Here is a 118,124-nt window from a genome sequence, read left to right on the forward strand (position 1 = left end):
AGCTAGAGCCCTTCCCATTTGTAGCTAGAGCCCCTCCCATTTGTAGCTAGAGCCCCTCCCATTTGTAGCTAGAGCCCCTCCCATTTGTAGCTAGAGCCCTTCCCATTTGTAGCTAGAGCCCCTCCCATTTGTAGCTAGAGCCCCTCCCATTTGTAGCTAGAGCCCCTCCCATTTGTAGCTAACGCCCCATCCCACTTGGAGCTGAGGCCCATCCCACTTGGAGCTGAGGCCCATCCCACTTGGAGCTGAGGCCCATCCCACTTGGAGCTGAGGTCCATCCCACTTGGACCCGGCTCCGACCTCCGTTTATACCCTCTCGATTTCAGTTTGACGTCATTCGTCTTTGCGTGATTACGTCACGTCCGTAAACAGAAAGTATAAGAGCCGGCTACTATGTTGCGCATGTATGAGTTGTTTATAGCTTGTACTTATGACAGCTTCAATGGCTGCGTTTAATCGTGGTAGCTCTAAACCGCAATCATCGTTGATATTTGGGGAATCCGGTGTGAAAACCAAGAAACCACGAACTGCGGAGAGCTTGCAGTCAAAAAGAGAAAGCGACAGAGCGCGTGCCAAAACCAGAATAAATATCGGCATGGCTTTTGAGAGGTGGCGACAACTCCGAGATCTGAAGGGACTGAAGACTAACGCAGAGATGGCCTTTTTTCTGCTGGAAAGGTTAGACATTTCAGTGGCTCAATAGGAATCTAGATTCTTGCGTTGTGTTTTTGTTTTGTTTCGCTGTAGTCAGTGTGGTAAATTGCACTTATTTGCATATTTGATAGCTATGAGAGAGATAAACTCACCTCTACTCAAAGAAAACCTCCATAGAAACTGAAATCTAAAGATGAAGATTAATACACACAAATTACGCCTAGTTACACGATGTTGATGCAAAATTAGAAATGCAATATAACTTTTTGTTTAAAATAAACAATAAAATAATGAGTAAGTACATTATAAATCCATCTTCCAACCCGTGTCTTTTGTTTTACTCTGATTCACAAAGGTAAGCCTATTATAAGTATTTATATTTTAGACCTGTCGATTTCGCGGGAAATTGAGTGCAAACGTCATATCCGTAAACAGAAAAGTAGCTCATAAACATGGTACTTCTCTAACGTGAAAAGAAAGGATCACCAACATTTTAAATGAAAACGTGCCATCCACACAAACCGCCTCCCATGTCTTTTCTTTTGCATTTAAATCTTTATTCAAGAAATCCCGCAGGTCATTCACAACTTTCTCCCACCGCCACGCTCGTCACGTGACTTCCGCTTTCTGCTGAAGTGTGTGTCCACCCCCCAATTTTCGTTGTACTGCCCCTATAGGAACTCTTATTAAAACCAGCTAAACAGAGCGACTGAATTAGTTAAACAGAAACTATTGAGTGTTAGTAAGAATAAAAATGAGCTCAGGGTCAAGCTGTGCTGTCACTGGCTGCCACAACAACAGCAATAAACTTTAGAAATTCCTGGAAAGTGCTTGGGGTTTTTTTTTTTCCTCTTTGAGTGATTTATCAGCACTACTACAGCGCACTGCTGCCATCTAATGGCCCAGAGGAACAACTGTGTCAAAGTTTTAAAAATAAAAAAATTGAGATAATAAAATATTGAGAAAATAAGTAACCAAATTACCATAAAATAAATGAATAAATAATTAACAAAACAGGGGTCTAGGAGATTTTACATTGCCAAACCAAAATACTCCAGTATCGAATACAAATACTTTGCTTTGGGACTTTTCATCCTTCTCAGTGTCTCCAAGTTAATTGAGAATTCCTTTTCCAAAACAAGTAATCAGGAAGGAGCTTTGAAAACTTTTACATTTGTGTATGTAAAACTTCAACAAAAGCAGTAAGTTATTCATAGCACAAGCTACTTTTTTTTTAAATCCTTGATCAATAAACCAAACTTGATTATCAGATTATCATAACAGAATTTATCATAAATAGAAGTTCTCCTTACAATACACTTTTGTATTAACCAATTTCTTAAAAATTAGCTAAATGTATATTTTCTATCATGAGATCATGTTTCTTACCACTGAGTATATTAATGTTCTTTTACTAACTTAATCATTTGAATTGGGATACTTGTGATATAGTGTAATTTTGTCATAAACTTTAGGGGAGCAAATTAGATTGTGTTTACCACAAAAATTACTGTGAAGCATTATATTAAATGGTCTGCACTTATATAGGGTTTTTTTTTTGTTTGTTTTTTTAAACCTTAGTGGTTCCAAATTGCTTTACACTGTCTCTCATTCACCCTTCTCACACACGCACACAAAACAATGGTAGCAGAGCTGCAATGCAAGGTGCTAACTTGCCATCAGGAGCAACTTGGGGTTCAGTGTCTTGCCCAAGAATGCATGTGGGGTCACGTGGGCTAGGAATCAAACCGCCAACCCTACGATTAGTGGACAACCCGCTCTACCACCTGAGCCACAGCCGCCCAAATATTACCAAAATAATTCATAACATGTTACTGACTATATTTCTTTCTGCCACCACTCACCAATAAGCCGATTTTTCTGTTCACTAATGTACATCTATTATTACAGATTGACATGTTATGTGGGCTAATGCTGTGTTTAAAAATTAGTTTCCAGTATAATAGTACTTGTTGGTGAAAAGCGAAGAGTTTTACAGGGAGTTTATAGAAGTTTAATGTGACATTGTAAGAGAAAACTTATACCACCACATTTTTAAAATAAGATTGCAAGAATAAAAGACCAGTACGAGGATTCATTGTTAATGAATGACTGTAACTATGAGTTTAAGCATCCCATTCATAATGTCAGTCATCTGAAGTCCACCTTCTTCATAGTCTTTAATCAGATCACTTTTACGTATATGACTTTTTCTATTCCATATAAAATCAAAATGTAATTTATTAATTGCCTTTATCTTTTTAGCCAAAACATGGATAAATGATTCTAGAAGGACTCTCTACTTTCACCGATAAAATTCTTCCGAATATCTTTGTCTCTCTGTCGTCAAGTATTCATAATTAATCTACATTTCTCCAAATGTTTAATTTTTGTAAACATAATTTTTTCTTGGATATCCAGATAAGTAAATATTTAACTTTTTTTTTATTATTATTATTGGGATATTATATACTGTAATATTAGGATGATCGTGTTTGACTATTAGCTCACATTTTGACATTTAATTTTAGACCTGAAGCTTTTGAGAAAATCTCAATATACTGAAGTGCTAGAGGTATTTGCTGTTCCTTTTTTTATTTTATTTTTTTTATAAAAAAAAAAATAGTGTCATCAGCAAGTTGACTGACAATAAAACAATTCCCTTCTAAATTATGTTGATATGTTGCCCAATTTAAGTAAAATAGACGACGTTTCCACTACCATAATAAACAACAAAGGTGAACTGCCAGATCCTTGTCTAATACCTCTTTTCACCATGAATCTTGCAAATGTACCTCGAGTAAGAGGAACTGTACATATGTCTTCTATGTCCACTATACTAACTGTTATTGCTAGGAATTACAATGTGATTTTTCTCCAATGTGGGGGAGGAGAGGGTGAAATAAACTACAGCACTGATATTACTGTGAGGCTGTGAGTAGACCGTGTCCATGCATTGGGGGAAAATAGTGACAATAAATGTGTTTTATAAATAAATAAATAAAAAATTTCCAAGTGACTTAAAAAAAAAAGCTCAAAGTTGTGTATTATAAGCAGAGTTGGCAGCTCTGCACATTATCAGCTAGAAAAACATGCTAATTTGGTTGTAAACACTGGAGACCAGAAATGCTTCTGGTGTGAGCCAGGTGAGCATTCCGTGTTCAGGTAAAAGGTGCCTTGCTTCCCGACTGACGTACTATCAGTACTAAATACTAATCCGAGATGAGAATTAGTGTGTCCCGGATGGTGCCATGTTGAAACGAGTATCCCAAAGGTACCTGGATGGTCTACTATTTCTGCAAAGTTTTCACAGTATGGATTTGTGGACACTTTTTTTTTTTTTTTTTTTTTTTTTTTTTTTTTTCCCAGCTAATATTTACCGCAACTCCTTGCGTGAGGGAGGAGGAGCTTTGTGACTCTGACTTCAAGGATGCATTTTAGAGAGTTGTAAGTGAAAAATGTTGAAAAATAAATCAAGAGAATGATAAAGTAAATTATATAGTATAAATTGTATAAGGAATAATGGAAGAAGAAATACTGAAATGCAATGAGGAGTCTGTTCACTGTGACTGTGTTCTCTTCTGGGCAACAACGTTCTCTTCCTTTACACGATGTGTTAATATGTTCCAGTACTTGCCCACTCTTTTCTTCACAAAATTATGCATAATTTTAGTACACAGTATAAGTATGCCAATTGGGACACAGGTGTGGATACCTAAAACTCAGATTCATCAATGCAGAGGAGCAACGCCGAAGCACAACCCATGTAAAATAATATCTCTGCGAGTAACTTGCAATGTTATGTTTCAAATAGAGATGGTGATAGAGAGGCAAAAGTTCCATACTGCAGCTTTAAGTAAAAGTAACACACATCCTGTCCAACTGAATGGCTTTAAAAGGGTACTCAGTAAGCTTAATTGGATCAGCAGTAGTTGTATTGATTATACCTCAAGTTTATAAATTACATTTATGTGAACAAAAAGTACAGATATTGTATTATATATTATACATTCTTAGTCTCGCTCATTATTCTCTGCCTTTTACAGTATTATACCCACTGAGGGTACCCACCTTACAGTTACAACTTGTTATGAGTTAAAGCAAACTCCAACTACTTACCATCAGTTAATAAGAAACTTACTAATTAAATGTATTAAATAATAGTCAGTAACACCTCTGATATCGGTAATACACAAATCTATTTAATATGACTAGTGTGCTAATTACCACTGTAGCACTCTTGCTATGTCTCTAAAGTTTTCCATTTTACAGGTCTTTACCATTTAATCTTTGTGATTTAATCGTAGTGACATGTATCTCAAATTAAGGTTAAAATACCTTAAATATGTGAGTTTATGTGACTTCACTTCTGACCACTGTTTTCACACATGCTTCAAAATGGCTGCCAGGGAGTATGATCAAAGAGATGGCCATATATCAAAATGGGAGTGTCAAAATGATAAGAAATATGTATTAACAATGATATAATGTTAGGACATTAAGATTTTCTTTTCTTTTTTTTCTTTCTTTTTTGGTGCAGGTCATTCCTGGATCTGCTTTCAGAATGGAAACAACCTTAGTAATTAAGCAACTTACTCAGCATCATGTATAAAAATTTATTTCACTAGAAAGTCCTGTGGCCTTTCTAGTAAGTCAGCTTCTGAACAAAGTCCTTATGTGTAGCCTTGGATGACAGCATGTCTGTTCCCTGTGGCACACCCATGAAAATCCAATCAAAAATTACATGTGCAAATGATATCCCAGATAGTGAAATTGCTGTGGCCCAGATCCGGCCCACATACCTAGTGGAATGATGGCACTTGTGTGGTCCGCTCCTGTTTGCCAGATTTGGGCCACGAGAAAGCCGCAGCAATGCTGCATGTGCCACATTTTTACCAAAGGTGGCCTACATTTGTTTTGTGATATTTGGGCCATACTCACTATTTACCACATGGGTCACTTTAGGGTCATGTACACATTGCAGTGAGCACCACATCTTTGCCTAAAAAGGCCCACTTGTGATTTGGGATATTTGGGCTATGTGGGCCACTTCAGGCTCATATCCATTTTGTCCGGGCAAAAAGAAGGCCAGCTGTGCCGCATGACTGCCTGAAGTGGCCCACACCCGGATGCTATCTGGGATAGTATGAAAACAGTGCAAGTTCCATGATATGAACATGAGTCCAGTGGCATGGACTTGATGTAATCCAAGGGAAAATGTGTCCCAAATGACTAAACATATAAGTAAAAAAGGTTTTCAGCTTGAAAAACCTTTTCAGTCTTGACCGTTTCACTTTCATACAAGGTGCTATTTCAGCTTGAGCGAGTCCCTGATTAAACTAAAAATTAACTTGTTCATCCACGATCCTGTGGAATTGCGCTAAGCTTTTGTTACCTCCAGAACAATAAAAACAAAATGTTATGTTGAGTACACAGAAAAATCCTGGTGATCACGAGAAAACAAATTTGTTACATCGAGATCACGAGAAAATTAATTTGAAATCACAAGAACAGAAGGAAAGAAAAATAATAATAATAATGGGACATCTTAGGGTTTCTGTAGTGAGTTGAATTGATTAACTTTATTGAGCTGAACTGGACTCTGTATCCACACTGCAGTCCATTAGACGGCGGCCACGCAACATCAAAGACTTTTATTTTGAAACCAGTGACTATGGAGACTGGGCTTCACATCTCAAAAGGAAAACATGGCGGAATCCACGAAGGGTCCAACGCTGGGAGATTCTTGTATTGAAGGCAAAAAACCACGCTGTGCTTCCAAACGACTTCACGACCAGAAGCGCAGTAAAACAAGAATCAACATTGGAAGCGCTTTCCCAAGATGGCGAGAATTATTACTGAAGAAGAGGATGAAGTTAGACGCGGAATTGGCAACGTTCCTCTTGGACAGGTATGGAAACTAATACCTGTGCAACTATTGCACAGTTTGAAGGGCCGACTTTACGTCATTAATCCACTAGATCCACATTTATGACTTAGTATTTACTTGGTAAAGTAATGCTTTGGATGATCCAGATGCTTCGGACAGCCCACGGAAGTAGCGCTCAGAAGGAGGGATAGTGCGCATGCCCAGCCTTCGGAGATGTCGCGCGCGTTCGAAGGAGGGATATTGCGCATGCGCTGTACGGTCTATAGCGCTAAAACGAAACACCTTGTTTGTTTACACACTTTCCAAAGCTATTCAAGCTAAGCTGAAAACCTTACAATACATAATACAGAACCATATTACCCACTGGTTTTTCTACTTTCCTTCAGTAATCCCATATCAAATGTACTCAAAATAAAGAAATGTATGAAAACGAAGATTTATTCTGTATAATATTCTGCATATACTGTATGATGACAGAAAGCAGTAAATGACTACAATTCTTTAGTTTGGGACGTGTGCCTTTGTGGTGTTAGTTAGCTCCTTTTCCTTAATGTGTTTGCTAATATCTCCAGGTATAAAATTTAAAATGTAATGTGGACTCGGACAGAATATTTCTGTGGTTTACACAAGCATGTTATTTTGCATTGCGTACTATAGGGTCTGCGTCTAATGAGAGTTTGAGTAGCTGTTTAGGTTTTGTGTTGAGTAATGTTAAGTTATTTATAAAATGGACAAGGAAGCTTTAATGACACTAAAGAGTTGGAAATTAAAAGTTGGAAGCAATTGAATGCTACTTTATACATTATACCCTGCTGGAAAAAAAACCTAATGGTTATAATGGGACTTATATTACTTTTAATGGAAACTGTAATGGTCCCTGTGGGTCTCTACTGGTAATGTGTTGCCTTCTATTGGTGGCATGTTATGTCTAGTGCATACCATTTAAGGACTGGTAATAGTTTTAATGGTTTGTAGTGAAAACAATTAGAATTTCAGTGATGGTTTCTGTAGTTTTTTTCAGCAGAGTAAACATCATAACAGTTCTTCTGTATCTTCATATATGTTACACAGAGATAAACATGGCTACATTGTGGTAATATTTTAAACAGGTTGAGAAAACCCGGAATGGCCATGAAATTGAGTTGATCTGACGTTCGTGAAGAAAAGCTTTGACACTCTTTCCTCTGTGGCAAGATGCATCATCACCCCGAAAATTACTTCATCACCAAACCTATTTTCTATCAATGGAATGAGAAAAGTGTCGAAAATGCTACCTAAGAAATGCTACCTAATTGTTTTTTGTTTTGTTCAAATAATAGTTGCAGTGATGGTGGTCAGGCTTTTAAAGTTACGCTAAAGTATACTACCCCTGGCAAAAATTATGGAAATGACCACACTTGGAGGATGTTCACCTGGCTATTTTTACTTCACAGCAAATAAACAAATCACAGACATGAAACAAAACCATTTTTGTTTAATAGCAGAACATTCTGGCTTCATAAAACATACCTAAAACAAATTGAATGAAATTATTTAATCAATGGAATATTTTTTCCAAATCAAACAGAGTTAAAAAAAAAAATTCTGTAATCACCTTTTAATTTGCATTTCTAAAACAAATTCCAACACAAGTCTAAAAATGCAAATTAGTCTGCAGTTAACCCTTAAAGACCTTGATGAGCCGTTTGACTTGGCTAATTGAAAGGAAACATGGCCCCAACAAAATATTTTCATTTGAAACAATGGAACGCAATAGTAAACTCCTTCATGAAGGAAATCTGAGTGTGGCAAAAGATGGTTGGTTGTTCCCAGTCAGCTGTGTCTAAAATTTGGTGCATGAATAAACAAAATGGGAAGTTTATAAACTTAAAACGGATAGTAGACCAAGGAAGATGGCAAATGTCAGAATAGAAAACAAGAGCAATATGCTTTGCCTGTCAGTCATTTTGCATGTATACAGGCTCATGTACATTTAGACTATAAATGTATAAAAGAGATGAACTGAAAAATCAGGTTAATAATACACCCTATTGAAGCAATGGCACAGCAAACTGGGGTTCGATCAAAACTTCCGCTTTGACCGTTACTGACAGTGGCTTACACTACAAAACACTCAAAGAGAATGAAGACTACAGAGGAAAACAATGCGTACAGAAAATAATTTGACCAAGCAAGAATGAAGACGAGTGAACATTGGTGTGGCTTTTCAGTGCTGGAGATACCTGAAAGACTCAAGCTTGCTTTGTTAATGGTTGACAGGTGATTATTTTGAAGGGGTAAAAAAAAAAAAAAAAAAAACCTGTGACCAGGATACAGCAGAAGATGAATGAAGGCTGTGTTCATAAGTGAGCGTGCAGAGAGGAGAAACCTAAAGCTTGTCAGTGTTCAAGTAGGGTGTCACTTCATTGAGGTAGATGGCTGGCATTTAACACATTTAACTGCTCCAGTGAAAATTCTCTTGTTGCCTTTACAGTTTTTCAAATTTAACATCCTTGCCAGCTGCAGCAAGAGCAGATTGGACATCAACGGATGAAGCTTCAGGAAGGTAATCCTAAAACACTGCCTCACATTTTGTTCTGGTCTAAAGAATAACTTTTGCTAACTGCTTTAATGCTTTATTAAGCAGGCTATTTACAGTGGTGTGTCTCAGTGGAGATTAAACTGAAGGAGAATTGTTACACTGGGAACTACGGTGGCCTGTAAGTGCAAAACACAAACCAAACAGACGCAGAAGAAAATCAGGAAACACAACCGTGAAATCTGAAGGCCCTTATTGAACATCACATCATGAATTGCACTTTTTCCAAACTGAACACTAGTTAACCTAGCAAATACAATTTCTCTGCGAAGTTACTTTTGTTATTGTTAGAAATAATCTTTCTACTGAATAACCCAGCTTCCTTTATGAAGGTTTTAATGCTGTGCAACAGTAACAGCATCTTTAAAATAATCTCATGTGAATGCCCTTGATAAAAAAAAATAAGCATGAAAAACATCAGATCAATTTAGGCACATAATTCCTCTTACTGAAAAACATCCTCCAGTTGTCCGTATGCTGCCAACTCTTAGACTGAAATGCACTGCAGCCAATCAGCAACAAGCATGTGATGTTCAATAACTTACTGTTGTGACTTAACATTAATGTGGGTTTAGTTTTGCTGTTTGGTGAGGCTTTTGGTTTTCCTCTTGCTGCTTATTATTATTATTATTATTATTATTATTATTATTATTATTATTATTATTACTTTATTTTTTCGCTGTTGTGTTTGAGTTGTTAAAATGTTTTCCTGCTTACAGGCCACCATGGTGAAATGTTCATTCTTGCAGATTTAGGCTTGTGACCGCATGATACAAAGCAAATGTTTGTAATCCTTTTATATAGTATGATTTACTGATAACATTTAATGTACAAACTGATTGCTGTAATATTTGGACAAATCATTTGTGGAAAAATAATGCATTACTGGTGACATGATAATTGGGTCAATTTATGAGTGAAGAAACAGCAGAAAATAGAAGCTGTTGGTGGTATTATTACTAAAAAGATTCTAATGTAGCATAGTTTTTATGTAAATCAGTAAAGCAGAAATTGTGTTATTTGAATCCAAATAGCTTAGAGCAATTCTACTTTATACAGTTTGCATAATAAGCTTAAATCTTTGTAAAAGTGTTTTTCTGTGCATTTACAGTGCTTGGGATGACGGACAGTTACCTCAAGATGATGCAGCCTCAGCACCAGTGGAGATAGAGTTGGTATATGCTGTTATGTGTGTAGAGGTGGACAAATTGTAGATAAATATGGTAGCCTGCTAGACTACTGGCTTTCTAAATCATGTAATCTTGGTACATGTTCTAGTAGCCCTTCTTTGAATGAGGAAAGAAAAAAAAAACTGTGCTAGAGGTAACCAACTTTTTCTTTTGTTGTCACTGTAGTCTTTTATCATGCCTCACATTCTTTGTGTGCTCTGCTTTATTTACATTTATTTAACCGCTTTGATCCTAAATTTCGTTGCACCTGCCATGTCTAATCCCAAAGCTGTACTAGATCTGCCTGAACTATCTTCTAAATCTATAAAAAAGTGTGTTCTTTGTTCTATCATTTAAGTGTTTTTAAAACCCAAAATGTAAAAAAAAAAATAAATAAATAAAAAAAATTATTGGTCATTTTATGATCTTTGATGCCGTACATTTTACAAGCTGCCTGCAATTGGCATCATCACTATCAAAGTTATTTTTGTAATAAAGGCTAAACAAAATATTTCACCAACAAACTAGTTTAAGCACTGCAAACAAAAGACTAATTTAATGTTAACCAGAAAATTTAATCCATTCATTATGCTCCAGGCGTTTTGATGATAACCCTTGCATTTCTTATACCTCCTGTACAGATTTTATTTAGCTTGCTGGTTTGGAACTGGCTCACCGAGTAGCTGTTGCTGAAATTAACAGCTGGTTAAATTAATTTAAAATTGAAACAGTGTCACAGTGATTCAGGGAGTCCACTGGGCTTTGAGGATATAGATTGGTTGTTAGAAATTTTGTATATTGTATCCTTCCAGCTACTAGATTGCTGGTTTAAAAAAAAAAAAAAAAAAAAAAAAAAAGATCGATGATATGGTCATTTCCCTGTTGGTGTGGTTTGACCCACTTTGATGCTACGATTTCCACTTTATAGGTGCTAACAAAAAGCATGACGAATACGCGGGTAGCAGGTCCACGAGAAGTCGTCAGCTGGAACAGAAGAGGTGAGGTGTTTGTGAATTTTTCTTCAGAAAAGTTGTTAATGTCCTTCATGATGAGACTGAAAATTCTATGTTTGAACTCTGTTGTTTTTATTTACTGTACTCATGTACCGTCCCCTTCGAAAGTATTGGGATGGCAAGGCCAATTTACTGATTTTGCTATACCCTGAGTACATCTGGGTTTGAGATCAGTAGATGAATATGAGAAAATAGATCAGAATTTCAGCTTTTATGTCCTGATAATTACATCTAAATGTGTTTATGGCACCTTTTGTGGCAGACCACCCAATTTTTAGGTGAGCAAAAGTAATGGTACTCATAGTCTTAACGTATATAACACTTAATATTTGGTTGCGTATCCCTTGCTTACAATAAGTAAATCAACCCGATGACGCACTGACATCAGCAAACTGTTGCATTTTTCTTTCTTGCTTTTTCAGGCTTGTATAGCAGCTTCTTTTAGTTGTTGTTTGTTTCAGAGGGGTTTCTCCCTTCAGTCTCCTCTTCAGGAGGTTCAGTGCATGCTCAGTCGGGTTAAGGTCTGGTGATTGACTGACTTGGCCAGTTTAAAACCTTCCACTCCCCAACCCCCCCCGCCCCCCCGTGAAGAAGTCCTCTGTAGTGTTGGAAGTGTGTTTTGGATCATTTGTCTTGCTGCATGATAAAGTTCCTCCAGTTAGATTGGATGCATTTCTCTATAAATTGTTAGACAGATTGTTTCTGTAGACTTGAGTTCATTCTGCTGCTCCCATCATAAGTTACTTCAATAAAGATTAGTGATCTCCAGAATGGTGAAGTCCATACCATGACACTACCTCTACCATGTTTCACAGATGAGCTCGTATGTTTTGGATCATGAGCAGATCCTTTCTTTCTCCACACTTTGGTCTTTCCATCACTTTAATAGAGGTTAATGTTTGTTCCAGAACTTTTGTGGCTCATCTCTGTATTTCTTTGTGAATTTCAATCAGGCCTTCTGATTCTTAATGCTTATGAGTGGTTGAATCTTGTGGTATGGCCTCAATATTTCTGCTCTCAAAGTCTTCTTCTAACGGTGGATTGTGATACCTTCACACCTGCCCTGTGGAAGTTGGTGATGTCACTAACTGTTGTTTTGAGGGGTTTCTTCACAGCTATCTCAATGTTGATATCATCAACTGCTGTTGATTCTTTGGCTGACCTGTCTGGTTGTTAGTACACCAGTGGTTTCTTTCTTTTTCAGAACATTCCAAATTGTTGAATTGGCTATAACCAATGTTTGTGCAATGGCTCTGCTAGATTTTTCCCTCTGTTCTCCGCTTCAAAATGGTTTGCTTTTCTCCCATAGACAGCTCTCTGGTCTTCATGTTGGTTTATTCTTTTTAACAACAAATGCAGCCTTCACCTTCACCAGCCTGCGCTCAAATCAAGGCACTCAAATCAAGAGTAGACATTCAGAGCTATTACTACTTTAAACAATCAATTTAACAGGGCAAGAAACAACACATGCTCATCAGTCACATGTTCAGTATTGTTGATCACGTGGAAAAAAAATGGGTGGGTTCAAACAAAAAGTGCCATTTTCTAAGTTATTTAACACGTCTGTATGTATATATGAGGAAATGAAAGCTGAAATTCTAATCTGTCTTCTCATATTAATCTTCTGATTTCAAACTCAAATTCCTTTCAAATACAGCGAAAACAGTAGAATTGGCCTTGCCGTTCCAATACTTTCAGAGGGGACTGCATGTCATTTAAAGATTTAGAAGCTGAAGCCTTGGCTTTGAGTTAAAAAGCTTGTCAGATGGGACTCCCGAGTGGCACAACAAAAAACATTTGCCTTACCTACCTTGGTAGGAGGGATGACATACTGTCCCTCACTTTGTGCTTTAAAAGTAATCTAGATTTTTCTTGTTTGTTTATTTGTTTTTGTTTTTTTCCAGATGTGCAAAGGAGGCCATTCAATACAGGTGCACACACAAACTTATCCGAGTATGTCCTTTTGGTTTACATCACATAAACATATGCTAAAGTATATAACTTTTCACTAGTCAATACACTACGTGTGTATATTGTATGATTTCAATATTAATCATGAATTTAAGTTGTTTGCATATTTTGTAAACTAGATGTGAACTGTCTTTTTGATATTAGTATTTTTTTTTTCTTTTTGTGTCGGAGTGAGGAGACTAAATATTCTAGCTGAAACAGAAGGGACAGCTTTTATGGATTTAGTGGAATTTACTTTAAAGAGCAAAATATTTTTTTCAATTCTAACATTAAAACACAATAGGATGACTGACTATAGATATTCACACTAGCATGACACAAAGCCACATTTACAACCACAGCATTGCAAGCACTTTTTAAATTGGAGTATGATAGTATTAGATATCCCTCAAAGATATGCAAAGGGCAGTTCTTCTTCCCCCAATTAAAAACGGCAGACGAGACGATTGACATATGAATCGGGAATGCTTATCAGTTGAGCAGGTGTTTTGAACTCGCTGATATTAACTGAATGTGGAAGCCCCTCCCCCTTTCCCAATTTCTCTTGTCTATTTTTTTCTTTTTCTTTTTTTTTTTTTGGTTGAAAGAGAAAGAAATGGGGGGGGGGGGGGGGGGGGGGCAAAAGATTAAATAGATCCAAAGATGTCACATCTAAAACATTACAAATAATTTTAATGTTAATGATCATTAGAAAGTGAATAAGGACACGGTATGCTCTCCTGCGCCGGTCCACGTAGATGCGTTGAAACAGTGTAGTCAAGCCATTCACAGTAGAAACTGGAGTGTGTGTTCTTAGGGTGTTGTATGGTAACCACCAGCTGCTTCAGGAAAGAAAGCTGCAGCTCATCTGTTTTAGAGGACTGTTATCGACAGTATTGAGCATGGTTAATAAGACGCACAAGATTGCTTGTTTTAATTCCATAACATCCGTGTACATAACTTCACTCGTTTTTGTAGTTAATAGCAGCATAACTCACCAAGTCATATATTGTACATGTTGTAGAACCAGGTATATAAACTTGACCAAGGAGGGGTTTGTGCATCTGATGTTCCGCTGCCTGGACTGCTCCAGCGAGTGCCGGATCCGAGGGAAAGGCCGAGGTGAGGATCTCACTTTCAGACAGGAGTGCCTGATCTGCTGTAACTACAGAGTGTGGACCTCTCAGGCAGCTGATGCCCAAACCATCAAGGTGTGTATTTGAGTACAACAAGGTGTGTATTTCAGGACAAGAAGTCTTTACAGCAATTTAATGTTAAGTCTAAAAACATGCAATAGCAATCACTTTTTTTTTTTTTCTTCCATGTTTGACTTCACTTAGCAATAAAGCGCTGATTTTGACTTCTGCAAATGCTTCATTTGTTGAATATAGTTCTCTGTATACAAGTTTGTAATTCCTAGCCTGTTTTTTTTTAAATTCTCATCTCCTCAGGTGACTGAACGTTCGCCGTGTAGTGATGCTCACAGGACGTCATCCGACAGCATACCTGTGACTGTAGACCAGGAACACCTGACTGATGAGTCACCAAATCCCACGAATGAGGACAACACTCGGGCTGCTGAGGATTCCATCTCGGTGAGAAAGGAACACGACGAGAATGTGAGGGAGGATGAGCTGAGTCTCCTGATGGAAACGCATGAGGACAGTGATGAGGAAGAGGGTTCAAATCTTGCACTGGTAAGCGATAAGCCTGCTAACCCAACTTACCCGGAGTCTTCTGAAACGCTGACAGCTGACGAGGAACTCTTTATTGATGAGTACAGTTCTGAAGAGGTTGTTGGGAAAGAAAGTGACAAGTCCTCTCAAAACAGACATGGAGAAGATTTTGACGTGTACCTGCAGAGCTTCTCGGACAATGCCAATGTGAGTGCAGATGAGGACAGAAGTGAAGAGCTCGCTGAGAAAGAGAGCGACAAGTTCTCTAAAAAGAGACCGGAAGAGGATTCAGACGAGTACCTGCCAAGCTCCTTGGACGAGGCCTTGGAGAGCTGTGATGAAGAAACGTCTGACGAGGAGTTTACCAAGAAACCATTTCAGAATACTATTAAGCCAGTAATTTGGTGTATAGACTGTGAAGCTGTAGCTAAAATGGTATGCTCAATACAGCGGCACGAGAAGAACTATTGCTGTGCGGAGTGTGTCTCTGGCGAGAGTGTCGAGATCCTCAGTTTAAAAGACTACACCGTTCATTTTAGTGACATCCGGAGTTTTCATCTGCATGCCATGGCTGAGCATTGTGGCACGGAAAACCTTTACGAACGCAAGATCTGTCAGGACTGTAATAAAACTATCAGGGTGGAGACGGACCCCAACAAGAAGGGCCATGTGTGCGAGTACAAGATCAAACCATTTTCCTGTGACGTGTGTCACAAGCGCTTCTTCACAGAAATTGGACAAAAAGTGCACTACCGTCGCTTGCACGGAGATTACCAGCACTCCTGCAAGTACTGCATGATGATGTTTGATACAAAACAGTCCAAGCTAGAGCATGAGCAGAGTCACAAAGAAGACGGGCTGCTCTATACGTGTCCGGACTGTCCAGAAAAGTTTCAAGATTTCGTTACACGCAATAAACATTTAAACACCCACCGAGGTAAAAAGAAATACATCTGCAGTACGTGTAATAGGAAATTTACCAGGCTTCAAAGTTATGAGAGACACGTGCGCATACACTCAGGGGAGAAACCTTACAATTGTGAGGTGTGCGAGCGTTCCTTCAGCCAGGATGGACACTTGAAGTCCCACATGCGTCTCCACACAGGGGAGAAACCCTTCCTGTGTGAGCATTGCGGAGAGACTTTTAATCACAACATCAGCCTGAAGAACCATCGGCAGAGACAACATGACATTGACTCTAGCTGTGTGCCAGCAGAGGACAACAAACAGATTGGTAGACCCGTAAGGAACAAAGATCGGCCTAGAAGGCAAAGAAAAACGCGCTCTACTGCTGATGCCGACATGGAGAGTTGCGAGTCCGGCTCTGAAGAAGAGCAGCAGAAAAGATCACGGAAGAGAAAACCCAGGAGGAAGAAACGAGGAAAAAAATAACGTACAAGCAGAGAACTGACTTGGAGCTGAGCTTGGTATAGCTGCAAAGACAGAAATGTACTTTTACACGTGCAGGATCTCTTCCTTGACATGAGATGCAAGAAATCAGATGGTGTCAGAGACCACATGATTTTATTATTGCTTACACACTCGAGCGGAAACCACCAGAATTACTCAAAAGTAAAACAGTTACTAGCTAAGAGTTCGCTTACACGGTGTTTCTGCTATAGGTCAGTGTTGGTTTTAATATGTGCGGTTGTATAATGTTGAAAATCCAGTTATAGTTGTTCCAGAGTAGTTCTTCAGTCTTACCAAAAGTGCCTTACATTCCTACCATGACTGCAAAACAGCATTAAACGTAAAGGGTTTATTTTCTATTTTAGAAAACAAAGCTGGCTGCAACTACAGAACAATGCTGCTGTATGTAACAGACGTCGTACAACCGATAAGAAGTGCACATTTATTATAAGTGCTTGTTTTTAAGGTTTGAGCAAAGAGAATTATATAAATTGATTTCTTTTAAATAAATTCTTGTTACAAAAATGACTGTTTCCTCTATACTAAAATGCAAAAGCATTTTTAAAAAAAAAAAAATCTTTGTTTATGGGTATATAACAAGCTAGACATGTGTTTGAGATTTCTGTATTTGTACAATGTACCAATTACTATAATTACATTTACTATTACTACTACTTGCTAGTTAGGAGTAGGAAATGTAAACAGTCCTGGAACAATGGAAAAACTGCTATGGCACCTTTTTATGCACGTACAGAAAGGCTTCTCCGTCTATGTTGATTGTAGATACTGAAGAATATGCCATAAAGAAGCTATATTGAAGATGCCACATTAAGGAGAGATTATAATCAAATTTAATGGTATTTATTATTGTGTTAGAGGTAGAACTCGTTACCCACCGTTATCAAAATGATTATTATTGAGTTCTGATGGTTATTAGCCTGTTTGATTTTCACTTAAATTAAATGGCCTTAATCTAGTCTACAACTCCAATTCCAAAAAAGTTGAGACTCTGTGTAAAATGTAAATAAAAACAGAATGCAATGATTTGCAAATCTCATGTTATTCACTATAGAACATACATTTTCTATCAGATGTTTAAACTAAGGAAATGTATCGTTTTAAGGGAAAAAATAAGGTAGTTTTGAATTTGACGGCTGCAGCACGTCTCAAAAAAGTTGGGAAGGGGGCAAGAAAAAGCTGGAAAAGTAAGTGTTACTAAAAAGAAACACATGGAGCAACATTTTGCAACTAATTAGGTTAATTGGCAGCAGGTCTGTATTATAATTGGGTATAAAAAGAGTATCTTGGAGAGGCAGAGTTTTGAGAATTAGGGTTGTAATTTCAGAATTATTGATTAATCTTTCAAAAAATGTAACCTTGGGTCATCTCAAGTAGTCTAATAATTACAAAGTTGATTGCGTGACCGTTTTTACTTTTCCTAAAAATAAATAAATAAAGTGATTATTTCTATGCATTGTCATTGCCTTCAGTTTTAAAAATGCATATTTTTTAAAACTTGGTTTAACGATGACAACCATCTTTGTCATGGCACACAACAACTTATAATAAACGGTTATGCAGCTTTTTACAGAAACCTCAATATTTCGGTTCAGGATGGTCCTAGCTCCTTGGATCAAAAACATCATGAACATTTCGCACATTTTTGTTCCTTAAGTTCAAATGTTATGCTCAAGATTGCTCACAGTTCCACTTTTAGGGTCGATTTATTTTGGGAATGCTTCGAGTCTCAGTCTTTTTATTTATTTAGTCAGTTAGTTTTTTTTTTTAGGGGTACTTGGGTAAGTATAGTGTGCATGCATGACCTTTCAGGTTTGAGACTTCTCTTATCAACCTTTTTAAACCACACTACAAGTTACCAAGTTACCAAAAAGTAGCTAACTAAATTGAAGCTACTTAAATGGGAAACATTTTTAGTATGTCATGATTGTGAATTAGCTTTTGAATAACTGTATTATTTGTCAAGTTAAAATGATGTTCACCAGTATGAGTCCTTAAGTTTGTGCTTGAACTCTTGGATGCCATATTGTAATTGAAGTCAGGTAAACTTTAATTTTTGGTTTGCAAAGATTACATATAAAGGTGTAAGATTTATTATTTGGTTCCTTAAGGCGCAGGAACTTTGACAAATAAGGCCACAGGTAACTGGTTTTCTCATTTTCGGCACCAGTCTACATCTCTCGCTCCATCATTGATAATAAGGATGAGTTAGTAGTTAGTTCCGTCGGCGCAGCGGGGCTCATCGGGCAACAAGCATTCGCCAGCGGGCTCGGACATCCATAGAATGTGTCCTGCAAAGCGCATTCTTCGCTCTACGACCATTTCTGCCAGGCTGCGGGAGTTTGTTCTTCTTAGAATTTCTTCATTTGAAATACGATCACGGTATGATACACAGAGTATTCTTCTCAGGCATCGGTGCTGAAACGCATTCAGCTTGTGGATGACTGCCCTCGAGCTCTTCCAAGTTTCAGATGCATAGATGGCGGTTGGGATGATGATGCTATTAAACAGGCGAAGTTTGCTGTTGGTGTGAATAGTTCGCATAGCCCAAATCGGCTGTAGCTGCTGGAAGACTGCAAAAGCTCTGCCGTTTCTGCGATTGACATCCGCGTTAGTCCCACCATCCGCAGCCACAATGCTGCCAAGGTAGGTGAACTGTTTGACTTCTTCGATCAGCTGGTTGCTCACCGTGATCCGCACCGGTGTCATCCGGCTGACCGCCATGACGTTGGTCTTGTCAGTGCTGATCCGTAACCCAACTTTGGCTGCTTCGTGCTCCAGGCTAGTGGTCATCTCCTGTAAGACTTTCCCATTCTGCGCCAATAGCACAATATCGTTGGCGAATTCCAGGTCGGTCAGGCGTCCCTGGCCTGTCCACGGAATTCCAGACGCTGGCTGTGTTAGTGCTCGTCGCATGACGAAGTCCATCATCATGAGGAAAAAGAATGGTGAAAGAATGCAGCCCTGTCTGACTCCGGTCTCGATGGTGAAAAAGGCAATATGACCTGTGTCCGTCTGGATGCAACAGCTAGAATCCTGATATAAATTCTGGAAAATGGCGATAAACCGCTGTGGAATGCCATATAGCCGTGCGATGTTCCAAAGCGATTTCCGTTGGACGCTGTCAAACGCCTTCTTAAAGTCTATAAAGTTGACCAAGAGCGGTTTCTGATATTCGGAGCTTTGTTCAATGATGTTTCGAAGAACAAAGATTTGTTCAGTGCATGACCGACCGCTTCTAAACCCGGCCTGTTCGTCCCGTAGAGCCTGATCGACTGCTCGCAGTATCGGTTTGAGGAGGACGAGACAAAATACCTTGCCTGGGACAGACAGAAGGGTGATGCCTCTCCAATTGTTACAGTCTGTGAGATTACCTTTCTTAGGTAATTTGACGATGACACCCTGTCTCCCGTCATTTGGGACACGTTCCATGTGCCAGCAGTCATTGAGCAGCGTAGTGAGCACCCGTACAACTTCATCACCACCCGCTTTCAGCATTTCTGCCGAGATTTGGTCAAGATCAGGTGCTTTGTTGTTTTTCAGATGACGAATCGCTGCAGCGACCTCAGCATCCATGATGTCGCTCATGTCCACTTCCAGCTCATAGGGAGGAGGAAAGACTGTAAAGTCATGCGTGGCTACGGGAGCCGGCTGGTTTAGGGTGTTTTTGAAATGTTCCACCCAACGTGCGTCCTGCTCTTCTTTGCTAACTAGCATCTTGCCGGTTGTATCCCTTATCGGCCCAGTGGAACCGCTTCGGGCCCGAGTGAGATCTCTGACCACACAAAACAGAGTCCTGCTGTCACCCTGGTCCGCAGCCACTTGTGCTTCAGTGCCCTTCCGGTCCAGCCAGTCCTTCTTGTCTGCTCGGCAACTCCTCTTGACCCTGCGGTCAAGTTCTCGGTACGCCTGCGATGCTTCATTTCGCTCCTCTTCGGTCTTTGCTTGATCGCGCTGACGTTTCTTGACCCGTCTTTCATCGAGCAACGACCATGTCCGGTCCTGAATCCACCGTTCTCGCTGCGTTCCACGCCGTCGACCAATCGTTCTCTCTGCCGTCTCTATGGCAGCATCCTTGATCTGTGCCCATTGTTCTTCGATGCTGGCCGAGTTGTCAAGAATCTGGAATCGGTTAGTGAGTTCAATGTGGAAGTGCTCGGCGTTCACGCGGTCCTTCAATTTCTCGGAGGCAAATGACCGAACGGTGTTGCGTCCGGCCACTCTTTTCAATTTTAGTCGGATTGAGGTCACAAGCAAGTGGTGATCAGATCCGACGTCGGCGCCGCGAAAAACTCGTACGTCACATAAAGCCGAGCGCCACCGTCGATGGATGCATACATAGTCGATTTCATTGTGAGTGGCCCCATCTGGTGACCGCCACGTCTTTTTGTGAATCCGTTTGTGAATGAAATATGTATTCCCGATGCAAAGGTTGTTAAGATTGCACAGGGATAGGAGACGCTCTCCATTATCACTCGTTACTGCTGCCGATTCTTGAGGTCCGATCACGTTTTCCCAGCCCTGACGGTCGCTACTGTGTTGCGCATTCATGTCGCCAAGGAGGATCTTTATGTCATGGTTGGGGACAACCGCGATTGTGTCTTGCAGCTGGTCGTAGAAGGCGTCCTTCTCTTCAGCATCTGCCTCATTTGTCGGCGCGTAGACTTGAATAACAGTAATTTTAGCATGGCGAGACTGAAATCGGGCGGTAAGGATGCGATCACTGATCGGTTTCCGTCCAACGAGTGCCTGTGCCGCGGTTTTGCTCAGGACCATCCCGACGCCGTGCACGTGATGTTCTTTGGCTCCCGAATACAGGACGATCTTCCCGTCGCTCATTTTTCCATTACCCGTCCACCTCATTTTGCTGACACCAAGAATGTCAAGCCGGTAATTATTGAATTCGTGCAGAAGCTGCTCCAGTCTCCAACACTGGTACAACATTTGCACGTTCCAGGTTCCAGTTCGTGTGATCGTATTGGCGTCGAGTATCCCGTTTTGCATCGGCCGCTGGACGACCTTTCGGCTTTGCTCCAGCACCGTCATCAAGGGAGAAACAGGGTCATCGCGCCGGTATTGTTTAGACCGCTGGCGTTGACTGGCATAAGGATGAGTGTGTTGAACTAATAAGAATGATTGATACAATAATAATAATATATGCAACGATAAATAATATTATTAATAATAGTTTTATTACCACTGATTTTTATTATTTCCATGATTAACTAATAAAATAAGTTGAGAAATCCAATCAGACTGTTGTATTCATAACATACAATAAACCCTTCAGCATACACTGATAAACTTATTGAATTATTGTATTTATTTGTAAGTAAATGTAAACATTGTGTTGCCTATTATCAACAAAGTGCCAGTACTATTATCTGTATCTGAGAATAAATTCCAGTGTTAATTTATAATATTATTATATATAGTATTAGCATTTACCTGAGGGTCAGGCAGAGGGTCTGTTTGTGTAGAGGCGTCAATACACACATTCACGGGGCGGGTTCTGTATCTGAAAGGTGGGGGGAACCCCGCATTTCCATTTCCAGAGGGGGTGCGAAGAACGTCAAGTAGCACAGCGATGTCTGCAGTGAGATGCGCGAGCTGATAGAGTGTTCAGATCCAAATCCAGCCCCTCCAATAAAAGAAAGAAGGAAAAATGACGGGCACCTAGACACACAGAAGCGGTATTAGGCGGATATTGATGAATTGGATTCACATTTTAAGATTAACGCACTATGGTTTATTAGTCACAGAGAAAGAGAGTTAAGGAAACGCACACACATAGCTAACACACACACTCTTACACAGTCAAGGACAGGCGTGCAGACACAACTAACACACACACACACACACTCTGTCTCTCCCTCTCTCTCTCTCACACACATAACATTATAACTTTATAAGAATAATAAAAGGAGTTTTAAGATATTATAATGATAATATAATATGCCATATAGCCGTGCGATGTTCCAAAGCGATTTCCGGTGGACGCTGTCAAAGGATTAGTAAGGATTAGTAGGATATGTAGGATATTAGAAGGATAATATAATGATATTATGAAGTAGTGAGTACAGTAAACCAATTGCAAGCAGTATAACCATATATAAAATAGAGATATAGAGCAAATATGAAAGTAAATTATAAACCAGAAATACAGAAAAATGTAAAAGAAACTTACTCATAATTCAGATGGTGGAGATTCTTGTCTCGCGAGGAAGGGTCAGGCGTGGTGTAGACGAGGGCCTTAATTTTAAGAAAGAACCATGAAGAGCCATTTATAAGGGTAGCTGAGTCAAGTTGCCCTCCAGACCCCCCCCCCCACCGCGAGATAATAGTGAGACCAAGGTCTCTCTAAATTGTTTTCTCTCTCCCCCATGTTCAATCCTAATGGTAGTCAGAAAGTCCTCTTTCAAAACATCATGGTAAATTTGATAAGACTTTTTTTTAAACATCATGGTAATGTAGATGAGCTCTTTTTTGAACCCTATTGATATTGAAATCATAGTCTTTCTAAAATATATTGGTTATTCACTGTATAAATACAGTATAAATACTTGAGCTTGAGCTCCAGGTGTCAGGTGTGGATCTCGTGAGGTGGAAATTAAATCTGGACCCTTGCTTCTTCTCACTCATGGCTGGTGTTTTTTTTTTTCTATCTCCAACTGGGTTTACAGATGTGAGTATTTGCTTCTATGTTGAATTTTAAGTGTCTTTGGGTAATAGGCTAAATTTGGGCCAGCATCACCAAGGTCCAGACCTCTGTATTTTTTTCCGAGGTGTATATTAAAAGTCATAAAATGATTGCCTAATGATAACTCTTTGGTGCCTCAAAGATAACCGGCCTTCTCAGGTGACTGCTTGCTTGACTTGGCCAATGAAATCGGATTTGTGCTCCACAGTGCCAGACTATGTCAACAAACTAGGCAGTGAACACACCTTAATCTGCTGAAGTGTTCTGAAGTAACTAGAGAATTTTACTAGTCATCTGCGTACAGTTCATTGCCATGATTCATCCCCAACCAGTCACACATCATCTGACAAATAGCTCCTAATCGTGGTCACGCTTCGTTAAACAGTGGCCGTCCATCATGAGTGTATTAACTAGGCTAGCTGCCAGCTAACATTAACTCCATCCAGTGATGGACTGATAATGATATGCTTTTCTTTCATATCAGTTTGTGTAGGATTGAAATGCGTGATGAGATACCGCTGCATATTTTTATTTTCGTTGCAAGATTATCCTAGCTGAGGCCAAAAAAATTGCAAATAAATATCAATTTACCCTGTGTTTACTTTCTTTACTGACACAGACGAAAAGGAAAAGACTGCACCAGTTAAAGCACAGCTTTGGGAAGGGAAGCAAAATGAGACTGAGAGAAAAACAAAAAGAGAAGATGATGAAGATGAGAGAGGAAGATCAGGTACTACCCACTGTGCACAGAATATGATTAGCATTATGTTACTGTGCTGTTTAACAAAAATCTGACCTGAACTCATTCAAACAATGTAGGCCTAAAACCACAGAGATATGTTATTTGGCAATTACAGTGAAGCCTATAGGTTCAATTTACTTTCATAAGTATAGTGTCATAATACAGTATATTTTTTGCACCTCTGTATTTTTTAAACCCTGTATACGGCCATGCTTCCAATTAATAGCAGTTAAGACATGAAACATTGTTGTGGTTTGAATTCTATTCTAGTTGAGCTGTGTGTCTTTAACCTTTGAGAAACGAGGAAATGCTGCCATTCAGATTCTCAGTAAAGCCAAAATTAAAACAATCACACATACGTGTTCTCACTCTAGTTTCTGTGGCAAACACTAACATCTCTCAATGCGCTGAGCTAAGAATGAAAGGAACATAATGTTAGATGTCACTGCAGCCTCTACAGCATCTTATCTCATCTTATAACACATTAATTTGTGCTACCAATAAATGCATCTAAACACAGAGACCCCAGAATCGAAATAACTTGAAATATGTTCATATCATCCACAGGCTTTAAGTCGAATTAATAAGAAACTGAAACCCAGTAACAAAAAGCTTTATATACAGTGCTGTATTCACTTAAACTGGATCTTTAAACTGCTAGTCTGTTGAAAATTGTTAACAGTAATCAAGACGCAAGAAGGAGGAAAATCCTGAGACTCGGTGGAGGTTCAGTGTCACTGTGATCTTTAGCAGCAACAGGATTCTGTGGAACTGTCACAAATTCCCCCTCAGTGCACAGCGTGTGTCCTGCAGTGAGTGCTGCTGTGCTTTTTATTTATGTTTCTTCTGTAGTACGGAGCCTTATTTCCATGTTTCTGTGTAAATCCACACCTTTGGATTATGGATCTGCATACTTTGATATTCCCTTCCTGAATTTGACCTCTGCTTGAACTACAGTATAATGAAGATGATTGGTTTGGCCTTACTAAAGAACATGCTGAGGTTACTCACTTGTGTTCTGTCTCATCAGCTTTGCACATTACACATACTCACATTAAGCACTTTTTTGATCCCTGAGGAAACTGTTTTGTTGCAGCAGTACAACAAACACAGAAAATGCACAGACTGTAGTGCCCATTCCAGTAAGTAAATAAAAATAAAATATAATAAAATGAGATTTTAAAGTGACTGTAGTCTAGGTGATCATACAGTAACTGTCAGTAAAATTTGTGATGGTCCATGAGAAAAAAATAATTGTAAAAAATAAACAAGAATACAGTGTGGAGGAATGTGAGAAATGTTGAGTTATTGCAGTGTATACAGGGTGGAGGTGTACAACAGCTCTAACAGTAAAACTGATGATCTGTTTACACCTTATGTTAAAGGAAATAAAAGTACACCACATTAACTGACTGCCTACATGCTGGTCAGTGCTGTCATTAGTGTCAGCTGTACTGAAACTTTTTACCACCACATACACAAACCACAACAGCTCTCTCTCTCTCTATCTCTCTCTCTCTCTGTACTTCCTTTCACACATTGTTTTAAGACTCCCACTAGAAAGGAAATAGTTTACACACCCCTCTTAATATTGCAGGTTTTTGTGATATTAAAAAATAAATAAACCAAGATAAATCATGCTAGCTCTATTTCCAACTTTAATGTTATATAGAAAGCCACAATATTAAAAAGAAATAATAATACCACATACACAAACCACAACAGCGCTCTCTCTCTCTCTCTCTCTCTCTCTCTCTCTCTCTCTCTCTCTCTCTCTCTGTACTTCCTTTCACACACATTGTTTTAAGACTCCTTCTCAGCATGGGAGGATGTTAGTGTTTCAGTTTCAACCCCTTTACTGTTTAAAAAATTATCTGCAATATCCATTTTTCTCCTTCCAATAACTGAAACCTGGGCTGTAGCCCCAAAGATTTTTTCTTTAGCCCTGAAGAATTCTTCACATGGAGCAGTTTGTCACTACGTCAAGACGGCAGTGCTGTAATCTTCATTGAATGGAGGCAAAACCAATCAGTTTACAGGGAAATACATGGAAATACTTGTGTTTTATTTCCTGAAAGGCCTCAATACTGCCAAATGCTAGTTCATACAGTCAGTGTGAGGGGAAAAACGGATATACACAGATTTATTTATTTATGCTTTGGGCCATTATCATACTGGAAGGTAATTTTTTTCTTCATCTTCAGATGTCTAACAGAGGCCTGCAAGTTTTGTGCCAAAATAGAGTTGGAGCTATCCATGATTCCCTTTATCTTAACTAGAGCCCCAGTCCCAGCTGATAGCATGATGCTGCCACCACCATGCTTCACCATGGGTATGGTGCTCTTTGGGTGATAGGCTGTCTTGTTTATGTGTCAAACATATCTTTTATGCCACAAAATTTCTACCTTGATCTTTCTCATCTGACCATAACACATGTTGCCCCATGGTTTGAGGTGTTTTATGCAGGACTTCCATCTGATTGGCCTTTCAGCAGTGAGATCCCGTACATGCTTTGTAAGCTCTTTGTGGACAATGGCTGTAGCAATCAGATTAAACCAACATGTCAAGAAAATTAAACAGAAACAGCTGATCTTTATTTGGGGTTAAATAGAATCACTTGATTGATGACAGGTGTATGATAATTACTTTTCAACATGAGCTTGACTGTGATTGGTTCATTCTGTGCACAGTCACATGCCCCATTATATCAGAGTGTGCACTTGTGCGTATCCAGGTTATTGTGAGCTATGTGATCCCCCCCCCCCCCCCCCCCCCAACTATAATATTTTAAATGTTTTTTCACTTTTATTGGTTGCTACATCATATTAAATACTGAAAAAGAACTGACTGGTGTGTAGAGGTTTTATAGCCATTGTATATTCAGTCATGTAGGGAGATACTTTTTACACCACAATTATAATGTGAAATGTGAAAAATGGTGAAAACACTTTTTGCTGGTTGTAATGAATTGTAATAACAGGCTAATGTTTGAATTTCCACCTGCATCACCATTTGCTCTCTCTCTCTCTCTCTCTCTCTCTCTCTCTCTCTCTCTCTCTCTCTCTCTCTCTCTCTCTCTCTCTCTCTCTCTCAAGTGTGATTGGTCTTTAGAAACACAGGAAATGTCAAGGCTTTAACACAGACACTTCTCATTCAGTCAGACATCAGTGTGACAGGATGGAGCTCCGTCCACTCTGTGTGTTTCTCTGTGAGTAAACGTTTTCTGTTTATCTTCATTAAAGTGATTGGTAGTGAATTAAGTTTCTAATTAACAGGCTGAGAGTCCTGTCATCAGGTTCTGTGTGATTATTTATCTGTAGTTCAGGATGCTGAATGTAGTGTGAAAACTGAATTCTTCATTTTTGTGGTATGTTTACATTCCACCCATTTTATTTTATGAGTAAAATATTAAATAGTCACGGTATTAAATCACCTACTGCATGTTTATCCATTAGTACTCAGTATGTATTTAGAATTTTACAGTTTATAGTTTATTTAACATTTGTTTGGTGATATTCTCGGCGCTCTAACATTTGTAAAGTGAAGAAAGTTGCTCTTGCAGATATACTAGAAAACTCTGCAGGTCTTAGCGTCTGGCGGGAGACTGTGCCAAGCAGACAGGAAATCCAGCAACGTTTATATTGATCGAGACATGACACTGTGTTCATCAGATCAGAGCAGATGCTCCTTTGAATAAATCTTTTTGAGAGTAATATAGCATATAGAGTGTGATACCAGCTAACAGTTCATATTATACCACCATGCTGTTGAGTGCTGGTTGCAAGACAAAGCACATGTTTATATTAATGTTGTCACACTTTATCATGTCTTTATAAAGTGACTTGTACAGGGACTTGTATAGCGGACATAACCATGTCGTTTAACAGACAATTTCATAATGGTTGATATGGTGATGTTTTCTGTAAGGAGATGATTATTTAACATTGATGGAGTATTTATTTATCGTTTATGGAACATTTATGGAGTCTTGAGTGTCAGTGTTTTGTAATATTCAGTACGTTTTCCATCATGGGAAAGCCTTTATTCCATGAGAAAGAAATGTAGAGTAATATAGATTGTCCTTTGGAGTTTCAGTGTAACATGACAACAGTGATTGCCTGTATATTTTTGTGAACACAAGTGTGAAAAAACAGATGCTGATGAAGGGGAAAAACTGCTATTAGTTGCTATAATGTTAGTGACAACAAGAAATGACTTGTGGTTTGTGCCTTGTGGCTGTCACACAATATTAAACATGACTATAAATGGTAAAAAGCATGGCATGTTCATTACTAAGATAAACATTGTAACTGTTGCCATATTGCTGTGGTATAAGAGGAATAAAACACTTCAGGACATGCTGTTATTGGAAAATAATCAACTTTGGAATGGTAAGAGTAAATCCACTTCACATTGAGGCACATCACACCACCCTGTTGTTGGCTTATTTTCTTACAACAGCAAGACACCCAAGCTTTATTGTATACTTCATCTGTCATTTCTTCTGTTTCTCTCCCTACTTTTAGTGCTGATGGGACTCATCCACTGCACAACAACAGGTGATTCTTATAATTTATTTATTTATTACATTTTTCCTTCAATATACTGATATATATGTTTCCACACAATATATGGCTATAAAAAAAAAGTCTACAGATGACTGCAGGTTTTTGTGATGTAAAAAAAACATGAAACCATGATAAATCATGATGTCAGAACCTTTCTCCACCTTTAGTGTGCAATTATGATGTTTAAGAATTAAGTGAAAAACAATCAGAAACATATTAGGGAAAAAAGTAACCATAAAAAACTTGCAATAAACTAGCTGCATAAGTGTGCACATCCCAACTAATACACTGTTGAAGCATCTTTTGATTTTATTACACCACTCAGTCTTTTTAGCTAAGAGTCTATCAGCTTGACACGTCTCCACTTACTTGACTTATATTTCCTCACTCTTTCTTGCAAAAACATTCAATATCCATCAAATTGTAAAGGCATCTCTGGTGCACAGCCTGCTTCAGGTCACCCCACAGATTTTTAGTTGGATTCAGATCTGGGTTCTGACTACATCATTCAAAAACTTTGATCTTCATTTGGTAAAGACATTCCTTTGTTGATTTGGATGTATGCTTTGGGTCATTGTCCTGCTGAAAGATGAAATTTCATTTCATCTTCAGTTTATTAGCAGACACCTGAACATTTTGCACTTAAATCGACTGGTATTTGCAGCTATTCATTATTTCCTCTGCCTTGATAAAAGCCTCAGTTCTGACTGAAGAAAAGCAGCCCTAAAGCATGATGCAGCCATCACTATGCTTCACTCTGTGTATGGTGTTGTTTTGGTGATGTGCTTTGTTTTTTTCACCAGACATACCTTTTGGAATTGTCAGGTCTGGTCTGATTGGTCTCATTGGACCAGGAATTGGTCTCATCAGACACACATTTTGCCACATAGTTGGATGTGATTTAGTCCTGCTTTGATGGGGTTTTTTTTGTGTGTGTGAAAAAGGGCATCCGTCTAGCCGCCCTACCCCATAGCTCAGGCATGTGAAGAATATGAGAGACTGTTGTCACACGCAGAGAGTAATCAGAACTGTTAAGAGGGATCTCCTGTTCATGATAATGACAGCTGTATGATAATTACATTTGAACATGAGATTGAATGTGATTGGTTCATTCTGAATACAGCCACATCCCCAATTATAAAAGGGTGTGCACACTTATGCCAGTTTATTTTAACTTTTTTATTTTTCATAGTTTTCCCTTAAATGTTTCTGATTGCTTTTCATTTATTTATTTTTTATATGTTGCAGTTTCACATTGAGGGTGGAAGAAGTACTGACATGATTTATCTTGGTTTAATTTTTATTTACATCACAAAAACCTATTTTAACAGGTGTGTGTAGATTTTTTATATCCACTGTATATGTAAATCTTGGCCTGTTCCATTAAAGGATGATGAAGACAAGTGGCACAAATTAGTAAAATCATATGAATACATACATGTATTGTAAATTAGATAACTTTATTAATCTTTCTGCCTTAAGAACATTAAACTTTACTCAGTGTTTAGATCATCTTTACACATATAGCTTCAGTCAGAACTTAAGACTATAAGAGCTTTTAATATAAATGCATACACACACAGGCAGGATCTGTAACGCATGGATTGTCTCTTGTGCTGCTTCGTCTTTAGCATTTTTACACATGTACATTGTTTCTTTGAAGAGATGTTGTAATAGGACTGGGTCTTCTTTACGCTTTATGGCAGTGAACAAAGATTTCTGGTTCATGTCATGCATACAGCGATGTGCGTGTGTGTGTGCGCGTGCGTGCGTGTACGTGTGCGCGTGCGTGTGCATGTGCATGCGTGTAACTGAGGTTTGTTTGGAAGTGTGCCCCCTGTGGTCAAAAGTGGAAAAGAGTTTTGTGCAGTTTTTATTGGAGCGGGGATCATTTGCATATTTGCATATTCATATTCATATGCCATATGTTTTACAGATTTTATTGTATATGTTACGGTCTTGATATAAATATTCATATTTGAAATGTTAATCATTTGGAAAGGCACAAAACACATATGAGCATATAATATTTTATTATTATTATTTAAAATATTTTCAATATTTTAAAGTAATAAATACATGACTAAATAAGAACAGGGGATTCAAGTACACATTATTGTTGCTCCATATTTATTTATTTATTATTAATCTGATTTTGGCTACTAGTTTGTAATTTGTATGATTTACAAAGTTTGATATAATGCTTGTGCATCATGATAGAAAGACCTCTTCCTTATTAGAAAGGACCATTTGGCTTAAAGAAAAAAAAAAAAACAAATATAGGAATTAAGACTTATAGCATATTTTAGCTATAAATCTATGTATATATATACTTGTTAAAAAGGCATGAATATGAAAATCATGAATACACCAAGAAACTTGACTGTATTCTTTTTAAAGACTAATTAGACTTTGCCTATTTAGACAACGTTATGTTGCTTAAATCTGCTTCATTCTTGCTACCCACCAATTTATAGCAATATGCCTCTAGAGTTATAGATTTTCTCAGATTAGCATAAGAATATACATGCTCTGTTGGCCTACATAATTAAGAAGGAAGAAGTACGGAATAAAACATGCCCAAACAAAAAAGTCACAACCAGAATAGCTATAAGAACAGAGATAAAGGCAATGCATACACTGAACGTTACATCGCAGTGAATGAGTGTTTGAAGTCCTGTGACCATGTGACCACACAAACACACACACACACACACACACACACACACACACACACACACACACAAACACACACACACACACACACACACACACACACACACACACACACTAACTAAAGCTCTCACTGCATGGCTTATGTGCCACTCAGCACACTGGTGGTCTTTCTCTGATACGCTGTGAATAAAGTTACTAGCATGTGCTATTAGCATGTATAAGCCTGTGAAACCCAGTCCCCACTCTGACCACTCCTCCACCAACACCATTTTGTCTAACTGCGTGGGCTGTCTGTATCTGGGTAAAAGGGCATTAGCCACACTGTACAGCTATTTTCATGCTTAAAAGCAAAAAAGTGCACATGCATAACCAGAGATTCTATGAGTAGAGACAAGCCACTGCTTGAAATATGAATGGAACAGCACATAACATTAAACATGGTGGCTGTATTACATAAGCACCACCGGAAATTGCTTTAAGACTACACAGAAAGCCCAGCTTCCCCTAAAATTTAATTAAAATTCAGCACAGAAATGTTTACCAAAATGTTTACATTATTCAATAATCTTGTTGGAATTCAATATTTTAGTGAATCAAATGATCAAATATCTCACAGCAATATTGTATTGTTTGTTCATTTAACTGTTTGTTTTTTCTGGTGGACAGTGCAGCATGTGTAAAAATCTCCTTTGAAGCCTGTGACACAGCTAACAGACACTCAGTGAAACTCGTGCGTCTCTTGATGTTTATTACAGATTTGTATGCAAAAAATTTACATTTAACATATTTCTCTTCACTGTATATTAACAGGAAATAGAGATCTTTTGTAAAGTGAATGGTTATAGAATGGGCTACACCTGGCTTTGACAGATCTGTAATGTAAATATAATGTGTATTGCTGATCAGGGTTATCACATCGTCACATCTATGAACTCCATTTCCCAGAACTCCGCACAGCCTACAAACATGGCTGCTGTGAACTGCAACATCCAGAACTTCCCACACTCTCCTGATTACTGATTACACACCTGGACTCAATCACCTGCACCACCACACTTACATTATATAAGGACTATCAGCACTCACATTCATTGTGAAGTATATAAACAGTTGTGTCTAATACACCTGATGGGCCCAAGTGGTTTTCTAGTGTTTGCTAGTTTGGTTTTTGACCCAGTTTGTGTGGTATTGTTTTCTTTTCTCTGCCTTGCCTCTTACAGTCTGTTTGCACATTGCATGATCATTGATTCTGCTACTGCCTATTGATTTGGATTTGTTTGCCTGTGTGATAAACTGCTTTATCTGCATTCATGCTCGCCTCCATTACATGACAAGGGTAATTTAGGCTATACAGTGGCACGAAATAGCATGTGAACCTTTTGGAATTTCATGGTTTTCTGCATAAATTTGTCATAAAATGTTATCTGATCTTCATCTAAGTCAAGGGTATTGACAAATATGATGTGCCTAAAAGAATAACACAAAATAAATTCTGATCTTTCATGTCTTTATTGAACACACCCATTCAACATTCAAAATGTCAGTGGAAAAAGTAAGCGAACCCTTAGAACCCCCACCCCCCCACCCCCCCTTGGCAGCAGTACCCTCAACCAGCACTTCCTGTAGCTGTGGATCAGACCTACACACCATTCAGGAGGAATTTTAGCCCATTCTTCCTGGCAGAACTGCTTTAGCTTGGTCATATTCTTTGACTTGTCTTGAGATGTCTCATGTCTCATGTGTATGGCTTTCTTCAAGTCATTCCTTAGCATCTCTATTGGGTTGAGGTCTGGGATCTGACTCGGCCACTCCAAAAGGTGGATTTTGTTTTTCTGAGGCCATTCTGTGGTGGACTTGCTCTAGTGTTTTGGGTCGTTGTCCTGTTGCATCACCCAACTTCTACACAGTTTCAGCAGACGTACAGACATTCTCACATTATCCTGAAGAATTGTCTGATATACTTGGGAATTCATCTTCCCCTCAATGATTGTAAGCTGGCCAGGCCCTGATGCAGGTCCAAATCATGATGTTTCCTCCAACATACTGTATGGTTGGGATGATGTTTTCATGATTTGCTGTGCTCTTTCTACGCCAGATGTAGTGCTGTGTAGTTTTTCCAAATAGTTCAATCTTAGTTTCATCAGTCCACAAAACATTTTGCCAGTAGCATTGTGGAGTGTCAATGTGCCCTTTTGCAAACTTCAGGCGTGCAGCAATGTTCTTTTTAGTAAGCAGTGGCTTCCTTCGTGGTGTCCTGCCGTAGATACCCTGCTTGTTCAATGTTCTACATATTGTAGACTCATGAACAGAGATGTTAGCCAGTTCCAATGATGCCTTCAAATCTTTGGCTGTCATTCGGGGTTGTTTCTTTACCTCATTGATGAGTCTTCGATGTGCTCCTGGTGTCATTTTGACTAGGCGTCCACTTCTTGATAGAGTAGCAACAGTCCCAAAGTGTCTCCATTTGTGGAATGTTTGCCTAACTGTAGGCTCGTGAATTTCTAAAGTCTTTGAAATCACTTTGTGACCCTTGCCAGCTGTATGTAAATCAACAATTCTTGATCGTAGATCCTCTGAAAGCTCTTTTTGGTGAGGCATGGCTCACATAAGTGTGTGTTTCTTGTGCAGTGCAAACTCCAAAAATTTGAGGGGTTTTTATCAGTCAAAGTAGCTGTAGTCCACACCTCCAAACTCATTTTCTTAACGAGACTCCAGGTGCGCAAAAAAAAAGTTTTTTTGAGGTCATTAACTCAAGCGTCCATCCATCCATCTTCAACCGCTTACTCCTTTTCAGGGTCACAGGGAACCTGGAGCCTATCCCAGGGAGCATCGGGCACAAGGCGGGGTACACCCTGGACAGGGTGCCAGTCCTAACTCAAGGGTTCACATACTTTTTCCACAAGCACTATGAGTTTTTTTTTGGTTGTTCTCAATAAAGACATGAGGAATCAGAACTTTTTTGTGTGTTATTATTTTAGACACATTATATTTGTCAATACCCTTGACGTAGATGAAGATCAGATCACATTTTATGAGAAATTTATTCAGAAAATGATACATACTTCACATACTTTTTCTTGCCACTGTATAAGATCATTATATTTAATTCATTTGCAAGAAATATCAAAGTGACATTTTAACACCTTAAATTAGATTCTTGTACAGCTAGTAACACAAAAATATTTTATTTATTTATTTATTTATTATAACTGTGGTTGAACCTGGTGTGTGTCTGGGTGTGAAAGAGGACTCAGGAAGGGGACAAGTGAAGCTTCCAGCTCCCTTTATTCTCTCGGCCACACTTTGAGCACAATTCACAAAACCAGAACAAACAAAAATCCATTTTTATATTTCACGGCTTCTCCACTTCATTCAAGTTCAACTTAAACCAAATAATGTGCAGATTGGTGGTTGGGAACAAACTCTGCTAGATATAATGTTCCTCTATTACTGATGTTATTTTAACAGTGGAACTATCATAAAGGTAATTTATGACAACATTATTAATATGGCAAGGTCATTTGAAGGTAGATTGTGCCTTAAACGGATAAGACGATCATGATTTTATTTTGTATGCGTCCTCATGACACGGAAAGCAATTACTGTGAATGCCTCTGCTCATGTCCGACATGTTTCTAAATTGTTTTATATGCATGTATGACTTGAATCAAACGCAGCAGCCAGGCATTGATTTTAAGCAGTGTTATAGCACAGAGATGATCATGTGATGTACAGTGATATTTGCAAACTATGGTGAGAATTCTAGATGATATACTGCGGGCCTCTTCAACATAATTTATTTTTAAGTTCATGTGGGCCAAAGAATCGAGGAAGCGGGTTTTATTCAGCTTGCAGACCTTGATACACCCTTAATGTCAAGATGTGGGGATCTATAAACTATTAACAGAAATGTATTTGTTCCAGTTTCGGCCTGACACTAAATATTTAAAGGAGACAATTGACACACCACAAGAGCACAATGTAGATTATCTGGGATTCATAATATTTCACAGTACATGACACTTTAAAATGCAGCACTCTCAGCACCTCTAATGGCCCACACTACCCCGTAAAAATCAACTCTATGGTCAAGTGACAATGCAGTTGTATACTGGTCTGGAGGACCATGCTATTTGAGTTAGTGCAGTGTTTCTCAACCAGGGAGCTGCTGACCCCTTGCGGTCCTTGGCATACATAACAGGGAATCTGTTGGATTGTTTCTAAAATTAATGAAAATATGTGGTATGTTTGTTAAATATTTCAGAGTACATGCAGATTCAATACACATTTAGGCCCATTACATTTAAGAAAAGCCGCGGACTTACTGTTTTTTAATTGAACCTTTGCTTGCTCATTCTTTAGTACCCTCGATCAATTTTCAGCATGTCATTATTAGTGCAAGGTTTATAATGAAATTCAAATGAAGCATAATGTTAGCAAATAAATGTGTGAATGTTTTACGATTTACCCCATGCTGTAAAAACTTCAATTTCAGGTTTAGAACTTTGGTTGGTTTTGAGTTAAGGGGTCCTAGACAAATCAGGGTGTGAAAAGTTTTGCAGGTTCTTGCAAGTTTGGAAGTGGTGTTCTTATGTATTTCTGTCTGAGCACCTCTGAGAGGCCCCTTAGAGGTTATAATGGAACTGTTGTATGTACTTTCTTTTTGGATTTCTCCATATTAATGCTCATGGTTTTGGAATGGGATGTCCTACAGGCTCATATAGATGTGATGGTCAGTGCTGGTAAATGCGCGTGTTCTATGAGCATACATTCATAAACACTTTTGTCACTGGAGAAAGTGTACTGCATAGTTGCTGGCACACACCATCTTAGTGTTTTGGATAATTGGTAGGACTATAGAACTGCGTCACATTCATATCGGCATATAAAGTTTATTGCTTTTATTCCTTTTATTCAAGGAATAAACCTTTTTTTGTATTACACTCTTTGTTTACCACAAATGACCATTTTTGTAATCTTTGGAGGTGACAAGAATCATGGGGTAGTAATGTGCAGTGCAGTATCCCCATGGTTCCACAGACCCTATCCAAAACCTTGGGCATCTCTGTGCTTTCCGGTTTTCAAATATGATTCCGAATATACTCAAATTTCTGATTGGCTAGGAGAAGATAAGGATTCTAGGTATTGTAATATTCGTAATTGCAGCATAGGAGATTATCTTAATCCACCAACTTTACTTTTGGACTATACATTCTGGTAGGTTGCATTTTCCTGGCATCCACCAAACCCAAATTCATCCATCAGACTTGAATATAATGAAGCATGATTCATCACTCAAGAGAATATGTCCAGTGGCAGTGCTTTACACCACTCCACCTGACACAGTGACCTTAGGCTTGTGTGCCGCTGCTCAGCCATGAAAGCCCATTTCATTAAGCTCCCGATGCACAGTTCTTGTGCTGATGTTGCTTCCAGCGTCAATATGGAACTCTGTAGTGAGGGATGAAACAGACGATACACACTCTACACAATTTAGGGTGCATTAGGTGGCCTAGGTCTGTGAATTTGTGTGGTCTGCCGCTTCATTGCTGAGCTGTTGTTGCTCCTATATGTTACTATTTTACAACAATACCACTTACAGTTGAGATTTCCACTGAGAAATTTCAACTGACTTGTGGAAAAGGTGGCATCCTACGACAGTGCCATGTTTAAAGTCACTGAACTCTTCAGTATGAACGACTACTCCCATTGTTTGTCTATGGAGTTTGTATTTTAGCATCTGTCTGCACCTGTTAGCAATGTGTGTGGCTAGAATTTTAAAACTCACTGATTAGAAGGGATATCCAAATACTTTTGGCCATGTAGTGTTAATCATGTAGGATTAATATTTATAAAACATTATGTGGAAAAACATGAATTTTCATCATGAAGACACATGTTGCGAACAAACTGTGTAGGAAAAGGCGTATAACTGTAGCTTATGCAATATGTGTTGAATGTAAATGCTTACTTAAACCCAAAGTTCACAGAATTTCTGTGTGATAGTTTCTAATAAAGGAGAGACAGAGGACTTCTGTATAGCACCCACAGGAAACCATGACTCAGAGTTCAGTGATCCAGACACAGTTACAGTAGGAGGTGTGTTATGCTTTCTACTTTTGCACTACGTCTTTAAAGTTGAAGAAATTTTGACGTTTAGACATACTACATATATGTTGAGATAATCTGCATAAACATTTTTGTTATCTTTGTTAGTGAGACAAACATCTGCGGTGAATGGCGCACAGTCATCAAAATACTCACAGAATAATGATGCTGTTACACCGACTATAGCAGGTTACTGTATTTTAATCACATGGTGTCTATTCCATTAACAGTTAAAAGTGTAGACATGTATGTTGTCTTTGTGACAGAGGACTCAGCTTAATGGTGAAACATAGGGACGGGGCTAGAGATTTATGAATGGAGTTTGAAAAGTGTTCAAGTGTTAAAAAGTGTGAAAAGTGTTAGCCAGTAGAGTGGCTTGGTTTGTTTTATTGCCAGAATTTATTTTACTCTTTCAATGATCAGTATGTGTTATTGGTGACTCAGGGAGACACAGCTGATGTGTTTATTAGTCACAGTGGAAGATTTCATTTTTGGATAATATGGGTTTTGTCAGCATTAATCATCATAGGCGCGTACTTGAATTGTAAACATGTCGGATCACACCATAGCTGTCTGGGCTTCTCCAGGACAATTGCCAAAGGTGTTCATGCCTCTAGATCCTCTAGACCTCCTCCAGCGTCTCGTCCCCACGTATCAGACAAGTAATATTAACTCGTTTTCTCAGCGTGTCTGCGTAGACATAGCGATGCGTGTCTGTGTCGATACCTCTGTTCTCTTTTTCCTTTTAAAGGAAGATCCAGGGTTCTGTTTAGAAGAACCAGGATTGATGGGTTTGGATCATACATCTAGAAATCAGGGATATGATATCAAAATCTGAAAATGCATATAAAATATACTTAGAGCTGGACAGAACACCACAGGGAGGATAGACAAGGAAAAGTTTGTACTTACCCATGGCTCATGGGGGGTGGGGGCGGTGGGGGTTGGGGGGGAGGTGTACACGCTGGTAGGAGATAAGTGGAGGCCTCCCAAGTGTAGTAAATAATAAAGAAAACAGATATTGGCTTTTTATTACTATGACGCTGTTAATGACGTCCACTTGAAAGAGAAGAGCAGATGCAGGCAAAAGTTTTCACTAAAAAAACTCAAGGGTCCGTCAGAAAAGACATAAGAGAAAAAGTGCGAGCTAAGATAAGGGCACATTCCTAAAGGTACATGGATGCTTTAATTGTATATGACACATTGTAAACAGTTGTTTCTTGTTGCATGTTTCACTTTGAGTGAGGCGTGTAACCCTGGGCCCAGCTGGGTTCATTTTGCTGTCTTGCTGAGTGCTGAATAAACCTGCTTCTTCTGAATCCAGTCTCCATGAGTTCTGCTATGTTATTTCTCTAAAAATACAAGTCAGATTTGCTTTAATTAAGTTCATAGTTTAAATGTGTGAGCTATCAGGGCCAGTGCAGGCTGAAGGGGCCCAAAATTTCCTGTATGGGAACTACAGAATGTTACTTAGACCTCCTACTGAGTATGCAGAGATTTCTACTTAGTGTACTGTGTTCATAGATGAGGTAGTGAGGGCGTGGTTGGTGTCTGTTTGTGCCATCAGGAGTCCCATAACCTGCGAGAGAGAAAAGTTAGTGTGAGACAGCTAGCAGAGCTTGCGAGACATACATAACACACACCCTGACATACACACAGGATGAATTTAAACTTGACTGAGTGAAAGCTGTGAGTCCAGTACAGACCAGTTTCTGTTGAGTGTTTTAATTTTGTTGAAAGTGTTTTGAAAAGTACAGACTGAATAAACATGAGCCTGGAGCTCTGGTTTTGGCACCTGTAGAACCCCAATGTGGGAGAGTGTAGAGGAAGACCCGGGAGACAGGCACAAAGAAACACACATAAGTAAACTTGGGCTAATCAGATACAGGTAAGAATCATCAATGTCAGCTTTACTTGCTGATTTGACCTGACTCCTCTCCGTCCACAGCCAAAGCTTAACCACGCCCCCGCTGCTACAATATTATTTTAGCAATGTACATTTGTTTGTTTGTTTGTTTGTTGTGAGATGGCAACACTATCCACTTGTATTGATGTTTAGGCAAAACACAAAGTGTTTAAAAAAACAGGACCATTTCTAAACCGTCCCAATGTGTCTTCCAGTAAAGATTTTATGTGTAGTTTTCCATTTTGTGTTACAGTTTTCAAAAATAATCTTTACTCTGTACATCCATAAAAAATAAATTGATGTAGAGTAGAGAGAGATTAGAGACCTGCATCATCACACAGCAGTTATTTTCTGACCCTCACTTCAATCTCAGTGAATCTTTACATTTAATATCCCTATTTTCATTCTCATCATTTTACTAACTGAAAATTGTAAAATAATTTGAAAGTAGTCATAAGATGTTTAGTGTCATCACAGAGAGAGTAATACTGTTCTACTGTAGAAGTGATTAGTGTAGTAAAGACTTCACATCCTGAACTTGTGTTTCATTTCTAACAGAAAAACCGAAACCTGAACTCACATCAGACCTTAAAGGAGCCGCACTGACAGGAAACTCAGTGACTCTGTACTGTACACTGAAGCTGCAGTCTGATGGATGGAAGTTTTACTGGAGCAATCACACACAGAGCACTGAGACTGAGACTGAAACACACTCCTACACCATCAACCCAGTTAGTGTCTCTGATGGAGGTCAGTACAGGTGCAGAGCTGGAAGAGGAAAACCAGTCTACTACACAGACTACAGTGATGCACTCTGGGTAGACGTTATTGGTGAGTAAGACACTTTCTGTTAAGTGATTCTGCACAACACTGAACATATAAACAACATGTGAGCAGAGTCACAATATAGCAACATTTACACAGCTACATACAGAGAACTCTTTCAGCTAAATCATGTTATTAAAGTTAGAGAGAGACAGCGTGACCACGGCTGAGCAGGGCTGGTGTGAGGTGAGCTGGAAAGCAAGTGGAACAACACTAGTTTAGCTTTGGTAGAAAATGTCACCAAAACCTGTAAAACTCTTTTAACAAGCTGCTCAGAGGCTGTAAAAGGGGCTTCATAAAGTTCCTGCTTCAGAAACATCAACATGCTCGAGTGGAGACCTGCCTGAGTGTGAATGAGTGAAGAGGACGAGGGTCGAACTTTTATACTGAACCACTGAATGTAAGAGGCTGTAGAATCTGACAGAATGAGAGTTCAGAAACCTAGCAAAAAAACTCAGTGTTCCTAAAGATGAATATTCAGGAAAACAGGACAGCAAACACACTGTAACTCAGACATGAATCAGTAGTGAAAAAGATCTAAATGATCAGAACAGTAACTTGATTAATTTTAGGTTTGAGTCAGTTTTCCGAACTGTGATCTACAGTTACTTCATTAGTAGTGATTGCTAAAATGACTCAGTCCACCTCTGACAGAACTTAATCATTTACATGTGGCAGATATACTGTATTCCATTTTAAAATCTTACTACTCATTTAAATAATGCTCTCGGGAATTAATTCATACATAAATAAGTCATGATTTTCTTTTCTTTTTTTCAACACAGATAGTCCTAAACCTGTGGTGATTATAAAGCCTGGTACACAGGTGTACAGAGAAGAGAAAGTGACTCTCAGGTGTAACATACAGGGAGGAGGAGGCACTCAGTGGACATACAGCTGGTATAAGAAAGATTACACACTCTACCCATACCGCACAACACAGGAGTTCAGCTTCAGCTCAGTTAGAAATGATAACAGTGGTGAATACACCTGCATAGGGAGGAGAAGCAGTGACTCTCAGAGCTCAGAGATCAGTGATGCTGTTACACTCACTGTATCAGGTAAGTGTGTGAGTTTATGTTATCAACTATTTTTATGACATGTTATTACTTTCTTTTTTATTATATGTAAAATGTATCAGTAATTCCAGCTTTCAGATTTGTTCCAGATTATTTTCAGTGAGCTACACTGTAACTAAGTCTCATTACAAAAACTTTACAGCTTCCTTCTGTCTGTTTACTCTTAATTTTCACTTTTCTACCTTAAAGCCTTGAATTCCCTTCATTACGGCTCAAGACAGGAATCATCACTTATTATTCAGTCTGACTGGTGGAATATAATTTTGTCTTTGATTTTATTTTAAATTGTTAGGAAATAATTGATATGTATAAGAAACATGCTCTTCACCTAATAGTCAAGCTGATGCTCCTGTCATGATTCTTCATGTTTGAAAAAAGATTTGAAGGTTTCACTGTTGTGGCTTCACAGTAAAGGTCTGTAAGTTTAGTTGAGTGAAGAAAATTTTTAAATAGATACTGATGTGTGCAGCTGTTGATGCAGGTTGTGTCAACACACTTTACTGCTTTTTTCTTTAACATGCACACACAAGAACTAGAACACATCTCAGTCCAACACAGTCTCTGTAACACATCAGCTGTACCAAAGAGCACGATCTTCACTGTCTGGAGTAATTCAGCTATAAACATCTGCTTGTTAAAAATAATTAAAAATGTGCACTCTAGTAAGAAAATCACAAAGTCATATAATGATTTTCAATATTGACGACGTTATCAGATTTGTAAATATAATAGGATAAATGCAGGAATATTGGGACAGTTAAACCTATAATTATTTATTTTCTAGCTTGATAAGTGAATGTATGTTACTGAGGCCTTGCAGTGGAAGTGCTTGCTAGAAATGACACGACATGTGACATATGTGACATCACATAAGGGGTCGTGGTCTGATCCAAACAGGAGATTTGACTTATTATTTAATGTAAGCTTTATTCAGTCAAGTAAATTATCATTGAGATTAAAAATCTCTTTTTCAAGAAAGACCTGTGAAAGAAGGCAGCATACAACGTTTCAACATGCAACTGTTAAGCCACGGCGGCTGCAGTTCACAGCGTGTAGTGCCGTCCATGGACATGGCGGAAGAGGACTACACTTCCCAGCCATGCCCGCGCTCGAGTTCGCTGGAGTTCTGATTACGAACACCTGCGCTACATCAGAAGTTATAAAAAGGGCCTCGTTAACGGTAGCTTCTCGCGAAGTAAACGCTCAGCAGCCTCGTCTCTCCGTGCACCAAGCCTTAGTTTCTTATCCGTTTATCTGGTTTCGATATTCGCTTGTCATTTGACTACGTTTCTGTCTACGACCCGTTTAACTCCATATAACTAAGTCCTCGTTTGTCTCCGCCAAGAAATCAGAACCGAAATTAAGAACCGAAATTTTAATGGCGGTTGGCAAACCACTAAAGGTGCATTACCGCCACCTACTGGACTGGAGTGTGGGCAGTAGATTGGCAGGAAAAAACCCCTAATAATAATACCAAAACAATAATACATAAATAAATAAAATAAAGAGATAAATAACTATATACTATTTTACTAAAGTCTCTCACTTATATCAGTATATTTTAGATAGTTTATTAGGGGGTGGTGTATTTTCCCAGATGTTTTCCCCAGCAAGTTCTCTAGTGTCATGTTTTGTTTTCCAATCTGCATCTCTAGCTCAGTTCTTTCCTCCTCATACCTTTTGCAGTCTAACAGAATGTGTTTTACTGTCTCTTGTGTACTGCAGTGTGTGCAGAGTCCAGTGGGGTTTTTTCGTATTTTTTTTATTGCTAGATTTAAGCCAGCATGACCTATTCTCAGACGCGTAATTATCATCTCTTCCTTTGGGTTTCTGCCCTGCCTCACACTCATGGCTACTTGTTTTTGTATAGTATATAGGTGTCGTCCGGTGTCAGATGTGTTCCAGTATTCCTGCCATATTTAAAAGCGTGTCACTTTATAATGGTTTTGATCTCTGCTCTACTTAATGGTACTTTAATATCAACTGTTTCATGTTTTATCGATCTTTTTCCCAGTACATCCACAGTTTCATTCCCTTCTATCCCCACATGTGCAGGAACCCAGAAGAAGGAAACACTCAGCCCCTTAGCATGAAGTATGAGAAGCAAATAAAGTATTTGGTAAACAATGTTTTAGCAATCGTAACAGCAACACATACAACAATTATACAGCAGAGTTAGCATAGCATCCAAAAAACTGTTTACCTATAAGTTTCTTGCGGTAGAAAAATTACACACGTATAGTTTTTTTTAATGAGGTTCTAAAATTGTTATTTATGATGCATATAGACCGATAAACTGTAACAAAATAAGCTGAGAGTTAGTGCAAATCATGTACAGATATTTATCATTTGAATATTTTCAAGGTTTTTAAACATGTGTAGGGATCTACAAGTATTTTGACACCGCATCTGCACATTCCCACAAGTGTAGTTGGCGTGTGATATGAGAGGAAGCTAAACTAAATAAAAAGCTGAGTACTACGACCACATGGGGTTGTGATAAAGTTATAAAAGTTAAGTTACACCTGTGGTCTACTCAAGGGGTACACTGTGTTACTGTGATTCAAAGTTGATGTTCTCCAGTACAGCCGGGACACTGAGTGACAAACACAGTTATCTGCACATCATTGTGTTGGACTGAGTGACGATCCTGAGAGCAGTTAGTGAGCGAGAGTATGACTGAAAAGTGTTAGCCAGTAGAGTGGCTTAGTTTGTTTTATTGCCAGAATTTATTTTACTCTTTCAATGATCAGTATGTGTTATTGCTGAATCAGGGAGACACAGCTGATGTGTTTATTAATCACAGGGGAAGATTTTATTTTTGGATAACGTGGGTTTTGTCAGCATTAACCATCATAGGCCCATAGTTGAATTGTAAACACGTCGGATCCCACCATAGCTGTCTGGGCTTCTCCAGGCCAATTGCCAAAGGTGTTCATGCCTCAGTGAAGAGACATTACCCCACCATCCTCTAGACCTCCTCCAGCATCTCGTCTCCACGTATCAGATGATTAATATTAACTCTTGTTTTCTCATGAAAGAAGATTTAGAGACTGGACTTTGGTGAGCTTGATAATTAAATCCAGTTTGGAGTGGATGCAGATTTGCTTTAGTTTCTGGACTCATTGATGCAAAGAGACATTAAAATAGTTTTTTTTAGAACTTGAAAGTGAATATTTTCCCGTAAGTGAACAGACCTGAATCAACATCAGCAAAAAGTTACAGATTATTTATTATTATTTTTTTAGGTTTACCTGACAACACTTAAGGGTTGTTTATTTCAAATGACTTCTATTTGATTGTATTGGATTGAATTGGAGATTTAACCTCACTTTTTCCTTTCTGTAAGATAAAAACTAAGAACAATGAATTGTATTAATGTCATACATCACATAATTATTAGTATTAATAAATATTTCAGTTAATTAAGCTTAAGGTACAGTTTATGTTTATTTTGAGATACTTATTAGGGAGTAGAGGTGCCTCACCTATCCTGTTAGATCAGAGGAGGGCGGGACTACAGATAATCATACTCATCTTTCATATTACCTGCAGTAGTTACTTCATGCGTCTGCCATATTAAGTGAAAAATCATGAAGCCCACCTTTCTACATGTCAATCATTGCCCACTGCAACACTATACGTACAAACATACCATGGGGGGTGGGGTGGTTTGGGTTAAGGTAGACTGGGAAATTTCTGCAGAGATTTCTACTTAGTGTACTGTGTTCATAGATGAGGTAGTGAGGGCGTGGTTGGTGTCTCTTTGTGCCTTCAGGAGTCCTGTAACTTGCGAGAGAGAAAAGTGAGTGTGAGACAGTTAGCAGAGCTTGAGAGACATACATATAACACACCCTGACACACACAGCGTGAATTTAAACTTGACTGAGTGAAAGCTGTGAGTCCATTATGGACCAGTTTCTGCTGAGTGTTTTGATTTTGTTGAAAGTGTTTTGAAAAGCACAGACTGAATAAACATGAGCCTGGAGCTCCGCTAGAATTCTGCTTGTATCCTGGGTTTCGGCTCCACTGTAGAACCCGGTGTGGGAAACTGTAGAGGAAGACCCGGGAAACAGGCACAAAGAAACGCACATAAGTAAACTTGGGCTAATCAGACAGAGGTGAGGATCATCAACGTCAATTAGCGTTACCTGCTGATTTGACCCGCCTCCTCTCCGTCCACAGCCAAAGCTTAACCACGCCCCCGCTGACACAATATTATTTTAGCAATGTACATTTATCTCTTTATTTGTTTGTTTGCTGTTAGATGGCAACAATATCCACTTGTATTGATGTTTAGGCAAAACACAGAGTGTTAAACAGGACCATTTCTAAACCTTCCCAATGTGTCTTCCAGTAAAGATTTTATGTATAGTTTCCATTTTGTGTTACACTTTTCAACATTCAAAACATACAAGCAATTATACAGCAGAGTTAGCATAGCATCATAGCATCCGAAAAACTGTTGACCTAAAAGTTTCGAGGTAGAAAAATTACACACATTGTATAGTTTTTTTTTATAAGGTTCTAAAATTCTTATTTAAGATGCATATCTACATGATGAACTGTAACAAAAATAAGCATAGAGTTAGTTCAATTCATGTACAGATATTCATAATTTGATTATTTTCTGTTTTTAAACATGTGTAGGGATCTACAAGTATTTTTAAAGACTTTTATTTTGACACCGCATCTGCACATTCCCACAAGTGTAGTTGGTGTGATATGAGAGGAAGCTGACCTCCTCCAGCGTCTCATCCCCACATATCAGACGAGTAATATTAACTCTTGTTTTCTCAGCGTGTCTGCGTAGACATAGCGATGTGTCTGTGTAGATGCCTCTGTTCTCTTTTTCCTTTTAAAGGAAGATCCAGGGTTCTGTTTAGAAGAGCCAGGATTGATGGGTTTGGATCGTACATCTAGAAATTGGGGATATCAAAATCTGAAAATGCATATAAAATATACTTAGAGCTGGACAGAACGCCACAGGGAGTATAGATAAGGAAAAGTTTGTACTTACCCATGGCTCATGGGGGTGGATGTACACGCTGGTAGGAGATAAGTGGAGGCCTCCCAAGTGTAGTAAATAATAAAGAAAACAGATATTGGCTTTTTATTACTATGACGCTGTTAATGACATAAGCTGGAAAGAGAAGAGCAGATGCAGGCAAAGGTTTTCACTAAAAAAACTCAAGGGTCCGTCAGAAAAGACATAAGAGAAGAAGTGCGAGCTAAGATAAGGGCACATTCCTAAAGGTACATGGATGCTTTAATTGTATATGGCACATTGTAAACAATTGTTTCTTGTTGCATGTTTCACTTTGAGTGAGGCGTGTAACCCTGGGCCCAGCTGGGTTCATTTTGTGTCTTGCTGAAAAACCTGCTTCTTCTGAATCCAGTCTCCATGAGTTCTACTATGTTATTTCTCTAAAAATACAAGTCAGATTTGCTTAATTAAGTTCATAGTTTAAATTTGTGAGCTAGCAGAGATAGTGCAGGCTGAAGGGGCCCAAAATTTCCTGTATGGGAACTACAGAATGTTACTTAGACCTCCTACTGAGTATGCAGAGATTTCTACTTAGTGTACTGTGTTCATAGATGAGGTAGTGAGGGTGTGGTTAGAGTCTCTTTGTGCCATCAGGAGTCCCATAACCTGCGAGAGAGAAAAGTGAGTGTGAGACAGCTAGCAGAGCTTGAGAGACATACACAACACACACCCTGACATACACACAGGATGAATTTAAACTTGACTGAGTGAAAGCTGTGAGTCCAGTACAGACCAGTTTCTGTTGAGTGTTTTAATTTTGTTGAAAGTGTTTTGAAAAGTACAGACTGAATAAACATGAGCCTGGAGCTCTGGTTTCGACACCACTGTAGAACCCCAGTGTGGGAGTGTGTAGAGGAAGACCCCAGAGACAGGCACAAAGAAACACACATAAGTAAACTTGGGCTAATCAGACACAGGTGAGAATCATCAACGTCAGTCAGCGTTACTTGCTGATTTGACCCGCCTCCTCTCCATCCACAGCCAAAGCTTAACCACCCCCACCCCCCCCTCGCTGCCACAATATTATTTTAGAAATGTACATTTATTTCTTTATTTGTTTGTTTGTTTGTTGTGAGATGGCAACACTATCCACTTGTATTGATGTTTAGGCAAAACACAAAGTGTTAAAAAAACAGGACCATTTCTAAACCTTCCCAATGTGTCTTCCAGTAAAGATTTTATGTGTAGTTTCCATTTTGTGTTACACTTTTCAAAAATAATCTTTACTCTGTACATCCATAAAAAATAAATTGATGTAGAGTAGAGAGAGATTAGAGACCTGCATCATCACACAGCAGTTATTTTCTGACCCTCACTTCAATCTCAGTGAATCTTTACATTTAATATCCCTATTTTCATTCTCATCATTTTACTAACTGAAAATTGTAAAATAATTTGAAAGTAGTCATAAGATGTTTAGTGACATCACAGAGAGAGTAATACTGTTTTACTGTAGAAGTGATTAGTGTAGTAAAGACTTCACATCCTGAACTTGTGTTTCATTTCTAACAGAAAAACCTAAACCTGAACTCACATCAAGCCGTGAAGGAGCTGTACTGACAGGAAACTCAGTGACTCTGTACTGTACACTGAAGCCGCAGTCTGATGGATGGAAGTTTTACTGGAGCAATCACACACAGAGCCGTCAGACTGAGACTGAAACACACACCTACACCATCAGCTCAGTTAGTGTCTCTGATGGAGGTCAGTACTGGTGCAGAGCTGGAAGAGGAAAACCAGTCTACTACACAGACTACAGTGATGCACTCTGGGTAAATGTTATTGGTGAGTAAGAGACTTTCTGTTAAGTGATTCTGCACAACACTGAACATATAAACAACATGTGAGCAGAGTCACAATATAGCAACATGTACACAGCTACATACAGAGAACTCTTTCAGCTAAATCATGTTATTAAAGTTAGAGAGAGATAGTGTGAGCACGGCTGAGCAGGGCTGGTGTGAGGTGAGCTGGAAAGCAAGTGGAACAACACTAGTTTAGCTTTGGTAGAAAATGTCACCAAAACCTGTAAAACTCTTTTAACAAGCTGCTCAGAGGCTGTAAAAGGGGCTTCATAAAGTTCCTGCTTCAGAAACATCAACATGCTCGAGTGGAGACCTGCCTGAGTGTGAATGAGTGAAGAGGACGAGGGTCGAACTTTTATACTGAACCACTGAGTGTAAGAGGCTGTAGAATCTGACAGAATGAGAGTTCAGAAACCTATAAAAAAAAAAAAAAAAAAAAAAAAAACACAAGTTCAACAAAGCATGTATTTTCTTGGAAAATGGGAGGTTAGGGTAATGATGACTCAGTGGTTAAAGGCAGTGTAACTGATTAGACTTACAGTGATGAGTAAAGGTGTGTATGTCAGAATTATTGTTTTCTAGCATCATATTTTCTTCTTTTTATTAAATAAACCTGTTAAAACTGTGATTAAATTATACTCAGTCAGTTATTACTAGCATTATTGTGTATCTTTTACCTTTAGTTTCTTGTTCCCTTGCTGTCACTCAGTGTTCCTAAAGATGAATTCAGGAAAACAGGACAGCAAACACACTGTAACTCAGACATGAATCAGTAGTGAAAAAGATCTAAATGATCAGAACAGTAACTTGATTAATTTTAGGTTTGAGTCAGTTTTCCTAACTGTGATCTACATTTACTTCATTAGTAGTGATTGCTAAAATGACTCAGTCCACCTCTGACAAAACTTAATCATTTACATGTGGCAGATATACTGTATTCCATTTTAAAATCTTACTACTCATTTAAATAATGCTCTCGGGAATTAATTCATACACACGTATAGATATAGATATATATATATATATATGTGTGTGTGTGTGTATATGTGTGTATATATATATATATATATATATATATATATATATATATATACACACACACACATATATATGTATATATATACGTATATATATATATTTATATATATACATATATATATATTTATATATATATATACACACACATATATACACACACACACACACACACACACACACACACACATATATATATATATATATATATATATATATATATATATATATATATATATATATATATATATATATATTATAGGGAGTCCTAAAGCTGTGGTCACCATAAAGCCATTTTGTCTTTGATTTTATTTTAAATTGTTAGGAAATAATTGATATGTATACGAAACATGCTCTTCACCTAATAGTCAAGCTGATGCTCCTGTCATGATTCCTCATGTTTGAAAAAAGATTTGAAGGTTTCACTGTTGTGGCTTCACAGTAAAGATCTGTAAGTTTAGTTGAGTGAAGAAGATTTTTAAATAGATACTGATGTGTGCAGTTGGTGATGCAGGTTGTGTCAACACACTTTACCCCTTTTTTCTTTAACATGCACACACAAGAACTAGAAAACATCTCAGTCCAACACAGTCTCTGTAACACATCAGCTGTACCAAAGAGCACGATCTTCACTGTATGGAGTAATTCAGCTATAAACATCTGCTTGTTAAAAATAATTAAAAATGTGCACTCTAGTAAGAAAATCACAAAGTCATATAATGATTTTCAATATTGACGACGTTATCAGATTTGTAAATATAATCGGATAAATGCCGGAATATTGGGACAGTTAAACCTATAATTATTTATTTTCTAGCTTGATAAGTGAATGTATGTTACTGAGGCCTTGCAGTGGAAGTGCTTGATATAAATTACATGACTTCATTCATGTGACATCATATAAGGAGGCGTGGTCTGCTCAAGTAAATCAAATAAATTATCATTGAGATTAAAAATCTCTTTATCAAGAGAGACCTGTGAAAGAAGGCAGCATACAACGTTTCAACATGCAACTGTTAAGCCACGGCGAACTCGTGGCTGCAGTTCACAGCGTGTAGTGACGTCCATGGACATGGCGGAAGAGGACTACACTTCCCAGCCATGCCTGCGCTCGAGTTCGCTGGAGTTCTGATTACGAACACCTGCGCTACATCAGAAGTTATAAAAAAGGGCCTCGTTAACGGTAGCTTCTCGCGAAGTAAACGCTCAGCAGCCTCGTCTCTCCGTGCACCAAGCCTTAGTTTCTTATCCGTTTATCTGGTTTCGATATTCTCTTGTCATTTGACTATGTTTCTGTCTACGACCCGTTTAACTCCATATAACTAAGCCCTCGTTTGTCTCCGTCAAGAAATCAGAACCTTCTTCTTGTTGTTGTTTTAACGGCGGTTGGCAAACCACTAAAGGTGCATTACCGCCACCTACTGGACTGGAGTGTGGGCAGTAGATTGGCAGGAAAAAAAACCCTAATAATAATACCAAAACAATAATACATAAATAAAAGAAAATAAAGAGATCAATAACTATATACTAGATTACTAAAGTCTCTCACTTATCCCAGTATTTTTTAGATAGTTTATTAGGGGGTGGTGTATTTTCCCAGATGTTTTCCCCAGCAAGTTCTCTGTCATGTTTTGTTTTCCAATCTGCATCTCTAGCTCAGTTCTTTCCTCCTCATACCTTTTGCAGTCTAACAGAATGTGTTTTACCGTCTCTTGTGCACTGTAGTGTGTGCAGAGTCCAGTGGGGTGTTTTCGTATTTTGTTTATTGCTAGATTTAAGCCAATATGACCTATTCTCAGACGCGTAATTATCATTTCTTCCTTTGGGTCTCTGCCCTGCCTCACACTCATGGCTACTTGTTTTTGTATAGTATATAGGTGTCGTCCGGTGTCAGATGTGTCCCGGTATTCCTGCCATATTTAAAAGCGTGTCCCTTTATAATGGTTTTGAACTCTGCTCTACTTAATGGTACTTATCAACTGTTTCATGTTTTATCGATCTTTTTGCCAGTACATCCACAGTTTCATTCCCTTCTATCCCTACATGTGCAGGAACCCAGAATAAGGAAACACTCAGCCCCTTAGCATGAAGTATGAGAAGCAGATAAAGTATTTGGTAAACAATGACTTAGGAATCGTAACAGCAACACATACAACAATTATACAGCAGAGTTAGCATAGCATCCGAAAAACTGTTGACCTAAAAGTTTCTTGCGGTAGAAAAATTACACACATTGTATAGTTTTTTAAATGAGGTTCTAAAATTGTTATTTATGATGCGTATAGACCGATAACTGTAACAAAATAAGTAGAGAGTTGGTGCAAATCATGTACAGATATTTATCATTTGAATATTTTCAAGGTTTTTAAACATGTGTAGGGATCTACAAGTATTTTGACACCGCACCTGCACGTTCCCACAAGTGTAGTTGGCGTGTGATATGAGAGGAAGCTAAACTAAATAAAAAGCTGAGTATTACGACCACATGGGTTTGTGATAAAGTTATAAGGTTAAGTTACACCTGTGGTCTACTCAAGAGGTACACTGTGTTACTGTGATTCAAAGTTGATGTTCTCCAGTACAGCCGAGACCCTGTGTGACAAACACAGTTATCTGCACATCATTGTGTTGTGTTATATATATATATTTATGTTTATTTATTTATTTTTTCATTACTTGCAAAATCAGGAATCAATTAATTGTTAGCACACCAGTGTATCTTTTACCTTTAGTTGTTTGTTCCCTTGCTGACACTCAGCGTTCCTAAAGATCTTATGAAAAGATAAACAGGGTGGCCGACACACTGTAATTCAGACATGAATAAATAGTGTAGATGTTAATTGTCAGTACAGTGACCTGATTATTTTTAGGGCTGAGTCTGTATTTAAAATTGTGATCTACATTTACTTCATCAGTAGTGATTGTTGTCTGTCAGAGCTTAATCATTTACATGTGAGCAGATATACCGTATCTACACTCTGAATAGTTACCTACATTCTGTATTCAATTTTTTAAAGTGTTAATACTTGTTTAAATAATAGTGATGGAAATTAATTCATTTATAGAAAGAGTAGTGATTTTTTTTATTTATTTATTTTTATTACAGAGAGTCCTAAACCTGTGGTGATTATAAAGCCTGATACACAGGTGTTCAGAGGAGAGACTGTGACTTTCAGGTGTGAAATACAGGGAGGAGACACTGAGTGGACATACGACTGGTATAGGGACGATAACACATTCAACCCATCCATCACAGCACAGGGGATCATCAGCAGTGATTATGACAGTGGTAAATACACCTGCAGAGGGAGGAGGAGAAGTGACTCTCAGATCTCAAAGACGAGTGATCCTGTTACACTCACTGTATCAGGTGAGTGTGTGAATGTTATTACTTGTATATGTAAAAGTTATGATTAGTTCCAGATTTTATCCTATGAGGAAAAAAAACTGATTTGTAAAGAATCACTACAACTTATTAGCTCTTCTGATTGGTGTGACATTTTTCCTCAGCTATTATTTAAATTGTTAGGAAATAACTGATGTGTATAAGGAACATGTTCTTCCCCTAATAGTCAAGCTGATGCTCCTGCTACTTTAGTTGAGTGAAGAAGATTTTTAAATAGATACTGATGTGTGCAGTTGGTGGTGCAGGTTGTGTCAACCCAAACTTCCAACAGCAAAACACACTGTACCCCATTTTTCTTTAACATGCACACACAAGAACTAGAACACATCTCAGTCCAACAGAGAGTTTCTGTAATACATCAGCTGTACCAAAGAGCACGACCTTCACTGACTGGAGTAATTCAGCTATAAACATCTGCTTGTTAAAAATGACAAAAACAAGTTTTTTTTGTTTTTAAAGTGAAATCATACACAAATGTTTATAATTTAATAATTTTCAAGATTTTCAAATGTGTAGGGATCTACAAGTATTTTTAAAGACTTTTATTTTGACACATTTGCGTTTTCCTTAGCTAACTAGTGCACATGCAGGTGCAATTGTCACTTGATATGAGAGGAAACTAAGATAAAATAAAAAAAAAAACCTGAGTACTGAGTACCACATTGGCTTGTGTAAAATGTATAAAAGTTTAGTTTCGAGTCGAGGTCTACTCAAGAGTTACATTGTGTTACTATGATTCAAACTTTATGTTCTCCAGTACAGCAAGTACTGTGAATAGTGAGTATGGAGATAGTATAATCTCAAAATTAATACATTTATAAAAATCAGATTCAGGAATGCATAAGCTAATTCACAGTCACAAAAAATGTGAATATATTCACAAACACTAACCCACACATTCATATCCTAATTCATATTCACAAATGCAACACACAATTCATAAACACACAAGTGTGGCTGTAAATTTCTGAATGAAATCTGAGGCTTTACAGTATGGCAAAGCAAGAATGAGAGAACGTCAAACATCCAGTGATTGATATCTGCTGTGCTGTGGCACCGGAGTCTCCAGACATCTTTCCCCATCATATAGACATTGTACACTGAGTCAGAAGGAAAAGCGCTGAGAACGTTCAACCAGTTATCTTAAAGTTCACAACGAGGTCAACCAAAGAGCTTCTATAGAAAAACTCTAAGGGATCAGAGTACCTTCTGTCCAGAAAGTTAAGGTTTGGAGAGGACTTAATGACGAAGGACAAAGACACAAGTGACATAGTGTCATCACAGAGAGAGTAATACTGTTTTACTGTAGAAGTGATTAGTGTAGTAAAGACTTCACATCCTGAACTTGTGTTTCATTTCTAACAGAAAAACCTAAACCTCAACTCACATCAAGCCTTAAAGGAGCTGTACTGACAGGAAACTCAGTGACTCTGTACTGTACACTGAAGCTGCAGTCTGATGGATGGAAGTTTTACTGGAGCAAACGAAGACAGAGAACTGAGACTGACACTGAAACATACACCTACAGTAGATCAGTTAGAGTCTCTGATGGAGGTCAGTACAAGTGCAGAGCTGGAAGAGGAAACCCAGTCTACTACACAGACTACAGTGATGAACTCAGGGTAGACGTTATTGGTGAGTAAGAGACTTTCTGTTAAGTGATTCTGCACGACACTGAACATATAAACAACATGTGAGCAGAGACACAATATAGCAACATGTACACAGCTACATACAGAGAACTCTTTCAGCTAAATCATGTTATTAAAGTTAGAGAGAGACAGTGTGAGCACGGCTGATCAGGGCTGGTGTGAGGTGAGCTGGAAAGCAAGTGGAACAACACTAGTTTAGCTTTGCTAGAAAATGTCACCAAAACCTGTAAAACTCTTTTAACAAGCTGCTCAGAGGCTGTAAAAGGGGCTTCATAAAGTCACTGCTTCAGAAACATCAACATGCTCGAGTGGAGACCTGCCTGAGTGTGAATGAGTGAAGAGGACGAGGGTCGAACTTTTATACAGAACCACTGATATATATATATATATATATATATATATATATATATATATATATATATATATATATATATATATATTCATAATCGATTATTATCGATTAGTTGTCGCACCTCTATGTATATGTGAGAGATTTTGTGTTTGTCAGCATTAGTTTTCACCTACTGAACATGTTCAGTCGCGTCTGTTGGTTGTTTAAAATGCGCTAGAGGATGTAGAATCTGAAAGAATGAGAGAGATTAATAATGTGTGTGTCTGTGCAATTAATAAGGTGTGTGTCTGTGTGTGTGTGTGTGTGTGTGTGTGCAGATATGTAGTGATGAGTGAGGATGTGTAAATCAGAATTATTGTTTTCTAGAATTATTTTTTCTTTTTTATTAATTAGACCTGTTAAAACTGTGATTAAATTATACTCAGTCAGTTATCTCTAGTATTATTGTGTATCTTTTACCGTTAGTTTCTTGTTCCCTTGCTGTCACTCAGTGTTCCTAAAGATGAATATTCAGGAAAACAGGACAGCAAACACACTGTAACTCAGACATGAATCAGTAGTGAAAAAGATCTAAATGATCAGAACAGTAACTTGATTAATTTTAGGTTTGAGTCAGTTTTCCTAACTGTGATCTACAGTTACTTCATTAGTAGTGATTGTTAAAATGACTCAGTCCACCTCTGACAGAACTTAATCATTTACATGTGAGCAGATATACTGTATTCCATTTTAAAATCTTACTACTCATTGAAATAATGCTGTTGGGAATTAATTCATACATTTAAAAAATGTTATTTTTTTCACAGTGAAGCCTAAACCTGTGGTGATTATAAAGCCTGATACACAGGTGTACAGAGAAGAGAAAGTGACTCTCAGATGTAACATACAGGGAGGAGGAGGCACTCAGTGGACATACAGCTGGTATAAGAATGAAATAGAGTACCGTCACCACACAACCCAGGGGTTCACCATCAGCTCAGTTACAGACTCTGACCGTGGTAAATACACCTGCAGAAGGTCGAATAGCAGTTACTATCAGATCTCAGAGATCAGTGCTCCTGTTAGACTCACTGTATCAGGTGAGTGTGTGAGTTTGTTATTACTTTTTCTTATAATATGCTATTACTTTTGTTTTTATTATATGTAAAGTATATTAATAATTCCAGCTTTCAGATTTGTTCCAGATTATTTTTCAGTGAATTACACTGTAACTGAGTCTCATTACAACAACTTTACAGCTTCCTTCTGTCGGTTTACTCTTAATTTTCACTTTTCTATGTTAAAGACTAATTCACGTGATTACTGGTCAAGACAGGAATCATCACTTATTACTCAGTCTGACTGGTGGAACGTAGGGCTGCACGATTATGGCCAAAATGATAATCACGATTATTTTTGATCAGTATTGAGATCACAATTATTTATCACGATTATTGACTGATTTTAGGGACAACATATTTTTATTGCAGTTTCACATTTATATAAACAGACTGCTGCTTTCACCTCCATGTTGTGCTACATTCCTGCTAATGTACAAATCTTTGCATCAAATTAGACTGTTGTTTAAAGTGCATCATCTCATAGAAGCAAAATATAAATCAAATTGTACCCAAAATATAGGAAAAGTGAAAATAAAAATACCATCAACCAAATGAAAATATGCAATCAAATATAATGATATGCAACCAAATGAAAACAATTCATGCGTATGCAGAAAAGGCAATAACAGTGCTTTACAGGACGAGAGATGCAGCCAAATCACCCAGTAGTGTGGTGACGCAGGGACGACGTCATTTCATACCAGCAGTATGAATGATGATAAATAAAACAGAAATGAGGTGTGGAAGTGTTTTACTTAAGCATGTAATTAAAAATTGAAGTTCAAAACACTATGACAAGCAACTGCAATGTTTGTCTGTTAGACTTAACATTTCATGTTTATCACAGAGTAATTATAAATTTATTAGTGTCACAACCTTCAGTCTGAAAAGTGTTGAGATTTGAATATCCATCCATCCATCCATCCAGGTCACTTGAATGGGTTTAATCCAAACAACTCAAAAACATGTAGCCTTATGAATAAAGCTCAGTGGCAGCTCAGTGGGTAAGACAGTGAACTACCGATCAGAAGATTGTGGGACGTCTGCCAAATGCCATAAATGTAAATGAATAACATCAACTGGCATCTAACGTGTATTGTGAATGGAAAGTTCAAGAATAAAATCTCTATAACTCAAATTAATAGCCAGAGTATTATTGTACACATAGGAATAATGAGTATAGTATTTTACATAAATAAATGTCTGCTGAAGGGGTTTGTGAAGTATATTTTACAGTTAAAGGGTTCACTTCCTGCAAAACATCTGCAGAACCTCTGCTTTAACTATTGGACAACTGGTAATAATCTACTGGTAATAAATGTTTTGCAGTATGTTGTACAGATTGACACAGTGCTGCACTAATATCACCAAGGCAACAACCTTCAGTAAGGGAAAAAACATTAATTATATTATATTCCTATACTGTAGAAGCCCGTATCCTCATACGGCACACAGTAACGTATAACCCTATACTGTAGAAGCCCGTACCCTCATGCAGCATACAATAATGAATAATTCTATAATGTAGAAGCCTGTACCCTCATACAGCATACAATAACGTATACCGTAATCTTCGGACTATTGAGCGCACCTGAATATAAGCCGCACCCACCAACTTTAAAAAGAAAAAAAAAAATTGTACGTATATAGGCTGCACTTGTCTATAAGCAGCAGGTGTCCACGTTGTAACATGAGATATTTACACAGAAAGATGTTCCACAGAAAGATTTTTTATTTTTAACTTTTAATTAAATACGTACCATAAATGCTTTTTTCCGAACAGTGCCTGTAACACGGCTGGTTAAAAAAATAAAAAGTACAGTCGCCTACCAGGAAAAGTCATTGATCGCTATCTTCATCTTCCTCCTGCGCACTAAAACCACTAAAGTCGTCTTCTTCAGTGTCGGAAGTGAACAGCCTCAGAATGACCGGTACTTCGTCACACTTCCTCAGTCTCTCTTTCGTTGTCGCTCTCGATGTCACTTACGTCTCGGGGTAAATTCGGCCTTGAGCTTGTGCTGTCCTCTTCATCACGCAGCAGTCCAGCCTTTCGAAACCCGCTGGTGATGGTAGATCACTGGACACTGCTCCACGCTGTTAGGATCCACTGGCAGACTGGAGCAAAAGTTGCTCTTCGCATGCGGCCAGTTTTGGTAAATGATTTCTCGCCGCTAGTCATCCAAGCCTCCCACTCAACTCGGAGTGCCACTTTAACTTGAAAGCTGCATCATATGCATTTCTTCGTGTGTTTTCCATGATGAGGGGGTGTGCATGAAGCGCAAAGTGACCGATCTGAAGAATTTAGTGCGAGTGCGTTTGATTTCATTCGAACAGTTTCATTGGTCCACTGTGACCTGTTCAGTCATTTCATTGGTCCGATGTGACGAGGCTAAATGTTTTGGCGGCATGAAACTCGTTAGCCCGTAAAAATCCATAAATTAGCCGCATCACTGTTTAAACCGCAGTGTTCAAAGCGTGTGAAAAAAGTAGCGGTTTATAGTCCGGAAATTACGGTAATCCTGTACCATAGAAGCCCGTACGTCTTTCAGCTAGTCTTTACATGCTTTGTGATTGTTTTAAGTATAAATCAACTGGACATAAATACACAATTGCGTATTGCATTACACAATTTATATAGACAATTTATATACACAATACACAATTTTTGCATTACTACCCCCCTGTGTGGTTTTTCCAAATAGTTCAATCTTAGTTTCATCAGTCCACAAAACATTTTGCCAATAGCATTGTGGAGTGTCAATGTGCTATTTTGCAAACTTCAGGCGTGCAGCAATGTTCTTTTTAGTAAGCAGTGGCTTCCTTCGTGGTGTCCTGCCGTAGATACCCTGCTTGTTCAATGTTCTACATATTGTAGACTCATCAACAGAGATGTTAGCCAGTTCCAATGATGCCTTCAAATCTTTGGCTGTCATTCGGGGTTGTTTCTTTACCTCATTGATGAGTCTTCGATGTGCTCCTGGTGTCATTTTGACTAGGCGTCCACTTCTTGGTAGAGTAGCAACAGTCCCAAAGTGTCTCCATTTGTAGAATGTTTGCCAAACTGTAGACTGGTGAATTTCTAAAGTCTTTGAAATTACTTTGTGACCCTTGCCAGCTTTATGTAAATCAACAATTCTTGATTGTAGATCCTCTGATAGCTTTTTTTGGCGAGGCATGGCTCACATAAGCGTGTGTTTCTTGTGCAGAGCAAACTCCAAAAATTTGAGGGGTTTTTATCAGTCAAAGTAGCTGTAGTCCACACCTCCAAACTCATTTCCACATAGCTCCAGACAAAAGTTTCACATACTTTTTCTTGCCACTGTATAAGATCATTATATTTAATTCATTTGCAAGAAATATCAAAGTGACATTTTAACACCTTAAATTAGATTCTTGTACAGCTAGTAACAAAAACATATTTTATTTATTTATCTATTTATCTATTTATTTATTTATTTATTTATTATAACTGTGGTCGAACCTGGTGTGTGTCTGGGTGTGAAAGAGGACTCAGGAAGGAGACAAGTGAAGCTTCCAGCTCCCTTTATTCTCTCGGCCACACTTTGAGCACAATTCACAAAACCAGAACAAACAAAAATCCATTTTTATATTTCACGGCTTCTCCACTTCATTCAAGTTCAACTTAAACCAAATAATGTGCAGATGGGTGGTTGGGAACAAACTCTGCTAGCTATAATGTTCCTCTATTACTGATGTTATTTTAACAGTGGAACTATCATAAAGGTAATTTATGGCAACATTATTAACATGGCAAGGTCATTTGAAGGTAGATTGTGCCTTAAACGGATAAGACGATCATGATTTTACTTTGTATGCGTCCTCATGACACGGAAAGCAATTACTGTGAATGCCTCTGCTCATGTCCGACATGTTTCTAAATTGTTTTATATGCATGTATGACTTGAATCAAACGCAGCAGCCAGGCATTGATTTTAAGCAGTGTTATAGCACAGAGATGATCATATGCTGTACAGTGATATTTGCAAACTATGGTGAGAATTGTAGATGATATACTGCGGGCCTCTTCAACATAATTTATTTTTAAGTTCATGTGGGCCAAAGAAATCGAGGCAGCGGGTTTTATTCAGCTTGCAGACCTTGATACACGCTTAATTTCAAGATGTGGGGATCTATAAACTATTAACAGAAATGTATTTGTTTCAGTTTCCGCCTGACACTAAATATTTAAAGGAGACAATCGACACACCTCAAGAGCACAATGTAGATTATCTGGGATGCATAATATTTCACAGTACATGACACTTTAAAATGCAGCACTCTCAGCACCTCTAATGGCCCACACTACCCCGTAAAAATCAACTCTATGGTCAAGTGACAATGCAGTTGTATACTGGTCTGGAGGACCATGCTATTTGAGTTAGTGCAGTGTTTCTCAACCAGGGAGCTGCTGACCCCTTGTGGTCCTTGGCATACATAACAGGGGGTCTGTTGGATTATTTCTAAAATTATTGAAAATATGTGGTATGTTTGTTAAATATTTCAGAGTACATGCAGATTCAATACACATTTAGGCCCATTACATTTAAGAAAAGCCGCGGACTTACTGTTTTTTAATTGAACCTTTGCTTGCTCATTCTTTAGTACCCTCGATCAATTTTCAGCATGTCATTATTAGTGCAAGGTTTATAATGAAATTCAAATGAAGCATAATGTTAGCAAATAAATGTGTGAATGTTTTACGATTTACCCCATGCTGCAAAAACTTCAATTTCAGGTTTAGAACTTTGGTTGGTTTTGAGTTAAGGGGTCCTAGACAAATCAGGGTGTGAAAAGTTTTGCAGGTTCTTGAAAGTTTGGAAGTGGTGTCCTTATGTATTTCTGTCTGAGCACCTCTGAGAGGCCCCTTAGAGGTTATAATGGAACTGTTGTATGTACTTTCTTTTTGGATTTCTCCATATTAATGCTCATGGTTTTGGAATGGGATGTCCTACAGGCTCATATAGATGTGATGGTCAATGCTGGTAAATGCACGTGTTCTATGAGCATACATTCATAAACACTTTTGTCACTGGAGAAAGTGTACTGCATAGTTGCTGGCACACACCATCATAGTGTTTTGGATAATTGGTAGGACTATAGAACTGCGTCACATTCATATCGGCATATAAAGTTTATTGCTTTTATTCCTTTTATTCAAGGAATAAAGCTTTTTATGTATTACACTCTTTGTTTACCACAAATGACCATTTTTGTAATCTTTGGAGGTGACAAGAATCATGGGGTAGTAATGTACAGTGCAGTATTCCTATGGTTCCACAGACCCCCTCCAAAACCTTGGGCATCTCTGTGCTTTCCGGTTTTCAAATATGATTCCGAATATACTCAAATTTCTGATTGGCTAGGAGAAGATAAGGATTCTAGGTACTGTAATATTCATAATTGCAGCATAGGAGATTATCTTAATCCACCAAACTTTACTTTTGGACTATACATTCTGGTAGGTAGCATTTTCCTGGCATCCACCAAACCCAAATTCATCCATCAGACTTGAATATAATGAAGCATGATTCATCACTCAAGAGAATATGTCCAGTGGCAGTGCTTTACACCACTCCACCTGACACAGTGACCTTAGGCTTGTGTGCCGCTGCTCAGCCATGAAAGCCCATTTCATTAAGCTCCCGATGCACAGTTCTTGTGCTGATGTTGCTTCCAGCGTCAATATGGAACTCTGTAGTGAGGGATGAAACAGACGATACACACTCTACACAATTTAGGGTGCATTAGGTGGCCTAGGTCTGTGAATTTGTGTGGTCTACTGCTTCATTGCTGAGCTGTTGTTGCTCCTATATGCTACTATTTTACAACAATACCACTTACAGTTGACATTTCCACTGAGAAATTTCAACTGACTTGTGGAAAAGGTGGCATCCTACGACAGTGCCATGTTTAAAGTCACTGAACTCTTCAGTATGAACGACTACTCACATTGTTTGTCTATGGAGTTTGCATGTCTGTTAGCATCTGTCTGCACCTGTTAGCAATGTGTGTGGCTAGAATTTTAAAACTCACTGATTAGAAGGGATATCCAAATACGTTTGGCCATGTAGTGTTAATCGTGCAGGATTAATATTTATAAAACATTATGTGGAAAAACATGAATTTCATCATGAAGACACATGTTGCAAACAAACTGTGTAGGAAAAGGCGTATAACTGTAGCTTATGCAATATGTGTTGAATGTAAATGCTTACTTAAACCCAAAGTTCACAGAATTTCTGTGTGATAGTTTCTAATAAAGGAGAGACAGAGGACTTCTGTATAGCACCCACAGGAAACCATGACTCAGAGTTCAGTGATCCAGACACAGTTACAGTAGGAGGTGTGTTATGCTTTCTACTTTTGCACTACGTCTTTAAAGTTGAAGAAATTTTGATGTTTAGACATACTACATATATGCTGAGATAATCTGCATAAACATTTTTGTTATCTTTGTTAGTGAGACAAACATCTGCAGTGAGTGACACACAGTCATCAAAATACTCACAGAATAATGATGCTGTTACACCGACTATAGCAGGTTACTGTATTTTAATCACATGGTGTCTATTCCATTAACAGTTAAAAGTGTAGACATGTATGTTGTCTTTGTGACAGAGGACTCAGCTTAATGGTGAAACATAGGGACGGGGATAGAGATTTATGAATGGAGGGCTAAGCCTCTTTTAGAGGGGTCTGGGCATCCCAATTCCCAACTCACCCCCCACCCGCCAAAAATGTGTTTTTGCCACCAAAACATCTTTCTAGTGATGTATATTTTAGAGTAACAATGAGTTTAAAATCTATAGATATAAGGTTATCTTTGGTCATGGTGTATGTGACTTACTTAACTTATATCAAAATAAAGAAATTAAAATCCACTTTGCCCCATCTATCCAACACCAACAAAATGCAAGAATGGCGGTACTATGTAGCCAAAATCCTTTTTGGATTTTTATTTATTTATTTATTTATTTATTTATTTAGAGAGAGTGAGTGAGTGAGTGAGACGGCAATCAACTCCACACTACTGCACACTGTATTTGTACAAAATAGTCCTATCTGTCATGTATGCCAGAGAAGGAACTCTGAAGTACAGTTCCCAGCAGCCACTACACCTCACTGCATCACAGTCACATGACCACCTGCACCTGAATCACATTAATGAGCACTCTTGTGTGTGTGTGTGTGTGTGTGTGTGTGTGTGTGTGTGTGTGTGTGTGTGTGTATATAGCAACAGTTTGCACTGCACTCCTTGTCTTATGTTTGTCTGTCTTTATCATGTTATGCTCTCACTGTTTTTTGTTTCTTTATTCTTGTACCTTGCCACAAGTTCCATTGTTCTTGTTTTGAAATTCATCAAACGTAAATCTGCACTTCCATCCGTCCCCACCTTGAAATCGTGACACTAGCGAGCATGGCTGTATCCACCATTGAGGTCACCAAGGTCCTGACCTCTGAATTTTTTCCCGTAGAGTATATTAAAAGTCATACAATGATGGCCTAATATTAACTCTTTGGTGCAGCAAAGATCGTACAATGCAAAGATAACAGACCTTCTCGGGTAAACTCTGTCTGAGTTACCTCAGACTGCTTGCTTGAGTTGAAAATTAAATCGGCTAGGGGCGAGCTTTGCGCTCCACAAACCTAGCAGGGAAGGCACCTTAAACTGCCGAAATGTTATGAGGTGACTAGAGAATATTACTAGTCATCTGCTTGTAGTTCATTGCCATGATTCATCCCCACCCAGTCAGACATCATCTGATAAATAGCTCCTGTGCACAGTCACGCTTCTTTAAACAGTGGCCATCCATCATGAGTGAATTAACTAGGCTAGCTGCCAGCTAACATTAACTCCATCCATCCAGTGATGGACTGATAATGATATGCTTTTCTTTCATATCAGTTTGTGTAGGATTGAAATGCATGTTAAATTGATGAGGTACCAACATATATTTTTATTTTCATTGCAAGATTATCCTAGCAGAGGTTGGTAAAATTTGCAAATAAATATCAATTTACCCTTTGTTTACTTTCTTTACTGACACAGACAAAAATGAAAAGACTGTGAGAGAAAAAGAAAAAGAAGATGATGAAGATGAGAGAAGAAGATCAGCTACTACCCACTGTGCACAGAATATGATTAGCATTATTAGTTACTGTACTGTTTAACACAAAAATCTGACCTGAACTCATTCAAACAATGTAGGCCTAATAACCACAGAGATGTATGTTCTTTTGGAATTACAGTGAAGCCTATAGGTTCAGTTTACTTTCATAAAGTCGAATAATAATAAATGTCATGAAGAGTTTGGCTTGCTTTTAATGGATTTAAAAAAATACAAGATTATTCCACTTTCTTTTGTTATTTTGAATGATGTCCATGACTTTTCCATGAGCTGTATGCCATAATCATCAAGATTAAAACAACAACAACAAAAAAGGCTTGAAATATTTAATTTTGTGTGTAATGAATCTAGAATGTATGAAAGTTCAAATTTTTCTTATTAAATTATGGGAAAAACATGAACTTTTCCATGATATTAAATTTTTTTGAGATGCACTTTTATATATTTATATATTATTTTACATTCCTACGATACAATAAAAAGCAATAAAAAATAATAATAACAGATGTATAGGCCTAGTTATTGCTTAACAGAGGCACAGGTTTAAGGGGAAAAGGTACAAGCAAAGTAAAAGGAAAAAAAAAAAACTTCTGCAACCTTCAACATGTTTTATTCAAGCTGGAGAGAGATATAAGATGCGTTTAAACGGACAACAATAATCCACTCTTAACCCGATAAAGACCATACTTTGATTAAGAAACTACCATGTAAACAGCAATTTTTACTTACCTTAATCTAATTAAGGTCATACTCGAATTAAGACAGGTGGAGTACTCCTGTTTTAGTCGCATTACGGACGAGTATTACAGACATGTAAACACCTTAATCACATTATGAACGTCGTGTGAGAGTTTTCACCGCATTTTGCGACAGGACACGATCACACACGGCAGTTTTACATTTTACGGCGAAGAAGAGAATTCGGCTGCGTCCCAAACCGCATACTTTCCTACTATAGGCCTGTAGTGGGGAAAAATACATGTATCTCGGCTACTATATAGACGGTAAGTACGCGGTTTGAGACGCAGCCCACGGCTTCAAGCAGTTGTCTATAAGCACCTATAGCATGACGAATAATTAACTGCACTTAAAGCGTTCGTACAAAAAATTAAATAAAAACACCCAAAATTGTATACGGTACCATAACGAAGACGAATTGTCTGTTGACATGTGAAATTCTGGAGGGACGTCGGACGGCGTGTTGCGGTGACGTAATGACGCGGGCTGTTAATTTAATTATGCTCTATAACATGTAAAACGGGAACATGACAGGAGTATTCTAAAAGCGACTCACGTAAACACCTTAATCACAATATTATCTTAATCAGAGTAAGGTCAATAATTAGATTACTGCTGTCCATGTAAACGTAGTCAGTGTGCATGACTTAGCAGGACTGGGGTGAGCTGAGCTGGAAAAGACAAAGGGGCTTGATACTAGCCTTGATTGGGTGAAATTAAAGTATGTACACCTCCTTTAACAAGCTGCTCAGAAGCTGTGAAAGGGGCTTGTGCATTTACCAGCAATGTCTGTCCCTTCCTGAGATGTTACATCACCTTAATACCCCTTGCTCTGCCATCCTGTACTTACCTCTTTTCCCACCTCACATCCAAGCACAGTTTCAAGAAAACATTTGTGATCCTTTAAAACTTACCCGGAGTACTGCTGTGAATTATTAATGAAAGACTTAAACTAAGAGTTATTTGTGTTATTAGTTTAGACGGAATGAATGTATTATGATCTGAATAAAAATCTGATCTCATTTTATGAATAATTAATGCAAAAATCCAGGTGATTTCAAAGTGTTCAAAACAGTGAATGCTGAATTCTATGTGAGCATTCTGCACATGTGTCTTCGGGTCACAATGCAACCCACAAATCACAGTTAATATCGAGTATTTTAAAATAATTGTGAGGTTTGAAGGTGGGTGGGATGGATATCAAACCATTTTGAAGTGGATAAGGGTGTTGATTTAGTGAGGCCACTAATATTTCCAAGATGAGAAAATGAGTAAAGATATACATCAGTTTTACTGATATATGATGTGTGCATTTCAGAGCACCCTTGTTCTTGAATGTTTGGCAAATATGAAATGGTGAGCAACCTTACTGTGGTCACAAACTCTTCTTCTTGCTGACCAACCTCACTAATACTCCTGTGATCCAAAATACAGTATAATATTGAATTCAAAGCGATCAAAACATTTTGTAAATGTATGCCCCATGACTATTTAAGTTAATAGACAGTTGTAGGCTTTCCTGCTGTAGTGGCCAGTGTGCTGTTCTTTACAGGCAACAATATGTTTCTTTTAATTTATGATATAGAAGTAAACTTTAGTGTCCAGTATGTTCTGCCAGACAAACGTTTTGAGAAGGTCAGAGGCCCCATTTATAAGGAGTGCTTACACTCAAAAATGGGTCTGGAATGTGCGTACACAAGCAAATATTCAGATTTATAAAGAAATACTTGGCAGGAAATTGGGTGTATATTTATGGAAGCTTTGACTCATATGCAACAATTTAGAGACTGAGAATGGATGGGATCCTGTGGATATGTAGGGATATTACACAGCTACATGTGCAAATCACAGCTCTCGGGCGTAACACTACATATCAAGTTATGCAGCTCATTCATAACTGCATACAGGCTACTTGGTCATCAGAAACATTAAATCCTAACAATATTGTTTGTTTGTTTGTTTGTTTAGACTAGATAATTAGCTTGTGTAGACTGGTGAATTAGATTGTTTCTATTTATTGACATTTATTATTCCAAATAACTATTTGCTGTTTACCGTTTGTATAATCCCCTCCCTAAATAAAATAGTGAGCATCAAGGTCTTGAATTTGATATGGGCGGTGACAGGAAGCCAGTGGAGGGAGATGAAGAGGGGCGTGACATGGGTCCTTTTGGGCTGTTTGAAGACAAGACATGCTGCTACACTCTGAATCATCTGATGGTGTTTGATGGAGCTGGCTGGGAGGTCTGAGAGTAGTGCGTTGTAGTAGTCCAGTTCTGATATGACAAGACCCTGGACTACTGATCAATTATGGATCGGTATTAATCATGGGTAATTACAAGCTGCAAACAGCTGTGAAGTAATTTCACACATTCACAGCTCCATAAATAATGATGTGTTTGTTATACCAAAATGGTTTAGTTGCCATTATTAGAAGACCATGACATCTAATGAGATCCAAAAAAAGATGAGAAAACAGATGAGTTTTTAGAGAACAAAAAGATGTCCTTGCCAACCATGACTGACTAATGAGTTGATATAGATTTCCAAGAGTCATTCTCTTGCCAATCATTGTCTTGCCATAGGCATAATTAAATTGACAAGTCAAGATTTCTTTACACGTTGGGTCAACAGGCCAACATCAAAGTGCAAATTGCAATATGCAGTTTCCTTAAATGTAATTGGTGCAATTGACTTGCATTCATGTTGCTATAAGGGCGCCTAGTGAGAATTAATCTGCTATTGTCACTGAAAATAAATATTATTTTAACAGTAATTTTAATTCCCTAACCCACACAGCACAGAGGAGGGATGCTACAGTGAGACTCTCACGGTCAGTTACCGAACACACCTTTGGCCTTCTTAAACAGCAATGTTTTTCAATGACCGGCACTGTAACTGAATCTCATTACTAAAAATTAACTAAAATGTGCACTCTAGCAAGAAAATCACAGTCTGAACCAAAAAGGAAGTTTTACTTATTATTTAATCAAGTAAAGTATCATTGAGATTAAAAATCTCTTTTTCAAGAGAGACCTGGGAAAGAATTCAGCATACACAGTTTCAACATACAAAACATACAAGCAATTACACAGCAGAGTTAGCATAGCATCATGGCATCTGAAAAACTGTTGACCTAAAAGTTTCTTGAGGTAGAAAAATTACACACATTGTATGGTTTTTTAAATAAGGTTCTAAAATTCTTATTTAAGATGCATATCTACATGATGAACTGCAACAAAATAAGCATAGAGTTAGTGCAATAAATGTACAGATATTTATAATTTGATTATTTTCTATGTTTTTAAACATGTGTAGGGATCTACAAGTATTTTTAAAGACTTTTATTTTGACACCGCATCTGCACGTTCCCACAAGTATAGTTGTCGTGTGATATGAGAGGAAGCTAAACTAAATAAAATGCTGAGCATTACGACCATGGTTGTGATAAAGTTATAAAAGTTAAGTTACACCTGTGGTCTACTCAAGAGTTACACTATGTTTCTGTGATTCAAAGTTGATGTTCTCCAGTACAGCCGGGACACTGAGTGACAAACACGGTTATCTGCACATCATTGTGTTGGACTGAGTGACGATCCTGAGAGCAGTTAGTGAGCGAGAGTATGACTGAAAAGTGTTAGCCAGTAGAGTGGCTTGGTTTGTTTTATTGCCAGAATTTATTTTACTCTTTCAGTGATCAGTATGTGTTATTGCTGAATCAGGGAGACACAGCTGATGCGTTATTAATCACAGGGGAAGATTTTATTTTTGGATAACGTGGGTTTTGTCAGCATTAACCATCATAGGCCCCTACTTGAATTGTAAACATGTCGGATCACACCGTAGCTGTCTGGGCTTCTCCAGGACAATTGCCAAAGGTGTTCATGCCTCAGTGAAGAGACATTACCCCGCCATCCTCTAGACCTCCTCCAGCATCTCATCCCCACGTATCAGAAGAGTAATATTAACTCTTGTTTTCTCAGTGTGTCTGTGTAGATACCTCTGTTCTCTTTTTCCTTTTAAAGGAAGATCCAGGGTTCTGTTTAGAAGAACCAGGATTGATGGGTTTGGATCATACATCTAGAAATCAGGGATATCAAAATCTGCAAATGCATATAAAATATACTTAGAGCTGGACAGAACGCCACAGGCAGGATAGATAAGGAAAAGTTTGTACTTACCCATGGCTCGGGGGGGGGGGGGGGGGGAGGCATACACGCTGGTAGGAGATAAGAGGAGGCCTCCCAAGTGTAGTAAATAATAAAGAAAACGGATATTGGCTTTTTATTACTATGACGCTGTTAATGACGTCCGCTGGAAAGAGAAGAGCAGATGCAGGCAAAAGTTTTCACTAAAAAAACTCAAGGGTCCATCAGAAAAGACATAAGAGAAAAAGTGCAAGCTAAGATAAGGGCACATTCCTAAAGGTACATGGATGCTTTAATTGTACACAAGACACTTTGTAAACGATTGTTTCTTGTTGCATGTTTCACTTTGAGTGAGGCGTGTAACCCTGGGCCCAGCTGGGTTCATTTTGTGTCTTGCTGAGTGCTGAACAAACCTGCTTCTTATGAATCCAGTCTCCATGAGTTCTGCTATGTTATTTCTCTAAAAATACAAGTCAGATTAAGTTCATAGTTTAAATTTGTGAGCTATCAGGGCCAGTGCAGGCTGAAGGGGCCCAAAATTTCCTGTATGGGAACTACAGAATGTTACTTAGACCTCCTACTGAGTATGCAGAGATTTCTACTTAGTGTACTGTGTTGATAGATGAGGTAGTGAGGGCGTGGTTGGTGTCTCTTTGTGCCATCAGGAGTCCCGTAACCTGTGAGAGAGAAAAGTGAGTGTGAGACAGCTAGCAGAGCTTGCGAGACATACACAACACACAACCTGACATACACACAGGATGAATTTAAACTTGACTGAGTGAAAGGTGTGAGTCCAGTACAGACCAGTTTCTGCTGAGTGTTTTAATTTTGTTGAAAGTGTTTTGAAAAGTACAGACTGAATAAACATGAGCCTGGAGCTCTGGTTTCAGCACCTGTAGAACCCGGGAAGACCCAGGAGACAGGCACAAAGAAACACACATAAGTAAACTTGGGCTAATCAGATACAGGTGAGAATCATCAACGTCAGCGTTACTTGCTGATTTGACCTGACTCCTCTCCGTCCACAGCCAAAGCTTAACCACGCCCCCGCTGCCACAATATTATTTTAGCAATGTACATTTGTTTGTTTGTTTGTTTGTTTGCTGTGAGATGGCAACAATATCCACTTGTATTGATGTTTAGGCAAAACACAAAGTGTTAAAAAACAGGACCATTTCTAAACCGTCCCAATGTGTCTTCCAGTAAAGATTTTATGTGTAGTTTCCATTTTGTGTTACACTTTTCAAAAATAATCTTTACTCTCTACATCCATAAAAATAAATTGATGTAGAGTAGAGAGAGATTAGAGACCTGCATCATCACACAGCAGTTATTTTCTGACCCTCACTTCAATCTCAGTGAAGCTTTACATTTAATATCCCTATTTTCATTCTCATCATTTTACTAACTGAAAATTGTAAAATAATTTGAAAGTAGTCGTAAGATGTTTAGTGACATCACAGAGAGAGTAATACTGTTCTACTGTAGAAGTGATTAGTGTAGTAAAGTTCACATCCTGAACTTGTGTTTCATTTCTAACAGAAAAACCTAAACCTCAACTCACATCAGACCTTATAGGAGCTGCACTGACAGGAAACTCAGTGATTCTCTCCTGTACACTGAAGTCGCAGTCTAATGGATGGAGGTTTTACTGGATCAAACCCACACAGAGCACTGAGACTGAGACTGAGACTAAAACACAGTACTACTTCATCAGATCAGTTAGTGTCTCTGATGGAGGTCAGTACTGGTGCAGAGCTGGAAGAGGAAACCCAGTCTACTACACAGACTACAGTGATGCACTCTGGGTAAATGTTACTGGTGAGTATGTGACTGCACTGGACAGAACATGTTAACAGTAGAGCTGGTAGTAACACTCAGTAAGTTATATTTACACAGCTACGTACAGAGAACAGATCGCTTTTCCCAGTATCATGCTCGAGTGTGAAAGAGTGAAGAGGAGGAGGTTTAGACTTTTATACTGAACCACTGAGCGTAAAAAAAAAAACCCTGCAGAGTGAGATTAGAAAGTGAGTGTGTGTGAGGAGTTATGAATTGATAATGGCTGTGTGTGTGTGTGTGTGTGTGTGTGTGTGTGTGTGTGTGTGTGTGTGTGTGTGTGTGTGTGTACGTGTGTGTCTTTACTTATAAGAAAGAAAAGTAGTTTTTGTGATTTCATTCTTCAAACAGAAAGCTCCTTCTTTTGGAAAGAAATGCATGTCTGATTGTTTGTGATTTAAGATGCAGCGCAGCACATCATACAGAAAACTTCTCTTTACTCAGCTAATTATTGTCATTGCTAGCATCCTTTATGCTCTAAGCATAGTTTAATCCATTACCTTCCCTATTTCACACTGCAAAACTTTTTTTTTCATATCTTTTCATTTTCTTTTATTATTTTTCAACAAAAAATATTAATATAATATTAAACATATAAATACACATAAATATATTAATATTAATATAATTAACAGGTGAATCTCCTTCAGTGTCTCTGATCATCAATCCCAGCAGAACTCAACACTTTACTGCTGACTCTCTCTCACTGAGCTGTGAGGACCAGAGTGACTCTACTGGATGGACAGTGAGAGGATACACACACAGTGAGACACTGTTTGAGTGTTCATCAGTTTCAGGATCTACATGTAACATCAGCCCCCTCTCTACATCACACACTGGAGTTTACTGGTGTCAGTCTGAATCTGGAAGACGCAGTAATCCTGTCAACATCACAGTGCACAGTGAGTCTTCAATGTTCTCATCAGTAATAGATTAATATACATACCTGGACCTAACATTTACAAAAAAATCAATTCTAAAGTGTTGTAAAGAAATGAACTGATATTCTCTCTGCATCAGTCTGCCTTGGTTAACATAACTGCATAGTTCTACAGTTACATAATCTTAATACATGATGAAAACTTTAATGTATAAACTACGCTCATAGTTAGTTCTTAAGTTACTTCCATGTTCTTTAAGATTGATGATGCTACTTGTGTTGCAGGCAGGATAGCACTATTAGCTACAAAATTTAAACACGTTCTATATATCTAACTGGTTTAATGTGAATTTTACTATTCATAATATTCAATCTATAACTTAACTCCAGTTAATTTATGAATTCGGCATGAGCTTTGAGTGACTTATAATTGTAATAAATAAATAAATAAATAAATAAATAAATAAAATAAGCACTGAACCACAAGTATAGTAAATAAAAAGTTACATGGATTTGCCAACCATATAACAGGTGATTCCCTACAATGCAGTTTTTTGTAGATTTCTAGGCCTATTGATCTGTTTGTCACGTAAGCTCTTTCTTGTAGCTACCATAATTATGACCAAAATTTATGATCCATACCAAGTCCCAGGGAAAATATATACAGATCTGGAGTCAGAACAGACATTTCCACATCTACCATTCACAGACATTTACATATATATCTAACACACGGTCCATCTCTGTACACGGGCAAGAGTCCGAGGGCTTTAGAGTACAGAAACCTAGCAGTATGAAGTAAACTGCAGTATCACTTTATCTAGCTTTATAAATAGAAATAAATGAATGTGGTGACATTATTTGTGAGCTAAAGCTAGCCAGTGAACTGTGTATCCTAGGTAGATATGTAGATCTGGCCAGAAGATATTTATTATTCATAAAACCAAAGAGTAAAGCAACAAACAACATCAATGAACATAAAACCTCTGCACAGCTGTCTCAGACAACTGCTCAGATATTTTATTTAGCTTAGCACGTATTGCTACAGCCAACAACTTACCTGATTTAAAGTGTTCATTACAGACAATGGAGTGTTTTGGAATGGAGTAAAATAAAATATAAATTTTTCATGCTATTGTCACGTCTTCCACAATCTTTTGGTCATAAATATGTCAGTGTGGTCATACAGTAGTGCCACATGAATCAGCTAGATAGAGGTCTGAATGTTAGAAATTTACTTGTATTTTAGACACTATGTGTTTTCAGTGTTGTTTTTCTCTTCTCTACAGATGGTGATGTGATACTGGAGAGTCCTGTCCATCCTGTAACTGAGGGACATCCTCTGACTTTACACTGTTTACATCACAACTCAAAGATCTCAGACTCTGGTGTTGATTTCTATAAAAATGATTCAGTTCTCCAGTCCCAGACTACAGGAGAGATGACCATCAGTACTGTCTCAAAGTCAGATGAAGGTTTCTACCACTGTAAACACCCAAAGAGTGGAGAGTCACCGAAAAGCTGGATTTCAGTCAGAAGTGAGGAAACAATGTCTTCTTACTTGAGTTAGAGTTGTAATAAGATAACATTTCAGTATTCAGTGTTTAAATAAATATATGGGTTATCTTCTTTCTCTAGCTTCAGATTCTGGATCTTCTGGTGTAATTATAGGACTGAGTTTGGCCTTCTTGTTTGTCATCTTAATGATTGTACTGATCCTGCTGCTGCACTTCAAGAAGAAAAAAGGTTTGATGATCAGCTTTTTATGTCCATAGAATAAGGAGGAAAAATTAATTTCATGTTTCACCAAATATACTTATGTGTAAGAGCAATGTTTTAACCTGTATCACTGCTTTACTCTGTTGAGAAGGTGTAGAATATCAGACTCCTTCTACTGTAAATCAGGACACCAATCAGCCTGCAGGTCCGTCTGCAGTAACAATAAACACACCAGATTTTGTTTTTGACATTAGTTAACCTTTTCCTCTAAAGTCGTTATTGTTTCTGTTTAAAAGATGGTGATAACATCTACGAAAATGCTGATATCAGGACCACAGGTAAAGTATATCTAAATTTTTGCTCCTAAATGTGAGATAGATTTGGCAACATAACATTGCAAGAGCTTCTGTTTCTGTAATGACAATTTTATTCTCTTCTAGAAGATTCTGCAGCTGGAAAAAGCAGTATGATCCACTCACAGGATGTCCACAGAAACAAGACACAAAATGGTAAGATACTGCATGAAACTAATGTCAGATCTTTTTAATTGCCTTTAGTGTTTGATGAGAATGTAAAATAACTTCTGAATCATTTTCCTCAATAAATAAATGACCAAGTATAATATTTATGTCTCATTTGTTTAATGGGGTTCTCTTTATCTATCTCTTATTTAGGACTTTTGTGAAAATCTGATGATATTTATGCAGAAATACATATATATATATAAAAAAAATCTAAAGCTTTCACAAACTTTCAATCAACACAGTATATAAACACTTATACTTTCAAAACAACAATGTCTTCCCCTTGCTCAAGGGCCCAACAGTGGCAGCTTGGCAGTGCTTGAGTTTGAACTCATGATCTTCTGAAAAGTAGCCGAGTGAACCACTGAGCTACCACTGCACTAATTGGTTATACATAGTTTATTAATGAGCAGAGCATTTGAAGATGAAAAGTAGAATAAACAATTAATGTATTGCCTCACAATCACACTAAATCAACTGGAAGCAGATTTAGTTCATGTGTGTGCGTGTGTGTGTGTGTGTGTGTGTGTGTGTGTGTGTGTGTGTGTGTGTGTGTGTTTTAAAAAAAGAAAATACAGTAACTAGTTTAGCAATATTAAATAATCCAGTACCACCAGCATTAGGATTACTGCAAGATACAATCTACTGGAATAGAAACCAGAGGTTATGCTTTGCTCAAATGTTTATTAACAAGCCTGCAAAGTTCTGGGAAAAATCTTATAAATAGATAGATTAAAGATTAACATCGAGTGCATCATAGTGAATCATAGAGGTAGTGCCATGGAGAACACCTGTGTGGTAGCTGGTGGAATTAGATTTTAATTTTATTTTATTTGTTATATAGCATCATGTATTCTAGAGTTTGCTTAGTGATTCTGATACAAACATAAAGAATGGTAAAATAAATCTGTGTTTATAATCTTTTATAGATGCTCTTGCTGGACTGAGTGATGTGACTTATGCTGATATTGAACTGAAAAACCAAAAGAAACCAAAGAGAAAACAAGGTGGGACTAAATTCTTTCAATTTATGTATGACCACTGTTTTAGATTTTATTTTACCCTTACACCCTTTAATTATTTGCCAGTTATTCATCTTAAAGCATCGTATTCAATAACTGCTACGAATCATTCAGTAACTAAAATGAAAATAACAGAAGGTAATAGAGTGTAATGTAGTTATGGAAGTTTAAGGGGTTAATAGAATGTGTGTTTTATCTTAGCAAATGCTAAATCAGTGATTGTTTCCCATTAGGAAAGAGCAGTGAGGGAGCTGACACTGTTTATTCAGAACTGAAGCAGAACACAGATAAAGGTAAGATGAGTTTAAAGCGTATACACAATCTCTCCAGATAACAGTATTGCTTCAGCAAACAAGATATTTCTATTACATTTACACGCTTAAAATAACTCTAATAACTCTTAATGCTCTTGTAGAGATTTACAAATGTGCAAACAGATGAAGGCACAGCAGTAGAAATCACCCAGAGAATATGCAAGGATTAATAGCCTGGAAGTCAGAACTGGGACATAATTAAGACATTATTTGACAGTATTTCAATCTTTTCACTATTATCACCATTTTTGTATCACTCAAATCAAAGACTATAGTTATGAATGGACATTGTAACAGGGGTTAAGCAGCAGGTTGCAGCTATATATTTAACCGTGGTGATTTTCCATTCACTGTACATTTTAGCTGCATCTCCATAAATCCATTTAGGGAATAGTGTTCTGTTCATTTTACAACTTCACTTGGCCTCAATATCGCCCCTGTATTTTTCCTTCACAATAAATGCGTTTTAATAAAATTTTATAAAGGGCATTGTTGATGAGGCCATGGACAGTTTCGGGATGAGCTGATTATCAGCTAGACTATAGAACAGAAAACTTCATCTGACATCTTTCAAAATTTGTACCAAAGATTCACTTTGTTGATAAATTCGACAGTTCTGTAGTAAAGCAATATCTTCTACTGTAACCTGTTCTAACAGACCCTCTGGGTGATCTTTGTAGTTTTTCTGGTATGTGGCTCATTTTAATGTCTAAACTAGCTCATTAATTAGCTAGCTAGCTGCTTTATAGCATTAGCAAAATGAAACACCTTGAAGGGGGGATGATGAACAGTCTAGCTAAATTAGCTCACTAGTGAGATGTCGTAATAATGAAGTTTAGATATTAAAATTGCCAAGTGACGTCAGATTTAAATTATTAATTATTAATACTATTATTATATTATTACATTTAGGTGGCTAGGTTAACCAGTCACTCCTCATATAGTGTGTGTGTGTGTGTGTGTGTGTGTGTGTGTGTGTGTGTGTGTATTTTTATATATATATATATATATATATATATATATATATACATTTGATTGTGTTATATTCAGAATCTGGGACAGTTGGACAGGTAACTGTAATTGGTTCAGGACTGTGTTGTAGCGTGTGATTTGTAGAAGTTTTCTACAGGATTGTGACACAAACATGAAGAGTGAGAAAACAAAGCTGTGTCTGTTGTCTGTTTTATAGATGCTGCTGCTGGACCAAGTGATGTGACTTATGCTAATATTGAACTGAAAAACCAAAAGAAACCAAAGAGAAAACAAGGTGGGACTGAATTCTTTCCATTTATGTATGGCCACTGTTTTAGATTTTATTTTACCCTTACACCCTTTAATTATTTGTCAGTTATTCAACCTAAAGCATCGTATTCAGTAACTGCTATGAATCATTCAGTAACTAAAATGAAAATAACAGAAGGTAATAGAGTGTAATGTAGTTATGGAAGTTTAAGGGGTTAATAGAATGGTATGTTTTATCTTAGCGAATGCTAAATCAGTGATTGTTTCCCATTAGGAAAGAGCAGTGAGGGAGCTGACACTGTTTATTCAGAACTGAAGCAGAACACAGATAAAGGTAAGATGAGCTTAAAGCGTATACACAATCTCTCCAGATAACAGTATTGCTTCAGCAAACAGATATTTTTACACTGCTTTTACTACATTTACTCTACATTAAGTAATATGGCAGATGTTTTTGTAGAGATTTTGAAATGTGCAAACAGATGAAGGCACAGCAATACGAATCACACAGAGAATAGGCAAGGATTAATAGCCTGGAAGTCAGAACTGGGACATAAGTACCATAAAGACATGGATTTAAGAAATTACTTGGTAGTATTTCAATAATTCGATGACTGTATTTGGCTGGGCATCATAACAGGGGTTTCAAAATGAAGCAAAAAAGTCCTGTGAGGCCCTCTAGTGGCTGGTTGCAGTGCAATTTAGACCAGTTCTATATTTCTTTAACTTTCAGTTTAATTCTGGTCTAAAAAACTATTTTAGTTTTAAACACATAATCAAAATTGATTTACTGGGCTGGATTACAACCTTGCACTTGAATGTAGTTGGTAATTGATGGGGCAATTATCAACGTATGCACATGAGTACAAAGAAAATCAGTGTTAATGAAAAAAATTGGCAGGAATTTTTACTTCAGTTTGGCCTTCAGAAATATTTACACATAACTATAGTAAATGTTTGATAAATGGCACCCAATAATAGTTATATCATTAATAACTAAATGATATAAAATGTCATTTGTGCGTAGGTCCATAAAGAAAGTCTAGAGTCTCCAATCAAGAATTGTTGAAACAGCTGAAGAACATATTTACATATTTATAGACATATTTTAGGGGGCACATTGTAGTGTCTGGAAAGCTTGTTTTTTGCTTAATACAGAACTAAGCATTGTACCAACTCCTGATATGAATGTTAAAGGAGGAACAGGGAGCAATTTTAAAATTATATTTCCTATCGTTCACAGTGGGTCAGAATTGGCTTTATCCAGGTTAAATTAAGCTTCCAGTTTTCAGTCACTGGATCAGTATAATTTATAAGCTGGCAGTGTGGATTACTAAGTGTTCACTCGTATATTGTAATACTGATCTTAATGACAAATAAAACATGAATAAAAAGTATATATTGTTTCACAGTAAAAACGATTTTTCTTACATATTTCTGTCAACATTTAATTTCTTACTGTATGTGAATTATTTTATTGAAGTTAAGATTCATTCATGTTTTTTGTTTATTTACTTATTTATGCTATTTACCTATTAGTGGAATAATCAGATATTTTGTCTTCACTGCTTTAAACAGTCAATGATGCAGTACTGTCTTCGAGTGAGCGGCTCATGGTCTTTTGGCTCATAGACTGATATTTTGTCTAATTTTATACCTTTAATCTTTTTTAATTTAGTGCCTCTATAATATGTAAAATCATATATATATATATATATATATATATATATATATATATATATATATATATATATATATATATATATATATATTAAATCATTATATAATACTATATATATTTCATCCTAAAAAATGTAAAGTAATAGATGTAAACATTTTGTGTAAGATAATGCACTTTCTTTTGTTTTTCTCTGGTTTATTGATTTCATCCAGCAGGATGTGTTAAATTTTACAGGAACAAAAGAAATATAAGTCTGTATACATGCTGTGTGAAGAGCTTTGAATAAAAATTACTTTTAGCAAAATCGTATTATGGAATTTGTATGATTGTGTTTTGCATCTTTCATTATTCTGTTCTCATTTATTATTATTATTATTATTATTATTATTATTATTATTATTATTATTATTATTACTACTACTACTACTACTATTAAGTATTATATTCCAAACTATATATTTAGTATATATTAGTGGTGAATATTATAATATTTTGTCTGACCTCCATGATTTTTAAGAACACCAACTCTTCTGGACATGGAATGAACAAGTTGGTGACATACTGCCACGTCTATCTTTCTCCATTCTTGGAGAATGAGCTCTTTCAGAGCCTGGATGCTGGACAGAGAATGATGCTTGACCTGTCTTTTCAGAGCTCCTCATAGGTGTTCTACTGGGATGAGGTCTGGTGACAAACTTGGCCACTGAATCACTTTCACCCTGTTGTTCCTCAGAAATGCAGCAGTGGCCTTGGATGTATGTTTTGGGTCATTATCATGTTGAAAGAGTGCACGGTGACCCAGAGTGCAGAGAGATGGTAGCATCTTCTCTTTCAGTATTTTGCAGTATATCTGTGAATTCATGATGCCACCAATGAAGTGCAATTCCCTGACACCTGCAGCACTGATACAACCCCACTGAAGAACACTGTCACTGCCATGCATTACTGTGGGTACCATGCATTTTTCATTGCACTCTTCCCCCTTGTGACACCATACAGTTTGGATGCCATCAGTTCCAAAAAGATTTACCTTTGTCTCATCAGACTAAAGTACGGAGTCCCAATATTCTTCACCTTTGTCAACATGGGCCCTAGCAAATGCTAAATGGGCTTTTGTATGCATGGGCTTTAGCAGTGGCTTCCTTTGTGGATGACACCCTTGCATGCCACTCCTGTGCAGCATACGTCGTATCGTTTCACATGAAACAGTCACCCCAGTTTGGCTTTCTACAGCTTTAGCTAACTGTGATGAACTTGCATGGTGATTTGCCTCAACTCTTCTTAGGACAAAATGCTCATCTGGAGGTGTTAATTTCCATGGACGGCCTGGACGTCTCAGAATGCTTGCTACAAGTCCATATTTTTTTTAAAATCTTTGAATAACTTTCACTACTGTATTCCAACTAATTAGCAATGCTTTAGTAATTTTATTGTAGCCCTGACCTTTTTGTGTAAAGAAATTACTCCAGACTTGTGACATTTCTCTTTCATGTGGTGCCATAATTATCAGGCTTGAACGGGAGGAGATTTTATAGGTTAAATACCACCCTTAATTGTCAGTTATCTTGCAGCCACCTGTGTAATGATTGATTTGACTTGTCTGTTATTTCATTGGGGTGTACTTATTTTCGCACCATTTTCTTAAATCACTTTGTTAAAAAAAATTCTGTTTTGTTTGTTTGTACTGACAAACTTCATTTACAACCAATAAACCAGAGCTGCTGGAATATTTTATTGTATAGAGTCCCATAGAAAGTATTAATTACAAAGAGAGTCAGATGATATTCTGACACATCTGTTGGGGTGTACTTATTTATACAGAGCACTGTATGTGTGTATGAGGATAAAGCAGTAGCACAGTCCCAAGTGTACACCCGAGGAAAAGGCTACCAACTGTGTGTGTGTGTGTGTGTGTGTGTGTGTGTGTGTGTGTGTGTGTGTGTGTGTGTGTGTGTGTGTGTGTGTGTGTGTGTGTGTGTGTGTGTGTGTGTGTGTGTGTGCATGGTATTATGTAGCTGTGTTGTCCTGGCCGGTGGCAGAGTGCTCTGTCACACTGAGGTTTAATCAGTGCTGGTTGGCTGTATGTAAAATGTCTGTTCACTTTAAATGAAGGTCTGGAAGTCAAAAGGTCTGTTTTGTATCAAGTGGACATTTTACACAATGGGGCAAAAAGAGACAGTGAAAAGTGATAAATAATAATAATGATAATGAACATTCTCAAAGTTTTATTTTACCTTCAGCTTCTAATGTTCCCATTACAAATATTGCAATACCCAATATCCATGTTTTCAAAAGCCAATCAGAAATTCGGGTAAGCTTTGAAATGTTTGAAATGCAGAAAGCACAGAGATGGCCAAAGTTTTTGGGACGATCTCTGGAGCCAGTGAAACACTGTACTCTCACATAAATACAATACCCAATCAGAAAAGCAGGAGTTTGTGCTGCTGTGCTTTTGTTTATGATTTACTCTTGTTTTGTGCCTGCTTTTTTATTATTATTATTATTATTATTATTATTATTATTATTATTATTATTATTATTATTATTGATCTGCTTACTGTGATGTTGCCTTCCTGTATGTTGACCTCTGCTTGGAATTATGAAAAATATTATCCTTTAACAAAGGACACCCTGAGTTTAGTCTCTTGTGTCCTGTTTCATTAGAAACAGACAGATAACACACACAGACAGCAACATTCCATCAGTCTGTGACTGAAACAATATATTTGCTCCCTAAGAGAAGTGTAAAAATTCATATGTCCCATTCAAGGCATTTTTCTATCAGCTCTAAAAGTAAAACTGATGATCTGCTCAAACCTTCAGCTAAAAATAAAAAACATAACAGCACACCAAGAGTTTCCTGACTGCTTACAGTATGCTGATCAGTTGCTGTTATTCGTGTCAGCAAAATGAAGACATAAAGACTTTTTAGCCTCATTTACAGAAACAACATCATCTCTCTCTCTCTCTCTCTCTCTCTCTCTCTCTCTCTCTCTCTCTCTCTGAAGTCTGATTGGTGTTTAAGAACACAGGAAGTGTCGGGGCTTTAACACAGACACTTCTCATTCCATCAGTCATCAGTGTGACAGGATGGAGCTCCGTCCACTCTGTGTGTTTCTCTGTGAGTAAATGTTCTCTGTGTGTCTTCATTACAGTGATTGGTAGTGAATTAAGCTTTGAATGAATGGCTGAGAGTCCTGTAATCAGGTTCTGTGTGATTATTTGATTAGTCTGTAGTTAAGGTTTGACACTGAATTTAGCGTGAACTGTGCATTCTGCTTTGTTGTGGTGTGTTTACATTCGACCCAATTTATTTTAGGAGTAAAATATTAAATATTCATTAAACAAACACTGTTTTTAGCAATTGCATCCTGGTGTCTCTCACGTGTGTAGAACATTAAAGCTGCTGTTATGCATTGGCAGTCAGTATTTGTTTAATATGTTACCTTTTAAATTTGTTTGGAGATAGTTTTTGTACTCTATCATCTGTAAAGTGGAGAAAGTTGCTCGTGTAGATATAGTATAAAATGCTGCAGGGCTTAGCATTTAGCAGGAGACTGTGCAAAGCAGACAGAAAATTATGTGACAGTTTCTAAATGAGAGACATTTATATTAATAGAGACATGGCACTGTGTTCAACAACAGAACAGAACAGAAGCTGCTTTGAATAAATCTATTTGTGGATTTAATATCATTATAACATATAGAGTGTGAAATTAATATAGTATAAGTTTTTTGGCAACATGACAACATTTTTTGCCTCTACATTTCTTGTAAATTTAAGTGTGAAGAAAAAAAAAACAGAAACTTGTAAAGTTGAACAACTGTTTATAGCAGCTATAACACAAGTAATAACAAGAACTAACTTGGGGTTTCCCTTCAGTCTCCTCGTCAGGAGGTGAAATATCTGGTGATTGACTTGGCCTGTATGAAACCTTCCACTTTCCCCCTGATAAAGTCCTTTGTTGAGTTGGTGTGTTTTAGATCATTGTGTGAGCAGTGTGTTTTAGATCATTGTCTTGCTCATGATAACGTTCTTCCTGAATAATTTGGATGTATTTCTTTGTAGATTGGAAGACAAAATGTTCCTGTAAACTTCCTGTAATTCATTTTGCTTCTACCATCATGAGTTCCATCATCAATAAAGATTAGTGAGCCTGTTCCAGAAGGAGCCATGAAAGCCCAAGCCATGACACTACCTCCACCATGTTTCACAGATGAGCATGTTTTGGATCATGAGCAGGTCCTTTCTTTCTCCACACTTCAGCCTTTCCATCAGTTTGGTAGAGGTTAATCTTGGTTCAAGAAATTTTGTGGCCCATCCCTGTATTTCTTTGCGAATTCCAATGTGGCTTTTTGATTCTTAATGTTCACGAGTGGTTTGCATCTTGTGGTATGGCTGCTATATTTCTGTCTTTGAAGTCTTCATCGAACAGTGGTTGTGATACATTCACCCCTGACCTACGGAGGTTGTTGGTGATGTCCCTGACTGTTGTATGAAGTCAGCATTTGAGTCAGCATTTTTATTTATATGATAGAACATTTTCTGTGAACACTGGAAACTATCCTTCTTTTAAGTTTAGGTTATCCTAAAACATGGTCTCCCTCTGGTTTCTATTCTGGGTCCTATTCTGTTTTTGCTATACATGCATGCTGTTGCTCTATCTGCCATCATCATGGCATTTCTTATCACAGGCATGCAGATGATACACAGTTATATCTTTCTTTTTGGGAACGATCAGTCTCTAAAGTCCCTTATGCACTGTTTAGAAGATGTTACAAATTGGCTGACTGACAGAGACACGCTGGGGCTCTGTCAGAGTGACCATCTGGTTTTTGGTCACCTCCCAGACTAAGGTCCTTCTCCCCTTATTGCTCAGTTTGGCCGGGCGGCCAGCTCTAGGAAGAGTCCTGCTTTCTTAAAGTAAATGAAAGAAAGTTGGAGATTATTATATTTGGTCTACCAAAACACACAGAGAAGATAACCAGTATTCTTGCTCTTTTAGCAATAGCTGAGAAAGTGAGAAATATTGGTGTCATAATTGACTCAACCCTTAGCTTTGATAAACAGATCAATTCTGTTGTTAAAGGCAGTTTTCTTCAGCTTAGGATGATTTCAAAGCTAAAACCTTTTCTTAGTTTTTAAAAATGTAGAGATAATTATGCATGATTTTATTACATCTAGATTGGACTACTGCAACTCACTCTATGCATGTCTCTGTCAGTGGAAACTGTCCTGCCTACAACTTGTGCAGAAATCTGCAGACAAATCTGGCAACAACAAAAAAAGGGAAGCATATTTCTCCTGTGTTATCATCTCTTCACTGGCTGCCTTTTCAGTTCAGGACTGATTTTAAGATTTTATTATTTGTTTTGAAAGCAGTACATAACTTGGCTCTACATTATATTACATATCTCCAAATGCCCCTCAGTCTAAGCAAAAGTCAAAGGGCATTCTCTGTACTTGCTCCTAAATTATGGAATAATTTCCCACTTTATATTCGCTTGGCCCCATCAGTGGAGATTTTTAAGTCTAAGCTGAAAACACATCTTTATTCATTGGCATTTGAATCAGGGGAACTCTGAGTACTTGAGATATTTGTTCTGATATTGATCACACTTTGTATATGCAGTTCTTGTTGGAGTTTGTATTGCTGTTGATGTGTGTGTGTGTGTGTGTGTGTGTGTGTGTGTGTGTGTGTGTGTGTGTGTGTGTGTGTGTGTGTGTGTGTTTGTGTTTGTCATTTTACTGTTTTTCAATTTCCTGGTTGTGAAGCACTTTGGTCAACTCTGTTGTTTTCATATGTGCTTTATAAATCAGTTGACTTGAGTTGTTTTTTGGGTTTCTCACAATATTTCTATCAGCTGTTGTTGTTTTTTTTTCCCTTCTCTGACCCATTTGGTGTCTGTTGTTCAGTACACCAGGGGTTCTTTGTTTTCTATTCAATTTCATTTGTTCTATTGGCTATGCCCAATGTTTGTGCAATGCCTCTGGTTGATTTTCCCTCTTTTCTCAGCGTCAAAATGGCTTGCATTTCTCCCATAGGCAGCTCTCTGATCTTCATGATGGCCTATCCTTTTTAACAACAAATGCAGTCTTCACAGGTGAAATTGAAGGCTAAAACCATAGTAAATGTTCAGAGCTACAGGATTTATTGTTTAAAAAATCAGCCAAACAAGACACAACTGAGAAACAAGAAACACCTGTCAGTCACGTGTTCCAATATTTTTTTGCTTGCCTACAAATTAGGTGGTCTGATACAAAATGTGCTGTGTTCTGTGTTGTTTTATAAATACCAGGAAATAAAAGCTGAAATTTTGAACACTCTTCTTATATTCCTCTTTTGATCTCAAACCCAAATATCTTCAGTCTACAGCAAAAACAATTGAATTGGCCTTGCTGTTCCAATAGTTTGAGAGGGGAATGTAGTTCATTAATAAACTGAAACTTTGTAATTGGTGGTAAATGACTGTGGTATAAAAGGATTCAAACACTCCAGAACAGGAAGTAATTGGAAAATCATCTACTTTGGGATGGTAAGAGTAAACCTGCTTCTCACTGGGCCACATCACACCACCCTGTTGTTCATTAATTTCCTATAACAGCACACCCCCAAGTGTTTTATCTTTTAATTAACTTGTCATTTCTGTTTCCCTCTGAACCTTTAGTGCTGGCTGGACTCATCCACTGTACACAAACAGGTGATTTATGTACATTTCATTTATTGGAGTTTTTATTAGATTTTTTATTTGCTTTAATATGCATGTAAAAGGCACTCTGCTCATTTTATAGATGACTGAGTCAAGTGGTTGAAATTTGTAAACAAACCCTCCACCAAGAATGTCTTTCATCTTTTCTCTTCATGCTTTCTACCTCTGTCAAACTCTGTAATTAAAACAAAAATGCTCAGAAACATCAACATGCTCGAGTGGAGACCTGCCTGAGTGTCAATGAGTGAAGAGGACGAGGGTCGAACTTTTATACTGAACCACTGAGTGTAAAGCCCGGTTCACACTGCACAGACAGACACCTGTGTGTTAACTCTGTCAGCAGTGGTGGCTCAACGATTAAGTCTCTGGGTTATTGATCAGAAGGTTTGGGGTTTAAGTCCCAGCACTGCAAAGCTGCTACTGTTGGGTCCTTGAACAAGCCCTTTAAGCCTTTCTGCTACAGGGGTTCCGTATCATGGTTGACCCTGCTAGCTGACCCCAACCTCCTAACAAGCTGGTGAAAAAATTATTTCCCTGTGTTGAAATGTATATGTGACAAATTATGAGTTTGCCAGTTGTTTAAAGTCTGAGCATTCTGGAATGATTTTCCAACAAACTCTGACGTAATCTGAACTGGGCACGAACCATTGCCATGACGATACAGGAAGTGTCCCTGCAAACACCATAGAAACAAAAGCCTGCGTGCTAGGTGCACATACTTCTAAATAAACTGTTTCCATGAATTTGTTCTTGCATGTGAGAGTTAGTTGCTTAAATTTTTAAAAAATTGAACAAAAAAGTTGGATTTATCATAAAACTTGCCTCAGGTGTTATCACTGTTTGCAGGACTACCAGACTGATAAAGTATAAAACTGGCTATCTAACGGGAGACTAGGCTAGTTTGGTGTCATTAGCCAAGCTAAGCTAGCTAAGCTAACTAAGCTATCAGTGTATGGGTTTAGCTGCTACAGTGCCATGCAAAATATGTTATCTGTCCTTATGCTCTGCTCATATCATGTTCATGTAACTTGGAACTCATATAGACATTTACACACCTTGTTTTCCTGCTCAGCATCAGAGGATGTATTGGTGTAAATCAGTTTTTCCCCCTCACACTGACTGTGAGCTAGTGTTTGGCAGAATTGAGAGCTGTCAGCCAATAAGACATGGGTATTTCCACATATTTTGGTTTTGCCCTCGTTCACTGGAGATAAAATCCAACACTCCCTTCACTGAAGATACAAAATTACAACACTGAAGTCTTTTTTTTTTATTGACATTCAGTTACGTAGTGACAAACTGCTCCAAGTGGAGAATTATTGGGGGCTAAAGAAAAAGTCTCTGGGTTAACAGCAGTCCTGGACAAACAGAGCAAAATTTTGAAAGCTTTGCACATTCTCTGTCTGCTCTTCTTTGTACAAATGTGAATAAGCACCCTGTCTCTCACATCACAACCACGTCTTCACCCACAATCTCTTTCATTGCACTCTTCATCTTTTCAGGTGAAAGAACAACAGGTAAAGACATGAGAAATGGTAAAATTTAGATTTTGGTAAAAGGATCATCCATTTTGAAACCAGTCTGACTGCCCATAAAAAAAGTTTCTTGGTGTATGTTGGGGCAGTGTGAACATGACCGTCATGTTTCCCAACATTCTAAATCCAACGGCCGGCTTTTAAAAGATGGTGATTGTCGGCATCTGTCTGTGCAGTGTGACCCACGCTTAAGAGGCTGTAGAATCTGAAAGAATGAGAGGGATTAATAACAGGGGTGTGTGTGTGTGTGTGTGTGTGTGTGTGTGTGTGTGTGTGTGTGTGTGTGTGTGTGTGTGTGTGTGTGTAGACATGCAGTGATGAGTAAGGATTTGTAAATCAGAATTATTGTATTCTAGCATTCTTTTTTCTTTTTTCTTTTATTAAATAGACCTGTTAAAACTGTGATTAAATTATACTCAGTCAGTTATCTCTAGTATTATTGTGTATCTTTTACCTTTAGTTTCTTGTTCCCTTGCTGTCACTCAGTGTTCCTAAAGATGAATATTCAGGAAAACAGGACAGCAAACACACTGTAACTCAGACATGAATCAGTAGTGAAGAAGATCTAAATGATCAGAACAGTAACTTGATTAATTTTAGGTTTGAGTCAGTTTTCCTAACTGTGATCTACATTTACTTCATTAGTAGTGATTGTTAAAATGACTCAGTCCACCTCTGACAGAACTTAATCATTTACATGTGGCAGATATACTGTATTCCATTTTTAAATCTTACTACTCATTTAAATAATGCTCTCGGGAATTAATTCATACATAAATAAGTCGTGATTTTTTAAATAGGGAGTCCTAAACCTGTGGTGATTATAGAGCCTGGTACACAGGTGTTCAGTGGCGAGAAAATGACTCTCAGGTGTGACATACAGAGAGGAGGAGACACTCAGTGGACATACAGCTGGAAGAAGAATGATTACACAGAGAACCTACACCGCATAACACAGCAGTTCAGCATCAGTTCAGTTACAGACTCTGACAGTGGTAATCTTGCAGCTACATGTGGTCCTAATACAAGTACTTCTGTCTTATCAGAATGAAGTAAAAGGAAGTTAGTTAGCATCCAACGTCTAATGTTCTTTACAAAATCCTCAACTTTATTAAGCTGCTGTCTGTCCTCTGGCTTCACTGAAACATACAACTGTGTATCATCAGCATAACAGTGGAAGCTAATTCCATGTTTACGAATAATTTGCTCTAGAGGTAGCATATAAAAAGTAAAAAGCAGTGGCTTAAAGTAAAACAGAACCTTGTGGAACACCAAATTTAACCTTGGTATGCGTGGAAAAGTCTCCATTTACATCTTTGAACTGATAACGATCAGTCAATTAAGACCTGAGCCAGGAGAGGGCTGTTCCCTTAATGCCAACAACATTTTCTAATCTATCAAGGAGAATAGTATGATCTGTAGTGTCAAAAGCTGCACTAAGGTCGAGTAACACAAGCAACGAGACACAACCCTGATCAGAGGCCAGTAGTAGGTCATTTACTACTTTAACTAACGCTGTCTCTGTGCTATGATGAAGTCTAAATCCTGACTGATACATTTCATGAATGTTGTTCCTATACAAGTATGAGCATAGTTGCTGTGCTACAACCTTTTCTAAGATCTTGGAGATGAAGGGGAGATTTGATATAGGTCTATAGCTGGACAGTTGAGAGGGGTCAAGGTCAGGTTTTTTAATCAGGGGTTTAATAATTGCTAATTTAAGTGATTAAGGTACATAGCCAGTGCTAAGGGAAGAATTGATTAATATTTAAAAGTGATTCACATGAATCACATGAAAATGTATCACATGAAAATGAATCTCATGAAAATGAATCACATGTAAATGAATCATACGTAAATGAATCACATGAAAATGTATCACCTGAATATGAATCTCATGAAAATGAATCACATGTAAATGAACCATATGAAAATGAATAAATAAATTAGACAAAAAAAAGTGGTTCAATTACTCCAGGACAAATCTGTTTAAAGGAACATGTAGGTACAGGATCTAGTATGCAAGTTGATGAATTTGCTGAAGAGATTAATGAAGCTAGTTTGGTCTCTCTAAGAAGAGTAAATTATTCATAAAACCCATGAGTAAAACAACAAACAACAGCATTAAACATACAACCCTCTGCTCATCAGATAATTAATTTAGCTCATACATAGCTATAGCCAACAACTTACCTGATAGAAAGTGCTTCTTATAGAGAATGGAGTGTTTTGGAATGGAGTAAAATAAAATATTATTTTTGCCTGCTATTGTCACGTCTTCCACAATCTTTTGGTCATAAATATGGCAGTGTGGTCATACAGTAATGCCACATGAATGCCATATCAATGTCTGAATGTGAGAATTATACCTGTATTTTAGACACTGTGTGTTTTCAGTGTTGTCTTTCTCTTTCCTACAGATGGTGATGTGATCCTGGAGAGTCCTGTCCATCCTGTAACTCAGGGACATCCTCTGACTTTACGCTGTTTACATCACAACTCAAAGATCTCAGACTCTGGTGTTGATTTCTATAAAAACGATTCAATTCTCCAGTCCCAGACTACAGGAAAGATGACCATCAGTACTGTCTCAAAGTCAGATGAAGGTTTCTACCACTGTAAACACCCAGAGAGAGGAGAGTCACCGAAAAGCTGTGTTTCAGTCAGAGGTGAGAAATAATTCGTATATTAATTTAAATAAAACTTTTGCTGTGTTGGAGTCAGTTTTCCATTCTTAAAGCATGTTCGCAATATTTATTATGATTTATTGCTCCTTTACACTTTCTAAGCAACTCTATATTTATTACTGTTTATTTTTTTTATGACTAACCCGTCAGGTGACTGTCATCAACCAGCCTCTCAGCGCATGCGCAACAATATAGCACTGTTCAAAATCCAGCCTGATTTTTATTTATATTTTGCCTTAGATGTTTTTTTTTTTTTTTTATGAATTGTACATTATCAGTAGGAAAGAGCAAATATAACTGTCCTAATGTTCAATTAAATGTGCCAGAGAAACGCCTGTATGTTATTAAATAAAGTAACATATTAAGACATCTGTTCAGACTTAATAGAGGAATATTAGACTCATATATTGGCATGAAGCGTAAATGTATGACCAGTAAATTAATGCTTTATATATGATTAATTATAGTTTATTATTTTGTAAATTATATTATTATTATTTTATTATCCATGGTATTTTTCCCTGCAGTTTCCCTGCAGATGGTGACCATCATTCTGGCAGTGAAATATTACAGAGCTCGAAGTAAGACCTTACAGTGTTCTTCATTAGCCATAAAATTAAACCCTAACATTTAATAAGAGGCTAATTTGAAGTGTTCATGATTGTGTATTTTACAGCTGACCCCGATGAGAACAACAGACCGTACAGAGTGATAGAAGCTGAAGCGTCTGTCTGAGCCTCAGGTTTTTACATTATTTTTATCATCTAGCTTTTAAATAACAGCAGCTCCCAGAGCAACAGAGAACACATTCGTGTATGTGCTCTGTCAGTAAGTACAGTTTTAGTGATGAGTGGCTGTGATGCTATTTACATTTACATTTATTCATTTAGCAGATGCTTTTATCCAAAGCAACTTACAAATGAGGAAATACAAGCAAAGTGACATATCAAGCAAAGAACAATACAAGTACTGCTACTATACAAGATTGACAACTGAGTTCTAGAGAAGCAAAGTGCACAGAGTAGAGGAGTAAGAGCCAGAGTAAGTTTTATTATTTTTATTTTTTATTTTTTTTTAAATAATGTGGGGTAGGCATTTTAGGGGATAGTTAAATGCTCACAGGAGAGGTGGGTCTTTAGCTGTTTTTTGAAAAATTCTGTGATTTCTGTTTTTCTGGGATTTGGGATGAAAGCGTTAATTCTCATCTTGCATGTCTTTTTTTAATGGAGTGATTTCAATTCCTGATATATTTGTAATACTCATATGCATTTATTTGTTTACTGTTTAAGCTTTACTTTGTATTATTGATGATGTTGTTGTTGTTGTTGTAGCTATACGATTTTTAATTTGTTTAAATTGAATGTTAATTTTAAAATGATTATATTTAATTAATTTAGCATTTACTCAGGGATAAATATGCATTGTGGTTTGATACACTGTAATATTTGTAATTAAATGGAGTAATTCTTATTTTGTAATATTTTATGAAGTAAATACCTGTGCAGATAAGTTTTGGAGTGAAGTCTGCTTTTGTTCTGATATGTTTTAATATAAACAGTAAGTCTGCAAAAAAGAAAAAAAAAAAAAAAAGATTTCAGTTTTTAGTAAATATCCAGTGGGGATTATCTAGCAAAAAATCAGGAAACACTTACACATACTAACTCCCAGTTAGGCGTTAAGGAAAATCCCTTTTACTTTTTATTAAGATTTTACCACTGTGACAATAGCTCAGAAAATCTCTTGATGTGTAGTTCATTTAATGCCTAGTCATCTTTCATAAGGCCTAATGACTTAAAATCATTACTAACAATATTACATCAAAATATTATATCATGAGTCTTTGGATATAATTTCAGAAGTCCTAAAGACCTTACAGAAACATTTAATATTATTCTCACATTCAGCTGTATTTACACACAGTCAACCACGTCACATTAATATACAGATTTTGTAACATTTTTTAAAAATTGTAAAACAAGTTCAATCATCATGACATCATTGGCAGGATGTCAGATCAGCTTAGTTCAGCACTTTTGGTACAGAACTACATTTCCCATGAGCCTTAATGAACAATTCCCACTCTGTTCATCACTGTGCTTTAAAATGGCTGTTGTGTTTTTGCTTTTCTCAGCAGTGTGAGTTAAACAGAAAGAGAGAGGGGGTGATAAACTGTTTTTGCACTGCTGATCACATTTCACATTCTCAGTCTAAAGGCTAAAAGATGCACATGCACGTATTGATGCTACTTAACACTTCTATGGGAGGTCCAGATAACCCAGTTAACCTTGTCCAGTTTAGACCGTGTTTTCTGTGTTTTGCCCGCTGTATTTCAAATAAAGACATTGCTCCTGTGCTTACTTCCTGTATATAGTCCTGTTTCGTTACAGAAATGAGGAAATGCTGTCCTTCACATTCTCAGAAAAGCCAAAATTACAACAGCCACTCATGCATGTTCTCACACTGCTAGTTCATGTGACTTGTGCCATCAGCACTCAATGAGATGAACCAATAATGAAAGATGAACATAATGTTAGATGTCATTTTAGCCTCTACAGCATCTTATTTTAACTTATGTCACATTACTTTCTGCCTCAGAAATGCATTTAAACACAGAGCTCAGAATGGAAATAACTTAAAATGTGTTCATATCATCTACCGGCAGTAAGTAGAATTAATCAGAAACCGAAACCCAGTAACATAAAAGCATCAACTTTAGTTTCCTGTTCCTGTGTAAATCAGTTTTTTTTTTTGTCTTGTGCGTGCTTTTTTACATGGATTATGATTATGATTATGAATATTACTATTATTATTATTATTATTATTATTATTATTATTATTATTATGGATCTGCTTACTGTGATGTTGCCTTCCTGTATGTTGACCTCTGCTTTGAATTATGACAAATATTTTTTGTTGTCCTTTAGCAAAGGACACACTGAGTTTACTCACTTGTGTCCTGTCTCATCAGAAACAGACAGATAACACACACAGACAGCAACATTTAGACCATCAGACTGTGAATGAAACATTATATTTGCTCCCTTGAAGAAATTTAAAACAATCAGCTCTAACAGTTAAACTGATGAACTGCTTAAACCTTGCAAAACAAATAAACATAACAGCACACCAAGAGCTTCCTGACTGTTTACATGCTGATCAGTTGCTGTTATTAATGTAAGCAACATGAAGACATGACATTTTAGCCTCATTTATAGAAACAACTCTCTCTCTCTTTCTCTCTCTCCCTCTCTCTCTCTCTCTTTCTCTGAAGTCTGATTGGTGTTTAAGAACACAGGAAGTGTCGAGGCTTTAACACAGACACTTCTCATTCAGTCAGTCATCTGTGTGTTTCTCTGTGAGTAAATGTTCTCTGTGTGTCTTCATTACAGTGATTGGTATTTGATTAGTCTGTAGTTAAGATTTGATACTGAATTTAGCGTGAACTGTGCATTCTGCTTTGTTGTGGTGTGTTCACATTCAACCCTATTTATTTTATGAGTAAAATATTAAATAGTCATTAAACAAACATTGTTTTCAGCAATTGCATCCTGGTGTCTCTCACGTGTGAAGAACATTAAAGCTGATCATTTTAACTGCTGTTACACATTGGTAGTCCGTATTTGTTTAAGATATTACATTTTATACTTTATTCTAAATTTGTTTGGAGATAGTTTCTGTACTCTATCATCTGTAAAGGGCTTAGCATTTAGCAGGAGACTGTGCCAAGCAGACAGGAAATCAAGTGACAGTTTTTGAGAGACATTTATATTAATAGAGACATGGCACTCTGTTCAACAACAGAACAGATGCTGCTTTGAATAAATCTATTTGTGGATTTAAGATCATTATAGCATATAGAGTGTGAAATCATATACTAACAGGTACAGACTGATTTTTATTAATGGAATTTTTATTTAAATTCAGCTCTGAATGACACATTAGTGCAGGCTGTGAAAGAAAGCAGAGGTTTATATTAAAGTTTCACACCCTTCAGTTTTTGTAACTTCAAGTGTGAAAAAAGCAGACACTGATAAAGGGGAGCAACTGGTTATATCTGCTATAAGTGATACGAATTAACTTGTAAAGTTTAAAAGTACAGCATGTAGTTCATTAATAAAATTATTTATTGCTTTTGTTGGTAAATTGTTGAGATATATTGTAAGAGTAATCAAACATGCCAGAACAGGAAGTAATGGGAAAATAAACTACTTTGGGATGGTAAGAGTAAACCTGCTTCTCACTGGGCCACATCATACCACCCTGTTCTTCATTATTTTCCAATAACAGCACACCCCCAAGTGTTTATCCCTGTTTTAAATTGTCCTTTCTGTTTCCCTCTGAACATTTAGTGATGACTGGACTCATCCACTGTACACAAACAGGTGATTAATGTACATTTCATTTATTCATTTACCTTACACTGTTTTGTTCTTTATCTCTAGCATGTTAACATGGTTTATTTAAATAGTTGTAATATAACTGGGTGTTTTTCAGTGAACAGAGAATTACATTTTACTGGTGTAATACCATTAGTTGTGAAATATCTTACTGAATAGGAACAGAAAATTACTTCAAAAGTCATAAATGCAGTGTTCATTCATGTCATTAAAAATGGTGTTGGGTTTGCCAAAAAGCTCTATTTTGGTTTCATCTGACCATAGAACCTGATCCCATTTGAAGTTCCAGTAGTGTCTGGTAAACTGAAGACGCTTGAGTATGTTTTTGGATGAGAGTAGAGGGGTTTTTTTTTCTTTCTTGAAACCCTTCCAAACAACTTGTGGTGATGTAGGTGACTTCAGATTGTAGTTTTGGAGACTTTCTGACCCCAAGATGCAACTAACTTCTGCAATTCTCCAGCTGAGATCCTTGGAGATTTTTTGGCCACTCGAACCATCCTCTTCACAGTGTGTTGTGACGATGTAGACACACATCCAATTCCAGTTTGATTCATAACATTTCCAGTTGACTGGAACTTCTTAATCATTGCCCTGATGGTGGAAATGGACATTTTCAATGCTTGTTCTATTTTCTTATAGCCATGTCCCATTTTGTGAAGCTCAACAACTTTTTGATACACATCGCAGCTATATTCCTTGGTCTTACCTATTGTTATGAATGACTAACAGTATTTGGCCTATGTGTTACCTCATATTTATACCCCTGTGAAAGGGTAAGGGTTGAACTATTTCCTGTTCCTATACATATATTTCTTCCATAAATGGAAGTGAGACCAATCAGACAGGGTTTAGAGGAAAATACATGGAAACACTCATGTCATACATTGACATGCTCTAAAAATTCCTGAAATAACTATGAGTTTCACTTTGTAGTATATTTTGGTAGATTTGATAGGTTTTGAAAGTAACGTGAAAGTAAAGTAATTAGTAATCTGATTACTTTTTGCATGCATTAATCAGTAATGTAATCAGATTACAACTTTAAAGTAGTAATTAATAATCTGTAGTGGATTATTTTTTGAGTAACTTACCCAACACTGTCCATGAAAGCAGAGTATTTTTGTGGGGTTTTTTAAACAAAAGATTAAACAATAAATACAAATTTTCACAGCTTTCTTTGCTCATTTTTACCAAGGGTGCCAATATTAGTGGAGGGCTCTGCATGTATATGAACTGTAATGGGTCCAGGGTGTCAGGTAATGAAGAGGTGATGAAGCCTCTGATCAGCTTTTCAAAGCACTTAATCACAACTGAGGTCAGGGCTACTGGACGATAGTCGTCGAGGCAGGCAGGCTGGGGTTTCTTTGGGCAGGGACAATAATGGACTGTTTGAAGCATGTGGAGATTACCGACTGTGCCAGGGAGATGTTAAATATCTCCATGAACACTGGTGCTAGCTGGTCAGCACACGCTCTAGGGACCTGACCTGAGATGCCATCTGGTCCTGCTGCCTTCCTGGTGTTCACTCTACTGAATGAGTTCTCTCATTCAGTAGAGTATTGTGCTCTAAAACGATGGAAGTATTTCCCTCTCTGACCCTCTCTGTATGCATGCTTCCATTCCTTCTCTTAGGCCTGTTTCACACTGGATGTGTAAGCAGAGCAGAATCAGCATGCATTTAATAGGTTAGAGCATTCACACCGCAGGCCGAGGCGGTGCAGCAGCACATAGCAGGAACAAAGCAGAAGTGCTGCGTCTATTTTGCTGCACTGCTCACGCTGTATTAAAGTGACAGTGCATGCTTCCTCATCAAAATAAATATGGGTTGACATGAAAAATTAGCAGTTTCACCATATAAAAAACATATAAGTCATGTCTACTATGTTTCACAGTCACATATGTGACTTTCAGCAACTGAAAACACTATTGCCAGGAGTTTTTTTTTTCCCCAATCACAAAAGCATGTTTAAATGTTTTAAACTAAACTCATCAAAAAAAGAAACGTCCCTTTTTCAGGAGACTGTGTTTTAAAGATAATTTTGTAAAATCCATATAAGCATTACAGATCTTTATTGAAAAACAATGTTTTTAATGCTTGTTTAATGAACCATAAACAATTATTGCACATGCACCTGTGGAACAGTCCTTAAGACACGAACACTTTACAGGTGGTAGGCAATTAAGGTCACAGTTACAGTAATACTAAAGAGACCTTTCTACTGACTCTGAAAAACACAAGAAGAAAGATGTCTAGGGTTCCTGCTCACCTTCGTGAACATGCCATAGGCCTGCGGCAGGGGGACATGAGGACTGCAGTGTCCAGAGCAATAAACTGCAATATCTGTAATGTAAGATGCCTAAGACGGTGCTACAGGGAGACAGGAAGGACAGCTGATCGTCTTTGCAGTGGAAAATTACATGTAACCGTGTGTCCCCCCAGACATGATCGAGAACTTGCAGATGCCTTGGTGAAAGAGTGGAGGAACATCTCACAGCAAAAACTGACAAATCTGGTGCAGTCCATGAGGATGAGATGCACTGTAGTACTTAAAGAAGCTGTAGGTCACCAGATACTGACTGTTACTTTTAATATTGACCCCCCTTTTGTTCAGGGACTCGTTATTCCATTTCTGTTCATCAAATGTCTGTGAAACAGAGCAGGTGAATGTGAGAGGATGTTTCTTTCTCTTTTTTTTTTTTTGCTGAGCCTTCAAGTCTAGCTTTAGTTGAAGATTACTTTTATCATATAAACTACATATATGCAGAATTTTACATGCTTACATGGTATTTGTGGGACGGGGAACACTATCACATCACAGCAGAATATTGTTCATAAACAAAAGCACGTGATAGGCGTAACAGGGGAAGAATTTTTTTTATTTGAAATGTTTCTGTGGACCTTTTGTTGGCACACATTCTTGTATTTGCAGTACACAAGCTGTGGTTCAACTACACGATACAATAGATGCCAATGTGAAAGCACAATAGAAAGCGTGCTGCTTCAGCTCTGCTCTTGCATCTAGTGTGAAACAGGCATTAGTGATGTTAGCTCTGTTAGCACTACTACCGCTGTTAGCATTGCTAGCTAGTTGCAGCCTCCAAGCGAGCCGAAAAAGTGTTCAGCTCATCTGCCAGACTCAGTGTTCTGGAGGATGGTGTTTTATAGTTGGATGGTTTTATGTTGGTATGTTTATGTGACAGAAAGTAAGTGCACAAGACAGGTCTTAAAAATACCAAAGCTCAATGCCCTAAACGCACATTCAATCCACACTATATATAACACCACAATTACCAGAGCAGTAATTGAGGCTAAGCGTAGCCCATCATTCATCACGCACAGGAACTCGTATGTCCCGAAATCGAGGAAAACTTTCCAGTGTAAGTTAAGTTAATTCGATATTACTAGAGATGCACCGATACTAAATTTCTCAGCCGATACCGATAATTGATTATTCAGAGTGATTTCGGCAGAGTGATACCGATAATCAATACCGATAGTTCTGCCTTTTATACTTTCTTTTAAATTAATAATAATTAATTCCACAATACTGAAGGAAATGCAAATAAAAACTTTATTCTCTCCATTTCAACGAGGTGTTTCACAGTAACTGGTCTCATAAACAGAAAACACATTACTCAAATTAACATTAACACATGAACTAAATTCTGAAGATTAAAGTAAGATTTCTTAACTTATTGAGTGTTATTAATTCATATTAACATTGACTGAATTCTAAAAAACCTCCTGATAGACTCACATTCACTCATCACAAACAAAAACATTTCTACTTCATCACTGAACATCAAACTGGTAATATATAATAAACTTTTTTATATATTAAAATTAACTGGATATGAAATATACTACTCTACAAATATATTTTTTTTCTGTGCAATATATACTTTTTTGTCAACTTATCTTCATTTAAATCTTTCAACGCTGTACTGGCCCTTTAATTCAGCGCAAGCAGCTCGGCAATAAATAAATTAGACTCAACGTGGAAACTCCCACTTCACTGCTGCAGCGTCCGGTGTAAAATTTTAGCAGTGCAGAGCTTACAAACTGCTGTTTTGTCATAATTCCACACAAGAGACATCATCTTTATACACAGACGAGTTCTAGGTGTTTTTTTCTCCCTCTTGATGTGTGTGTGTGTGTGTGTGTGTGTGTGTATACATATATATATATATATATATATATATATATATATATATATATATATATATATATATATATATATATATATATATATAATATATCTTTTTGTACTTTTTTAAATTACTTTTCATAACTTATTTTTTTTTTAAATAATTTTTATAAAACTACATAACGGACAGGTATGGAACATGAATGATCAAAAATGCTTCTGAACACTATATCTACTTTGAACAAGAGAACTAGGCTGTAATAAAATGGACTATTTCTAATAGACTATTTAAGACTGAAAGCATTCACATAAGAATAATTAAGAATGAAGAATAAATTGGGATGAAGGGCGTGTCTCGTTATCCATCACATTGTTAAATCTCCGGCTCTCAGCCCCTCACTGAACAGAGCAGACGCAGAGAGAGGTGTGAGTGCAGAAGGAAAGCAACACTTTGCGCTTGCAGGACAGTACTGCCGACATTTGGAAAGTCATAAGGTTTGTCCAAAAAGTCGCTAGATTTGTCACTAGGCTTTTTTTTTTTTTTTGCAAAAATGTTGTAAAAAGGGGTCTGAAAAGTGGCCAAGTTGGCTACACTGGTCTGCACTGACTGCTAGATAAAAAGCAGGCTAAACTCCACCTCTCACCACCAAAAAGAAAATACAGAGGGAGAGGGAACGCAGGGTTTTTCATTTATGCACATGAAATAAAAGTCTGCATTAAAGTTTTTGCAATATAAAAAAACAGAATTACATTTACAACAATCTCCAATACCTCTGACTAGAGCTGTAACAGTATGAAAATTTCATAACACGATTATTGTGACCAAAAATATCAAGGTTATCAGGATTATCACAGTATTGTTAAAATGTGCTGAAAATGTAGAAAAAAGTACTGATACACACAATGAAATTATTTAAACAGGTTTAATATTTGTGTTTGACCGCACACCAACTGCCCACCGTGGCATCGCCACCACTGTCGTTTTGCTTTTTATAGAAATAAAATTAATTTAGTTCAGTCAGAGAACATGGTGGAAGGCAGTGACGGCACTCGGGAGAATTTCCAACCATCCAAGAAGACCAAATCTGAAATGTGGTCATATTTTGGACTTAATAAAAATTCTGAGGGGAACTTAATAGAGGATGGTAACCCTGTCTGCAGAACTTGGCAGAAGAAAGTTGCTGTGAAAGGGGGCTATGCTACTTCATTGGAACTTTCCCCCTCGCTTTAAATCGCTTATGAATGCCCATGTGGCTGCGTGCATTTCGCTTTCGAATTAGCGGCAATTACTTGAATGGTGGGTTCATAATTATTCTTAATGAAAAACACAACGACAACAAAACAGTACAATGACAAACTCGCTTATATTAAACCAAATCTTTCACAATCGTCTTGTCTCCCAGCTCGCCTCAATCTTCGTATCATTCAGCTCGCCTCACTCTTCCTGTCAGTCAGCTCGCCTCACTCTTCCTGTCAGTCAGCTCGCCTCACTCTTCCTGTCAGTCAGCTCGCCTCACTCTTCCTGTCAGTCAGCTCACCTCACTCTTCCTGTCAGTCAGCTTGCCTCACTTTCGTCACGTGATAAATGAAATCTGACTGCTGATCTGTGCTGTGACTCTGACTCATTCGGCTCATGCTGAGTTGAGCAGACGCGTTCAGTTTTTAATTGTAGCGTCCGTTTTCATGCTCAAAAAACAATGTTGCATGCTGCGCCTGTGCCAGAATCATGCTGGGTGTGTGTGGACAGCCTTTACAGCGGGTTTTACAGATCATGATAATCATGCACAGTTTTAATGATAATTAAATGTGACACGGTAATACTAACCATCAGGGAATTGTAATGTGAAATGGGTAACCGTTTCATCCCTACCCCTGACATTAATGGAACAGACAGACAAAGACAGATGAACAGATAAAAGTAATAAGAAAAAAACAACCACTCCTAAGCCTAAGTGTAAGATTGGTCGTAAGCTTTGTTTAGCTAATTAATGGTTTGTGCCCACAACATTAACTGTACTAGTCTTTGGTCATTAATATTTAACAGTGCAGTGAACAAGAAACATTTAGAACAGTTCAACAGATCAACTGTGCATAAAACAACAATATAAAGACTGTTTGTTACTAAAAGTGTCTTAAGAGCTACAGCTTGGCAAGAAACAGTTACGATTTGGAGGATCGATACCAGCTACCATTGATGATCACCTTAACTCCAGCAAAAAACGCCACCTAGCCCTCTTTTTATGCCGCCTCCACCACTGGCCATAGTTCCTTACTACCGTTCATGTCAGCTTTGGTCAGAGCTTCACAATTCTCTTTGTTATCAGGGGCGTTGTCACCGGTTAATACAGCAGCACAGTGCAGTGAAACTTGGTTCTTGGAGAAATTTGTTGCTCTGATACAGTATTTGCATTGAAGAGACGTACTGTTCCATTAACGTCTGTACGCATCCGGGGAAAAGAAATCCATTCTAACAATGTAGTCAAAATCCTTGCACCATTTTCTGAACTTTTTCCAGTCACCTTTGTTAAAAGTTACGTTCTCTGTAGCACGGCTCCAGTGGATGTGTCCCGGGACCGAGAACTTGAAAAGCAAAACTGTTCCTTTTTCTGCATCGAAAAAAAACCCGGCTGTACATCTGTTTGACATTACCCAATATTGAATCTTTTCATGTTCTAACATTTTTTCTATTCTTCCCAAAAAGGGTGAGCTTTTTTCGGCGCGTTAGGACAAATATCAGCCATGTTGTAAGATCGCACACGTTGTTCTAAGTACAGAGTATTATAAAGCCTAGAGGGATGCTCGACTTTTATAAGCAGGTTCGTATGCATGCGTTTGTCTGTACATGCACGTGTGTGTTTGTGTGTGTGGGTGTGTGTGTGTGTGTGTGTGTGTGTGGGTGTGTGTGTGTGATATTTTTGTTTGGATGTGGGATACACATGGTCGTACCAGGTATGGTCACGATTTGGATGTGAACCAGATTTAACAAAACTATATATATTCTTATGACCTACCACAGAGAGCTTCATATTCTATGTGAAGAGGAAAAACATGAGTATGCAACTTGTGTCTGTGTGGGGTGGGGTGGGGTGGGGGAACACATGGTCGTACCAGGTATGGTCACGATTTGGATGTGAACCAGATTTAACAAAACTATATATATTTTTATGACCTACCACAGAGAGCTTCATATTCTATGTGAAGAGGAAAAACATGAGTATGCAACTTGTGTCTGTGTGGGGTGGGGTGGGGTGGGGGAACACATGGTCGTACCAGGTATGGTCACGATTTGGATGTGAACCAGATTTAACAAAACTATATATATTCTTATGACCTACCACAGAGAGCTTCATATTCTATGTGAAGAGGAAAAACATGAGTATGCATCTTGTGTCTGTGTGGGGTGGGGTGGGGTGGGGGGTGTGGGGGGACACATGGTCGATGACCTACCACACAGTGTTAGAAAAATATGAGTATGCAACTTGTGTCTGTGTGGGGTGGGGGGAACACATGGTCGTACCAGGTATGGTCACGATTTGGATGTGAACCAGATTTAACAAAACTATATATATTTTTATGTCCTACCACAGAGAGTTTCATATTCTATGTGAAAAGATGTACCAGGTGTGCGCAACGTGTGGGGCGGAAAAACACACATGGCAGCACCATGTATGGTCACGAATGGATGTGATCCAGATTTAACATAACTATTCATATTTTTATGATCATGACCTTTGATCTAGATATAGAGAGTTAGAATGTGTATCTTTTTGACCTTTGACCTATACCTGTCAAAACTACGGTTACAATATATACAAACTATCTCTCTCTCTCAGCGTTCCTAAACATCTTATGAAAAGATAAACAGGATCGCCAACACACTGTAATTCAGACATGAATAAATAGTGTAGGTGTTAATTGTCAGTACAGTGACCTGATTATTTTTAGGGCTGAGTCTGTATTTAAAATTGTGATCTACATTTACTTCATCAGTAGCGATTGTTGTCTGTCAGAGATTAATTATTTGGTAAAATAATAGTGCTGGAAATGAATTCATTTATAGAAACAGTACTGATTTTGTTTTTGTTTTTTTTACAGAGAGTCCTAAACCTGTGGTGATTATAAAGCCTGATACACAGGTGTTCAGAGGAGAGAGAGTGACTTTCAGGTGTGACATAAAGGGAGGAGACACTGAGTGGACATACGACTGGTATAGGGACGATAAAACATTCTACACATCCCACACAACACTGGAGTTCATCATCAGTAATTATGACAGTGGTAAATACACCTGCAGAGGGAGGAGAAGTGACTCTCAGATCTCAAAGACGAGTGATCCTGTTACACTCACTGTATCAGGTGAGTGTGTGAATGTTATTACTTATATATGTAAAAGTTATGCTTAGTTCCAGATTTTATCCTATGAGGGAAAAAATGTGATTTGTAAAGAATCACTACAACTTATTAGCTCTTCTGATTGGTGTGACATTTTTCCTCAGCTATTATTTAAATTGTTAGGAAATAACTGACGTGTATAAGGAACATGTTCTTCCCCTTAGTCAAGCTGATGCTCCTGCTACTTTAGTTGAGTGAAGAAGATTTTTAAATAGATACTGATGTGTGCAGTTGGTGGTGCAGGTTGTGTCAACCCAAACTTCCAACAGCAAAACACACTGTACCCCATTTTTCTTTAACATGCGCACACAAGAACTAGAACACATCTCAGTCTAACACAGAGTTTCTGTAACACATCAGCTGTACCAAAGAGCATGACCTTCACTGTCTGGAGTAATTCAGCTATAAACATCTGCTTGTTAAAAATGACAAAAACAAGGTTTTTTGTTGTTGTTGTTGTTTTGTTGTTTTTTAAAAGTGAAATCATACACAAATGTTTATAATTTAATAATTTTCAAGATTTTCAAATGTGTAGGGATCTACGAGTATTTTTAAAGACTTATTTTGACACATTTGCGTTTTCCTTAGTTAACTAGTGCACATGCAGGTGCAGTTGTCACTTGATATGAGAGGAAACTAAGATAAATTAAAAAAAAACTGAGCACTACGACCACATTGGGGTGTGAGAAACGTATAAAAGTTTAGTTTCGAGTCGAGGTCTACTCAAGAGTTACACTGTGTAACTGTGATTCAAACTTTATGTTCTCCAGTACAGCAGGTACTGTGAATAGTGAGTATGGAGATAGTATAATCTCAAAATTAATACATTCATAAAAATCAGATTCAGGAATGCATAAGCTAATTCACAGTCACAAAAAATGTGAATATATTCGCAAACACTATCCCACACATTCATATCCTAATTCATATTCACAAATGCAACACACAATTCATAAACACACAAGTGTGACTGTAAATTTCTTAATTAAATCTGAGGCTTTACAGTATGGCAAAGCAAGAAGGAGAGAACATCAAACATCCAGTGATTGATATCTGCTGTGCTGTGGCACCGGAGTCTCCAGACATCTTTCCCCATCATATAGACATTGTACAGTGAGTCAGAAGGAAAAGCGCTGAGAAAGTTCAACCAGTTATCTTAAAGTTCACAACGAGGTCAAGCAAAGAGCTTCTATAGAAAAACTGTAAGGGATCAGAGTACATTCTGTCCAGAAAGTTAAGGTTTGGAGAGGACTTAATGACGAAGGACAAAGACACAAGTGACATAGTGTCATCACAGAGAGAGTAATACTGTTTTACTGTAGAAGTGATTAGTGTAGTAAAGACTTCACATCCTGAACTTGTGTTTTATTTCTAACAGAAAAACCTAAACCTCAACTCACATCAAGACGTGAAGGAGCTGTACTGACAGGAAACTCAGTGACTCTGTACTGTACACTGAAGCCGCCGTCTGATGGATGGAAGTTTTACTGGAGCAAACACACACAGAGCCCTGAGACTGAGACTGAAACACACTCCTACACCATCAACCCAGGTAGTGTGTCTGATCGAGGTCATTACAAGTGCAGAGCTGGAAGAGGAAACCCGGCCTACTACACACACTACAGTAATGAACTCAGGGTAGATGTTATTGGTGAGTAAGAGACTTCCTGTTAAGTGATTCTGCACAACACTGAACATATAAACAACATGTGAGCAGAGTCACAATATAGTAACATGTACACAGCTACATACAGAGAACTCTTTCAGCTAAATCATGTTATGAAAGTTAGAGAGAGACAGTGTGAGCACGGCTGAGCAGGGCTGGTGTGAGGTGAGCTAGAAAGCAAGTGGAACAACACTAGTTTAGCTTTGGTAGAAAATGTCACCAAAACCTGTAAAACTCTTTTAACAAGCTGCTCAGAGGCTGTAAAAGGGGCTTCATAAAGTTCCTGCTTCAGAAACATCAACATGCTCGAGTGGAGACCTGCCTGAGTGTGAATGAGTGAAGAGGACGAGGGTTGAACTTTTATACTGAACCACTGCGTGTAAAGCCCGCTTCACACTGCACAGACAGACGCCTGTGTGTTAGCTCTGTCAGTAGTGGTGGCTCAATGGGTAAGGTGCTGGGTTACTGATCAGAAGGTTCAAGACCCATCACTGCCAAGCTGCCACTGTTGGGCCCTTGAACAAGGCCCTTAACCCTCTGTGCTCCAGATGTGCTGTATCATGGTTGACCCTGCTCACTGACCCCAACTTCCTAACAATCTGGGATATGCAAAAAAAAAAAAAGAATTTCACTTGTTGTAATTTACATGTAGGGCTGCAATTATTTTTTTTTTTTATTATCAGTTAGTTGGCCGATTATTTTTTCGTTTACTTAAAGTCCACAAACTGAGTGTTACAAATATAAACTTCAGACTACACAACTGTTTGTCCAATTAAATAATACTGAAAAGAACCCGATACTCAAAGACACACTAGAATATATATTATTCATTTAGGACTGTAAATTAATTCAGTGCTTTTTGTGCATCCATAAAAAGTTATATATTATATATATATATATATATATATATATATATATATATATATATATATATATATATATATATATATATATATATATGTATATATATATATAAAGAGAGAGAGAGAGAGAGAGAGAGATATGTGTGTATAGGTATTTGTATTACTTTTTATGGATGCACAAAAAACACTGAATTAATTTACAGTCTCAAATTCATAATAAAAACTCCCTTTCACTGCACCTTATGGTTTCTGTTACTCGCTGCCTTTAGGCATATTGTTTTACTTTTGATAGTGTTTTAAGTGTTTTAAGTGTTTTAATTGGACATTACAGATCTAACTTCCCATCTAGCACTCTCACTGCGAGTGAGGAGCAATACGGCCTCGTTACTAACAGATCACTTCCGTTATAGTAAACAACAGAAGTTACACTGCAAGCGTGCAAATACACCATATAATGAGAATAATCCACAACAATTATAGGCTATATATTTAACCGTCATTTCTATATATGTTACTTTATTTTATTAATATTTAACATTGACATTCAAAATTTAATCAAAACATTTCAAGATTTTATTTTTTAAATGTTATTGTTGGTGTGACATTTAATTTGACTCTGAATTATCTTTAGTTTATTTCATCCATCAATGTGACACATGAACTTGTCTACCACTCATAGGTTTTTGAGAATTATCATTTCATTTGTAAATAAATTTAAATTAAATCCATCAATGCTCGATCGTCAGCTCAGTTGTACAGTACATCATTTGGGACACAACTTTAGTATTTACTCTCCGACGCGTCTTTTCGGAACAGAAGTAACATAATGAGTAAATGTACCACGGACCAACTAATCGATAATGAGATTCGTTGACAGCGATTTTCATAATCGATTATTATAGATTTTATCGATTAGTTGTCACACCTCTGTGTATATGTGAGAGATTTTGCGTTTGTCAGCATTAGTTTTCACCGAATGAACATGTTCCGTCGCGTCTGTTGGTTGTTTAAAATGCGCTAGAGGATGTAGAATCTGAAAGAATGAGAGAGATTAATAACAAGGGTGTGTGTGTGTGTGTGTGTGTGTGTGGACATGCAGTGATGAGTAAGGATGTGTATATCAGAATTATTGTTTTCTAGCACTATTGTTTCTTTTTTTATTAAATAGATCTGTTAAAACTGTGATTAAATTATACTCAGTCAGTAATCTCTAGTATTATTGTGTATCTTTTACCGTTAGTTTCTTGTTCCCTTGCTGTCACTCAGTGTTCCTAAAGATGAATATTCAGGAAAACAGGACAGCAAACACACTGTAACTCAGACATGAATCAGTAGTGAAAAAGATCTAAATGATCAGAACAGTAACTTGATTAATTTTTGGTTTGAGTCAGTTTTCCTAACTGTGATCTACAGTTACTTCATTAGTAGTGATTGTTAAAATGACTCAGTCCACCTCTGACAGAACTTAATCATTTACATGTGAGCAGATATACTGTATTCCATTTAAAATCTTACTACTCATTTAAAAAATGCTCTCGGGAATTAATTCATACATTTAAAAAATGTTATTTTTTTTCACAGTGAGGCCTAAACCTGTGTTGATTATAAAGCCTGATACACAGGTGTACAGAGAAGAGAAAGTGACTCTCACGTGTAACATACAGGGAGAAAGAGACACTCATTGGACATACAGCTGGTATAAAAATAAAATAGAGTACGGTCACCACACAACACAGGGGTTCAGCATCAGCTCAGTTACAGACTCTGACAGTGGTAAATACACCTGCAGAAGGTCGAGAAGCAGTTACTATCAGATCTCAGAGATCAGTGATGCTGTTACACTCACTGTATCAGGTGAGTGTGTGAGTTTATGTTATTACTTTTTGTTATAATATGCTATTACATTTGTTTTTATTATATGTAAAGTATATTAATAATTCCAGCTTTCAGATTTGTTCCAGATTATTTTTAGTGAGCTACACTGTAACTGAGTCTCATTACAACAACTTTACAGCTTCCTTCTGTCTGTTTACTCTTAATTTTCACTTTTCTATCTTAAAGACTAATTGACGTGATTACTGGTCAAGACCGTAATCATCACTTATTACTCAGTCTGACTGGTGGAACGTAGGGCTGCACGATTATGGCCAAAATGATAATCACGATTATTTTTGATCAATATTGAGATCACAGTTATTTATCACGATTATTGACTGATTTTAGGGACAACATATTTTTATTGCACTTTCACATTTAAATAAACAGACTGCTGCTTTCATCTCCATGTTGTGCTACATTCCTGCTAATGTACAAATCACTGCATCAAATTAGACTGGTGTTTAAAGTACATCATCTCATAGAAGCAAAATATAAATAAAATTGTACCCAAAATATAGGAAAAGTGAAAATAAAAATGCCATCAACCAAATGAAAATATGCATCAAATATAATGATATGCAACCAAATGAAAACAATTCATGCGTATGCAGAAAAGGCAATAACAGTGTTTTACAGGACGAGAGATGCAGCCAAATCACCCAATAGTGTGGTGACGCAGGGACGACGTCATTTCATACCAGCAGTATGAATGATGATAAATAAAACAGAAATGAGGTGTGGAAGTGTTTTACTTAAGCATGTAATTAAAAATAGAAGTTGAAAGCACTGTGACAAGCAATTGCAATGTTTGTCTATTAGACTTAACATTTCATGTTTATCACAGAGTAAATATAAATTTATGAGTGTCACAACATTCAGTCTGAAAAGTGTTGAGATTTGAATATCCATCCATCCAGGTCACTTGAATGGGTTTAATCCGAACAACTCAAAAACATGTAGCCTTATGAATAAAGCTCAGTGGCAGCTCAGTGGGTCAGACAGTGAACTACCGATCAGAAGATTGTGGGACGTCTGCCAAATGCCATAAATGTAAATGAATAACATCAACTGGCATCTAACGTGTATTGTGAATGGAAAGTTCAAGAATAAAATCTCTATAACTCAAATTAATAGCCAGAGTATATTGTACACATAGGAATAATGAGTATAGTATTTTAAATAAATAAATGTCTGCTGAAGGGGTTTGTGAAGTATATTTTACAGTTAAAGGGTTCGCTTTCTGCAAAACGTCTGCAGAACCTCTGCTTTAACTATTGGACAACTAGTAATAATCTACTGGTAATAAATGTTTTGCAATATGTTGTACAGATTGAGACAGTGCTGTCACTAATATCACCAAGGCAACAACCTATAGTAAGGGAAAAAAACATTCATTATCTTATATTCCTATCGTACCATCATATGGCACACAATAACGAATAATCCTATACTGTAGAAGCCCGTACCCTCATACAGCATACAATAACAATTAATCCTATACTGTAGAAGCCCGTACCCTCATATGGCACACAATAACGAATAATCCTATACTGTAGAAGCCCGTACCCTCATACCGCATACAATAACATATAATCCTATACTGTAGAAGCCCGTACCCTCATATGGCACACAATAACGAATAATCCTATACTGTAGAAGCCCGTACCCTCATACCGCATACAATAACAAATAACCCTATACTGTAGAAGCCCGTACCCTCATACCGCATACAATAACGAATGATCCTATACTGTAGAAGCCCGTACCCTCATACGGCATACAATAACGTATACCGTAATCTTCGGACTATTGAGCGCATCTGAATATACCCCGCACCCACTAACTTTAAAAAGAAAAGAAAAAATTTTACATATATAGGCCACACTTGTCTATAAGAAGCAGGTGTCCATGTTGTAACATGAGATATTTACACAGAAAGATGTTCCACAGAAAGATTTTTTTATTATTATTACTTTTAATTAAATACGTACCATAAATGTTTTTTTTTTTTTTTCCGAACAGTGCCTGTAACACGGCTGGTTAAAAAAAATAAAAAAGTACAGTTGCCTACCAGGAAAAGTCATTGATCGCTATCTTCATCTTCCTCCTGCGCACTAAAACCACTAAAGTCGTCTTCTTCAGTGTCGGAAGTGAACAGCCTCAGAATGACCGGTACTTCGTCACACTTCCTCAGTCTCTCTTTCGTTGTCGCTCTCGATGTCACTTACGTCTCGGGGTAAATTCGGCCTTGAGCTTGTGCTGTCCTCTTCATCACGCAGCAGTCCAGCCTTTCCAAACCCGCTGGTGATGGTAGATCACTGGACACTGCTCCACGCTGTTAGGATCCACTGGCAGACTGGAGCAAAAGTTGCTCTTCGCATGCGGCCAGTTTTGGTAAATGATTTCTCGCCGCTAGTCATCCAAGCCTCCCACTCAACTCGGAGTGCCACTTTAACTTGAAAGCTGCATCGTATGCATTTCTTCGTGTGTTTTCCATGATGAGGGGGTGTGCATGAAGCGCAAAGTGACCGATCTGAAGAATTTAGTGCGAGTGCGTTTGATTTAATTCGAACAGTTTCATTGGTCCACTGTGACCTGTTCAGTCATTTCATTGGTCCGATGTGACGATGCTAAATGTTTTGGCGGCATGAAGCTTGTTAGCCCGTAAAAATCCATAAATTAGCCGCATCATTGTTTAAACCGCAGTGTTCAAAGCGTGTGAAAAAAGTAGCGGTTTATAGTCCGGAAATTACGGTAATCCTGTACCGTAGAAGCCTGTACCTCTTTCAGCTAGTCTTTACATGCTTTGTGATTGTTTTAAGTATGAATCAACTGGACATAAATACACAATTGCGTATTGCATTACACAATTTATTTACTGATTAATAAAATACATGTTAAAATGTGTACTTTAGTGGTGGTGTAAGGAATGCAAAGGCTCAAGGGTCCATTCTCTCCATGACCATCTACAATGGGGGAGAAAGATAGAAACAGTGGCAAGAAAAAGTATGTGAACGTTTTGGAATTTCATGGTTTTCTACATAAATTTGTCATAAAATGTGATCCGATCTTCATCTAAGTCAAGGGTATTGGCAAATATGATGTGCCTAAAAGAATAACACAAAATAAATTCTGATCCCTCATGTCTTTATTGAAAACACTCTTTCAACATTCAAAATGGCAGTGGAAAAAGTAAGTGAACACTTAGAATTAATAACTGGTTGACCCCCCGGCAGCAATACCCTCAACCAGGCACTTCCTGTTGCTGTGGATCAGACCTGCACATCCTTCAGGAGGAATTTTAGCCCATTCTTCCTGCAGAACTGCAATGAGTTCAGCAACCACACAAATGTGCATAATTGAACAAAGGACCAGTCTAGCCAGCCCACAGCAGGGAACAGCACAATCTGCTGTGTCCTTATCAAAACACGGACTGCAAACTTCCAACTATTAAAGAAAAACTTACAAGAGTATAAGTCCTATATCCACATCATGCATCATAGCAGAGAGCCAGTGATCGTACAGTATAATTATTTAAGACTACGCATCATTTACATATCCCTGAATCTGTAATAAACACATTGATTAACATGCTCCAATGTACAAATTCACTTTTCAGTGTACTCATTATACAATATACTTAATTATTCTATATTTCAAAACAGTAATCACCTTTTCATCTGTTCATTAATGATCCACAAACTATATGAAAGTCATTATTATTATTAACCTAAATTTACACCACATCATCCATTTGTATATTTTTGTACATATATATGAAAGAAATACATCGCCTTGTAGCAGACACACTACATTTACATTACATTTATTCACTTAGCAGACGCTTTTATCCAAAGCGACTTACAAATGAGAAAGATACAAGCAAAGCGATATCAAGCAGAGAACAATACAAGTGCTACCATACAAGATCTATTAATTGAATTCAAGAAGAAGCAAAGTGCAGAGTAGAGTTGTAAGTGCATTTTTTTTTTTTTTTTTGAGTTTGTTAGGTGTTCATTGAAGAGGTGGGTCTTTAGTTGTTTTTTGAAGATGGTGAGAGATTCTGCGGTCCGGATTGATATTGGAAGTGCATTCCACCACTGAGGAACAGTTAGTGTGAAGGTTTTGGAAAGGGACCTAGCGCCACGCTGAGTCCGAACTGCTAGACGTCGGTCGCTAATCCGTCGCAGATTGCGAGAGGGAACGTAGGCCTTCAGGAGAGAGTTGAGGTAGGAGGTGCTGTTTCAGACAAGGTCTTGTAGGTGAGCATCAAGGCCTTGAACTTGATGCGGGCAGCTACAGGAAGCCAGTGGAGGGAGATGAAGAGGGGTGTGACTTGGGTTCTCTTGGACTGGTTGAAGACGAGGCGCGCTGCAGCATTCTGAATCATCTCAAGGGGTTTGATGGAGCTGGCTGGGAGGCCTGAAAGCAGTGAGTTGCAGTAGTCCAGTTTAGAGATTACAAGAGCCTGGATTAGAATCTGTGTAGCCTGTTTGGTGATGTAGGGTCGGATTTTCTTGTTGTAAAGGATGAACCTACAGGACCTTGCAGTTGCTGAGATATGGTCTGCAAAGGTCAAGCCATTATCAAGAATCACCCCAAGGTTCCTGGCCATCCTGGTTGGCATGAGTGTGAGTGAGCCGAGCTGTACAGTGAGGTTGTGGTTGATTGAGGGACAGGCTGGGATGACGAGAAGCTCAGATTTTGCCAGGTTAAGTTTAAGATGGTTTTCCTTCATCCAGACTACTTCATCCACTTCATCCACACTACTTTAACAGCACTAACTGTATGCTAATTTTGGATAAAACGGTCTTTTGCATGAACTTCACTGACCTGTATACAGTATAATGTTTCATTTAACCCCCTGACATATGCATTGAGTGATGATGAGTAAATACAGTAAGTGTATGTCCTAGTTATTGTCACTTAGTTTCAGTAAAATGCAGCATTTCAAATAGAAAGATCATTTTTACTCAGTAAATTAGTCATTTTTAGCATATGACCTTATCTTTAATGCGCTACACTTAGTTTAATCTCTTATTTTGCTGACTTCACACTGAAGACTCACTTTTTTTTCCGTTCTTTTAATTTCTGTACTTAACAAAAAGAAATATTATTATATTATTATTAACAAAAATTTAAATATGATCATATTTAATATAAGTATCATACATTCAAATATCAACATACTTTATTAGTTCTGAAGTTTGCAATGAGTTTATTTAATTTAAAAAAGAAACAAGTATTTTTGTAGGAAAATGTGCATCATCATTTCAGTTGTTCAGTTGTTATTAAATGATGGTTCAGTAGAAATAGCCTGAAAATGTACAGATGATTTATGTGCACTGAATGTGGTTATCTTGAATCAGAATTCCATCTACAAATGTTGCTTCTGATTTAATAATAGTGCTGAGATCTAATCTGTGTATTATATCGGTGTAATTTTCTTACAGAGAGTCCTAAACCTGTGGTGACCATAAAGCCTGATAAACATGTGTTCAGAGGAGAGACTGTGACTCTCAGATGTGAAATACAGGGAGGAGGAGACACTGAGTGGAAATACAGCTGGAATAAGAAAGATAAAACATTCTACCCATCCCCCACAACACAGGAGTTCAGCTTCAGCTCAGTTATAAATGATGACAGTGGTGATTACACCTGCAGAGGGTGGAGATGCAGTGACAATCAGAGATCAGAGATCAGTGATGCTGTTACACTCACTGTATCAGGTGAGTGTGTGAGTTTGTTTTATCTTGTCATTAATTATATATAATAAGATTACCACTCTGTATGATTTTATTTATTTTATTTCTTTACATTTGTTGTCCATCAGATGTAGCAGAGGCAGTAGTGAGTGTGTCTCCCCTGCGCTGGCTGAATGAAGGAGACTCAGTGACTCTAAGCTGTGAGGTTAAAAACTCCTCTACAGGCTGGACATTCAGCTGGTACACTGCTGTTCCCTACAGAAACGGCTTAATTGAAGTAACTGGCCGTCGTGGCAATGTCTTGTATGGTTCAGAGCTTCTCTCAGACAGCAGCAGAGGATCTGGAGGCTCCTACACTCTCACTAATGTTACTGTGAATCACACAGGAGTTTATATGTGCAGAGCAGAGAGAGGAGAATCAGTCTTTCACACACGGGACAGTAACCTACAGCCACTGTGCATCACTGGTGAGGAAATAAATCAACAACATTTTTAGATTTTTTGTAGCACGAAAAATCTGAAACTTTTACAGTTGTGTAATCATTATTATTTGATAATGTTTCATGAGCATTTTATAAACTCCAGTAATGCCCAGTGAATTACTAAATCTAATTACTTGATGATTTATAAACATGTCTCAACATAATGTATATTGTTAATAAATAGTGAGCATTGACTCTTTAAACTGACAGTTTATTATTCAGTTACTCATCCTACACCGTGTTCAGTAACTACTAGGAAAGGTGTGTAGTTACTAAATCTGAACTCACTGCTGTTTTCTCAGACTTTAAAGGATTAACACTGTATGACACTCGTGTATTTTTTTGTTTTTGACATTTTTTTATTTGAAATGCAGATAAGACAGATAAGACAAGTACATACTATCTACGGATTTTTATCATAATGCTTTATTTGACATGCTCAGTGGTGACATTTAAAATATTCATTATGTTTTCTATCTGTCTGTCTACTATATCATTCATTTTCCATGTGTAATCTGTTCTGTTCACAACCATAATATATAACGTGTGTGTTTCAGGTGAATCTCCTCCAGTGTCTCTGATCATCAATCCCAGCAGAACTCAACACTTTACTGCTGACTCTCTCTCACTGAGCTGTGAGGACCAGAGTGACTCTACTGGATGGACAGTGAGAGGATACACACACAGTGAGACAGTGTCTGATTGTTCATCAGTTTCAGGATCTACATGTAACATCAGCTCCCTCTCTACATCACACACTGGAGTTTACTGGTGTCAGTCTGAATCTGGAGGACGCAGTAATCCTGTCAACATCACAGTGCACAGTGAGTCTTCAATGTTCTCATGAGTAATAGATTAATATACATACCTGGAATTAACATTGACAAAAAAATCAATTCTAAAGTGTTGTAAAGAAATGAACTGATATTCTCTCTGCATCAGTCTGCCTTGGTTAACATAACTGCATAGTTGTACATTTACATAATCTTAATACATGATGAAAACTTTAATGTATAAACTAGTTAGTTCTAGCTCATAGTTAGTTCTTAAGTTTCGTCCATGTTCTTTAAGATTTATGATGTTACTTGTGTTGCAGGCAGGATAACACTATTACCTACAGATAGGTACAAGAAGATATTTAATATTCATAAAATCCATGAGTAAAACAACAAACAACAACATTAAACATACAACCCTCTGCTCATCAGATAATTCATTTAGCTCATACATAGCTTTAGCCAATAACTTACCTGATAGAAAGTGCTCCTTATAGAGAATGGAGTGTGTTAGAAATCAAATGTCATTATTTTTGCCTGCTATTGTCAAATCTTCCACAATCATTTGGTCATAAATATGGCAATGTGGTCATACAGTAATGCTACATGAAACAGATAGAGGTCTGAATGTTAGAATTATACTTGATTTTAGACTCTATGTGTTTTCAGTGTCTTCTTTCTCTTTTCCACAGATGGTGATGTGATCCTGGAGAGTCCTGTCCATCCTGTGACTGAGGGACATCCTCTGACTTTACGCTGTTTATATCGCAACTCAAAGATCTCAGACTCTGGTGTTGATTTTTATAAAGATGATTCAGTTCTCCAGTCCCAGACTACAGGAGAGATGACCATCAGTACTGTGTCAAAGTCAGATGAAGGTTTCTACCACTGTAAACACCCAGAGAGAGGAGAGTCACTGAAAAGCTGGGTTTCAGTCAGAGGTGAGAAATAATTCGTATATTACTTTAAATAAAATTTTTGCTGTGTTGGAGTCAGTTTTCCATTCTTAAAGCATTTTCACAATATTTATTATGACTTATTGCTTCTTTACACTTTCTAAGCAACTCTATATTTATTACTGTTTAGAATTTATAGTGTAGAAATCTCATTAAACCTCCTTGAAATAACACCACTTTTACAGCATTTTTGAGTAAAATAAGAACAAGTTATGTTGTATTTGAAGTACTGTTGACCAGATAAACCTTTGTTATTATCAAAGACTGGCAGGCTAGACTCTGTGTTAATGTTTAGACAAGATGCTTGCATTTCAAGCATTAACAATTTATTTATTAAAGCCCACTTTAGACACTTTACAGTCAACAAACCATCTATAGGCTGTGACTAACCTGCCAGGTGACTGTCATCAACCAGCCTCTCAGCTCATGCTCAACAATACAGCACTGTCCAAAATCCAGCCTGATTTTTATTTACATTTTGTCTTAGATGTTTATTTTATGTCTTTTACGTTATCAGTAGGAAAGAGCAAATATAACTGTCCTAATGTTCAATTAAATGTTCCAGAGAAACGCCTGTATGTTATTAAATAAAGTAACATATTAAGACATCTGTTCAGACTTAATAGAGAAATATTAGACTCATATTTTGGCATGAAGCGTAAATGTATGACCAGTAAATTAATGCTTTATATATGATTAATTATAGTTTATTAGTTTGTAAATTATATTATTATTATTTTATTATCCATGGTATTTTTCCCTGCAGTTCTATCAGATGGAAAAGCTCCACTGTCGGTACTGAAGCTCCTCAGCAGTGCAGTAGCGGCCTCTCCGTATGTGCTGGTGACCATCATTCTGGCAGTGAAATGTTACAGAGCTCGAAGTAAGACCTCACAGTGTTCTTCATTAGCCATAAAATTAAACCCTAACATTTAATAAGAGGCTAATTTGAAGTGTTCATGTATTTTACAGCTGACCCTGATGAGGACAACAGACCGTACAGAGTGATAGAAGCTGAAGCGTCTGTCTGAGCCTCAGGTTTTTACATTATTTTATCATCTAGCTTTTAAATAACAGCATCTCCCAGTGCAACAGAGAACACATTCGTGTATGTGCTCTGTCAGTAAGTACAGTTTTAGTGATGAGTGGCTGTGATGCTGTTTCTTTGATTTTGGTTGAAAGCTTTAATTCTCAACATGCAATTTATTATTATTTTTTTTAATGGAGTGATTTATTTTCCTGATGTATTTGTAATACTCATATGCATTTATATTTACTATTTAAGCTTTACTTTGTATTATTGTTGTTGTTGTTGTTTTAGCTATATGACTTATATATTACTTTGTTTAAACTGAATATTAATTTAAAATATTTTTTTAAATTAATTTCCCATTTGCTTAATTTAGGATTTACTCAGGGATAAATATGCATTGTGGTTTGATACAGTATAATATTTGTAATTAAATGGAGTAATTCTTATTTTGTAATATTTTATGAAGTAAATACCTGTGCAGATAAGTTTTGGAGTGAAGTCTGCTTTTGTTCTGATACGTTTTAATATTTTAATAAAAACAATAAGTCTGTGGAAAAACAAGATTTCAGTCTTTACTAAATATCCAGTGGGAATTATCTAGCAAATGATCAGAAAACACTTACACATACTAACTCCCAGTTAGGCGTTAAGGAAAACCCCTTTTTTTACTTTGACTTTTTATTTAGGATTTATCACTGTGACAATAGCTCAGAAAATCTCAAGATGTGTAGCTCATTTAATGCCTAGTCATCTTTCATAAGGCCTAATGACTTAAACAGGCATACACGGGGCAAGGCAGGAATCATGGTCGCGGTCACGGAAAACCGGATCGAGAATCAAAACAAGAAACATAAACAATGACTAGGAACTAGGAGCGGAGAAACCAGCGTGAACTAAACAAATGAATCAAAACATGAAACATGGACTATGACATGACTAATCTAATATTCCGCCCCGTGTGCTGGGAGGCGCACGGTATATATACAAACATAATCAGCGTTGTAATGGCTGACGGCTAAGGGAATTTCAGACACACGTGAAACAAAAACCAATGACAGAACAGGGAGGAGACACAACAAACATAACAAATGCACGTGTCCAAATGTCATGATTGTCAACAATGAAAAAGCAGGTGCTCGCGCACCGTGCTCGGCAGCGCGCTCACATGCTCCGCAGCACGCTGCTTAAAGGGGAAATCGTGACAACTTGTACTGAATAATGAAATAAAAACAGAGAATATAATATTATTGTGAATGAAGCAGCTCCACACAGATATAAACCAGTCAAGTTCATTTCACCAAATACTGTAATAAATAAAAGGGTTAGATTTTGTGGCTTTAACCTTTGAGAAACAAGAAAATGTTGTCCTTCACATCCACAGTGAAGCCAAAATTAAAACAGTCACACATGCATGTTCCCACTACTGCTAGTTTCTGTGGCATGTGCCAGGGTTTTCAGCACAAACACTACCAGAACTCAATGAGATGACCTAATAACAAAAGCTTTACTGAGTCATTTTAGTCTCTACAGCATCTTATCTTATGTCACATTACTTTGCACCACAGAAATGGATCTAATCACAGACAGCGCAGAATAGAAATAACTTGAAATGTGTTCATATCATCCACAGGAAGTAAGTCGAATTAATCAGAAACTGAAGCCCAGTAAAATAAAAGCTTTATATACAGTACTGTGTTCACCGAAACTGGATATTTTAACTGCTAGTCTATTGAAAATTGTTAACAGTAATCAAGACGCAAAAAGGAGGAAAATCCTGAGACTCAGTGGAGGTTCAATGCCACTGCGGCCTTCAGCAGCACCAGGAATCTGTGGAACTGTCCCAAATTCCCCCTCAGTACAGCGTGTGTCCTGCAGTGAGTGCTGCTGTGCTTTTGTTTATGATTTCCTTTTGTTTCAGTTTTTAGTTCAGTCTCCACACTTTTCTCATTGTTGGTCTTTTCCCTAATGTGCGCATCTGTTCTAAGTTTATTCCATGATTTGTTTGTATTTTTATACCCTGATGATTCTCACCTTCCTTGAAATCTTGTAGAGTTTACTAGTGCAGTAGTGAGCCTTAGTTTCCTGTTCCTGTATAAATCTGTTTGTCTTGTGCGTGCTTTTTTATTTGGATTATGGATCTGCTTCCTTTGACGTTGCCTTCCTGTACTTTTACCTCTGTTTGGAATTATGTTGAAGATTATTGGTTCTGCCTTAACAAAGAACACAGTGTTTACTCACTTGTGTCCTGTCTCATCAGAAACAGACAGATAACACACACAAACAGCAACATTCACACCATCAGACTGTGAATGAAACAATATATTTGCTCCCTTAGAGAAAGTTTAAAATTCATGTGTCTCATTCCAGGCCTTTTATTAACAGCTCTAACAGTAAAACTGATGATCTGTCATGATGGAGTCCATGGATGGATACGAATGCAAATGGAGAACAGGAACAAAGACTCAGAGAAACAGACATGAGGACAGAAAAAAACAGAATACAAGGACAACCAGAAAGTAGGCAAATTGTATAAACAAGGCTAGAAATACTTAAACTAGCAAAAAAGACTATGCATAATACAAACACCTTCAAATGAAAGTAAAGAAATAAACATAATGCTCCAGCAACAAAGGAACGAAAACAGGGAACTAAATAGGATAACTAATCAAGAAAAACAACAAACGGGTGAGCATGGTAAAACAGGAAATAAGGGAGACAACAGAAGAAGAAGTTCTGCACAGACAGTCAGGGTGCTCTCTAGTGGCCCTGGATGGAACTGCCCCTGCAGACCATGATATGATCTGCTTAAACCTTAAAAGACTTGTTACTGAAAAAAAAAAAAAAAAAGCATGTGGAATATACAGTCTCCATTGCATTCAAAACAGTCTCTTAGGCCAGCTGCTTGTGCATATGCACAAAACTGATGCCATTTTAAATATTTGTTAGATAGAATACAGTGATGAATTTAAAATGCACAACACATCTCCTCGTGTTTATGGCTCCCTATGATTAATAATGAAAATTTTCATTTCATTTCCCAGAAAAAGTGGCTTGTAGACTCTTGAGAATGTCAAAAAAAAAAAAAAAAAGATCTCATACAGGTGATTCCAACTTTCTCTGAAAGGAGCACATGTACACTGCTGCTTAGGTGATACTTTGAACTTTGATACTTTGAACTTTAATCCATTAGTCCTTTGTGTAAATATTGCAGTTCTACTGTGGAGTTGGAACTGCAGCCTAACATTGACTGATGTATCATTTATATGTGTTCATGAAGAT

The 118,124-nt window shown here is 37.5% G+C and overlaps 5 protein-coding genes and 1 long non-coding RNA gene across 16 annotated transcripts; 5 read left to right on the forward strand and 1 right to left on the reverse strand.

Moving 5' to 3' along the window:
• The first annotated feature begins 343 nt into the window (after window positions 1-343).
• Window positions 344-17,384, forward strand: LOC108267275 (zinc finger protein 69 homolog). Of its 9 annotated transcripts, XM_047156913.2 has the most exons (9): window positions 344-678; window positions 4,024-4,101; window positions 5,195-6,565; window positions 9,018-9,089; window positions 10,234-10,297; window positions 11,220-11,289; window positions 13,209-13,257; window positions 14,279-14,465; window positions 14,706-17,384. In XM_047156913.2, exons 3-9 carry the CDS (start codon window positions 6,363-6,365, stop codon window positions 16,320-16,322), a joined length of 2,262 nt encoding a protein of 753 aa, XP_047012869.1. In that variant the 5' UTR covers window positions 344-678; window positions 4,024-4,101; window positions 5,195-6,362; the 3' UTR covers window positions 16,323-17,384. The 9 variants fall into 9 exon arrangements, with proteins under 9 accessions (XP_047012869.1, XP_047012870.1, XP_017326774.1 ...); XM_047156914.2 differs by lacking the exon at window positions 4,024-4,101; XM_017471285.3 differs by lacking the exons at window positions 4,024-4,101; window positions 5,195-6,565 and having other exon boundaries at window positions 10,234-10,445; window positions 13,209-13,235.
• On the reverse strand, window positions 17,068-21,404 carry LOC128633103 (uncharacterized). Its single transcript, XM_053681835.1, has 3 exons — window positions 20,070-21,404; window positions 18,980-19,172; window positions 17,068-17,126 (listed from the first exon to the last, which is right to left on the reverse strand). The coding sequence occupies exons 1-3, from the start codon at window positions 21,402-21,404 to the stop codon at window positions 17,068-17,070; spliced, it is 1,587 nt and encodes a 528-aa protein (XP_053537810.1).
• A 5,490-nt stretch (window positions 21,405-26,894) lies between these two features.
• Window positions 26,895-106,427, forward strand: LOC128628699 (carcinoembryonic antigen-related cell adhesion molecule 5). Its single transcript, XM_053681493.1, has 10 exons — window positions 26,895-27,008; window positions 28,327-28,359; window positions 39,617-39,889; window positions 40,669-40,944; window positions 47,522-47,794; window positions 51,956-52,219; window positions 53,621-53,890; window positions 101,190-101,450; window positions 102,865-103,137; window positions 105,597-106,427. Exons 1-10 carry the CDS (start codon window positions 26,978-26,980, stop codon window positions 105,905-105,907), a joined length of 2,265 nt encoding a protein of 754 aa, XP_053537468.1. The 5' UTR covers window positions 26,895-26,977; the 3' UTR covers window positions 105,908-106,427.
• LOC128633015 (uncharacterized) lies at window positions 70,858-77,643 on the forward strand. 3 transcript variants are annotated; one of them, XM_053681497.1, is made up of 11 exons: window positions 70,858-71,136; window positions 72,404-72,652; window positions 72,753-72,860; window positions 72,985-73,038; window positions 73,130-73,171; window positions 73,277-73,342; window positions 74,287-74,364; window positions 74,613-74,672; window positions 75,883-75,960; window positions 76,210-76,269; window positions 76,963-77,643. In XM_053681497.1, exons 2-11 carry the CDS (start codon window positions 72,556-72,558, stop codon window positions 76,968-76,970), a joined length of 651 nt encoding a protein of 216 aa, XP_053537472.1. In that variant the 5' UTR covers window positions 70,858-71,136; window positions 72,404-72,555; the 3' UTR covers window positions 76,971-77,643. The 3 variants fall into 3 exon arrangements, with proteins under 3 accessions (XP_053537472.1, XP_053537471.1, XP_053537473.1); XM_053681496.1 differs by having other exon boundaries at window positions 70,859-71,136; window positions 73,274-73,342; XM_053681498.1 differs by lacking the exon at window positions 73,277-73,342 and having other exon boundaries at window positions 70,859-71,136.
• On the forward strand, window positions 88,239-90,042 carry LOC128633024 (uncharacterized). The gene is made up of 3 exons (XR_008396712.1): window positions 88,239-88,531; window positions 89,088-89,130; window positions 89,226-90,042. It is a non-coding gene; the product is annotated as an uncharacterized LOC128633024 (long non-coding RNA).
• A 4,352-nt stretch (window positions 106,428-110,779) lies between the features above and the next one.
• Window positions 110,780-115,379, forward strand: LOC128633104 (low affinity immunoglobulin gamma Fc region receptor II). Its single transcript, XM_053681836.1, has 7 exons — window positions 110,780-110,792; window positions 111,347-111,541; window positions 111,727-112,065; window positions 112,638-112,904; window positions 113,549-113,797; window positions 114,579-114,695; window positions 114,785-115,379. Exons 1-7 carry the CDS (start codon window positions 110,780-110,782, stop codon window positions 114,841-114,843), a joined length of 1,239 nt encoding a protein of 412 aa, XP_053537811.1. The 3' UTR covers window positions 114,844-115,379.
• The last annotated feature ends 2,745 nt before the right edge of the window (window positions 115,380-118,124 follow it).

This window comes from Ictalurus punctatus, chromosome 7 (assembly GCF_001660625.3).
Source record: "Ictalurus punctatus breed USDA103 chromosome 7, Coco_2.0, whole genome shotgun sequence".
Lineage (NCBI taxonomy): Eukaryota > Metazoa > Chordata > Actinopteri > Siluriformes > Ictaluridae > Ictalurus > Ictalurus punctatus.

Excerpts from the sequence above, each read along its gene's own strand:
- LOC128633103 (XM_053681835.1), bottom strand. The coding sequence starts at position 21,404 with ATGACGGTGCTGGAGCAAAGCCGAAAGGTCGTCCAGCGGCCGATGCAA. Across the intron at positions 19,173-20,069 it reads ATACAACCGGCAAGATGCTA|AATGGGAAAGTCTTACAGGA; the intron begins GTTAGCAAAGAA and ends CTATTGGCGCAG. Across the intron at positions 17,127-18,979 it reads CAGCATTGTGGCTGCGGATG|TATCTACAATCAACATAGAC; the intron begins GTGGGACTAACG and ends CATATTCTTCAG.
- LOC108267275 (XM_017471280.3), top strand. The coding sequence starts at position 431 with ATGACAGCTTCAATGGCTGCGTTTAATCGTGGTAGCTCTAAACCGCAA. Across the intron at positions 679-9,017 it reads GCCTTTTTTCTGCTGGAAAG|TTTTTCAAATTTAACATCCT; the intron begins GTTAGACATTTC and ends TTGCCTTTACAG. Across the intron at positions 11,290-13,208 it reads CGTCAGCTGGAACAGAAGAG|ATGTGCAAAGGAGGCCATTC; the intron begins GTGAGGTGTTTG and ends GTTTTTTTCCAG.
- LOC128633015 (XM_053681496.1), top strand. The coding sequence starts at position 72,556 with ATGACCATCAGTACTGTCTCAAAGTCAGATGAAGGTTTCTACCACTGT. Across the intron at positions 73,172-73,273 it reads TGCTGATATCAGGACCACAG|AAGATTCTGCAGCTGGAAAA; the intron begins GTAAAGTATATC and ends ATTCTCTTCTAG. Across the intron at positions 73,343-74,286 it reads CAGAAACAAGACACAAAATG|ATGCTCTTGCTGGACTGAGT; the intron begins GTAAGATACTGC and ends AATCTTTTATAG.
- LOC128628699 (XM_053681493.1), top strand. The coding sequence starts at position 26,978 with ATGGAGCTCCGTCCACTCTGTGTGTTTCTCT. Across the intron at positions 47,795-51,955 it reads ACTCTGGGTAAATGTTATTG|AGAGTCCTAAACCTGTGGTG; the intron begins GTGAGTAAGAGA and ends TTTTTATTACAG. Across the intron at positions 52,220-53,620 it reads TGTTACACTCACTGTATCAG|AAAAACCTAAACCTCAACTC; the intron begins GTGAGTGTGTGA and ends CATTTCTAACAG.
- LOC128633104 (XM_053681836.1), top strand. Across the intron at positions 112,905-113,548 it reads TGTCAACATCACAGTGCACA|ATGGTGATGTGATCCTGGAG; the intron begins GTGAGTCTTCAA and ends TCTTTTCCACAG. Across the intron at positions 113,798-114,578 it reads AAGCTGGGTTTCAGTCAGAG|TTCTATCAGATGGAAAAGCT; the intron begins GTGAGAAATAAT and ends TTTTCCCTGCAG.